Here is a 141,219-nt window from a genome sequence, read left to right as displayed (position 1 = left end):
CAGCTCTCCTGCCCCAAAGACCCACAGAAAACACATTTCTGATGGGGCTGTAAAAAAGGTTTTTAAAAAAAAAAAAAAAAAAAAGAAAAAAAGAAACAACCACCAAGCTCTGAATGCAGTTTCCTGCAATAACAGACAAAAATTCCTGTCACCTCCAGATCTCTTTGTGCATTCTTGGTACAATCTGTGAATTCAGCACATCGCTCATAACTCTTGTACTCGTTGTCTCTCAGGACCTTGTAAAAAAGCCTCCATCACCCCTCCTACTGTGTTTACATCTGTTTGATATAGCTCATCTGTTGGCAGTAACCTGCTCTCGGTTTGGCTGACATAAACGTCTGCCAGCCCAAGCAGCACGAGCTCTGCAGGCACGAACTCTGCAGGCACGAGCCTCCCTTGCCTGGGCAGCAGAGCTGCCACCAGGGCTCTTGCTGAGCTGGTTGTGCTGTGCTCTGAGCCCTGTGGAGCTGCCTGGGCCCTCAGCAGAGCCATATGGACCTGCTGTTGTCCTGTCTGCTCCAGGCCCTGGGTGCTTCTTGCTTGGAGCCATGTCAGGGCTGGGTTGTGTTTGGGCTTTGCTCAGCTCTGTGCTGCAGCACAAGGTACTGCTTCCAGGGTAACCCATCAGAGGACTCAGCCCTATGTTTTCCATCTTAGGAGTTATCAGAAGTGCTGCTTGAGATACAGCTCACTCCAACCTCAGCCAGCCCATCTGCCTCTGCCCACATAACATAAAGTTTCACTTCATACTGTCTGGGAGAAGGAAATCCAGCCTCCCCCCCAAGCAGTCCATGGAGGAAGCCTACCTCTGGTAGTGCTTCAGCTCCCACAGCTGTGCACACCCAGCTGAGACTCCAGCTTTGTTTCTCCACTGCCCCATAGCAGGTAAATCTCTGTGCTGGGAGAATTTTCTCAACCCTCAGTGGCTGTGATATGGTGTGGTGCCCATGGTCAGAAAGGACTGAATTTGGACAGTTCCTACCAACCCTAAGAAAACTCTGTTGCAGCTTCTCTCTCTGTTACAGGCATGAAAATATGTTCACATCCATCCTTAGGGAACATGTTAAGCCATACAGGGGTTTTCCTCCCCCACCCTAGTGAAGACCTGGCTGATGCCCTAACCTCATTCAGCCTATGGCAGCCTGGATTGCAGCCAGGGACAGCAGTCCTGAACTAGGTTTAAATACCTTTTGATGGAAAGGGACAATAGATTTTAGTATCATTTATCCTAGCTTCTAGTTAATGTTATTGTAATGCACAAGTTCAGATTTTGGATCTTCACTGACTTTGCCCAAACAATGTTTTTATTAAGCAGAATGAAGCTGGCAATTTCCAGATTTCACTGAGTTTAGTAGTATACCTTTTAACACTGACTGAGAAGGACTGTATTTTTCAGGGAAGAATGCACCTGCATTTACAATCTTTTCTCAGTGCAGACTCATGGACCAAAGAGAGGGTCACATATTTAACACAGCTCTTATCTCTTGAAAAGCTCCCCAGCTGCCTGTAAGAGGGCCAGGCCGCCCTACTGAGTGCGCAGGGTCCAGATGTTGGTCAGGCAGTCAGTCCCTCCCTTGGCCAGGATTTTCTCCTTTGTACACTCTGTTGGCACATTGCCAGCCATGGAACAGATCCATCTTGCAGTTTGGGGGTCTTCATGCAGAACACTGGGGTCTGATTCAGGAATAGCTGATTTATCTCACTTCCACCAATAGCATTGAGACAAATGCTGAAAAGAGTTTGTGTTGGTTATTTCAGTCTGTGCTTATACAAGTGGTCTCAGCACCCAAGTCAAGAGGATTCCAGTAAGCAGGATTTTCTCAGAATTTACTTTCTTGGAGGAAAGGTATTTTGAAGCTCTCATAATGCAAATATCGTAGCATACGGTAGATTCTTGAAATTCAACTGCATCTGTATCACAACCACAAGAGCTTGAGTCTCTGTGCAATCCACTACAAATTAAAGCAGAGCTCTTTCTGGAGCACTTACCTCCTCCTCACACCCTTGTGTCCACCGCATACATTTTGGAGGTGGCTGTTTGTGAGGATGGCAAATGCACGTTTGTTACGACGGTCGCAGCTGAGGAATAGCCTTTCCTCAAGGAGTAGGCAGAATGGAATCTTCCAGAACTGGTCTCTGTGAGGCACAGGGAGAGAAATAGGAACTGCTAATGAGTGCTCGGTGACTTTCAGCTGCAAAGTTTCATTATTCAGGGAAAGCAGCACTCCAAGATGTGATATAATAACAACACAATTTATGTCATCCTGGCACCTCAGCTCCCACATGAAGACCTTGATGTGCTTTCTAGAGCTGCCTAAGACTATTCCCATTTTACAGCTGAAAATATCACCACTGGAGATGAGCAACCATGCCAAAGGACTTTCCCCACCCTGTGCACCTGTAGCACGCCCTGAGCAATGCCTCTGTCCCTGAGCTGTGCCTCAGCCGTGCTTCCTCACCTCTGAAGAGATACATGCAGCAGGTGAGCAGGGACCCAGACAAGAAGCAGCCGAGTGACCCCGCCATGCCAAGCCAGCAGGACCAACCAAACTTGTACTGGATGCCCAGGAACACGTTGTGGAAGAGCAGAGAGGAGCGCTCCACGTAGACATCCACGGCGTACCACACGGAGCCCGTGATGCCAGGGAGACCTGCAGAGAGGTGCCACACTCAGAACCATGGCGGAGCAGATCTAAAGCTGTAGCTGCCGTCTGCTGGGGCAGACTTCAGGGTGGGAACACCTTCCTGGGATGGCAGGTTTTGGTCCCCTTCCATGCTCTGTCTTTGGTGGATTCACCCTGGCTCCTGCTGGTATCCTGTGCTGCCAGGCAGAGGCTGCACCTCTTGGCTTGGCACTCTCCCATATTTCCAGCACACTGGCAGCACTCAGGTTTCTGCAGCAAAAGGCAAGAAGATCCTTCCCTCCCAGATGCTTGTAAAGTTGTCTCCAGAATTCAATTTTCTGATCTGTTTTGATTTTCAGAACTTTGATGATGCTTTTCAGACAAAATTTGAGAAGTGAATTGGAAGATGTTTAAAAGAGCCTCTCGACATGTTTTACATGTGCTCCCAGTGGCTGGGGTGAGTTATTAAATCTGCTTAGACTGAATAAGAGGTAGCTGCATGATATTGGCATAAAGTCAAATTATGTTATTTGGTACCTAGTTGGCTATTTATTTTTGTGTTTAAAATTCTCCTACTGGCTGTAACAGCAAAGCACCTCAGCCAGTTGGGTATTTATCACCTAGAAGGGACAGACGTGTTATTATCCTTTTATTAGCGATCAGCTGCAGAGATTTTGGGCTAAGTGACTTGCCCAAGGTCACACAATCTGTGGCAGAGCCAGGAACCAAACCAAGATGCCAGGACTTTCTAGTCTTTCAGCAATTGGTCTAGAGACCTACAGCAAGGTCTCTTTGCTCTATGAACAACTTCAACTGTTCCACAGTGAAATAGCAATAAATGGAAGTCAGTCAACTCAAAGCCAACTCACCTGGTCAAAACATGAACTGAAAGCAGATAAACTCAACTACATGTTTGAGGCAGGTGGTGAACAGAAGAAGCTGCATTACACAAATAAATTAAATGAAGACCCTTCCTCCTTCAGAAAATCACCAGCCAAAATAAAAGAAGGCTTTTAGCTTCCCCACTTTGCTAAAGGGTGTCCTACAGAATGGGGACACAGTGGGGAAATACCTGCAAGGAGCAACATAACCCCAGACACCAGGCAGATGCGCAGCTTGATGAGCGGCTCATCGGGAAGGAATTTCACACAATCCAGTCCCAGGACCAGGAAGAGAAATCCAAATCCTGACAGGAGGTCTGCTGTTATCATCATGGCTCGGGTCAGCACCAGTTTCACTGCAGGACAAAAGCAGATCATTCCAGTGCACAAGGAATGGAAATGTGGGCAGCTTATGGGGTCAGATCCCACAGGAATGTTTTTTTTTCTGGTTCAGCTTTTTTCAGCTTACCTTGGGAGTAACACCTGACTGAGAAAAGAAACATGCCTCTAATTATCTGTCACTGAGTAGAACAGATACTCTTAGTCTACATTCAAGTGTCCCCACCACTTGCAGAAACATCTCTGACTCTTACATACCGGAATGCTCGGCGTAGATGGAGTCGTACTCATCACAAGTTTGGATCCCATCAAAAACGTTTGTGACACATTCCCACCACAGGCCACGGCATTTTGTACTCACCTGTGGATTGAGAGGACAAAAAAGATCATAGGTTAAAATATCCAACGCAGCAGGTGGCTGTCTTAGCCCTTCAATAGAAATCCTGGTCCAGTTACAATGATGGTAAACCAGAGTGTTTAGCTTGAAGAGAAAATGCAGAAGCATGGAGGAAAAGGACAATGTTTTCTACATCCCTACTAATGTTCTTACATTAGAGCAAAATAATTCAGACTAGACATTAGGAAAAAAACCCTTGCCTACTAGTAAGGATAAAAATTTTTGAGGAAATTTCTGGGAGGAGCTGGGGGGTGGCTGACCAGAAAGATCTAAGAGCAGGTTTGCTCACTCATTGCCAAACTCTTGTCTAGGCTGAGCTGGGCAGGGCCATGGACCAGACAACCTGAGATTTTGCTGCCTGTGCTCCCCTTCCTTTCACCATCCTCCTGACAGAGGAGGGGCAGCTCAGAGAGTGGGAGTGCAGAGGAGTCTGGATGCGAGCCCCTCTGCAGACACCTGGGGAGGGCTGCCCCCAGATGACTCAGCTGTAAACACTGGCTGGAAAACCAGAGGCAGCCGGTGCTGATCCCGACCCTGGGGCTCCCGCTGTGCTGCCAGCCGTGGGACCACGCGTGCCCAAGCCACAGTCATCACTGAGACATCCAGACTGGGGCAGAGCAGCATCGTGGTTAATCGTCTCCGCTGTCCTCGAGCCGTAGATACCATTCCCAGCCCAGCCTTCCATAAATCACTTTAATATGGGAGGCGTTTCCATTACCAATGCAAATATGGCAACAAGCACCTTTAAATTATTCCTGGAATTGCTCATACGAGGAGCAGAGTTAATGTCGGTGCAGCTTTGGACTCCAGCCCGCCCACTTCTGCCAGCGACACCCGCTGCAGTTAATGGAAAGAGAAACTTCCAGCAGATGAGTTTCACGCAGGGGAAGGGGACCAGGCTTGCTTGGATGATGCCATAAATTAATTTTTCTTGCACTGTGTAAATCACAAAGCAGATAATAACATATCTTGGACACATAATAAAGTCTTATTCAGGATGTACTGAGGTCTGTAGCCAACTGTAATATTTTCTCCACAACACAATATCTGAGCCAAGCTGTGCACCGCCTCTGTGATACTGCTGTCTGGATCAAAGGTGAGGAAAAATGACTCGCTACTTCAGACTGGCAGAAGACATACTATTTGTATTTGAATGAAAATAATCTACATGTTTTGTTTCATGAAGATGAGAAGTGCTTAATGTTTCTGAGAATTTCAGAGCATATTTAATGAAAAATATGATGAAAAATGAGAAGCAGTAATGGAAGAAACTAATTTCATTGATTCTGTGCTTTTCAAGAGAACAGAGTCTTGTAAAACAATTTGCCATGTTTACATTCAATGTATTTTTACCATGGCCCTCTTAATGCAGTTGCAGGTCCTCTTCTGTCTTAATTCACCACTGTTCAGGCTGTGCTTGAAAGTAGCATATTTTTATTAAATTACATTTTGTTCCGCTTGTGTTTCTCTTTCCTCCCAAACCACCATAGGCTTATTTATACTACTCTGCATTCAGCTAATCATGTCACTTACTTCCTCACTTGCTGATATTATTACTGTTTTTTAAATCTTACAAGCAGCATCTATATCTAAATTATTTATAAGGAGACTAACAGGATTCCAGGCTTTGTCACCCTCCAAGCAAAACAGAGGTCTTAAGCACAACAGTTATGGTCTAGCTTGTGAAATAACCCCCTTCCCAGACTAACAAAAGCTTGTTTAATGCTTCCCGTTTCTTGGGATATTTCAGTTGTCACTACTCCTACTACAGCCAGCATGGGCAAAGCGGGAGGCAGCCCATTTCTACACAGCCTGTGTGCAGGCAGCCCATTTCTACACAGCCTGTGTGCAGCCAGGGATAATAGTCCTATTGCCTGGTGCAGGAGGGATAGGAACAGGTGTCACTGTGGGGACCTGTGGCTGCCCTGAGCTGCTGCTGAGCTATTCTGGTTTCTGCTGCCAAGGGCCAACACGTGCTCCCCTCTGCTTTGTGCACTGTTGATCCTCCTGGTTGTTAATCTGCTCCCAAGCCACCCTTGAGCATCTTCCCTTGTGCTGACAGCACAGACCTTCAGGCACACGGGAACTCGCTGCTGCAAAGGGGACAGGGGTCAGGGCATGGGGCACCATGTGGGGACATGGATTTCCTCATCCCATGGCTGGACTTCTGCACCATGTTGGTAGCACTAATTCCCCATCACCTCTCTCCCCCTATAGCAGGTTTGCTCCAGCTTCCTCGGTCCCAGCTGAGGACTCCCAGAGCAGCCAAACATCACAGCCACGCTCCTCATCCCCCACTCTGATTGCGAAACACATTGCCACGACCTGCTTTCCCTAACACAAGTATGCATGTAAAACATGAACTGCATAATGACTGTAATATAGATAATTATATCCTATTCATAATGTATAATTAATATTAAAATAATTCTCATACAGAAAAAAAAGGAAAATTACAGAACACACACTCTCCTTCTGGGGAAAGCGGAGAAGACAAACATGTAAGCGATGTTAGTCACAGTGTTGTACCGCACTCTGAGAAGGTGCCAGCAGACAATGATTACAAGCCCAGCTTGAGAGTAAAACAGGCAGCATTTAACAGTAGTGGCGGTATTTATAATCCACCTGCAACAGGGAGGGACTGTCTACACAATACAGCACTCGTTGAGAAGCAGATTATGGGCTTTTTCCACTACAAATTACGGCAAAAATTGACCCAGCCCTGTCTTGATGCTTCACAGAGAGTCACTAACTTAAACACCTTTCTTTAACCTGTTGTTTCTCAAGGGAGGTGAGGGGCTGTAAAAGCTGAGTCAGGGCCCCTGCAGCCTCTCTGGAGGTGGCTGCTCCCCGGCCTCTTCTTCCTGGGATGCTCCTCTCCAGTGGGACCACAGTGAGGGCTTCATCCTCCCCAGCTGCGGGGGGCCAGGGTCAAAGCCAAGCAACCTGCCAAGATCCAGCAGCTGCGGAAGGATGGAGCTCCCTTCTCCTGGAGCCAAAGTTGCCTAACTTACCCTTTTTCCAGCTGAAAACAGGAGTCATTGCGGACTCTAGCCTTTCTGGCCGTGGACATTCCCCTGTTTAGAGAGGCAGTGAGTCATTAGGGTCATTAAGATCAGTGGTCAGGTATTAAGGCTGGGGGCGTTTTACTCCATTATTTAGTATTCACACTCAGAGCCGGAATGTGAGAATAGTGGTTGCTAATGACCAAACTGGGTGTTAATGGAGCACTTCGGACAGCCCATCGCAGGTGTGCCTTTGCGCCAGGAAGACAAGGTTACGCAGCCTCAGGGTAATGGACCAGCTCTTTAGTGGACTCACTTTGCTCAGGAGCTGGGCTTCTATCATCTGGTTTTCCCCACAACTGGACTTCTTTGGCTCTTCTGAGTATACTGATATACCTTCATCTGAGTACTTCCTGATAGGAATCTGAAATATCTCCCAAATGAAGAGTCACATCCCATCCAGCATCACTCGGTGCACTCTTTGTCCTGAAAAGAGGCTCACTGAGCAGACACGCTGACCACCAGGAACTGCACTGCCTTGGATCATCATCTCGGCACTTACATCCACCTTTCAGGGTTTCTCACAGTCAGAGAGTCAGGATTTCATGTGGCATAGAGGGGGAAAAAATGTTTTTCTCGTAATTAGTTTTAGCCTTCTTTCCTTGGATAATTCACCTCTTCACATGCTGCAGCTAAATGCTGCATTGCAATCACTGGGTGCAGAGGAGCTCATGGTTTCATATGCTGGATAGTAGATAGAAAGTTTCCTCCTGATACATTCAGACAAACTTTCTGTCCTGGAAGGTGTTTCACCTTCACTGCCTAAAGGATCCAATTTGCCAGACAGCAGATTCCTACACTGTGGACCTGCAGCTTAAATGTACAGAAATGAATGGCTGTGCTGGGAAGAAAATTTTAAATATGCAGTACTGAGTGCTGGAGAAACAGTGATGATTTTGGACCTGGAGTCTTTGGGGCACACCTTGACTGTAAGCAGCAATCTGCTCCCTTGTTTGCAATTACCTTTTGCCAATACCTTTCTCTAATATGAGAGTGCTACTGTCCACATGAGTTCCAGGACATATTGAGTCCCCATGCTCCCCTTAAATTTCTGGTAGCCCTGTAGCTCAATGGCTGGTCAGAAAAAGATTTGAAGAGCACAGTTGTACATGCTGGATGTCTCCACCAAGAAGACTGAACTACAGAACTAGAAACATATTCAAAATATCCAAGCAGGTTGGAGGTACAGGATAACTCTTCTCAAGTTCATGCACATTTAAAACTAGAGCCTGTAGATCTTTCCTGAACTTACTAAGAGCGAGCACAGTCTGGATAGAAAAAAGTCTGGCAAAGAGAATTTCACAAAATGCCACTTTTCTCCTGCTCTTGCCACAGTAATTATTTTCATTCTCATCCACTTTCATCCAGCACAACAGGGAGAAAGAGCATGAGAGTGGAGTGGAGCAATGATACCAGGAACAAACTCTCTCTAGCACACATTGGATTTGGTGATCGGGCTCTCCTCATCCCAGTCTTACCTCCAGAGAGTCATCAGCATTCACCATCCAGCAGTCTGTCCAGGTAGATATTATCAAAAACGCAGCAGAGAAAAAAGCAAAAAAGAAGCCCACATATTGGAGGAAAAACTTCATGCCAGCAGGTGCTCAGCACATCCAGGGGAGTGCAAACAACAGCGCCCAGCCTTGCTCCTATAGCCAGGGTAGAGACAGTGTCAGTGTCCCAGATGCCCAGCAGCGCCCAGGAAGAGCAGGACCTCCTCTCTGGTGCAGGTGCCATCTGGTAGTGATGGCTGCGGGGCAGTGCTCACCTGCCAGGATCAGGAGGAGGGCGAGAGCGCCCACGGGAGCTGCTGCAGCCAATCCGCCCTGCACCGCTGCAGCTCTTGTCATGCCTGACTGAAGAGAAATGGGGCTGTGCAGAAGGGACATGCAGGTAACTGCAGCCCTGGGCTGCCAGGGGAGGCAGGTATCATGGAAGGTTTTGTCAAAATAGGGATTAGAAAAAAGAATCAAAAATTGTTCTCCAGGGCAGAAGTCTTGAGCCTTGCTGAGGGACACAGAGAGGAGCTCTTATGTGCACACATAAGTGTAGATCCCAGGCCCCTTGGTTGTTACCCTGTTGGTCTCTGGTGCAGTGATGATCTAGTTCAATGCAGAAATGTCACCAGGGAGGAAAAGGAAAAGGCAGCAGTCATGGGCCTTCAGAACCAACATCCACCCCATCCCAGACACAGAATTCCATATTCTCAATTTAAGTCAAAACTTGATACCCCTCATGCCCTAGGCCTCAATTTCTCCATGGCATGAGTACAACTCCCATGTGGAAATCTTGAAGTTTTCAGACTAGTGTCAGTCTGGAGGATTTCAGCTGGTTGGAATTTCCCTGCTTGCTTACTCTGATTGCAAACTTCTGTTTTCCTGCTGAACTCCACAGGTGAGTAGGGGTCACACAGGCTGCCAGAGGTAGAAGGCTGGGGACTCTGTAAGAGGCTTCTCAATATCTCCTCTCGTGCAGTGCTGAGAAACCCATCAGGGCACCCTTCAGGAAAACCAAAGGGGAGTGGGACTAGAAATTCCTCCCACCCCAAAGGCACAAAAGTACAGAAACCATCGCATCCTCAATGATCATTGATTTTTAATTTAAAGAGAAGCAGTAAGAGGCTGAAGACCTGCCTTGAATGGGCAAATATTCAACACAGGGCAGAGGAGCAGCTTCTTGCTGTGCATACAGCTTTGCTTCCAGCTGCTTGCCCAGGCTGGCGGTGTCTGTCATCTGAGCTGTCACCTCCAGATGGAGCCAAGTGGCACCTTTACAGCACTGCTCAAAGCTTCTGCTTCTCCGGGATTCCCCTTCAAATACCACAGCAATGAGAAGTTTATTCTTACAATAGATAACCCGCATAATTCCAATCATAGCCTCATAAGGCGGTTTTGCTGACAGAGATCACAACTTTTACCCTCGATGCCAGGCTCACTCCACTCCTCAGAGGTCACCCTGTGGAACAGGTCCTCAGCACATGCTTTGAGAGGCTGAAGTGGAGAACAAAACTCCCAGGGTATGCAGGAGGCTCTGCTGCTTCAGCTTTCTGCTTTCTGTTTCCTAATTCCAATTGTAGAAGCTGAAAAGTGAGGAACTTTTTTTTTTCCATCTTTCCCAGATGCAAGTCTTGATGTGGTTATGTGGATATGATGCTTTCTGCTGAGTTTTCTGGTATCCAAATGTCTGGATAAGTCAAAGAAACCTTCATGATTTTCACTTCATGGCTTTTTCTGTGTTGTGTTTTCAACAGTTCTGACCCATGGGGACACGGCAGTGGCCACACAGGTCCCATAAAGGATCACGACTTTCATTAGCATATATATGTATACAGATTACATTTGTCTGATACGGGTACTAAAAATAGACATCAGCTTCTTATACTTGTCTTGTTCTGAATTCATTAACCTCTCTCTGCACCCATTTTTAAAAAGCATCCTAGTCAGTTGTTATTACTGGCAACTCAGAAAAAGTGGTGTGGTGAGCTAGAAAAGGCTTGAAAAATCTGAGACAGCCTTCCCACAATCAGCATTAATTCCTTATCAGTGTCAGGACCAGAGTTTAACAGCAACAGAGCCTGGATTAACCAGGAAATGTATTACAGCCATATATGAAATATATTATAGCCATTGCCCTCTCCTTCTGTCCTGTACCCAAATGCAAGCCACTTTCAGAGAGGATAAGTCAAGTGGAAAGAAAGGGGACATTTTCTCTTATTTGGTGCATGGTGGAAGTGTCTCAATACAAGCATGACAGAGGTGGAGAGTGAAAATCTCCCATGCTAATAGCCAGAGAGGTGTTTGTAACCTTTTGTGCTGGGCACATTGTACTCTCTTCTTCCAGCCCATCCCAAGAAATGCCCATGGATATCAGACCAAGAGGCAATGTTGGACCAAGAGGCAAACTCCACCAAGGGGTGGAGGCAGCATGTGAGGCACCAGCGCTGCCTGTGCTTCACTCCATCTCCCCACAGCTGTTATTGTAGTCCTGGTGATGTCTTGTTTATTTTCCGCATGCCCAGCAATGTGTTGCTGTCCCAGCTCCTTCCACCTCCCTGTGCTCACCTTCCCTGCAGGGCAGGGCAGGTGAGTGACCCTTCCTAGAGCAGGATGCCAGTGCTTCCCTGGCCATGAGTCACTGGGGGCAGGAAGTGGCTCCAGCCATTTGCATCTAGCTTGGGGCTCTGGAGCATCCTGGCCTGGACAGCAGAGCAGGTCAGGATCCTTCCGTTTTCCCTGTGTAAGGCTGCTCCAGAGTGTGCAACACCATGAAGATGGTTCGTGGCTTTTCACCTGCTGGAGAGACCAATCCAATATCTGGTCCTTCTTTAGGTCTATGTCTTCAAACACACCTATAGAATCTGCTGTAGTTACTAGAAAGAATACAATATTCTTTATTTAGTAGAAAATGGCAAGGTACATGTTTGATATTCTTTATTTAGAGCAAGTAAACATCTTCTTGAAGCAAAGTCTGTACCAGTTTCTCATCGTGGTCTGCTTTCCTAACTTGCATGACAGATGTCCCCTCAGCTTCAGAAAACAGCTCTCCCAAAATATCCTCCCACGATGTCTTTGTATAGCCCAAAACCTGGCTGACATGACTCAGAGTAGCTTTCCAATCAATTTGTAGGCTGTACTACATGTGCTAACTGTGCTTTGACACTAATAAAAGCATTAGGGTATCCTAATATTTGATTGTCAGAGCTTGGCCTTGTCAGGCTCTTGCTCTGTGTGGTATTGATGCAGCAGAACTTTGCTAATGTAAGAGTTTTATCACCTTGACTACACTCAGTCCCAGCTCAGGGACAAATGCACCATGGGTCGATTGCTTTTATTACTCATTAACACAAGGTGGTCTGTGCTCTCCGTTAAAGCCAAGCTATTTATGTTAGAGAAAGAGAAACTACGGCCACTCTTGGGAGGTGGTTGTCACCAGTCTACTGACAAAACCATTTTTGCAGCAACACCCCACTGAGGTTGCAGCCCAGTGAGCACAGAAGGGTGCTGTTCCGCCTTCACTTCCTCAGTGTCTAATATGCAGTGTAGCAGAGGGCCTGGAGCAAGAAGGAAGTGGTGATGCTGTGCGTTCGTGCATGGAACACAGACCTCTCTGCACACACGCAACAGCCCATGATGTGACTCCTGTTCAGGGCCAGGAGCTTGTCCAGCAGGAAGGGCTGAGGAGTCAGAGGTGATGGAGAGCTTTGGAAGGGGTTTCCCTAGGAGCTCTTCTGCTCCTTGGGCGTGTCTGCCCAACCCTTCCAGCTCCTCCCTCCTTGTTGTACCGCCTCCCTTTTCCTGCTTCACACACCATCATCCATGGCCTCAAAGTGTGTTCAGCTCCAGAGCAGTGCTCCTGGGATGTGAGATGTGTACACAAATTACAGAGCAGTGTGTAATGTACCCCTTCAGCCACGCTCATACAGCCACAAAACCTTGGGATTTAGCTTGGCTTTAGCTCAGTAACCCCAAGCAGAATAGTAAGACTTCTGAGCAGCCTATGATTTTTCAAGCAGGCAATATACAGGATTAAAGGAAAACAGGAAAGGAAAGGCATGTTCTGGTAAATGAGAGCTTAAAGGATTGGTAAGTAAAAACTGTGTTTGTACGTGTGTGTGTGTCTGCATATTATACACACAGATATGATGCTTGCACACACTCATTTAAAACAGCCTTTTCAGGCACTACAAAGCAATAAATGCTAAAACAAGCATTTCATTACAGTCTTTTCAGGTTCTCAAAGTACCATGTTCTCCTCAGTACAATAAATTTATTATGGCTGCCTATGAAACCCCACTCCTGAGAATCACATAATCTCAATGATGTATGACTAACCCCACTTTAGAGCTGGGGAAAACGCGGCCCTGACTAAGTGCCTTTAGATCGAGAGCGAGGAGTCCTGCTCCTCTTTAGCACCGGGGCAGGACTCCCTGCCTGGGCGTGGGAAGATCCCTATCAGTGAAAACGTGTGTGACCACTCGGCTTTCCTGGGAGCCGCCAGAGAATACGCGCTGCCCGTCACTGCATACCAGCTCCACGCAGGTGTGTTTTGGCAGAGGAGCTGGGTAGTGGATCAGACACACCTTTCCTCGGCATGTCACAAGTTCCAGTCCACAGCCCTCGTCCCCAGGCACCTCGGGGGTTGTTGATGCCCTGCCACATCCCTGCGGCGTCATCCTCATCCGAGCGTGCCTTTCCCAGCATGAGCCTGAACTTTCCCGTGCGCCGATACCAGGGTGATTAAACGCAAGTGTAGCACAGCCTCTGTGCCACTACTAGCAATCGTGCAGGAAGGGGAGGGAGAGCAGCGTGGGCATTCAGCACTCTCCAGAGTACCAGAGAAAAGCAAGGAGAAAGGTGCCGCGGTGGAAGGGGTCTGTGTCGTGCCCGTGCTCGGGCGGCTCCTCAGGGACACCTTAGCAGGGGAGGGGCCGTAGGTGCGCTTGGCCCTGCAGGGCTCTCCTGGTTGGAATCCAGCCCCCCCTGTGACTCACTTCACAGGAAACATCCGCTTCAGACCTCCGTGCCTCTCGCTGATACTCACCAACCTGCTTATCAGAATGACGAAAGACCCTCTAGGAGACTCATCGAGAAAGGGATGAAAGTAACTACGGGGTTAGAAATGCACAGTTTGGTAACAGGATGTTTGGTCTGCTATAAAAAGCCCAAGAGGACAAGAGCTGAGGCTCGGAGAGAACAGTTGCTGCTGTGATTCACAGACCGTGAACACAGGAGAGTTTTGAGATCTGGTTAGATGAGTGGGGGCCAGGTTTGGGTGCAAGATCTGTAAGGAGTTTTCCGGCAGAGCTCTGGGGCTGTGATTCTCTTAAAATCAGTGTCTGCCCACTTGCCGGCCATCTGTCCCTACCGACACACTCACTGTCCTCTCTCCTCCACATCGGAGTCTCTCTGTGCACTAGGAAAAGAAAGCACAGCATGTCCTTTCCCTCTTTCTTTCACCGGCCCCCGTTCTGCCCTGGTGGTCCTGGTTCATGTAGGGCCCAGTTTCTGTCCTTCATGAAGATGTGTTGTTCCTCACCCACGCTCTCCCAAAGGAGATCATCCCCCCCCTCTTTTCAGGCTTAAAGCTTCATTTGCACCTTCTTTGTCAACAGCACAGGGCGTGGGCTCACGGAGCGCTCCCGAAACGCCCGTTGGCAAAGCCTCTGTGTACATCGGGCTTAAGGGAGAGTTTCAGCAGCAGGGACACAGCTGTGAGAGAAACACCCCCAGCCTCTGACCTCCAGCCAGATAACTGGGTTTTAAACTCCCTCCAGGCATTGAAATATGACCTTGGGTTTCCAATGTGCTCTCCCAGTCCTAGCGATAAAGGGTGTGTTGGAAAGTCCAGGGAAGAAACTCCTTCCCTTTTCCTCTGCCAACACACAGTTCTGCTTTCAGTGCAGATGAGTCTTGCACTTCGCCAAGGCTTTTCAAGAGTTTCATTTCCTTGCAGGCATTAGATTAACTGGCTACATTTAAATACTCTCTAAGTGTTTCACTCTGCTCCCCACTGAAAAATCCAATTATGTGTGTCATGGCAGGGGCTACTGACATTTTCTTCAGAAATACCTGGCTTTGATTTGGTGTCTTAAAGAGGACTGACCACATTGAATGTCAATACTTACAAATCCCATCCTTCTGCTCCTCTCCATTTCCAGAGACAACTGCTTGTTGGAAGATGGTTGTACAGGGCCAGCGTACCTCTGAGGATGCTGAGCAGTTGTTAACTGTTTCTGGCATGTCATGAGATTTCCTACAGCACAGTAATCTGTGCATCTTGAATTTTTCCAGTGTCCAAGGACACCACGCTCTGCTCCCCACTGAAAAATCCAACTACATGTGTCATGGCAGGGGCTACTGAGTTCTTCAGAAATACCTGGCTTTGATTTGTTGTCTTAAAGAGGACTGACCACACTGAATGTCAATACTTACAAATCCCATCCTTCTGCTCCTCTCCATTTCCAGAGACAACTGCTTGTTGGAAGATGGTTGTACAGGGCCAGCGTACCTCTGAGGATGCTGAGCAGTTGTTAACTGTTTCTGGCATGTCATGAGATTTCCTACAGCACAGTAATCTGTGCATCTTGAATTTTTCCAGTGTCCAAGGACACCACAAATATGTTTGGTCGGTTTGGTCCCCAGAGGAATTCCTAGCAGCATGTGAAAGGGACTAAGTTCAGCAACCTGAAAAAGACATGAAACTTCATTTCCTAATCTTTGCATTGCTCCTAACAGTCTGATCTAGAAATCTGGCAAGAATTTATGGCAGAGCCTTTCCAGGAAGGACACTGGGTCACTTTATCTTCCCAGCACTAATTATCTGACATGTAATAAGGGCTTAGGAAAAGGGCAGAGGTTGTGGTCCAGGCACAAAAAGGTGAGACAAAGCCATACCCTGAGATGAGAATCTTTGAGTAATTTCTGAAGTGCTGAGTACAGCTTGGGCTTTTCCTTGGTGTGAAGGTTGCCCCCAAAACCAGACTCACAGGTACTTGATCTTGATGGCTCACTTGGTCAGTGGTTGGGCAATGTAAATGGTGGTAACTCTGACTTCACAGAGGTAACTCTGTGTTCAGGACTGTCTGAACAGCAGCTCCTGCAGAGAACCTCAGATGTAGTCATTAGGCATCTTTTCTCCTCCCCATCTCTTTGTAATATCATTCCAATGCCTCCTTCCTCCCTTCATCTGATTTCAGCAAGAACAACCTGAGGTTATTCCAAAGAGGAAAATTTTTCAGTGGTGATTCTGAAGGTGATCAGATTCTTGCCAGTCTCAGGAAGTTAATTTCATAACTAGGGCATCAAGTTCATAAATGAGCATGTGCACCATCCATCACTGAGTTCCTGGTGGACACTTGGTGAGATTTGGGTAGAAAAGTGATTCTTGCTATAAATTATCTTGGAGGATCATGACCAAGACGTTGGAAGTATCAGGAACACAATGAGAGCAAACAGGATGGGTAGATGGCAAGAAGAAGGTCTTTACAGAGCCCATCTCCTGGAAATGCACTTAGAAAACTCCTCCATGGATGGTACCGGGGATGATTTTTATTTTGTCAGGACCTTTGTGCACATCTCTCATGGCACTGAGCATGACACTCACATACACATGGATCTGCCTCACTCTCAGTCAGCGTGGGTCTCACTTACTCTCTTTGTTTCCCCTCCTGCTCTGGGACTGTGACACCAGGAACTGCTGTGCTCCACGTGTTCCTAGTGGCACATGATGGGGAAAGTGGCCACACTGTGGCTGACCCTTCTGACAGGCCACACTTTCCATCTGCCACATCACTGTGAATCTCTTCCCCAGATGCCTCACCACACCTGTCCCAACATGACACCATGATTAGTTTCATACATTTTGAAAATCACATTTCATGTTGATATGATGTAAAACTACCCTCTATCTACAACATTTCACTCCCTGCTTTTCCCACCATTACCTCTCTAGTACTATGAAACTCATTGTTTCCAGGAATTTGATTGTGTCTGACTTTTGTTTTCTATCTGGCCTCTGGTACAGAATGTCCAGTGAAAGAACAATACTAAAATAGAAAAATTGAAAACAAAATAAATCCTAACATACAGGTCAAATCTCTTGGCCTCCAAGGGTTGGTTTTCGTGCCATGGAATCTCTATCAGAGCTTCCAGTATTGCTTTGGGAAACAACACATGAGCAGGCAAGTGCAGGACCACCTTTATTCCTCAGCAACTCACTGCCTTGCACAGGCAAGCCCTGAAAGCTGAGAGCTGTGGGTAGTGACACACAAAGTACAGCTTTACACATGCCAAAACCACTTACAGATGAGAAAGATTCCAGTGTTTTTGGGGCATTCTGAGGCAGTCTCGGGCCCTGTAGTCATTTGTTGGTTGCCGATTCAGAAGAGAAGAAAAAAACAAAGGTAACAGGTGAAAACTGAGAAGCCCGGGAGGAGACACAATTCCTTTCAGAGCCCTCACTAGAGAGAGGTTTGGAGGAGAAGTCAGGAGTTCAGCCAGCCTCACACAACTTCAGTGTGTTACATATAAACACATTTTAGCTACAGCCAGATGAAATCCATCATGTGAAGAGTGGAATTAAACTACTCCCAAAACTGTAACCTTATTACAACTGGTGGGAAAATATGAATGTTTGAATGACTGCAAGAAGAGAGTTGATTATTAGCTTGGTTTATCTCCAGCTGATTAGGAATTCCAGGTCATGCTGCTGACCAAACATAGATTGGTTTTTGCTGTGTCTGTCCCCAGTATTTGAGAATGAATAATTACTACAGCCTATTTTAAATAATATTTTCAGAATATATTCCCTGTGTATAATCAGTATCAAATAAATCCTATCAGTCCCTCCAATGGAAGCTGCCGCCATCGACCACAAATTTCAATACCAAGGAGGAAATCTGAGCTTTACTCCTGGAATGATGGTTTCAATTCATCCGTGTAGGTAAAAGCTCTGGTTTTGGTGCTGTTCACTGCTGTGTGGTTTATGGGCAATGGAAGTCATTTGAAGGAAGTCTTCTCCAACAACTGTTTTGTAAAACTTTTTACTGAATGGCAGCCCTGCAGGAGTGAGCAGCAGATGAAGGGTTAAGCTTTCCTTGTGCTGTTGCCCTCTCCAGCCTGCAAGCTGTGATCTTTGGTTGCTTCAGCTGCCACCAAATACAGTCTGCCTCTCACTGCAGCCCAGGCTGGACACAATCCTGACTAATCCCTGGGAAGATTCGCAGAGGTCTTAGATCCTCCTGACATCTGGGCAAAGACATGTGGGCGCTGCCTGCAAAACAGAGCTTGGAGCTAAGGTTCATCAGGGGTGTTTCTCCTGGATGGATGGATGGAGGAGTAAGTGGGAGAGAGAAGAAAAGGCAGCCAGCAGATAAACAACAAAGTCTTTTTAAGGTTTTTCTAGACAATGTAAACCTGAGCTAAACACATGTGGTCCTCCTACCAGTCTGCCCTTTTCCTCCAGAACCTTGGGGACGTCAAATGAAAAAGCAAGTCACAGGGTTCAAAAGAAACAAGGTTTTTCTCTTTCCTGTGAAGTACAGAGTAAATCTGCAAAACTCCTTCCTGCAGAATGCTGCAAGTGCCAGAAGTTTAAAAAAACAAACAGCTGAGTTTATGGAGGGAAAATCGAGTGAACAAAATTAAAGTTAAAAGTACTGGCACCGGCTCAAGATTTATTCAGACATGGATCAGGGCATGCTATGATGCATTTTGAGGAAGGGTCACTGTTCTTGCATTATTTCCTGGTTTTACAACCAGCTGCCACCAGAAACATGGGCTGGAGTGCTGTTGTCTGGCCATTCCCATTTTCTGGTCCAGTTGTGAAGCTTGTGCCTTTACTCTGAAACCAGAGTAATGCAGCCGTGCCTGCTCTGCACACCTGCTGCTCTGCACACCTGCCCATACTTATAATAACTTGCAATCAGATGTTTGCCCTTATACATGAGTTTTAGCTCAAGGATGAATTCAGGGGAGTCTGGGGGCAAGCTTTAGTGTATGCAAGGACAGAGAACCACACATGAACCCGTGCTTCCCAAACACAGGCACGCACAGTGAGACCTTCCCCGAGAAATGTGTGAGAGAAGAGGAAACCAGGCTGCTCACCTGCAAGTCCTGGCAAGTGTTGAAGCTTGTTTTTGCCAGAAAAGGAAACAGGTATCGTTTACTACCCACAGAGCTGAGATCTCTGCTGAGTACAGCGCTGAGGCTGCTCTCTGACTCACACCCCCAAGGGAGTGACATGACCAAGGTGTTGAGCATTTGGCCGGTGGCAGGGCTGTGGCACACGAGGGCAATCTCTCTGAACAATTAGAGGAGTCTCTCTACCTGCAGACAGAAACATCCCAGTTTGATTTCACGGACTGTCGGTACACACGCCTCTTCTCACTTGGTCATGCTATTGTGAAGGACAAAAATCCAACTTGCATGTTTATTTAAGAGCGGGCCAATCACTGGGGACTGTCACTAGGGGAATACCTTTAGCCTAAAGAATACAGAGGAGATTGCAACATCTTGGATAAGCCCAGGTCTTTCAGCTGAGATTAATGATCTGAAGACATGGTATTTCCCAAAAGTCAGGTATAAAAACTAGGTGAAAATAGAGTGAAAACTCTTTGGGAGTTCCAACGGGGGGAAAAAAACCAAAAAAACAAAAGGACCTCAGGCAGAGCAGGAAAGACAAGATTATGGAGTAAAAGGAGGTTTTATTTTGCCCATTGAAGCAGAGCAGAAAATCATCCAAGAAAAGAAATCAGATATTTCATGACTCAAAGAAAGGAAGGAAGTTCAGAAGAGGAGACTAGGTGCTCTTAGGGATACTGTAAAATCCACTGCAAATTCCAAAGCACTGAGAACATTGATGAGTGATGAAGGGGAAAAGTGGAGATTCAGTGTTTATCTTGCTATGTAAATTCCTTGTGATGATTCCACAGAAATAGTTTCTGGGTTTTGAAATCTTTCATGAAACACGAATAAAAACTATCAAATTATCCCTAGAAAGCAAAATACAAATTGGGTGTTCATGAGGCTGGCACTGTGCATGAGGGGACTATGTAAACTCTGTGTATGGATTGTCAGGGATGTTCAGTGGTCAAAGAAGCACTGACAACTTGTGCTGCAGCCTGTGAGGGCTGCAGGAGGTCTGAAAGCGCATGGATATGTGTCCTTTCACTGGCTTTGTTTGACCCAAGGCCATTCTGTCACCCAGTAGCACTGCCCAGTGCAGCACCATCAGGGACAGAGGAGCAATGGGATGGCTGCCCCTCAGGCACACAGCATCCATCTCCAGGCAGGTGTAGGCTGCAATCCTACAGTAATCCTCACAGAATATTGCTATCCCCAGTCTAAGTTCCATGTCCTTCTGGAAGGGGAAGACACTGAGCACAAATGCTGTCCTACGGTATGAGCAAGCAGTCAGACTCACACTACAGACAGTTTTGGCACAAACCATCCCCAGGGTGCCACCAGGATAAATTCTAGGTTAAGTCCTGAGCCAAATTTTCCCAAGGACAGAGTGGCCATGAATTTCAGTCCATCCAAGAGCTAGCAGCGTGGTCAGAGTGCTACAACATGCATCACATGCTGGTTGCACACACGTCCCCAAGATCAGTCCTGATGTGCCTCCCAGTACCAGTGCAATCAGATCATTGGTACCCAGGACTCCTTCCTGTACTTTCTTAGAAGGTTCAGTATAAAGTCCAAGACCTTCCCATCCCTCCTTCTGTTCCCACTCCTGACTGCTCAGAGCCTCTAGGAAAAGGATCTAAACCTTCTAAAGGTGTCTTGGTAACTTTTAAGCCTGTCCAGAGCTGACCTGGCACTGCAGGAGTCAGTGAGGAGCTGCCAGTCTGGGGTGGGGGCTGACAGGAGGGCCAGGAAAGAGGTGAGTCAGTTCAGTGCTCTGAAGCACCAGGAACCCTGCACATTCCTTTGCAGATGGACACTGTGGGACTGAAATGACTCCAGATGTCAAAGATCAATCCAGACCTGCTCTCCTCAGGTCCACATAAGTTTCTGCCCTCCCTCTTTACCAGGCAAGCCAGCACCATGCTGGTTTCCCTGCTCCCTGTATCAGAGTTCTTTATGAATACACAGATAAATGCAGCTACTTTGTTATCGCTGCATTGCCAAAGAAAACTTTGCTGCTTTCTTCTTTCTTCTTCTTTATACTTCCCCAGAAGTATAAAATTGTGGTCTACAGAGACACAGGAAAACACCATTTATTCACATGAAGAATTACTGTTCTGTAATCCTTCAAAACTGAAAAAAAGACATAACTGGAAAAGTTTGCTACCAGGCAGCTGGGGTGGATTTCATCACACCAGCACTGCTGCCTGGACACTGGAGACCTGCAGCCACAAGTGTTTTCAGGGCAAAGCAGCTTTGCTTTGTCTCTGGCCGGTGGAGCAAGATTGCAGTGGCTTTTCTCCCCTTTGACCCCCCCTGGCATTGCACAGCACAGGTCAGGTAATCACGAGTCTGTTTGTTTGTCTGTTTGCAAATCTCAGGAAGCAGCTCCAGCAAAATCTCCTAAGTCATCAGAATGCAGCAAAACACGGTGTCAAAACAATGCAACCCCATCCCTACCTCCAGCAGGACCTTTATCAGGAATTATCACCTGTTTATCTCAGAGTTTGGGATTACAGCAGGTCCAGGCTGAAGGACCCCTCCGTCCAGCCTGTGGTGAGGGCGGGCAGCACCACCCAGCCCATGCTGTGCCCTCTAAAGGAGACATCATTTCCTCACTTTGCCTGCTATGAGTCCGGATGCGTCAATATTCAAATATTCGTGCAGGAGAAAGGGAAACTACAGTAAATGGACAAACACACACCCAAGACAGAGGACACTCCTTCCTGGTCTGTAATCCCCTGGTTCAACAGACCCTAGCAAATCACTGAAGTGAAATTTCTCCCAGTAATGCAGAGGTGTACTGTCCTTATTAAAACGGTGGGTTCAAAAGTTTGGATTTGTTCGTGAATGATGAGTGTTTGCACAGCTGCCTCTCTGAAAGCCCTTCAAAATCAGAGTACTCATAATTCCCAAGGCTGCTCTGCTGCCTCCTCTGCAGTGGTTATCCCATGTGTGCTGTTCGTCCAGGAGCCAGGCAGCGAATGTGCCAGGGGGAAATGTGCCCCTGCCTTGCCTGGCGGCACTGAGGGGGGCTAGGGCAGGGGGTCACACACACAGGACAGGTGGAAATGGCACAGTCCTGTCCCCACTCCCCTGCCCACTGTGCTGGCTCCGGGAGGGACGGAGGCAGAGCCGGAGAGCCAATTTACAGCTCCCAGGGGTGAAGGACAGCAGCGGGCTGCCACTCCCAAGGAAGGCGAGCGGGGGTTCGCGGCCTCAGCACCCCCAGGCGAGGAGGGGGCAGACCCACGGGCACAGCCAGGCCACCCTTTCGAGGTGCCACACATCCAGGGGTGCCAAGGCGGGGACAGAAGGCTCATCCCTCCGCGGGGAGGGCGGTGCGGGGGGCTCCCCAGCCCTGAGGGAGGGCTCGCCCCTCACTCCAGGCCGCGGCCGGGGCTGCGCGGCCCCCGCGGGGCGGGGCGGGGCCGGGCGGCGCGCGCCCTCCGTCCCCTCACCGCCACCGTCCCCCCCCGGCCCGCAGACATGGCCAGCGGAGGGCTGCAGCTCCTGGGCTTCGTCATGGCCTTCCTCGGCTGGATCGGCATCATCATCAGCACCGCCATGCCCCAGTGGAAGATGGCATCCTACGCGGGGGACAACATCGTCACGGCCCAGGCGCTCTACGAGGGGCTGTGGATGTCGTGCGCCATGCAGAGCACGGGGCAGATCCAGTGCAAGGTGTACGACTCGCTGCTCAAGCTGGAGGGTAAGTTGCTGAGGGTGTCGGCGTGTCCGTCCCGTCGGGGCCGTCCCCTCCGCCCCAGCGCCTCTGGCTTCGGTCGGGGCGGAGGGGACCAGTCCCGCAGGGTCGTTTCCCTCGCCGAAGTTCAGGCTGAACTATTTGGACTGGGTTTGCCAGTTCTATTGCCCGTCCAATGTCCTGTCTCCATGGCCGTCCCGCCCGGGTGCCTGGCGCGTTGGGGATGCCGCTGCTGTCGGGTCTCACGGTCTCTGTCCCGTTGAATTTACTCAGCCTGTTCCTTCAGGGTTGAAGGTGCAGGGCTCGGGGTTCCCCATCTCTTTCATGACTCCTCATCCTGTCGGGGGTCGGATGCGTGTCTCTTGGGGCTCCCCGCTAGCTCTCCCCGCCGGAGCTGAGGGTCACTCCCCGGTGACTGTCCTTCGGGGCACCCTCGGCAGTGCCGCCTCCCGGGAGGGGAGCGGGAGCTGTGCTCGGGCAGGAGCCGGAGCTGCCCCGCGTCCCCCTGCCCGCTGCCCGTCCCCCCCAAAAATGTCCCGGGGGGAGGAAGGGTGAGATTCTGTACGTGCGTTCCGGAAAGCGCCGTGTTTGCGAACAAGAGCTTTTGGCCGTGGCGGTCCAGCCAGGAATTGGGCTGCCCTCGTTGGGCACGGCTGAGCGGCAGCAGAGCTCAGCAGCGTGCCCGGAGTGGGCTTTTGGAGCACGGGTCCTGTTTGCCTTTGACTGTTTTGGTCTTTTGTTATCTGGGAAAGCCGCTGCTGCTCCCGTGGGGCTTTTAAGCTGAGGGCTGGCAGGTGAGCTGGCCTCCTGCCCAGGCAGCACTGCCTGGAGTTTTCAGGCAGGCCAATATGCCAAGATAATCTTTGGGTCTCTTTATCTTGTCCTGGGACGGCGAAGCCCTGTCGTGCAGGCAGGAGCTGCAGCCCGGCCGGCCGGGGTGGCACTGGGGTATCAGCCTGGCCGGCTGGGGTGGCACTGGGGTATCAGCCCGGCCGGCCGGGGTGGCACTGGGGTATCAGCCTGGCCGGCTGGGGGTCATTCGGGTGCTCAAGCCGAGCTGGAGCCTCATGAGAGGGCTGTTTCTAGAGCGCTGGGGCAGTTAACTTAGGCTGACACCGAAAAGGGTTAAAACAAATGTACTACTTTCTCAACACCCCTTGTCTCATCTCGAGTCCTGGAACACCCTCATCCCTCCCTAATTAATAAAATAATAATTGCCGCCTTGGTCACCTTCTCTTTCCCAAAAGAATGAGCAGGCAGTTTCACGTAAACCGAGGTCCGCGGGGAGTGTCCCCGAGTCCGGTTGCCACCAGCCCTTCCCGGGTGTGACGCGGCCAGCCCACATCTGTCCCTGCTGTTCCCGTGCCCCAAAGCCCCGCGGGCCCCGCAGCTGGCGGAGGTGCGGGGCTGTGCCGATCGGGGCAGGGCTGGGCGCGCAGTCCGGAGTGCTCGGGGTGCTAATTATGCGTCAGCTCAGCTTCAATCCGCTTATCTCTCACGGGAGGTGGGGGGCGAAAATGCCAGCAGTGGGTGAGGAATCTCCATCCACCCCCTTGGATGGCTTGCGAAAGGTAACCTTGCCTCGGGGGCTGTGTGCAGCCCATTGTGCTGTAAATGGAGCCCGCCTTGAACAGGCTCCCCAAAACCTGCCCCAGGCCCTCCTGACCTGGCCATTCATGGCTGAGCGCCGAAACCAGCTGCTCCCCTCACCTTTGTCCGGCGAACAATACAGGTTCTTCTCTTTCAGGGGCGGGAGTGACAGGGACCCGGGCTGAGCTTGTGGTGGCCTTTTCTGTTCTCGCCGAGCTCTGCAGGACGGTATGCCTGAGAATTCTCAAATAACAGGGAGATCATAGGGTATGTTATCCTCACGGAGAAAATCGGTGAGAGCTGCTGGCAAAAGGGCTCCTCGTTCTTGTGCTCCCTCGCCTTGCTTAGGCTGTGCCTTTCCCTCTTCTAGGCAGGTCATGCCTGGGGACATACACCTTATCTTTCGTTTTCCCTCCTGGTGTCCCTTCAAGGTCTTGCAGTCACATAGGCCTTGGTCGGGACCAGCAGTTCTGGTTTGGGTGGAGGTGCCAAAAAAACCCAAACAAAACCCCCAAACCGTTTCTACCCAATTCAACAGCCACACCCCGGGACAGGTGCGGTGGAGAGCTCCCTTACTGCATTCATCATTGTCCTGGTGAAGGTGGCACAGCCGTGTGGGCAGAACTTCTGCCTGGCCATGCTTTCCTGCCAGGGCTTCATATGCCCCAGGTTCTCTGAGCCACATGTCAGAGCCACATGCACTGATGGGAGAGGCTCAGATCTGTAATTACTTTGTCCCTGTAGAAAGGACTGAACCTTCTTGCACCTGCAGTAGCTCATGTTTGTGGGAATGCTGGAAGGCTTTGCCAGCAAGTTTTGGAACACTGGTAGCTGTTGCCATTCCTCTGGATGTGTCAGTGCTTGGCTGCAAGGCAGAGATGGGGTTGGCACAAGCTGATGAGCACCATTAGCCAACCGAGGGGCCTCCAGCTTGCCGTGCGGGCACACTGCTGGAGTGCACCCGTGCTGGCACTTCTCCCGCAGCTGTGTTCAGCTGAGGGCTTATGTCACTGCTCCTATTCAGGCAACAGAAAGGCTGCGTTTTGCTGGCTTACGTGAAAAGCAGTGCGTGGCCACACGCAGACATAGAGGCAACAAATGCCACCCTTGCAACGAGGCTTTGTTGCACAGCCTCAGCATTGTTCTTGTGGCCCTCCAGCATGGTCCATGGAGCTTAGCCCAGCTTGTGCTCCTCGGGGTCTCAGGGGGATGGTCTCAGACAGGAGAGAGTAGGGCTCCTGGTACCTGTCTCTGAAAGTTTCCAGCCCCACCTAACCACATTCTCCTGTTCAGGACAGATGTTGTTCTGGATCCTGTCTAGGCTGTTTTAGCTGAAGATACTCATCGACCTGTTTGATTTTGTTGGGAGGGTTCTGTGCTTGAGACAAGCTGAGACTCATCTATCACTTCATCACCCAAACCTAGTATATCTACAATGAGCCTTTGTGCCCTAGCCCAGAAAATAAACAAGGTTTTGAATGCCCTCTGGGTCAAGCAACATGGCTGAAATGTGAAATCTTCCCTCCTACACCTTTTACCAGCCTGGCTGAGCCTGTTCCAGGAGCTGGGGAAGAGAATGGGTGGGGGGAAGGAACAGTTCATGCTCAGGTTACTGCTGCTCAGTTCTGGTGGTAGGGGAGTTGGAATGGTGGCTCAGGGAGAGACAAAGCATGAGGGACATGTCCAGTTCTCCATCTTAAGATCTTGATTAAGCAGGTAGAACCTGCTGGTATCTGTGCTTTCATGTGGGTTAAGGGTTAATTTGCTACTGTGTTTCTCAATCCTTGTTCCTTCCTGATGAAAAATTGTGATTGAGTGATAAAACAGTCTCACTTGTGCTGGCTTTGAGAAGGTAGAGGGTTACTTGGAATGCCACCGAGGCTGTTCCTGTGCAGTGCCCTGGTGTGTCTGCAGGAGGGGATGGATGGGAGTCTGTTGCAATGCACTGGCTTTATTGCTCTACAAGCAGCTTCTAAGCAGCTTTTAGTAGCTGGTGTTACTATGTGTTACTAAATCTCTTGGTAAGGGAATTTCCAGGCTTTGTGGCAAAGCAGGCTACCCAGGTCTCCTCTGACCAGGAATCTGGAAATGGTGGTTACCATGCTTGTCTTACTACCCATCTTTATTTGTCAGTGAGGGTAGGAGGGCATTGAACTTTACTTGCTTTCAGATATGCAGAGTACAAGGCCACTTTTACCTACTGAACTTGCGTCTTGTGCACTAGACATGCAGGAGGGAGTTCCCAACCCTCCCATTTTGTAAAAAAAGAAAAAAAAAAAAACCAAAACAGGACCCAGAGTCCCTGCCATGCCTGGATACCCCGGTATGGTCTTTTAGACTTGTAGGGAGGTGCTTTGAAAGTGTCCAGACTGGATTCTGATGCTGATGGGTATGCACGGTGGGCCTTTGCAGGGTCTGGTGAGGGAGTTGAAAGCCGCCAAGCCATTAGCAGCTTTTAGGTGCAGTGAGAACAACTTCAAAGCATGAGAGATGTTTGCTGGCCACCTCTGAAGCGCTTACTGCTTGCTTAGGTCTTCAGTCCCCTGTCTACTGCACTAAAGTAACTTTCACATTCTGGCAGGGTAGACCGGCAGGATCTCAGCTCTCGCTCCTTGCTTTCATGGAACCCCGGTGGGAAGGCTGAACAGTGAACATGCTTGCTATACTGCAGGGGTGCTTGTAACTCCTGGGGAACTTCCCTCATAAGGATTAGAGGGAACTGCACAGCATCTGTTTCACCTGTATTTTGTCATCAGTTACTTGGATGAAGGCCCATGGGAAGGGAAGGAAAAGTCCTTATTTTAAATTAAGGCAGTTGATGAGCATCTCTATCAGAGAATAATCTGCACACAAAGCCATTACAGCAATTTTGCCTTACAAACAGGCATTACAAAAATCCCATGGCACTTTCCCAACAGCTTTTCTGTAATATAAATGACATAAGCAGATTGAATAAGGAAATGCAGTGATAGAGAAAACCGTCAAACATCTGCAGGTGAAGTACTGAAGTATTTTTTATATAACTAAGCAGTTACCAGCAATTACTTATGTCTCAGATAATGATAGTTGTGGGAAGGAAAGCATATTACTTAGGCCTCAGATAAACTGAATAAGGTTGTTCATGTCCAAAACCACTAACAATAATTCTGAATGGTTTGTTAGTATTTTTTTAAAAAGATGTGGGGTTTATTTTGTGAAACAGGTGTGAGCTGCAGCTGCATGTTTGTGGACTTTGGGGTTTTTTATGCCCTGTAGAATGCACATTTGTTATTAATTGTCATCAGGCATTTTAAGCCTCTGTTCTTCAGTTCTTGCTGCTTTGTTGCTAAGCACTTTCAGACCATGTCTTTCATTGTTAACCAGCAATCAAAAGGCTTGGCTTGAGAGTGAATACTGGTTTGTATTTACAAAATACTCTTGCCATCTGACAGCTCTTGTTTGGTGCCAGGACACTTTGTCTCACCTTGTGTTGGACTGTTTTTTCCCCAAGGGCTCCCAAGACTGCCTGGGTTTTCCTGTTCCTGTTGGTGAGACAGTTGCAGCAGCAAGGAGTGTGGGGGAAATCCTGTTTTCCCTTTAATACGGTAGAAGTTGTAAAGCTAAATTGCTGTGGATTACTTCTACTTGCTGTCGGCAGCCCATCCTGTTTAGCAGGTTGAGACAATATTGTACTTGTATAATTTTGGATTTTTAAAGCATCTGGAAAGGCCCGTGTGAACAACATAACTATTATTAAAGTAGCTTTCCCAGCCCCTGGATGTGCAGCTTCCATTGACAGCGTGTCTGTTAATGTGTAGTTACTAACTGGTAGCTTGTATGATGATTAACTGTGGCCAGTGCACTGCACACATTGCAAAAGTGGTAGGAGGACAAAAGCGCTGCCTCCCAGGCTGTGCTGGGAGCACAGGGCAGGTGGAGGATGGTTGGCTAACACAGCCATGTCATATTACAGCTTCTGGGGACAAAGGAACAGAATGTTCTGCAAAGGCAGAACCTGTTCTGCTGTCCCACTGCAAGTTTCCTCCGTGTTTCTGTCCCTTTGTGAGCCATGCATGAGGAGGGGGCGAGGGCACCAGGAGTTGTCCCAGCAGCGTCTGCTGAGAGTGGGCAGCCCTGGGGAGTGCTCACAATGCTGTATTTTGTTCAGCTGCTTCTGCAAAGCTGTTGTGGCATGCATCCAGTTAATACTTACACATATTGAGATTTTGGTGTGTTTCATAGTTGGGTTTTTAGAGGTCATAGAAACCTTTTCCAGCATTTTCCTGTGTTTGTCCCTTGGCACTGTGTGTGAAGGTGAAATATTTCTTTCCAGTCTTATAACTGTTTATCCAATTTTTAGAGATAGCATTGCCTATTTTGAGCTTCATGAAAGAACTCTTTCAAAACCCCCTCCTATAAAGTAATTTCTTCTGCAGCAAGACTGAGCCAAACTTGCTGTAGTCTTGATAAAACAGGTTTGGTACCTCTGCAGAACATATGGTTTCCCATGCCTAGTACAAACTGGTATTCAGCCATGGGCCTCTAGAGCTTCTGCTGTAGGGCACAATTTAGCCTTAAATGTATGGCAGTTGAGTTGCTTGCCTGGGTGGCAACCTGTCAGCTGAAGCCTTTCTGAACACTGGCACTTTTGTAAGGTAGAAATTACTTTTGGAGTGTAATCTCTGACACTGGAGATAAATCAATTAAAAACGAGTTTGGATAGTGCAGTGGTGATTTATGCTAAAGTGACAACTGGCTTTGTTAATGGGTTTCTGTACATGCAGCAGATGGGCTTTGATTAACACTTGGGTGGTGTGGAGGTGTGTCACCTTCCCCTTTGAAGGAAGTGAGAGATATTAGCCAAGCTGATTGAGGAATTTTTCCCAAGAAAGCCGACACTGATCTTATGAAAGTGTATTCCTTCCTGTTGCTCTGATTGTCTTTTTGTTGTGCTGTTTGTAACTGGTTTCATAATGTGTTTACAGAACAATAAGGTTGGGTGTGCAGGGGCAGATGCAGATCTGTTTTAGAGCGGAATTAGAGCCTGGTGTTGGTACGGGTCACAGGAATTTTCTTGCATAAGCAGTTCTGTGGGACAAAGTGTAGTAAAGAAGCTGCAGAGGATGGCTGTGTGGCTTTGCTCTCCTCCTGGCCAGTGCCAGGTCTGAGCTCTGAGTTTCAGATTGGGCTACAGAGGCCATTGCTGGGGCAGGGACTCAGATGGGCTCACCATGCCAGCCCTGACTGAGTGTGCAGGTGCTCTGTTGCAGGCTTAAATCTTGCAGTTCAAGTCTGAAATGCTTTGCAGAGCTCTACCAGGATGCAGTCAGGGTGTTTTGAGGGGTGAGCTCCAGACCCGAGATTCTGTGTCAGGGGACACCTGTGCCTTGGTTACAGCATGCTCCTTGGAGCTTATTCATTTTATTAACCAGCCCTGTTTGTTCTCAGGGCTTTACAGGGCTGTGTATGAAAATTCATTCTGTTGAAACAAACCTGATTTGCCAGACAATGAAGCTCAGGCTCTTATTTCACTGCTAGTCAGGTGTTTTGTCTCCTGAGGGTATTTTTAGTAATGACTTAATTTTCTTATTTCTACTTACTTTTTTTTGGTATCAAGAAAATCTAAGTTCAGTAGCTCACATTCATAGGGTTAGTGTGTTTTTTAGTAATGACTTAATTTACATTACTACTTTTCTTTGGTATCAAGAAAATCTAAGTTCAGTAGCTCACATTCATAGGGTTAGTGTGTCTTCATGCCTTCAGATGACTCGATATAAAAACCAAATCCTGAGGTACACCAAGTCTGTCTGCTGAGAACTCACTATAGAAGGCATCACCCTCTGCTCCAACTCTTCAAAAGCACAAGAAGCTCTTAAAGCATTTGAATATCTTTGAGTCAATTAAGCTCAATATTTTATGTAGAAAACAAGGTATTTTTCAATTGTCTGGGAGAGTCCTATTTCTTTTGCAGTTGTATTTTTGTACCCTCTGGGACTCAAACTGAGGATGTAGCACAAAAACATCTAAATCAGCACTGAGTTATTTGTATAAAAGACAGGTTTTGGAAGTGTTGACCAGTAAATGGGCCTCGCTGTCTGCTGTGGCACTATTCATATGTATGTCACTATTCATATTAAAACATGTGCTTAAGTACTTTGTCAAGGTAGAGCCTAAATCTGAATACTTCTTTTGATAAACAGATATGTCCTTCCAATTGGGATTCAAATGATCAAGGAACAAAAGATGTCTGAGGGCAATTCCCAGGTCATTTCCTGCAAAAGGCTGCCGCATGCCCTTGTTCCCCATGCATTTTAGAAGAGCCAGAGAGCCCTCTGATCCTGATGCACGGCAGCCTTGAGACTAAAGTTGAGAAGGAATGTCTTGCTTGGCTGTATCCTGTGTATTAGGGAGCAGGAATATTTAGATAGAAGATTGTTGAGCCCAGTAATTTGAATTTTGATTTGTATCTTGAGTTTACTTTGTGGGTAACTCAAATACTCTTGTCTTCTAGGCAGTCTGCAGGCCACAAGGGCTTTGATGGTGGCTTCAATACTCCTGGGGCTCGTTGGGATGTTTGTTGCTGTGACAGGCATGAAATGCATGAAGTGCATGGAAGATGACCAGGTGAAGAAGATGAGGATGGCTGTCTTCGGTGGGGTGATCTTCATCATTTCAGGTTGGTAACGTACAGATGTGCTGTTTCCTAGGCGGCATATATCCTGTGCAGGATGTGGGAGGGCTTGATGTGTTCCAAGAGCATTTTGGTCTGGGAACTCCTTAGAGGACTTTGGTTCAGGTTACCTGAGGCACCTTGGCACTGGCATTACAATCTCCATATGGACTTCATGCTTTCCATATCTGTTGGCAGAGCTGGGTTTGACCCTGCTGCAGTGAGAAAAGGCTGTCAGCAGAGCAGTCCTGCCTTTGCTGCAGTGTAACTGTGGGAAGCCTCAGATCTGTTCTCAACTTCTCTCTCAACCAGCACTAAATGGAACAGCTCAGAACTTCCAGGGTAGCAGCAGCTCAGCTTTACTCCAGATGCTGATTCTGCTGCATCCTTATTTTTGCAGTGATTTTGCTCGGTTTTTTTTTTGTTTTTTTTTTTTCTTAAGCCATGACATTATGTTCTCTTTGTGTGCAGGTCTGGCAGCGCTGGTGGCCACCTCGTGGTATGGGAACAGAGTGGCTCGGGCCTTTTATGACCCTTTCACCCCAGTCAACACCAGGTACTGACCCACTTGGTATAACACACTGTAGTTTAGCATTGCAAATGCTCACAGGGCTTTGGTTTGGGTAGCAGTCACTCAAAACAAAGAAAGGAATTTTCTGAACTAGCTGGGTTGGCCTCAGGCTGTGCAGAAAGACCTGGGACCAGATCTCATTGTCCACGGAGCTCTTAGGTCTTGGCTTTAAGGTAGCATCACTGCCAGAGACATTACGGGTGGGACTTCTGTGATTTTTGCCCCACTACATGCTAAAGGGCTGGTTTGCAGAGCTTGGCCTGCAGCTGTTGGGGGTGACCCAAAATACTGGAGAAACCCAGCTCTGAGCTTTGAGGGTCAACAAAGCCTGACTGCTCCAAGCTGCTGCCTTGTAGAAAGCCAGGCCATCCCAGTTTCTGCTTCCTCCTGCTTTGTGTGAATGTATAACTACAAGAGATACCTCTGGATTACAGTGATTCTCACTTTCTCCCTTCTTTCTTCTCCAGATTTGAGTTTGGGTCAGCTCTCTTCATTGGCTGGGCAGCTTCATCTCTGGCCATACTGGGGGGATCCTTCCTCTGCTGCTCCTGTCCACGGAGAGAAACTTCATATCCACCTACCCGAGGCTACCCAAAAAATGCCTCCTCCACAGGGAAGGATTATGTATAATGGAACAAAGAAGAGGAGCCACCAGCACTGGTAGTGAAAGCATTTTGGAGAGGACACTACAATGCCACTGTCCTGAGCAGAGTCCAGGCTCTAGGTTCTGCCTTCCTCTTCTCCCAAAAATGTGTATATTTTTGTAATCCTCTTTGCTACTGGACGTAACTTCTCCTTTTTCTCCCAGCCCATGGAGGAAGGCTAGCCTAGATTCATAGGTATTGCCACTGGAAAGATGAAACCTCCAAGCTTGGGTTAAGTTTAGTATTTGGGAGTAAAAGGGAAAATGATACTGTTTTTATAGACGGATGTTGGTGCTTTTTTTAGTTGGTTGTTTTTATTTTTTTTTTAATAGATGGTAACAATTCAGTCCCATATCCCATTAAGTTAGAGCCCAGTGTGGTGTGTGTAGAAATTAAAGAAACATATATTATATACAGAATGATGAAACCAATAGCTTAAGGGGAAACATAATTTTGGGGAAAAGGCTTTACACGCAAGAATGTTTGAAGAGGTGTAAAATGCTCTTGTACTGTCTTATTGGCATCACCTTCAGCACCCTCCTTTCCATGCAGACAAAGAGTCAGAAACAAATTGCTGTGGCTTAAGTGGAAATCCACAAAGTCCATGCACATGCTGTTGGCTAATGGAAGATGCAGTGTAAGGTAGAGACCACAGAAGTTATCAGACTCCCAAAGCATCTGCAAGTTTCCCTGGTGCCAGGGAAGAGCTCAAGGAAAAGGATTGCCTTCTGTTTTCACTGTGTGTCTCTGGTGAGGCTGTGGCTGTTCCTTAGACACCAGGTGCTGCCAGTGAATGTTTCTCCATGTTCCCATCCTGGCAGCTGAGCTTGAAGCTTTATCCCCATGTATGTTACAGGTCACCTTTTACACTCTCCTCTTTCCTTGAGGCTTTCTCATTGGGCTTAGTTTCCCAATCTCTGTTTGCCTGATGCAGCTAGCTGTGTTAAACCAAACTGAATGCACTGCCACTCCCTGATGTTTCCCCAAGGATACCTCACACACTGCCATTCCATCCTGTCTATTTCTTGTAAACACTTTCAATGATGATATGAAGGCAAATTCCAAGAAAACTGACCCAAAGGTTATGGCATTTGCTTGTAATCCAAGCTCACCAAAGAGGAAAAAACAAACATTTTAAAGATATAGCCATCCTTACATAGTAAATCATATCTAGAAAAATAATAATGCTGTTCATCAGAAGTTCCCACCCCTTTCCCCGAAACACCCACTCAGTCACTTGGTGTTGGCTGACACTGGGAGTTAAGTCTTGTGATTCCTAGAGGGATGGTGCCACTTCTCCAAAGCTCAGCCTTTTTGTATAGAAGGAAACTGGTGCTTCTGACCAGGCTTTATAATTGTGTATATGTTCAGAGGCATCAGATCTCTTGACTTCCTTCTGTAGACCAGGGACAGCCTCTGGCTGAGCTGTGTACCACGTTGGTGGTCTGTACAAGCCTTGTACCTCTGTACCTGACTCCTGCAGCATAAAGTTACTAAAAGAAACCAAGCAGAGCATTTGCTTCAGGCTCCAGTTGCTGTTGGCCTGTACTTGGAGCTGGGCCACGTGGCTTCCCCTTCTCCATGGGGAATTGCCTGTGCACAGCAGCTGCCTAGGGAGACCTCTTGTCTTGGGAGGTGGCAGCTCAGGTCACATTAAAGAGCTGCTGAAGTCTGTGCTTTTGTATTTGCATTAACCCTGAGCCAGGGAGCAGATGCTTGTGCTGGGAACTTGTACAAAGTGTTTAAACAATTTCAATAAATGGACTTTTTTAATGAAAATCAGACTATTACTTCATTTCTTGTTTTTGAGCAGAACTTGGAACAGTGCACATGGAAGTGAAGAGTGGGACTTGGGCTTTTAGGAGCCTGCCTGCCAGGATGGAGCTTGTTTAGCTGTGTGTATCTACAGCAGACATAGGTGGGGACAGATCTTCTGCAGTGAGTCAGGCAGTTGTGGCCTCTGGCAGAAACTCACCCAGTAATTGCTCCGATTGCAGCCCAGGAACCAGAAGGTCTGCTCTGCTCCTCAGCAAGGCAGGCTGCACCCTGGGTGGAGCAGGAAGGGGCAGGGGGAAGGCAGACTGTCCCTGGCAGGGGAGTGGGAGCTGCAGGAATGGGGAAGGGATAGGGCACAGAGCCAAGGTGTTCCCAGGACAGGTCCTCTGCCTTCAGAGCAGGGAGAGCCCTGCTAATCCATGTGTGGCTCCTTCATCTCACTCTAAGGTCCTTCAGGGAGTGTGCTTCTATTGTGACAGCGCAACCTTTTTTGCAGGCCAGGTAGAGAATGGTTCCTGTTGGACATGGGGTCTTCTAATCTGCACCAATACCTCTCCCTGCTTCTATCTGCCCTGAAAACCTTTTTCTGTTCATCAGGGTTTTGAGTTCATCCCTTTCATATTTTTAAGTACTTGTGATGAGAGGCAAACTGTATTTAAAACATTTTCTTAAGCTCAGTCAAGGAGCTGCCTCCTCTGGTCTCTCACTTTCCAAGAGCTGTTTGCTTTTGTAATTACAAACAATAGGAACAAAGCTAATTAGGCCTTGTAAAGCTGGCAGAGCAAAACAGCCAGGCATGTGGCTGGCTGAGTGAGCTTGCAGTGCCTGGAGCAGGCTGGTTGCCTGGCATAGTTTGGGGTCTATGGTCATTCTTATTCCAACCTGTCAATTAGTCAAGGATTTCCATTGAGATTAATTTTTTCCCATGTTTTCGTGCTCTCCCCCTCTCCAAGGACTCTTGCAGTTTCTAGTCTCAGGTTTCCTGGGCAGAAGAAAAGAGGAAAGCAATCCCATCTATAAAATGGTCAGTAAGACTTCTCAGCAGCTGGCAAAAATAGACCACTGCAGGAGATGCAGATCTGTGTGTGAGGCTGGCACAGAGGCAGGAGCCCGAGGCTACCTCGTTTGTTTGTTTGCTATATTTTAGCTGGACAAAATTCAAAGCCAAACTCATTTCCTCTCCCTTTCTGCCATGATCATGCAATTCTACTTGGCCACGTTTCCTACAACCCTTTGGCCATCTCTGCTGTAGTTTGCATAGAAAAGGAGTTGCATGGGTTGAAAGTTGGGGGAGTTGCTCACTGGATTTCAGTCTTTGCACGTGACTGACATTCCTGCTGCTAAAGCCATCTTGCAATGAAATGATGGCATTTGTCTCTGCAGACAATGGGAACTTTGACTGCTTTTTGGCACCTTCTTCCATATCATATTTATTATTCACATGGTGCCAGAGCTCTGTATACTATTCAGGGAACTTCACTGTCAGTGGGAATTACATGCTCATTTATATTACTTAGATATTTTGAAGGAGTTAGAGACCTCAAGATGTTTTTGGAATAGCATCAGCCTGTTGGATTTCTTGGCTTCTCCAACTCAATAATTTTAAGAAATCATCCATGCCCAATGCCTTTTTCAGATTCAGTTTCTGATTTGCACATGAGCTTCTTGTAATAAATTTGGCTTTGTTTTCTGCTCTGAACACATAGCTAAAGAGTATTAAAGCACTGAAAACTGACAAGATCACAGAAATAGCCAAGAGACCTAGTGACAGCTGTTTGTGAAACACTCATACAAGCTCAGAATCTTTAATATAAGGCAGAAGCAGAAATAATGACATTACCAAGGGAAAGAAGTTAATGAAGGACTTCTTAAGAGAAAACCCTGGGAAAAAAAAAACAAAACACTGAGCTTCTGAAGTTGCTCAAAACCAGCAGATTTACAAATGTAGATGAGTAACCAGATTGACACATCTTGCGCCTTTGTCCCTGAGCATGGAGACATTTGGAGTAACTTTAGGGCAGCCAGTGAAGTGACAATGATGTGAAATTGTCTGTCTTTTCACAAAGGACAGCTAACTTAAGAGAAAACCCTGGGGAAAAAAAAACCACTGAACTTCTGAAGTTGCTCAAAACCAGCAGATTTACAAATGTAGATGAGTAACCAGATTGACACATCTTGCGCCTTTGTCCCTGAGCATGGAGACATTTGGAGTAACTTTAGGGCAGCCAGTGAAGTGACAATGATGTGAAATTGTCTGTCTTTTCACAAAGGACAGCTAAAAGCTGCCAATGGTAGCAGCATCTTCCAGGGTCTTACACCTACATTTACCTGAAAAGTTATTTTGTGATCAGCTCTTTGCACAGTGTCAGCGCTGCAGTCAAATCACAGAACAGCCAGGGACCTTTCCTTGTCACCTTGTCCATGCCCCTGCAAGGGGTGGGGACATCAATAAATCCTGCAATGTCAGACCTCACAAGTGGCCAAAGCCGTGGCAGCGAATCCCATCAGGGTGTGTATCCCACAATGTTTGCCCACCACCTTAGCAACTACCAGCTGGCAGAGGAGATGGCTGGTGTCACACGGAGCAGAGGAGCCACAGGCTCACAACAGCCACGTGTTTCAGCCAGGGCTTTGCATACAGCTGAGCTGAGCTTTCCAAACTGGCCTTTGGGTTGCAACACAGAGACAGTATTGCAAGGGTGTCCTCCCCGTCCCCCTTCATTACACTCTTCATTCCTCTACTCCCACTGCTTCTTCAATTTGCCTTGTAGCTGTTTCCCTGCTTCTAGAAGTGCAGCCTGCGACAAGGAGCTTGTTCTTCTATAGCAGATTGCTTTTGACCCTTTCTGCAGCTCCTGAAGTCCTGTGCTCGGGCATCTGCATCACTGAGCAGAAAGGGAAAAGCACTCCTTTGTTGAGCCTCATGTGCTTGATTGGAAAACATCCCAACTCCTACAGCTTTTCCAGAAAAGCCCTGCCTGGATTCCTAGCATACTGCATCAGGGACTTGGTGTTCCTAGGATCTACATTTTCTACAGGGACCTGCTGTGGATACCAGAAGCCCCTTGAGCTATGGAGCCTGTAGGTGCTCCTGCTTTGCTGCCACAGGGGCCACAAGGAGCCCTGGGTTCTGCCTAGGCTGGGGGCCAAGCCCTGGGCAGCCCACCTGGATAACTCATCTGCTGGGTTTGCCTTGAGGCACAGAAGCTGCCCTCCACTCTGATCTGGTTCATCAGCCAGGCCCAGGAGCAGGTTTCATGTCAGAAACATGAATTTTGATGTTAAGTTTCCCATATTTTTGCCTTGCTCTAGAATGGCTCTGCTTCCATTGTGTCCTGATTCACTATATTTGTACAGGTACCTCCCTCCTGCAAGAAGAAGGACTGTTTGCAAAAGTGTTTTCATCACCAGGCAGGTCCCTCTGACCATTCCAGGCTGTTGCTGGCTGGTACAGCCAGGCTGGGTGGCACATTCTGGGACATTGCACAAGTCTGCATTCTTACCATGGTGTTTTTGTACTTCACCTACCACATCATAAAATTCCACACCTGCCATTTGTCCAGGAAGGTGAAGGATGTGACTGACATAAAAAACGTGTGTTTTCACATCAGGGTAGAGGATCCCCAGGACTGAGGGGTACAAAGACAGTCTTTGCCAATGTCCTGTAGCTTGCAGGTGGGTTTTAATGGGAAAAAAAAAAAAAAAAAAAAAAGGAGAAAGTGTGGGAAGGACAACATGAACTATCTATTGCCAAGCTTCCTTACTTCCTAAGCTCCTAGAAAAGTCCCAGCTATGTGAAAGCTGCTCAGTGCTAGTACCCTGCCACGGATTCGCCTCCCACTGCAGCCAAGGGCTTTGACTTTTCGTTTCGAACCACACAGCAAGGTTCAGCAGGTGGGAGGCATGGGATGCTGCTGCTCCCAGCCCAGCCCTCCTGGCTGCCCTTGCAGCCCGCTGCCCCAGCAGGACAGCAGCCGGGGCGACTGAAAACAAGCTCAGCCAAGGGAAAAAAAAATCAAGAAATAGCATTCTTATTACAAGGTAAACAGTATTAACTCCGTCTTGGGGGAGTAGAAACATCACGGCGGTGATCGGCTTTTCTGCCCACAAGCCGTGGAAGGGCGGTGGAACGCGCCCCACCCTCCCCTTGTGTAACACTCCCCAGCAGCAGCTGTAAATAATCATTTACCTGTGTCTGCTCCTCTTTCGCGGCTTTTTTCGTTCAGTGCAGCCCCCGGAGGATGGCTGCCCTGAGGTGTGCATGGCACAGCCTCAGCCCCGGGGCTGGCAGAGCTGTGTCCCACCAGCCAGAGCTGGGAGCCCCGGGCTACTCCTGCGAGCACGGCTGCCAGCTGCGCTAAGGGGGATGGGACGGTGTGGGCTGCATTTGTTGTTTTTTCAGGGAAAAGAGCTCAACGGTTCCTTTTAATTATTGTTTTCCCAGACCCACAATAACATTTCTCCACACTGCATTCTCTAGAAAAGGTCTGGTAAAAACACGTTGGCCAAAACACATCTGTCAGAGAGCCAGGTCTGCTTGTTTACCTGATGCCAGGATTTCAACACAGGTGCTCTGCAGTCTTCTCTGAACCTTTTCTGACTTCAGGTCCTCAGAAACTTGGGACAGAAAGGGGAAGCTAGTCCCTTCCTATGTGCTTTCCCCACCCCCACAATGAGTAAAAATGCCTCAGAACTGACCCAGACCTGCGGGTAGTCACTTTTGTTGAGATTTACTGGTCACTGTCATATTGTAGCATGACAAAGCATCCTTTGGGAAGTATGCGTGGGATGGATGCTCTGGGAGCATGAGCAGAAATGTGACCATGCCCAGGCAGCCCTGTGCACAGAGCAGGGGACATGAGGAGTAATGAAACCCTCGGCTGCCGTCTTCCTTCGGGGAGGGATGTGGCCTTGGCCCAGCAAGCAGAGTCTGCACAAGAGGGAGTCTAATTTACAGTGCCCTGTAATTTGCTGATGCCGTAATATGTTTAGCTTGGGGAGAAGGCTGTGTTGATGTTATCGTGTTCACTCATACTGGAGCTGTGGTGTGTTCCATCCACATGGAAAACAATTCCACACAGGGCTGGGCCATCCTCATGAAAATAACGGGCAGTAGCTCAGCTGGGGCTGAGCTGTTGGGGCTTTCGTGGGTGGGAGCAGCCCCTGAACCCTCCAGACCCAGGTAGGATATGACAGCCCAGCACGTGCTGCAGTGACACCCACTCTTCCTTAAAAACTGCTGCCAGGGTTCATTAGACTTCAGGTGTCAGCACAGGACCAAGCAGGATCTCCCTAATGCTTTTGTACTGGCCCCAAATCACTGGCTGCAGTGTCAGAAAGCATAGCTCCATCCCCCTATCTATGACTTTTCCTCTAACTCGTGCTTTTTTTTGAGTCCAGGCAATGAAGGTGAGAATATTGTCAGTACCAACAGTGATAGCAGAAACAATACAAATGATCTCAAGACACAGACTGGGGTGCCAGGGTGATACTAGACAGACAGCCAGCAAATAATTACTGCTCTGTGATCAGGTGCTGCTTTGGGATACAACATTGTCGTGGCTGAAACACACCTCTGTCTTTGCCTGGTAGATTTGTTAGTAGTAATTGCTTATACCTGAGCAGTGCCTGAGCTCATGGGACTGCTCCAGGCTGTGTACTACATCTTTCAGAGTAACACTGCAGGACTGAGCCCTGCAGATACAGAAAACACTGGTTTGAAATTCAAGCTAACTCCAGAGCAAGTATTTCTTTCCACAAGGCTTACATGGCTCTTTACACCTAAATTCTTCATCATCCTCAGAGCAGCCAAGTGAGTTAGGACAGTGTCTTCACTCTGTTTACAGATGGGCAGCAGGCAAACCAAAGCCCTGAACCCTAAATGCCTGAAACCAAGTGAAGTGCCTACAGATCCAGGAGGCTTTGGACTTGGGTCTTCTGTCATCTGTGCTGGTGCTTGTCCTCCTCCACTAATGCACCACCCACTCAGGGAGCTCTGTGTGTGCTGGTGTGGGGGTACCCAGACATGAGGAGTTATTAACTCTATCTGCAGGCACAGGATGCAGATGGACCACTCAGTCCTCAAGCTGCCCTGGAAAGGGAGAAGTCTCCCTTGCTCCATCCTTGCCAGCCATTTGTTCTTGAGACCTTCTTTTTGCCCCCTCTGGACTCTCTTCACTTACACTGAGCCGAGTGAAGAGTTCTCTGCTGGGTTTGCCGGTGGGTGCTCAGGCCAGCAGAAGGCAGCGAGCTGGGCTGAGACCCTGCAGCTCAGAGGCAAGGGAGAAAAGCAGAGTGATGGGGTAGGACCACACTTCTGGCACCAATGACTCCCTGAGCAAGGCAGGTCAGCAAAGCTCCCAGGCATTCCATGGAATTCCTCAGAAACTGGAACATTAAGTAAGAGTCTGCCTGGAGTCCTATATTTCAGAGGAATGATGAAATTTTCCTTGCACACACCTATTTCTACTGAAGGCAAGAATTAGTCCTGATTCAGGGCAGCTCTTATCACTGCAAGACAATGTTTTAATAGGAATTTCCTTATAATTTGTTCCCAAAGCCAGGCTCAGGCCAGCTTTGAAAGATGATGATATCATGACCAAAGTTCAGAGCAGATAAAAATGGCTCTTACAGAATTGCACTCAGTATGAACCTTTTTCCAAAGAAGACATATCAGGTGTTTTGAAATAAGTTAAAAGCATTAATCACAGCCGTAGCAGTAGTTCAAAATGTGACAGGCCTTTTAGAACCTGTTGCCATAGATCACAATGTCAATATTGCAAAAGAGTAGTTTGTTTCTATCATAATCAAGTTGTCTAGCGCTGAATAATGGACTACTGGAGGCTGCCTCTTTATCTTGGCATACACAGAGCTCAGCAGTGTGTGTCAACACCAAGAACACTTGAAGGATTGCATTGCTTTATCTGCTTGGACCCAAAAATACAAGGGCTTTGGAGGGGATTCAAATTGTTTTGTAAAGTACCTACTCTAAGCCAGCTTACCCCCTTCTAATATGGACAAACTTGCTTATCTATGTCCTGGTGTTCAGAACTTAGCCCTCCCTTTCCTCCTATTATTCACCTGGGTAATGAAATCTGTGCTGTGCGAAAGGGGCACAGAAAAGTGGCACACAGTGCACATGAACTTGCAGAGGTTTCCATTGGTGCACTTCTACCCAAATTATTTCAGTGTTACATAAAAGGTGTAAGCCCTCAGCCCCTCTGAGCAGTGGTTTCAGCTAAGCTGTGCCAGGTGCCATACAAACAACTCAGAGCTTGGAAAAATACATAATATATTAAGGGTGGGACAGAACCAAATGTATACACTTAAATCAACTTGTTCATGCATGACTGGAGTGCAGTAACAGCTGCAGTGAAACAGCCACTGTTGAGCTCAGTGTCCCTGAGCCTGCAGCACCTGGACTCCCTTTTGGGCCATAATTTGGCTGTTCTTATGGCATACCTATGGAAATGATAGGACAAATACAGCACAGAGGGTCCCAGAACTGACCATAGTCTTGTCCCTGTTTAGTTCACTTAAGCATTTCTTACAGAACAGATGGGACATTAAGTGTAGGGCAAGCTCTGCTCCCCTCCTGCTACAGCAGAGATGTGCAAGTAAAGCAGTGGATCTGCTAATCTCTTCCATGATGAGATTTAGATAAAGGCTTGTTTGGGACTCCCCTGTGACATGGGTAATTTTGATTCACATCTCTTGGACAAATGGGAGCTAAAAGAGTGATTACAACATCCGTGACTTCCCACTGGAGATTCTTTCAGGACATTTGAGTTTTTTATCTTTTTGCAGAACTAATAGAAGTTGAGAAGAAAAATGCTGATAAAACCTAAACACACACTCTTCCTTCTTTCCATGGAATTCAACTGCAAAACAACTTACAATGTAGCTAATAAAAATTGGAAAGTTTCCTCTCAGAGTCATAGCTTTTCCTCTCAAGAGCAATTGAGGTGATTTCCTATGAAAGCCTGTTTCTGCCCAGTGCCAGTAGCAGTGTTTTTCTTCCCAGGATAGGTTGGTGGCTGCACATGTTTGCGGAGACCACCTGTGCACTTGCTGCTGGATGTGCCATGACGCCCAGCCTAGGATGGCAGAAGATGTCCCTCCCCACAAGCAAGGGTCTGCTCCTAACACCAGTAACTCTGCATCCCCATGATCCTCGGGGCTCCTGTTGGCAGTGAACTCTCTTACATGTCAGAGATTTATTTTTTTCCTGCTGGATGTTTCTCATGTGGCTTTAATTCTGTTTGTGGAGGCAGCTGCATGCACAGATCAGAGGAACGGGCTGGGCGCAGAGTCAGCTTCCCACAACTTATCTCTGGTTGACTAGGGCAGGTGGGGAAGGGAGGATGTGGGCTCCATCTGTCCCAAAACCTGTGGGATGGCTCAGGATTGTTACTGTAGTGATGATATCTTCTTGCAGAGAAGACCAGAAGAATGTGGTGGGTGCAACCTGGGACACATTCCCACACCCGCCTCTGTATATTTACACTCATTCAGCTCCAACATCCCATTAAGCTTGATGGAAGCAATTAAAAAAAGCAGCAGTAGCTGTTCTTGTTCATTTGTGAAAACCAACTAGTGAGATTCTGTTACAGATGAGCAGTCAAATTTTAAGCTGACTGGTGAAGTTAGGCTCCCAGGGTAATTCTGTCTTTTGGAAAAGTTGTGTGTGTATGTCAGTGTAACAAAACCCAGCCCAGCACAGGGAGCCTTCCAGCAGGGGAAGTTTAACTGCTCAGTAGAGTGGAGAATGGGGATCTGTTCTGACTAGGACCAACAGGAGAAAAAGTGTGTTTATGCAAGCATGCATGTCTGTAGGTGGCACACACACGCTGGACTGTTTGCAAAGGCCAGTGCCAGAACCTTAGATGTGATTCCAGCATCTGCTTGAAAAAGACTTCTAGCAGTGTCATAAGAGTAATGAAACCTTGGAACTGCTGCCATTTGTGGGGCAATTTCTGTTCTTTTTGTGTGGGGATCCCACTGGGAAAAAGGGTAAGTCCATTTGTTTGTTGTAACAACACAGGAAGGGAAGAGGTTTTCCTTTTATCCTGCTAGAACAGCTACCTTTGGCATTGTATCCCTTTTCTCATCTGGTTGAGATCCATATTCAAACCAACAGAGTTTGTCCATGGCTACCATTCAGTAAACAGTAACGAGCTACAGCCAGCTTTTATCTAGATTGAATTAAGCAGCCAGCAGATTGAAGATGTAACATGTTCACCTTTCCTTTTGCTGGAGCAGGAAGGGATGGATTGAACTCCACTGGGAAAGGGCCTCCCTTGGTTCTGATCACAGAAGCTTGTGACTGCAGCTGGTTGACTAGGAAGCCCTTGAGTTACATAAAACATCCTAAATGTGGTTGACAAGCCTCTGACAAAACCAGTGGTGAACCCCTGCTTCAATTGTGTGCTCACATCAGTTCTAATCCAGAAATGATCACAATCTCTGCAGACTTGTACTATTTGAAAATGCCATCAGATTTTCCGACCTGGAAGTGCCCTGAGGCAATCCTCGGCTATTGACTCTGGACTTCCAGCAGCCACCGAAACTTAAACTGAGTCTTTGCTGGGTTTGGATAAACAAACCACCCTTTGCCTCCCTGTTCCCATCCAACAGAACACTCACTCTTGTAAATGAAAGCAAGCTAATTTACTGATCTAAACTGCTCTTTTCCCAACATGATATTCAATGCTGTGAGTCACCAAAGAAGGCTCTCCCCTTTTCCATTAAGGTCAGCAGAAGCTATAGCAGGGAGTAGGTGCCTGGTCATAGCTCCAGGCTGAGCTGGCAGCACCAGCAGCAGTGTCCAGGTGGAGGAACATTTTATGCATCTGCATCTGCCACAGATACAGCACCATAATGTCAGAGGAGGTCAGATAAGCAAGATAAGTTGCATTGCCTGAACCTTCTTTTTTAACAACTCTTTTCGGATGCAAATAATTCAGTTTAATACAGGTAGGTGCTGCCCCAGGTCTAAACATAATTTGGGTGACAAATGAGGAATGGCTTAGGGGCAGGGAGCAGTCACCTAACTTTAGAAACAGTTTAATCTCTCTCTTAAAGCTGCAACAATGAGGACTTTTCTTTGTGCTTCTGTCCCCAAACAAACTTCCTTTGTTCTGGTGCAGTTTCTCCTCCCTTGGAATTTGCTGTCCCAACTGCCTCGCTCCAGTCATGCTCAGGCTTGCTCCAATGCCAGCAGTGTCTCAGAAGTCTGATGAAACCTGAATGATCCCTTCTCCCCCTCTATGCCTGTGTCCAGCCATCCAAATAGAAGCCAGGAAGCCATTTCCTGCAACAGTGTTGGCCCAACAGCAGTGCATGAAGAGCAGGAATGGAGCAGGAATGGAGCAGGAATGGAGCACCTGCTGGAGCCCAGCTTTTGGGTACAGATACTGAGTCACTCAGATGTCCAGAGTGGTGGTTGACTCACCAGGAGCATGTGAGGCTTGTCCTGAGTCCCTGATGAGTGTTTTCACACCCAGACACTCCTCAGCTGGAGTAGAGGACAGGAAGCCACCCAGAGAAGCCACCAGCTCAAGGTTAGGGCACTGCCTTGGAGGGACAGTAGCAGCCTCCAAACTGACCAGAGCAGGAATGTGAATTAAATCTTCCCTCTTTCACACGGACATGCCAAAGGTCAGCACCAGCACAGGCTCCTTTGTTCAAGGTGGCCCTGGCTTTGGCTTTGAGCCTGTCTAGGGCAGAGGATGGGGAAATGCACATCAGCTCTTCAGGGAGCCCAGCCTGAGCTGCTCCCTTTAAGGAGCTCAGCTCTTGGATACCTTGGCACAGCTTGGTGACAGCGTGGGATCCTGATGGGTACAAGGACACTCTTGAGTGGGGAACTACGGGCTAGGAGCTGAGACCAGTGGGTCAGCAGTCCTGGTGGCTGACTCAGCCCAGCTCTCCCATCCGACCTTTCTGAGGAGCAGCTTCTAAATCATGGTGTGACTTCAGAGTCAGGTGAACCAGACACTTGATCAAGAGTCACTCTAGGATTTATGGATTTCAGTGCAAGCTTAACGGTGGCCATATGCCGAGGTCATTGTCTAAAGGGCAATGTCAAAATGCAAAGCCAGTGAGATGCCTGCTGCAAGAACTCCCCTCCATTTCATTGCTGCTCAGGGAGCTGTGCAGCCATTTCTTCACACAGAATCAGAGCAGTCTGAAATCTCCTGTGTCATCCTTAACCCTTATCAGGTTCCTCTACACATAATTGCAACAGGTAAGGATCAGCCCTAAAGTGAAAAAGCAGCCTCATGCTCAGTGAGGGATTCTCACTGGTAGTGTCCAAGCTAGTGTGAATTTGGGAGCTGGAATCATTAGAGAGAACAAAGTTTTACCTGGAGAGGCTGTTTCCATCAGCACTGCCTGCACCTGCCTGTGTGATATCCACTCTGCAGCTGTAAGTGGGGGAGCAGGAAGGGACCCACTCTGTCCCTAATGGAGTCTGTATTTACACCCTCACCTTAGCTTCTTGCTGTATCCTGGTTTGCGTTTTGTCCTGTGCCTCGTGGGAGCAAAACTCAGGTTTCAGGAAGCGTCTCATTAAATTTTCCGTATTTTGAAATGGAGTGAGTCACTCTCACCAAACCAGCCACTGTTTTGTCCTTGCTTTGTGCACTGAGACAAGCACAGGACTCACCCTTGCCCCATGACTGGCCCCAGAATTCTGGGGAGTCGGGGGTCCAGGCAGCAGCAAACACTCATCACCTTCCCTCTCAAAAAATGTCCCTCTGTGGCTTTTAGACACAAACATGAATGTACATGAAAGGGCAGTGGGTGGGGGCTTGTGCTGAATAATAAGCAGCAGCCAAACAAGTCGAGCAGGTCTGTGGAAGCAATTCAGGCAAGCCAAAAAGATCGGTAAGGTGAGATGTAATTATAATCCCTCCGAGCTGGGACACTAGGAGGAGCCGAAGGACCCAGGACACAAACATCAGCCATGCAGCCCTGCTACACCAGGGGCAACTGGGCCTTAGTAACAGCTTGTTTACAACTTCATATTCATCCTGGCTGAGCCAGCCCCACAATGGTGTAACTCTGAGCACCTTATACCTTGGCCAGCCAAAATTTTTTGGGGTGTAAGAGGAGATAGGGAAGAGGCACACAGGCCAAATTTTCTTTTTTTCTTTCATGTGTCCTATCCTAGAAATATTTAACTGAAGAACAATTTATTCAGGATTTCCCCCCTGTTTTCTATTGTGTGTCATGTGTTTTGCTGGTGTGTCAATGATGGAGGAACTGCAGAGCAATAGCTCACATCCAACAACAGTAAAATGAAAGTTCAGAGCCCAAGCAAATGGTCTCCAAACCTCTCTTACCCTGTTAGATAATAAAGAAGCCAAAAGGTACCTTGGTTATCACCAGAAAATTGCCTGTGGGAACATCCTGCTCATTCAGCTATCCCTAACTTGTTTTCTTTCTTTAGCTGTATGAGGTTTCCAGTCTCAGTTGTCCAATGGCACAACATGAAAGGGTGAAAGGGTGGCCCTTGGGAGCCAAGTGCCCAGCCAGAAGCTGAAAGAAACCAGTTACAGCCAAAGACAAAGCTTAACCTAATGAGCATCATCAACAGAGAAAAATATGAAAGCAGGAGAGTTTCAAATTGTCCTGTCACTTCAGATAAGATCTGACTTTCTACACGTAAAAATGGAAGTAAAATTAAAGGGAGTGGGGGCGAGAAAGAAACTGGGGAAGTGCTGAAAGCTTTCAGGCTTTGTTCTTTCATCACAAAAAAGAAAAAGAGGGGCATGTTTTCCCCTTTGTAAGTTGCATTTAAGAGCTAGACCCTTCTTCATTTCGAGCCAAGGGAATTTTTGCTTTTGAGTCTGGAAAAAGCAGAATCAGGGTCATGATTTTTAAAAAGCTTAAATCCCAGGCGTGTTTTAGAAACAGATTCAAAAGCACATGCTCACTGCAATTATCTACGCCTGCGGTGTTTTCAGACATGTGGACTTCAGGAAAACAATAGCCAGCCCTGTTATCAGCACAAAGGAGGATCAGTTTGGAATTACCATACCTGTAACGTAGGCAGCCCTCAGCTCTGAGGGCTTCTATTCCCCCTGTTGTTCAGCTGTGAATTTACTTACAACATTCCTGGAAAAAAAAAAAAAAAGAAAAAAAAAAAAAAAAAAAAAAGAAGGAAATAAAGAAAGAAGGGCATTCCTGACTGAAGTGTGGAGCAATTGAGAGCTGGCACCCTCTAAGCAATAACTCTCAGCACAGGTCTTGCCTAAAAGCAGGGGGATATTCTGCCACTGGAAACTGATGGTTTTTGAAGCAGGAAAAAAAACAGAGAGGACATCTGGACACAGGGATGCTCGGCTCCAATGCAGGCACTGCACAAGGGTGAAGAGGTGGAGGATGTGTCCCTGGCTGGAACACTCCCCTGTACAGGAGTCTTGACTCCTTCCATCCATTTAAAACAAAGGACCACGATGAGCCATTGCAGCTCCAGAAAATGGTTTAATAGAAAGGTTTGGTGCTGATGGCAAATATCCAGATGCTACCCGTGTGACCACTCAGAGGCACACACACCTTGGGTACCTGGGCTGGGCTGGTGAAGGGCTGTCTGTCTCTTGGAAACCCTGAGCTTGCTATTTAGGTTAACTGCATGTGACTTCTTTAATGTATTTGAGTTTAAAACTCCCAGGGATAATATTGTTGAATCTCAGAAAGCTGGGTGGGAATCAGGCATGGGCGGTCAAGCCTTAAGGACTTGAGCTGGAGGGGAACAAAAGAAAGTGATGGTGAGTTTAGCAGGTCCTGGCTCCCCTGAGCAGCTTCGGAGGAGGTGGTCCCTGCCTGGTGTTTGCATTGCAAACTATGCTGAGCAGGCAGTGACGCTGCCTAACCAAAGTACCAGAAACATCTTAAAAACATCTTAGAAATCCTGTGTCTCTGTGTCAGGGGCTGCAAATCCTCAGTGGCCTGGGTCCTGGCAGTCAGTGCAGCCGAGGGCCAGGGGGACACGACCCACACCCGCTATCTGTAGCAGCCATCTCGGCTCCTTCCATCGTCGAAGCTGGGAGGAAAGCGTGATTCGCCCCACCTGCCGCTCCCCGCGGCTCTGCAAGTGCCGTGCCCCGCGGTGCCGGCGCTGCCCGCCTGCCGCCCGCGCCCCGCAGCGCCCCGTGTCCCCGCTGCTGTCCCCAGGACGCTGCCACGTCCCTGCCGGCCGCCCGCGCTGAGAGCCGGGACGGGGCAGCTCCGAGCCACAGCCCGCCTCCTGCTCCGGGGAGCCCTGCTGGCACTGGGGAGCAGGAGCGAGTTTGTGTCGCCCTGATGTGCCTGATCTCAGCTGTGCGTTTCATTTCTCCGAGTGCCGGAGCAGGAGCTGAAACCCGCCGCGGGTGTGATTCGTGTGCCATTTCCATGGGTAAGCCCCGTGGTGGCGATTAGCAATCCCTCCTGCATCCCGGGTTTCCAGGGTACCGAGCACCTGTGAACTGTGTTAAATCGTAGGCAGAGCTCTCGGGAAGCTTCTGGACCTTTCTGGTCTTTGGCAGGGGCACCCATGGGCTCCCCCCTGCCCCAGGCTAGCCAAAATTGTGATGCTGCATGGCACGGAGCCAAGGCAAGAGCCCTGCCAGAGGGCTTTCCCCAGCATGGGGAACAGATACCCAAACCTCCCCGGCAGGGAGGGAGAAAAAGCCAGCAAGAGAGAGGTTGGGGTGGGGAGGAGGTAGAGCGGGGTGATCCTGGAAGGGAGGGCTGGTTTGGAGAGGGGGAAGTGCTTGGAGGCTTGGCTGGGGAGGAGAGGCTGGTGGAGGTGTAGGGTGAGAAGGTGACAGTGGAATGTGGGGACTCTGGGAGCAGCCTTGCTGGAGTGATGGGATGGAGCTGGGAGAAAACCAGTGGAGGAAGGGCATTGAAGCAGATTGTTTTCCAGCTTTCTGTTGCAAATGAACAGAGGTGGGAGAGGCTCTGAGGATAGATAGGGAGATTCAGCTAATCTCTACCAAATTAACCATTCTTTAAAGACTTGCTGAGCAGGCAGTGCATCCCTGGGGGATACCGGTGCCAGTCCCCATCCTTATCCTCCTGTGCCCATGGAAATGCACTGCTCACCACTAACCCAGTACGTGCAGAGCCTGAGTGAGTGCCGGTGGGGGGCTGAGGGTGCCCCGTGCCACCCCCACACCCCCGGCTCTCCAGCAGGGCCACACTGAGCTTTTGATGAACTGGATAAAGGGATCTGGGAGAAGTGGTCCTGCAGGGAGCCCGGCAAAGCCCACCTGACATCTTGTGCCCAGCTCTGCCATGCACTGGTTAAAGTCAGCTCTGTCCTCAGCCAGAAAAACCCTCTGATAAGTAGTAAACCAGCCAGCTGCATATTTACCTTCCAAGGCTGGCCAGCACTGACATGCTTTGAGAGCCAGGCCCAGCTCCAGTGAGAGGGGGAGTGCCCGGGAATGCTGCGGCGGCAAGTGGGAGGATTTATATCTGTTTGCGGTGGGGGTCGGGTGGGTCACCTGAGCCCAGGGGCCCTCCCAGGTCCTTCTCCCTTGCCAAGAAAGACTTTCCTTGCTTGGCCTCCCAGATAGTTGGATGAAGCAGCCCCTTCCCAGGGAGCGGGGTCACTTGGGAGCAGCTGAGCCTGGGAAATGAAGCTGTGGGTAGGGCTCCATCCCGCCGGGAGCAGCATCCTTCTGCTGGCAGGAGATGGGCTCCGAGGGCTGTAGGGAACTCGGCAGAGAAATGAAGTGGGCTGCAGACATTGCTCTGTATTGCTGAGCATTTTTTTTTCTCTTTTGCCGGCTGGCCATCTTTTTGTACACCCCCACCCTCCCGGGCTGCCCTCACACCAAATATCAGCAAAAAATAGATATTTCTTGGGTAAAATGGCGTCAATGCCTGACCCAGCAGGGGTGCATAGGGATGGACATTTTTTTCAAAGTGCAATGGTTTAGAGACTGCTGTACCAGCCAGCAGTGTTCCTCAGGGGCTGTAGCACCCCAGTGTTCCCCCTGCCATGGACTGACACAAACGCAGCTACAGCTGAACTCCCCCAGCTCTGCTCTCTTGCTGGGTTGTTGGGGTTTTTTTCCTCTGTTACCAAGAATGTAGGAACCTGCTGCTCCTGGATGGCTGCGAGATGAGTTTGCTCTTGTAGCACTGCCACTTCCGAAGCGGAGCGGAGAGTGCAGCCAGCCGAGCTGCCCGGGAGCTGCACCGCGCCAGGGAGGCACTGGGCAGAGGCACTGAGCGCCCTGCAGAGCCTGCAGCAGCTGGCCTCGCACAGGGAAGGGCCCTGGGGCACCAAAGGGATATGTGCAGGGAGCCCCGTGTCCCCCCGGGCAATACACAGCTGAGGGACATTGTTCTGGCCGCTGTGTGCGAGGAGGGCTCCTAGGAACAGTTTTCCACAAAACTGGATGAAGTCACAGAGTGCCTTGAGTGACAACAGGTGACATGTAGTCTTTTCCTCCAAGAGGAGTTCTTGCAGGAAAAGGCAGAAATCTGAGTAAGGTCTAGCAGGATTTCCTATAGCCAGGCCCTGGGGACAGGGTCAGTCTTTCTGGGTCAGTGAATATTGAATATTTATGCTAATTGAAGAGCCTGGCAAGGTGAAGGCTGGCTCTGCAGGTTCATGGTGTGGTAGTCACACTCCTTGTCTTAAACTGTGCTGAACACCATTTTCAACTTATTTTCCCAGCAAATGCCCTGACAAGGTCTGGGTGCTTCTGCAGGGCACTTTTGTCCAATCCCCTTCTCTGAGATTTCTCACCCTAGTTAGGAAACCAGTTACAGAGCACCACAGATTCCTCTCAACACGACTATTTCCCAGCCTGATGAGCCTCCACCTTCCTGAGACAAAGTCTGAGCAGGTGAGAGCCTCTGTGTCCTCTCCAGCCCTGCCTGGCCTGCCTCACCCCCCACGCCCGGCGCTTTGCAGGCAGGGGATGCTGCTGCTGCTGCTGCCCAGGACCTGCTCTTGCAGCTCCATCTGCAGGTGCTCACCCAGGCTGCGCCTGCACTGAGCCGCTCCCCGGAGCGTGGATTTCCAACCAGACTACTTTGCTGACGCTGGGCTTGCACATCCTGTTGCTGTCTGTCCCTTTCCGTCGGGTTCCTGCCCTCGGTTGCGACACCGGGGTGCCGCTCCTCCTGGCTGCCCCACTGTCTGCCTCTCCACGTGGTGTGTTCTCATGCCTTGCCTCCAAACTCTTTGAACCACTCTGTAAGATCCTTCTTATCCTCCTCCAGATCTTCCCTGAGATGATTTCTCTAGGACAATGATGGGAAATTCATTGTCTAGCTATGAGGAGAGGAAGGGTGTGGGGAGGAATCTTTATCTCCCATCTCTGCTGGGACATTGGCTCCTGATGTGATGTGACCCATTTGCTGAAAACCACATTTTCAAACTGTCCAGCAGTTGTTCTGCTCAGTGCTGGGTGAGGACAGTCTCTGGAGAACAGGATCACAAAGCCATGACAGCAAGTCCTGGGAAGATGGTTCAGGCAGTGTGCAAGGCTCCTGTACCCATCTGCCCATGTCACCCTGTGTCACAGGCAGCTGTCCCTGGGCAAGGCAGAAAGGTGTATTTGGCCTCAGTGCAAAGTCCAGAGCAGTTAAAGCAGAGCCTGTAACAACATTTCATCATCCCAGTGTCCCTCTTCACTCAGTGCTCCTCAGGGCACGCAGGGCACTGTGGCAGCCTGTCCCAGCTCTGTGCAGCCTCTGGCTGCTCCTTTGGCTGCAGCAGTTGTGATGGAGGCTCTGGCACAGCTTTGAAACCACAGTCACAGGGTTTCTGCATCAATCCAGGTGGTGGAGTCAGGTTAGGATCTATAAGGAGAAGATATGAGGGCTGAGAAGGCCTTAAACACAAAAAACATCTCCAGATCAAACTGATACCTCAGGAGCAGTCATGACTGATGGGGAGCCTTTGGTCTCACATTACTAATAACATAAATCCTATAAAACCTAGTCTGGGGTTTACACAAGCAATTCATGTCTGAGATGTCTGTGGGCAGAGCTTGGCAAACTCTACACAAGTGGGAATGTTGAGATATTGGAGCAGACTCTGGGTTTACTTTCCAGGAAGAAAAAGGATCCTCTGCCCAGGGCTGACTCACTGTCAAGTAAGACAGGAGGCTTTCAGGAGGCTGTTGTACAAGATTATAAAATAAAGAGGAACACCAGTCTTGTAGGCTGTTTTACTTAACAATTTTCCTTGATACATGAAAACAAAATGAGCTGGAGGTGGTCAGTCCATCAGGTTTCCCACTCTGTTTGAGGCAGCATTCAGCCTGGGCTGCTCATGGGATGTGTGCTGTTCCTTTAACTTAAGAAATCATGAACACAGTGCCTCCTGTCAGCCAGATGAGTACTTTGCACCTGTCTTTTGTGCCTACATGCATGAGCCTTGCGCATCCACCTGTCTGGAGAAGATGGCAGCAAGAGCAGTTATTGACCACTGGTCTAAAGTCTGGGAACTGCTGGCTCTGAATTTTGGGCTTGGAGAAATTCTGCTACTTGTGATATATAAAATGGGGGGTAATGATGCCTCAGCAAAAGTTGCTTAGAGTGGTTATGGGGGTTAACTAGTTAATACCTGTAAAATGCTGTAGGTATCTGGAGTGTGATGGTTATATTGCTGCCTTTCACACGGGTGGTGTTCACTTCACCTGAGAACTTAAAGCAGACTGCTCTCATTAAGACTCCCAGAAGAGTTTTTGCGACCTCTTGTGTATGTGACCTTGTCAGGACTGACATGACCAGTCTGTGTGAAATAAGCTGTTGTTATCCCATTCATTTTTCTAGCAGGCAAGTGCAGTTCTTTCATCAGCTCACTTGTCTGATGCAGAGACCAACACCTGGGATTTCAGGTCCCTGGACCAAGACTGGCACAGCCAGGCTGGTGTTGGACTGGCTTCACCTGCAGGTTTGCAAGCTCTCCATCCTGAGTAAGCTGGCAAGAAGCACAAAAAGAGCATCAAGCCATTTACACGTTCCCACATGGTAAATCCCGGCAGCCCTGTCTGGAGCAGAGCATGCCTCAAGCATTTCAGAGCTAGGAGTGATGCCTTGTGAGGCTACCCAGAACACAGGCTAGACAGAGTTAAAGGAATAAAGTAGGTATTTATGAAAAAGGCCTTCAAAGGATACACCTTCGGCAGTACAAGAGCCTGGGCCATGGCTCCACTGAAGATGAACTCCGAGTCATGAGTTTTCACAGTTTTATAGGTTTTGGTCCATTTATGTATTGGCATCAGGATGGGACTTCATAACCAGCTTCAGGTTAGGCAGTCCCATCCTCCAATTTGCTCTCCTCAATTTGTTGTTGTTTGTACTTTTTGAGCCTGAAGCTGCAACGGTGTCCTTGTTCTCAGGCTGAAAAAGGATTTTTTTGCCTAACTAAACCATGAGGAGAACTTCCTAACACTTTATACGAACTTCAAAGTTACGCAGTACAGAACGCAACACAGAATCCAATAATAACGCCATACAGGATCTGGAAAACACGGAAGCTACAACGCAAGGCATCAGGAGGGGGCGGTGAGGAGGCGGAGGAGAGGCAGCTCTGTGTGGCAGGGGCTGGGCAGGAGCGCGGTCCCGCCGAGCTGCCCCGCAGCGCGGCCCCAGCGCCCCGAGGCGGCGGCGGGGAGCGGCCGGCAGGCGGCGCTGCGGGAGCGGCCGGCCCCGGGATCCCGGGATTTCCCCCCAAATCCTGCCCCGCCGGCACCGCGCCTGCGGCGACGGGGAGCCCAGCGCCCCGACACTGCACCGCATCACAGCCAGCCCCCGCTGCGCTGCTCATCTGTGCGGCTGGATAGCGGCGTTTGTCAGCCGGGCTCGGGACCGTGCGGAGGATGGAGGAAGGAGTCTGCACAGGATGGAGCAGGAATTCGCCCCGGAGCCGCCTGGTTCTCACCTTCCTTCCTTTGCTCCTTTATTCCCCGCTGGAATGCAGGGGTGGCTGCTCACCCGCCTCGCAGGGAATGAAGGGCCGAGGGGCGGATCATTGTGCCCTGCTAGTCCCCTGGAGCCCACACTTGTCACTGAAGTGTGTGACTTTGTTCCCGAAGTGTGTTTCTGCCTTCCCAGTACAGCCAGGAGACTTTGTCCCTGAAATGCTGAGCGTCCCTTTCAAGAGGCTGCCAGCTATAACTTCAGCCATCCAAATGGGATGGCAGAACCACTCTGTGCCCCACCTGTGCTACCACTTCTCTTTTCTTTGCCGTGTGCATCCTAACTCTGTTAGCAGGAACTATGTGAACTCAATCCTTATACTTCTGCCAAACGAAATTTCCTTTTTACCTTTCCCTAGTAAAGGGAGATGCTTTTCAGGTGACAAGGACTCGCTCCTCCAAGAGGGGATGAATGGAGGGCTGAGGCACTGCTGTGTTTTGGTGGGAGTGGGTGGGACACCAGAGAGCAGGGGATGTGGGGGGAGCAGCATGTCACCTGGACAGGTTATCAGCCCTCTGGAGGGACAGGGCAGGTATGGGAAGGGAAATAGAGGGACCTTCCACCATGGGCTGCTATTTTCCCATCTTATCTTTTAGGGCATAAACTCTCCCAGGATGAGAGCCTGGGCAAGCATCCCCACACCCAGGATCAGGGAGAACTCCCTCATGGTCATCTCCTGCAGGTTTTCTGTCTCCTTGTCTGCACTCAGCACGACCCCCAGAGCTTCCTCTTGGCCACCTTTGTCCCTCCTCTGCTCTTGCTTCAGTTTTCAGCTATCCTCCCTGCATTCCAGCCCCCAAGGATGAGCTGGGAGCAGGGCAGCACAACGAGACAAGGAGCTGGGGTAGTAGTCAGAGAAAGTCCAGGGTGGCCATAACTTCTTTCCAGTGGTTCATTCTCCTCACATGCCCCCCACAATCTCACTGCATCCCAAACTTCTCCTGCAATACAAACCCCTTGCTTGTGACTCTCCAGCTCCCAAAATACAGCCTGGGCAGTCCTGTACTTTAACACTCCTATACTCTCCTTTTTGCCCTGCCTCCCATTCCAAGGAGAAAGGGAAGACACTCTCACTGTCCCAGTTTATAGGGATCCTCATTCTCCCCCCTGCACTCATCCTGGCCAAGCAAATGAGGAGAAGGGGCTGTGGACAAACATCCAAACTCTGGGGCAGCCATAGAAACCATAACATTGGCTAATACCCTTCCATGAAGCCCAAGCCAAGCGCTGCTCCTTGCACATGCAGCATGCTGAAGCTGGCCTTGATTTTCAGCACACTTGTGAGGCCAAATCCTGATTTATTTATGGCAGTTTTCCAATCAACTGGAGTACACCAGGACTTAGACTGAGACACGCATTCTTACTAATGTTTCATGTAGCTGTACTTTTTCTTCCAACACGATGGTCTTGTTAGTAGCTGGAAGGCTTCAGAAATGTGCAGAACAGATGCAGGTAATTTGGGATTTCCAGTCTTGGGAATATTTTGTGCACACTGAAGTCAGTGGGAAAGCTACCACCACTTCCAGTGGGTGCTGGAATGCCTCTGAGCTATTTGGCAGAATAAATTCGATTGCCTTAATGAGTAAAATAGGGCTTAGGTTTTCCACAGGATAAAATATTCAGCAGCAGTGAGCTCTGGCTGTGTTATCACTTAGGTCTCATAAAAACAGATCAAACCCAACAACAGCAGCAGAGTCCTGAATGAAGGAAAAAGGAAACATTTTTTTCTTAAAAGTTCTGGGAATTTGGAGCACTGGGAACCATCTTAGTGGAGGGATCAGTTTGAAAATGAGGGTGTTTCTTAATCCCAGTTTGTTGTGGGAATATGCAGCCTGGTATTTCTGTTCTGAGCAAAGATCTTATCTGGCAAATAAGCCAAATTACCCAAAAGGCCTGTGTTTATCCCATTTCTATGACAAAACAAGGTCCAAGTCCCACTCCACAGACTCACACAGCTGTGTGTGCAGCAGAGCTCATTTCAGGGGGACCTTTGAGATGTAGATTTCCAGGAGTTCCAGTGTCCATGGGCTGCTTTTTTTTCCCACATCATGGGTGTTCCATGCTCTCAGCTCACAAAGGCTGTGTCTCCTCCTTCTCAACTACCCAGAAAAGGCTGCAAGGTTGGAGTGAGAGGCTGAGATTCAAACCTTTGCTGCACCTCTTCTGTTCTATTACACCCTGTTTTCCCTTCCTCCAGTAACCTTCAGAACCTCTCTGAAAAGAGGTTCAGCAGAGGCAAAAAGAGCTCTCCATGCAAGAGCCAAATCTCTTGGATGGTGTAATGACAATTCACATCCTCCTGTTACACCCATAGGTAACAAGAGTGTCACCTGTGTAGTGGGGCGAGTGTTCCTGGGAGAGCTGAGGAATCTTGGACTAGATACAAAAATATCTCACTATGGAAATTTTACATCCTGAGGCCTCAGAGGCTGTCGAAAAAAATCATGAAAGCCCTCTGAGCTTGTTGCTCAGGGAACTGCACTTTTTCCTGATGTGGGAAAAGTGATGGAAAAGCCCCCTTCCATTATCAAATGCTCATGACTGACCCCAGCCAGGAGAGTGTTTTCCCTATAGTGTATTTCCCCTTGACATTGTGTTATTTCATCAGCTTAATATCCCCTGCTTGTATTTCTTCAGTTCCCAGCTACAGAAAGCAGCTTCAGCTGTAGCTGTCGTGCAGCCAAGCTGATGTGCTGCACGTAGGAGGCAGGTGACCCTGAGGTGACCCTGCACTGCCTGCCTCACAGTAACCTAGAGATACTGGTGCTGTAAAAATGGCTTTGTGAGAGGCATAAATACAAACACTGTGAGATCACATATTCCAGCCTGTAACTGAATGCAGACTCTTGGAAGAAAAACAACTCAAAGCCCTCCTGGAAAAAGCTGTCAAGTACAAGCACACTTCATAAATTTTTCCACAACCCCAAATGCACCTACCATGCAACAAACAGGCTGCTCTTGGAAAGTGGGGCTGTGAACCCCAGCGTGGCTGGGGTTGTATTGTGTTACTTGTATTATTTGCAATCTGTGCAGGATGGGGAGGAGGAAGGGTCATCTCAAGCCCCTGTTGTGTTGATGTCCTCAGGATCTCCATGGGAACCAAGACCATCAGGAAGGAGTTGTGTTTGCTGTGCAAGGAGAGCGTGGTGCCGTCGGTCTGGTGCCACTCAGCAGCTCCCCCTGCCCAGGGAATGCCCAGCCTGGCTGGTCCCAGCAGCAAAACCAACCAGTGACTCACGAGATCAGCACCGACACTGGGCAAGGAGGGCACAGACTGTGCAGGAAACTGCTGAACCTCTGTCTTGCTGGGCTCAAGGGCCACCAAAGGACCTGAGAGTCAAACACGAACCTGCCCAATACTTTAATTTTTTGCTGTCTTTTCTTCCTGCTTCTAGGCAGAGCAAGACAGTCCAAGCAGGATTCCTGATCGCTTGCTCTGGAGCCATCATCCTTCAGATTTCCTTGGAGAAGGTTAACCATCCTGGCAGATGCACCTGCAGTCAGAATAGCAAACATTTGCTGTGCAGGTGATTTAGTGACAGTTTACCTGGCTGTGAAAGGTGCCTAACAATGACAATTACAGCATGGCCATGGGGAGCCCAGAGCTCCCTACATTTCATCTCACACTTGTCTATTAGTGTCTGGTGATGTTGCACGAATGCCTAGAGCAGACAATAAAAAAGAATTATGAGCTTAATTAAAACCCACCATGACCATTTAACTAGGCATAATGAAGCTATCCAGCCTGGAATTTGCCCAGCACTCAAACACTTGCTATTTCAAATGAGTGAGGGCAGCCAGAAGTGGTTTTACAGTTCAGGGGAAAGGGCATGTCCAGTGCTACAGTCCCTCTACAGCCGTGCCAAGGCCTCAGAGCAGCACAGTTGTTTGTGCATCTCCTATCGAGCCCTGTCTGGGCACAGAGCCACCCTCACACAGCCCCTGCCAGGAGCTTGGCCCAGCTCAGTGTGCTGCACACCACCTTCTGCCACTCTGCATGGTTTTCTCCCTATTTCCAGTAGTTACTCTCTAATTATTCACTGGAGCAGGGGCTGGATGCTGTGACAACAAAGCTTGTGCCATAACCCTGCAGAGTCCCTCCTAGACCAGTAAATAGTTGTTGATATTGAAAATAATCCATCTGGGCTTCTGTTCAGCCTCAGAGGAGGAGAATGCAGAGGCTGCACCCAGCCTCCACTGCCATCTCCTACTCATGCTGCTTTTAATGACGCATGCTCATTTTAATTATAATTTAATTTAATGTTAATATTAAATAATTTATAATTCATAATTATATAATTATATTTAATTATATAAAACAAAATACATACTTATAATTATATAATTTATAATTATATAATAAACAATTTAATTTAATTATAATATAATTAAATTTTAATTAGCCATGCTCCTCAAGGTTCTGTCCCAACAGCACAGGGACATCTGGCTTGGGGGAGATGCCAGAGCTTGGCCATGATGCAGGACCCTGTCCCTCAGCAGGGTCAGCCCTGTGACTACTGCAGAGTTGTCCCTAAGGCACTGAGCTGGGGCTGGGGGCCCACCTGCACTTCTGGGCAGCACCCCCCAGACCTTCTCCTGTGACTCTGTTAAGCACTCTGAGCTAAAGGTGTCCCTGTGGTCTGTCCATCTCAGGCATGTCCCTGGGTTTGGAATGTTTCAGCTGTAATTGTTCTGCTCTCCGTGGCCAAGATTTTGGACAGATATGTAGCTCTGTGCATTCTTGCCTCTGGTTTGTTGCAAAAACAAAGTGCTGCCCAAGCCTGGGGGTTTGGCAGGGAGTGTCCACTGTGAGTGTGAGGTTTTCTGCTTTGCCCAAACTGGACAAGTCACAGGTGTCTTGAAAATTTCTTGTAGCACTTGCTCAGTGTGATGGGGCTTGCTGATATGGCTGATGTTAATATTAAATTGTGTTCTAGATAGAGCAAATATGCCATACTCTGAAAATTCAGCACATTATGATGCCCCAGTAGGCACACCAAAATTTGTTGCTATATTTCATTTTCATTTAGTGTGAATTTAATTTTATTTCTTGCACAAAGAAATTAATGAATGTCTGAGCAGCATTTCGAGACAGCACAAAACAGTCAGAGAAAAGCTGAGAGTGAAGTTGTGTCCTCAGAGCAGCATTTCAACACTTGCACTGAAGCTACAAGCTGAAGAGGAGAAAACAAAGGATGAAATTGTTTCACATGACATGAACATCTACCCTGTGGTGTGAGCAAACCCCAGTGCTGAGGTGGAAGGAGGAAGGAAGAGTGAATAATGGACAATATGCCCTGGAGATCTCCTGAAGAGCACTCAGCTCACAGGAAGAGCAGGAAGCAAAATAAAGCACCCTCAGCTCTGACACCCTCTGATTTCAGAGAGTTCACATTATCCTTCATTTTCCTTAGCCAGTTTAGGAACAGAGAGCTTCCTTGCATGACCTGATAAAGCCATTTATTTGTGGTTTGCCTTCAGTGTCCCCGGCTCTTTAGCCTCTCCTGGGCTTGTGTCACTCCTGTGCATCTCTGGGGTCCTCTGCCTCCTTCAGGAACCTGGCCAGGCTCAACATGGATGTCTTTTCATCTTCCTGGATTACTGGGTGAATGTCATACCCTGTAACTCACAGGGGTGCCTTTCTTCCCCCACCTGCAAGGTGCCAGGCTGGGGCTGAGGGCAGGGAAGGCAGCAGGAGCCTGGGACCCTTCTCCACAACTGGGGGCTGGATGGGATGAGGGAAGGGGGAGCTTCCCTAGGTTTGTTTTTTGTCTTGAATTAGCCCTCATTAATTTATCTTTATTAATTTTTCTCAGTGTCTACCTGCTTTCTGGTTTTATATTGTGAGATCCTCAGAGAGTGGGGCTGAAGTTTTATTATTCTGGATTCTTACAGCACTTTGCACAAATCCTGAGTGCTGTCATAACAGGTAAATTATGAAAAAATCCTGTCTATATAAGAGGTTATGTTGTTTCCTGGCCTCATGATGAGGTGCCTGATTAACCTTGCATCTAATGCTTGGGCCAGCTCCATAACTGGTGTGAACCAGCACAGCTGCCCGTTTCTTGCCCTGTGGTAGCAGAGCTTAAGCTGACAGCCACTGAAATATTCCATGTGTGGGGAGATTTCTGTCTGATTTTCTCACGTGCACATGTCACTGTGGGAGACCATTTTGGTGCAGGGCAGTGTTGGTTACCTCAGCCCTTCAGAGGGAAGTCGTTGCCCCAGGGGGATGATCCTGGATGTGTGTTTTGCTGACCTTACAGTCTGTGCTGGAAATCGGCAAAAACTTTTTGAAATAAATGGGTAGCACTGATACATGACAAAAGTACTGCTCAAAACATGTTTAAGGGAGGGATAGCTGGATCTTTTCTGTCCAAGGTGTTTGGATAAAGGAATGAAAATATAGCTAAGTCAAAAACAAGACAACCAGGACAGCTGGAGGCCTGGGGGAGAAGAGGCTGGGCTGCATCCATGGGTGCCTGCCTGGCACTTTCTCCCTGACATGCTGAGAGGCAGTTCACAAATGCAAGAATTTATTGTCTGGGTGTCACATTGCTGAATGTCACTGAAATGTCTCAGACTTCAGGTTTTCTGTGCTAGGTGCAGAAGAAATCTCCACGGCCAAACCACTGCAGAGATGAAGTGCTTTGCCATCAGCTTTCTCTTGTATTTGGGGCTAACTCTGGCCACTTCTCTGTTGACCCTGCTCATTGTTCAGGGCAGAAGGAACCCAGCCTTGACATAGCTTTTGGGCTATGTCAGGAAAACCTCAAGTATTGCTTTTTTGAGCACAGAAGCTCATTCTATTCGCACAGGAATGTTTGTGTTCTTGCAAAGCTGGGGGTGCAGCATGGGAAAGAATGAGTTCCTGTGATGTTTTGTGATGAAAAAGTGGATACACAGTTAAAGAAAAAAGGTCCCATTTTATCCCAGCCAAGCCTTATTGGGGAAACTCCAACAAAATCAGTGATGTTTGGCCCAGAGAGTGAGCATGTTGGCATAAGCATAAAATGAAGCATCCAAATGGCCACAGATGATTTATGAGAATTCCTCATGCCTTTACTGCCATTTCCTCCAGCTGTCCGAGCTCCTTCCACACCATTCTCCCATTGGAGAGCAGGAATTAGCCTCCTTTTTCCTAAATGCTGCATTTGGGGAAGACATCTGACTGAGCAGGCCCTCTCTGCAGATGGGAATGGCTTCAGATTTTGAACAAGGGTTTCTCTTAACACAATCTTGCTAGCTGCAGCTCCCCTGGAAAACCAAGCACCTCCCTTGGGCTCCTTTAGCAGGCATTGCTTCCCCCCGTGGAAAGTCTGTGTGGGATGGATACAGCATCAACGGGGGAAAGTCCAGCACCAGCTGATGGGCACTTTGGTACCTCCCCAGGGTGAAAAGGACAGAGTTGTTTCACTCTGGGTTCTCTACTTGCTTGTTATTTCTCCCTGTCAAGTCTGAAGAATGCTGAAGAATGCTTTTACATGTGTCCTTCTCCAGTCTTCACCCCATCTTCAGGTGTTAGGGCAGGGTCCTCTGGGACCTCTGCAGAGCCACATTTAATGTCCTTCAGAGACCTGCCTTGACTGCTGAGGGAGGCCACAGACTTTTGGTGTTCCTGTCAACCTGACCATCATGAGCTTGAAAAATCTCCCTTCCACTGGAGCACAGTGCTCCTCACAGGCCTTGCTGATCCCTCGTGTCCTGGGAGCAATGCCCAAAGCTGGCTCCTTTGCTCCCAGGCCACCTCTGGCTGGAGATGTGCCATGAAGACAGGAGCCAGAAGGAATGACAGTTTTAAAGCAGCTGGGGCTTGAGGGTGGGTCACCAAACCCACAGCCCTGGGAGGTGCCCTTTGTTGCTGCCATCTGGTACTGACCCTGATGTCAATATTAACCCTAGCACTGTCATCACAGCTGGATTTTGCTGTCTTCTCTCCTCAGGTTCTGTCTCTGGCTGCTGTGTTGTCCATGAGCCATGCCCCTGGCCTAGGGCTGTCCCTTGCATCTCCACCAGGATGCTGCTCTTTCGGGAGGGAGGAGTTGAAGGAAAAAGCTGTGGGCACAGCCACTCCAGATGCCACTGATATACCAGAGGATCCTGATTGCAAGCTGCTTTCATGAAGTTGGGGAAAATCCCCTGAGCCTTACCAGGTAGGGAAGCTCTGGCCAGGGCAGAGTGAACTATTCTGCTCAGATGTTAGTGCAGAGGGAGGAAAGTTTCCCAGGGATGACTCACAAATTCCTGAATGTGCTGAGGTTTTTCTGAGATGAGGTCAGCTCTCACAGAAGCAGGACTGCTGCAGAAGGGGCTGAGCTGATGGCGTGCTCTCCATCCTGTGTGTGTTCAAAGAGACACCACAACAGCCCTGGTGCAGAGTCCAGTTTTGGCACAAATCCCTCTCCAGTGGCTGAGCAAATACAAGGATCTCTGCCAGCCTCCCCTTTGCCACCTCTCCCTACTGGATTAGTATCTGCAAACCCATCTGGAAGCAGAATATCAGCAGTTCCTTGGGATTTGCTCAGTGCTTATAAAGTGTAGCAGGCTTAGAGGCAGACACAGAAGCAGAATCACAAGGAAACACTGCAGGCAGTGCTAACATCAGGCATGCTTTTATTTCAGCTTTCAAGGTGGTTTTCCAGATCTAATTGTGTTCAGTAGTTAAAAAGCACATTAATTTATTTGTTACCTGCAGCATATTGGATGTCCCTGTTCTTACGTTGTTTTGATTTCTAGGTATTTGAGGGTTTAATAAGGTCTTGTGTTTGTTTAAGGAATTATTGCCCACCCAATTGAAAGATAATGGGACGCTGTAGCCTTGCCAAGTGTTTTTATGCTTCGATAAAACAACAAGCAATTTACACAAGGCAATAAAACGGTACCCTGCCTCCTCAATGAAGAAACACAAAGCCATGTTTGAAGCCATGTCTAGCTCAGAAAACAAATCCACCCTTACTCAATGCACTCCATAAAATTAACTGGGCACAGAATCCCCCATATGCTCTCCTTTTCCCAGAAGTTTGGAAAATCAGCACAGGATGTGTTTGAAAATCCTACAATGTATCAGCAGAATTTGTCCCAGGACACATTGCTGTCTGTGAACAACAGACTGATTGCTGATTAAGGCTTCCAAAGGGGCATAGGTCTGATCACATACCCCATCAATCCCTTGTTTCTTTTCTCTCTGGGCTCTGTCACTCTTTGAGCCCTGCCTGGTTGTGTGGAATGTTGAAGAAGCCCCTCTGAAGTAAGGAATTGCCTCTTTACCCACTCTGCTGCAGGGCTCAGGCATTTGAGGGCATTTTCCACACCGGCATTCAGAAAATTTTGAAGGCTGTGCTGACCTTTTGCCCTCTGAACAGCTCTGGCATCTCTATTCAAGGGCTGAGAGCATCCTCGAGCCCCCGGGGTGGGCTCTTGTTGCATTGCCTGCTTCTTCTGTAGTGGCAAAATTTTGGAGTCCCCTGGAGACTGTAGCAGGGAGGTAAGAGCCCTGTTCCCTCAGACGTGTCTTGTCATGTGTCTTACCTCAGTTTGAGTCTTGAGCTTCAAAAGCCTGCCTGGAGCTCCATCTGAAAGATCTCCTGGCCACAAGGATGCTCTGGCCTGCCCATTCAGGGACTGCCACACAGGAGAGATTTCAAGCTCTGTCGTGACTGAAGTGGCAGAAAGAGGTCTGAGCCCGAAGTGGAGTAGAGCCCCCTTCTTGTTCTCACACAGCACTTTACTCTTCAGCAGAAAAGGATTTCTGCTGGCTCTTCCAGTGGGAAATGCCACACCAAAAGTGAGCTTTGGGTTTTCCTCTCTGCAGCAGTTTGTACTGTAAGTGTTGCTGTTGGTAGTGCAGCAGGGGCACCGCCTGTAAATAAAGGCTCAATTTTGCCTTTGGAGATGCCAACTAAACTGAGGCCCTGAAGCACAGGATGGCAGAAGGGATGGTGGAGACTCACAGCAATACTGCCCTAGATTGCAGCTGGGAGCCAGCAAGGAACACACTCCCCACATTCCCTGGTGAATCCCCTGCTCTCAACCCATCCAGCCCAGCAAATCCAAGCTTGTGCTGGTTAAAAGCTTGGAGTCAATCACAACAGCATTATCCCTGCTGGCATGAGCCCCCCCAGAGTGCCCCCCAGCTGTGGCCAAGGACCTCTGAGATGCTTTTTAGGCTTGCATCTCCACCCAGCTGACTGCTAATCCTCTGGAAGTGCTCTGCAAAGTGACCTTTGCTTTGGGGTGCCCGCCAGCCTCTGCTGCAGCTGCTGCTCCGAGTGACCTTCCTGGCTTACAACAATGGAGGCTGTTTAAGGAAATAAACACACAGTCTGGCCCATTGCAAAGCCAGGTTCACAGCAATCTCTCCTGACAAAAAAAGGTCAGAATCTCCTTAAACAGAAACACATCCTGGCACTAAGATTAAAGCTTTCCCATATCTCTTCTGCTATTAAAATCTCACTTCTCATGAGAAACATCTTTTCTCCTTCCATAAAGGATCCAGCTCATTTGAGCCATCAGCTTGTCAAAGTATGATGGATTAATGCAGCAAAAGGTTGCTGAGGCTTTTAGCTATCCTTCTCTGGACATATACTTCAAAAACCACTCTTGACCTGGCATACAGAGCAAATTTCACTCCTAGTCCTGAAGGCTTGGCCAGGGGGATGCTTTTGAGACCAGATCACTGCTCTCTGCAGAAATGACAGGGGTCAAAGAAGTAACCACAGTCTAATTTCTAACAGCTGAGCCCTTCGATGCAAGGAGCTGATACAAAAGCAGCACTGTCTGTGCCTTACTTCTTTTCCATTAAAAGCTGGAACAGAAACCAGAAAATTAAGGAAAACTGAGTCCTTGCTACTGTGTTTAGGCATCATCTCCTCTTGGCTACCCTCCAGAATCTTTTTTTGGACAAGTCCCAGAGGTAATGCAATGTAGGAGAGAGGGAGCAAATGCACCATAGGGTCTATTTTTAGTGATTACAGTAAGGCTGAAATCTGTTCCCTCCCCCCCGTCCATCCTCAGCCAAAAAAAGGCCCCAGAGAAACTGCTGAAGCTGTACTGAAGGGGCTGTGCTCTCTGCTGGGGTGCTCACCTTCCATGCCTGAGCCAGCAATGGGTGTCCCCTGCAAGGAGCCAGGAGAGCTGGATCCTCTGTCCTGGGTGGTTTCAGGCTGCTTGCTTCCCTGCCTGGGTGCACAGCATGCGGTGTGCTGGGAATCTGCTCCCTGCACAGCCTTCTGCTGCTCCCCTCAGAGAAAGAGCCACAAATCAGAGAAACATCAGCTTTCAGAGTGCTACGCCACAGGGAACACAGAGGCCATTTCACTTCCTATTCTTCAAGAGTGTTTCTATTCTGCAACTTCTATAATTACAGGGAACACTTCAATGAGAGAGGGTGTTTACTCCTCTCCATTATCACCATCTGGATCTGCTGCTCTTGCCATATGTCCCACAGCTGATGTTACAGTCACCCTCAGTGCCTCCCCTTAGAAGGGTAGGAGAGGGTGGCACAGGAGAGCTTGGGGCAGATCTGATCTCACAGTGTTGTTCTTGAGCAAACTGGAGTCACTCCGCATCCTTACACCACATCCCATGGTTTCCATACCCAGTCTTTCTGTCGTTTCCACCACTGTGAAACCAGAGTGAGTTTGCTGCTGCAGGGGAGTTTGTCCAGCTTTAATGAAGCCTAAATGTTATCCATGGGGGAAGAGAAGGCAACAGAGAATGAGGGAACATGTCATTGCTTGGATTGGCAGAATCTTTTCCAAACTGAATGTTTTCCACTGGCCTGCAGTAGTTCAACAAATAATGACATTAGTCCACTCCTTCCAAGTCTCCTTCCTCCATTCACCCCTCCCAGCCCTTTCTCCAGCAGCAGTGGCCCTACAGAGTACCTGTGCAGCATCCACCTCTCCCCAGTTATTGACACAGGCACAAGGGATGGGATGAGAGGAGGAATGATGCTGCAATGTCCTGCACACCTTAGCTGGCCACAGAACCTCAGTGGCCTCATTCCTTTCAGCTGGAGCTGACTGAGTGTTAGGAGGTTTCTCGTGGACTGGGGGCAGAAGGTGCCCCTGCTGCTGTGTGCTCCCAGGCTGGTGCCAAGCATGGCAGTGCAGGTTTTATGGACCCACCGCCAGGGGAATCTGGGCACGGTCCATCACAGGCTCCCAGCACAACTCTGAAACCTTTGTGTTTGCTCTCATTTGCCCCAGGGCAACACAGCTGGCTCCAGCACTCTGACTCCAGTATTACATTTGTAAAGAGTGCCCAAGACCCCCCAGAGGACTCTGCATTACACAAAATGTTAAGAATTCCAGTTCTGCTTCCTTTCCCAGGAGTAATTTCCCTTAAGACAGGATTTTGACGAGATGTCCTGGGTTGGTTATTCCCTTCCCACATCTGGGTGGGAAGCAGTGTGCCAGCAATCTGTCTGCCTAGCAGCTGTAGTGAAGTGAGTTTTATGTGTATAGCATTAGCAGAACGTTTTAGGATTCTCTAGGATGAAAACTGTGGCCATATAAACCTAACACCTTGCAGTAAAAACGATTCAGCCAAATGTGCTCTGGAGTGTAGTTTTAATCACCTCTGGGCCTCTCTCTCTGCGTTTAGTGTGGCTGTGATCTGCCCCAACAGCACTTCACCCTCATGAAGGTTTTTGATTTTTAACCAGGGCAGGTCTTTAAGGAGATCAAAAGCTATTCAAGTTTATACTTAAATGTACATAATTTCTTCTGTTTCCTCTTGTGCTGCAGCTGATAGGGCTGTAGATGTTATTTGCACCTCTTTCAGCTCAGTCAGAACTGCATTAATGTACAGGAAAGATGGACTGTGAGAGGGGAGCCACAGGGAACCCAGTGCTTGTGAAAGAAGGCAGCTTAATGTCTTTCACAGTCTCTCAGCCCCCCACTTTTTCACTGAATCATAACATTAAAATTGGGAAAGGCTGACAACACAGGAGACCCCTCTACACCTCTGCCATGCCACTGCTGGTGAGAGCCTCTGGTGCTTGCTGTGGTCCTGCTGGGGGATGGCCCAGAGGGGGATGGATCACAGGCATCACTGCTGGTGCTTAGCCAGGGAGCTCCTCTCTGCTGAGTGTGCCCTGCCATTGCCAGAGTGTTTTTGCATTTCCTCAGTGGACTTTGCCTTTTGGGCTTCTGCTGGTGCTCTCTTCACCCCTCAGGTTTCACAGGCAGGATGTTTGGCTTCCCCCTGTGACAGCTCTCCATTCTCTCCTGTTGGGTTGCCCTCCTTGTGGGCCTCTTCCCCCTGCCTGACATTTCCTTCTTCCTTCAATGAGTTGGGGTCTGGCTCATGTGGAGGGCTCTGTGGGGAAGACAAATATTTACTCTTGGAGTCACAGTCTCTCACTGCTGGGCAATGCAGCGAGAAAGGTCTCTGGACAAGACCTTGCTGTTTGCAAATTATATTTCGGATGGGATGTAACATCTACCTGAGCTGACTCAGCTGTCCCATGGCTTATGCATAATCTTATTTTAAAACGTCTTCTGAGTCCTGAATGATATTTTGAAACCAAAAAAGAGCTGATAAGAGGAATGACAAAACCAAACCAAACCAAACCAAACAAACAAACAAAAAAAAAAAACAACAAAAAAAGAGAAAAGCATCAAGGTGCTCAGATTATAAATCAATGCATACAAAAAATAAGCATGAGGTCATACAGAATGAATATATGGCCACACTGGATTTAGGGGTAGTTATATTGATTTTAATGAGGGTTTATTTACCATTTCCACTAAAAAAGCACAGACTGCTTCAGATAGCTTTTGAGAGGCCCTTGAATATTTCCCTGTTGTCCCACTTCAATGCCCACATCTGACTTTCACAAAATCTGATTCTTCCTTGTCACTCAGCTGAGGTGAGGCAGCTCAGGCTTCACACTTTTGGCAGGAGCATCCCCATTGCAGCCAGCACAAGGAAACCTGGGAATCAGATCCACCTGATGTTTACCCCAAAGGCTTTCAAGGGCAGGATTTTCATGGGAAGCTCTTCCCTGGGGAGGTGGTGAGTCTTCAAATGCCCACACCAGCTGCACAGGAGCCTGGGCCACTCCATCTGCACACACATATCTCCATCAACCTCATTTTGGGCGGAAGAGGAGGTTTGCTCTCTGTGGCCTCTCTGCCACCCCATCTTTCTTCTCCACTCACACACCACCACAGTGGGCTGCAGTTTATCAGACAGAAGTGTCACCTGTGGCTCTACATGAATTCTGTGTCCCTCAAGCCCTCCTGCAAGAGGCCCCCTCAGGCAGCCGAGAGCGTGACCCTAGGGCTGAGCCAGGCTCCGGCTGTGCGAGCGCACGCTCTGCACTTGACCCATCCTTTGGGCAATGTCACCCACTTCGCTCCCATTACAGCAGCCATGAATTGCACCCTGTTCCCCTCTGAAACTGCCACAGCTCACAGCTAAACTTCAGACAGCTACACAATGGAGCCATTCACACGTCTCATTAACTCCGGACTATGCATTGAAAATAACTGTGTCATATGAGTCCCCGATTACATTTTCCCAGTTTATATCATTTATAGGTACCTTCCTGTTCATAACAGCAACTCTAGTTATGTAAAACTTTTTGTCTGTCCGTGGAGGAAAAGTGGTATGTAAAGTACAATGGAATAATTCTTTAGTGTTATTAATTGTTGTCATCCCAAATAATACAGGCCGGAGAAGTATTTTAAATCCAAGCTCAAATGTGACGGGCATGGAGCCAACTCCTTCAAGACACCAGTGTGCCTTTGGTTCTGTATTTTAAAGTTCTTGAACTTGTTTTTATTGTTTTTTTAATTTACAACAGCAGTCAAGTTCAAGTTTCCAAGTAAGAAAAGTGTGAAGGCACTTGGAATTCAATAAGGCTCATACTATTGTCTACACATAGGAAGACACCAGGATCTTCTGCTTATGTGATTTATAGGATTGTATTTCTCTGCCGAGTGCCAACAGCAAGGCTTATGTTGTATCTGTCTGTGCTCTTGTATTAAGGTTTTTATAACAGATGCAGCACAGGGGTTTCTGTGTATCACATAGCACTTGCAAACTAAAGCACATGTGTCCAAAGCTTCAGGAGGCACAGTGGAGGGATGATTGCAGAGATGGCTTTGGGGAGCTAGTTTCGGTTTGTGCTGCAGTGGAGAAGCAATGACAAATTCTAGAACACAAAACCCTGTCCAAACTAGGCAGAGGTACAGTAAATCCCATAAAATGAAGCAGAGAGACAGGACAGACAAGGACAAAGAAAAGAATGAGCTGTCAAGGCTGGTATTAATAATGGTGTGCAGCAGAGAGAGAAGTGGACAAGCCTGTGCCAAGGCAACTTTGCTGGATGCTGCAAAGGAAGACATGAGATGACCTTGACAGTCTGTGTGAGGGTACAAGAGCAGGTCATGCACTTAGAGCAACACTGCAAGCAAAGCTTTGCCGGCAATCATTTTGTGCTTCTGCAGAGGTAATGTCAAGAGGAAGTTATTAAGGAAAACATGGCTGTCATCAGCAAGATATGAGGTGGACATGCATTGGAGAAATGTCAGGATGGAGGGCTGCTAGGACAGAGGACATTCCAGGTTCTTGAGGTAGTAGTTCATGAAATAACAGCAGACAGTGTTTGATCACAGGTCAGATGTCTGGGAGAAAGTGATAGCTGCTCCCAGGTCCTGAGCCAACAGAAATATTGCTAGAAGGAAGTAAAAGTTAAAATGCTTTGGAAGAAAAATTAAAGACCTGTTCACCTGTGCTGACCTCAAGTTACCAGCAACCCATGCAGAGCAATGCATCAGAGACAGGCCCAAACATACAGGGGGACAGCTGGGGGGAAGCAGGTTTGTAAGCCACCAGGTAAAACCCAGAGCAGATGCAGAGGCATCCCCAGCAGACACCTTGTGCTCTCTCCATCCATGTTCTACACTGTTGCAATGTGCTACATCTTGCTACCCCAAGATTAAAAATTTACAGAGAAAATTCCTCCTTGGTCACCCATCCTTTCACTCTTCCCAAACCCAGTCTAGTTTTATACAACTCTGATGATGGACTTTTCCTGGAAGGAGAGTCTCAAAATATGGTGCATGATTAATATTGCAGCACATCTTTTCATTTGGTATTAATTTCCTGACATTTACTGACATTCATAACCACTCTCACACCTTCTTGAATAAAAAAGGTGTTGGGTAGATGGAGGCATTCTATGGAATTCAGGTACAGATTCTGGTCTAAATCATGAAGTACTTATCTAATGGATGTGATATATTCCATTAACTTGCACTTTTGTACATGAGGCAAAACCCAATACCCTTTAATAAGGGTATGTTGTACTTTTCCATCTGATTCAAAGCTCTCTACCTCAGGTACATGGCTGAAGGGGTCACCTGTGTTTGATTTGGAATGATAAAGTTTGTCCATGATTAAATACGAAAGCAAGTCTACAAATGAAACAGAGTACACTTGAAACCTGGGTCTGCTTGTACAGTGCACGTTGGAAAGACATTTTGAAAGGCATTTTAAGTTTTGCTCTTATCTTCTTGCCAAATCATCAGTGGTTTGACTCACATATCAGAGTTTTCAAGCAAAAAAAAAAAAAAGCTTCAGATGAACCTATTTACGTAGGAAAAGGTTTTTCAAAACAACTGCACAGGGGCCAGGATCAACATCTGAACACGGGCTGAGTTGTTACATTTTTAGAATTATTCCTTTCATTAACAGCATGAGGGATATCTCATGCATCTTGGGGCCTGATTCAGAGTTGTAACATCCTAAACCAGTAATTGCTGTGCTGGGTGAAACCCTCTCTATATTTGTTTTGGAAGCAAAGCTTCCAAAGGCAGTTCCTTTCCAGTTCCACGGAGGCAAGCCTACCTTGCCTATGATGCTGATGGCTGTAGCAGGAGCACTGCTGGATGTTAGGGTGCAGATCTTCTGCAAGAACAAAACTCACAATAAAAGGACCAGCAAACTTCTTTTCCATCTGCTTGCTGCTTCTGGCAGTGAGCAGGCTCGTAAAACTGAAAGTGGTTTTTCAAGCAACTGCACTGAATGTTGGAGAGATACACTGGATTAAGAGCCTTGTATGTGCCAACTCTTGTTGAGCTCTTTGCTGCAATTAGCTAACAACAGACCACCAAGGCGAGGTTGTGCCAAATGTCTGTGAACAAAGAAAGTGTGATTCCAGGCAGGGAGACTCCAGGCAAAGTGGGGTGGTGGCAGTCTGGTCCTAAAGTGAGTGGGTGCCTACAGAGAAAACCCTGCAAGAAGGGCAGCACAGTGGGTCAGAACAAATAACTTCTTCTTCACCGTTTTAAAAAGGATTTTTAATGAAAAGAAAGATATGGACCAGAACACGAAGCAGTGTGAAATAAAACATTTTGTTTGACTTCTTTCTCTCTCCAGTCACTCATGTACTTTCTGCATTCCTTCCTAGGCAGGGCCTCAGTTAACACTGCAAGCACAGAGATGTTGCTGACTTGGAAGCAGTGTGGAATTGGGTACAGCACTTCTGCAAACAGATCATCTGAGATGGACCGTTCAGAACATTCACCCAGAACATTCCCAAGCATTTCAGCCCTGTGATTCGGGGCAGAGCTCTCCCCAGCTCTAAACTTCTGCAGTCACCAGTGGCACCTCTGGGACCCTTGAGAAGGTTTAAGTAGCCCTCTCATAATGTCGGCTCCGCTCCAGAAGAGTGCTGATAAACTTTTCTTTGCAAAAGGCTTTATCTGGGCCTGAGACCTTTGTTTGGCATGGGCAAATGGTTACAGCACGTACCCCTCCCACTGCAGATACCCTTTCAGGGCTGAGTTCTCCTCCCCAGCATGCCAGCCTGGCAGGCAGAAGGGTGGAGGGACACCCAAACTTTTAAACATTTTGTGCCAATTTGCAAGAAAGCAACAAGGACAATTGTTGTGAAATCTTTGCCAGATGGGAAAGATCTTCACCAAGAACTCTAGTAATCTCCAGTCATGTGGAAAAAAACTTCCTTTATGAGAAACTGTGGTAAACTGACGCCATAATCTGATCACTTGTCCAATGAGAGGCTGTTGAGCCCTGTTTCTGATCCAGGACACAGCAGTATAAACAAGGCATGATTTGATCAAAGTCACTGGAGCAGCAGAGGGGGATGCACAGCATGACCGTGAGGAACATCTGGCTTATTGCAGTAACAAAGTCGGCACCAAGTGGATTTCAAGCATCTCCCAGTTGTTTTAGTGTACGAGAAGAGAGGCAATATCTGTAGAGATATTCCTGAAATGTCCGAAAGAGATAAGGCCACAATGCCTTGTGAGAGCCCTACTGAGAACAGTGCTGTACGCACAGACTTTGGAGTAGCAGAGCCCAGAACATCTTACAGTAAAGCACCTAGCCAAATCCAGGGTTTGGTCATTCCCCCTCACTCAGGAACAGCTGATTTCAGCCAAATTAACTGTGTTAATATGGAAAAACTTCTTGGTGACAGGTGTTCAACACTGAGATTACTTAAAATGCCAACTAAGACATTTTTTTCATGCGTCACCAGTCTGCATTGCCAAGCGTCTCGTCACAAGAAAGCATTAAAATTCATGAAAAAAAAAAAAAAGTAACATTTTTGGCAGGTCAGGGCATTGCAGCATTGGAAGGGAGAAATCTTGGAGGAATCGAGACAAACACACAGCTGGGAGCTGAAAAAGCTTCGCCAGCCACTCACTGTGCCCATCCCAGATTATTTATTTGCAGAATTCCCGAAGGCAGGAGGGTGCCGGGGTAAGAAAAGGCGAAGCGGGGTGGAGAACCCAGCGAAAAACAGCTCCAAGCAGCAGCCTCGCAGGGAGACAAAACCAAGCATCCTTTGAATAAGGCCGCCAGCGCGGGGATGCGGGGAGACGGGAGGAGGTGCGGAGCGCGGCAGGGAGAAGCGAGAGGAAAGTCTGCTGCCGCTGACATCACCGCGGGACGATTTACATTTCCCGACGTCACTCACAGACCCCAGCGGCCGCGGGGGACGGGGATGCTCGGAGCAGCCCCGGCCGCTGCCGCGCCCCCGGCTCGCTGCGGGGGGGCCGGGGCCGGGGCCGGGCTGGCGAGGCCGGGCGTGCATGGAGCCGCGGCCCCGCGGCCACCGCAGCCGAGCCCCAGGCACGGCCCCCGCAGCCCCGGCCCGCCGCACCGAGCCCCGCGTCTCGTTGTAGCGAGATCCATCGCACGGATCCCCGGAGCCCACCGGGCGGACTGCACGGCGCGGACCCCCGCATCCCACCGCGCCGGGATCCGCTGCACGGACCGCACTACAGGGAGTTCGCCGGCGCCGAGCCCCGCATCCCGCCGCATCCCGCCGCCCAGCCCCATCGCCCCGAGCGCGCCCGGCGGGCATGGCTCCCGGGAGCGGGTGCGGGGGAGCCCCGCTGCTGCCGCTGCTGCTGCCGCTGCTGCTGCTGCCGGCGGCGGGCGGCGGGTGCGCGGCGGAGGGCGGCCCGCTGGAGCCCTTCGATGCGCTGTACGCCAGCGGGGTGGAGGCGTACTACGGCGGGGACTTCGCGGGCGCGGCGCGGTGCCTGGAGCGGGCGCTGCGCAGCCGGCGGGAGCTGCGGGCGGCGCGGCTGCGGTGCCGGCGGCTGTGCCGAGCGCAGGTGCGGCTGGCCGAGCCGGGCCCGGGCGCCGGCGGGGACCTGGCGTTCTTCGGCTCGGTGCTGCGGCGCGCAGACTGCGTGCGGCGCTGCGAGGAGCCGCGCCTGGGGGCCGTGTCCCGGCACCGCGCCGCCGAGGAGGTGCGCGCCGACTTCCAGCGCAGGGTGCCCTACAGCTACCTGCAGCGCGCCTACATCCAGGTAGGCACCGCCCGGCCCTCCTAAGCGCCCTCTCCAAAGGGTTACCCGCGCTTCCATACTCCCGAGCATCCCGCTCTGCCATCTCTCCCGAGCCGTACAGGTGTGCTCCCCCACGACGTTCTCTCTGGTGTGTGCGGTCAGTGCTCATGGCCAGTTCCTGAGACAGAGAATCCTGGATGGCAACGTAGATTCCCCTCCAGCTTTGGTTCACCTGTGCTTTTCCTGTCTTGTTTTGGATGGTTTTTCTGTTTGCTTTGGGGAAAGGGTATTTTTGTTATAATGTAACACAGTATAATTCTGAAAATTGTCCGCCTTAAGTTTGCAGAGAAAACCCCCCAGAAATCCCTCAGTAACCCCCCTCAATGCCCTCTGCCAGAGGTGTTTCCCTTTCAGACAAGCTGAACTGATTCCATGTCTCAGGAGCTGGGACTGTAGGTGAAGCTGGAAGGTACATAACCTGTGTTCCAGGGACCTGATGGTCATTGTCCTGATGTGATGTGAAATACTGCGCAGTATTTCTGCAAAGTAACAGTGTGCAGTCACTGTTTAGCAGCGCTGACCTATCATCCTCTTATCCCAGTAACTTCTGCCTTATAAGATGGCGTTACTCTTTGAACTTCCTTGCCAAAAATAAGGAAAAAACCCAGAGGGAAAAACCCCCAACCCCCTCCCACCAACCCACACCATGATAATGGTATTTTTCTTATTCATTCAAGACTTGTGCTCTGTCAGGCCAGCTACCTGTAGTAAGTCTTCCTGTTCATGACTAGTAAGGACAAAAACTCCGGGAATTCTGTTTCATGCCAAGCGGAATGTTTGAAGCATTTCTGGAACATCTCCCTGTGGATTTCTGCTTTATTTGAGCACATTCATAACCTTTTAGTTGCTATAGGCAACTTAATAGGTAAAGACCTGCGTAGTGGTGCACAGGGAGGGTGGTTCTGCTGAAATCATTTCTAGGTGGACAAGCAAACATATTTCCTAGGCAGTGGTGGTGCCTGTGGTGCAGTTTTTATGCAGCAACACATCAAGGAGGCAAACCGTCAGCACTCTGAAACCTACTGGAAAATCATAGCTACGTTGCATTTTCTATGCTTCCTTTTCTGTCATTGCCTTAATGTCAGTTTTACAAGTCAGGGACTAGAACTGCATTGGCTTAAACTCTAGTGGCCATGTGATGTATAGAGTTCCTGAGAAAAATGCTGGCGGTGAACTGGAACCGTAATTTGGCTTGCGTGCAGTGCCAGTGCAGCTGATGGTCCTTACTATAAAAGATATTCTATGTGGTGTCAGCATCTGTGGGAAGTGACACAAAATTTGTCATGCTAAAAAATTGATTTCTTAATCTAATTTCAAAGCATTTTTCAGACTCACTGATGTCAATCTTACTCAAGAACTTTCTTCTAAATTAAATAGTAGGGTTTTTGACTTCCACTTCAGTAAAATTGATATATAAAACACCAGAAAATTTTGGGGTCTGGGCTGTTGTTGCATGTATGCTTCTACTGAGACTGAGGCTATTTTCCTCATTTAAAATGGCATTCTAAGCTTATCAAAGCAATGTGTTGAAAACAGCCCTTTTAAAATTTATTTTATGTGTGACTCATCTTAATTTTCTTTTGCAACATCTGGGATTTTATGTTCATGCTAACACTGATTTCAGTGCTCTCAGATGGAGTAGTGGATGTTCTTGTTATCTGCATGGCTGTCCAGGTGTCGGGCATTGGAGCCAAGGGAAGCTACTCTCTGATTAGACTTGTTCATGTTTTTTAATACCTTTTTCTTTAACCCTTTCTGATTCTCTTGGGTTTTGTAAGCAGCAGTCTGACCAACCTGGTCCCTCACAGCACCCTGCAGTGATTTGTCCACGTCCTCACCTGGCTGCTGCCTGTACCTGAGCTCTGCTCCCAGGATTGCCCTTTTGCTCTGGCTCAACAAGTCTGTGCACAGGAGAAAACACCCTGCATGGGATTTGTCTGCACTTGCACCAAACATGAGGTCTGCTGTCGTACACTTGGATGTGAACCATCCCCTCATGCCAAGGCTGAGTGCCAAGGCTTTGGCATGTTCCCTGGGGGTTGGGATGATCAGCTCCACATCCTCTGGGTTGACTTGGGCTACAGCATCTGCTCAGCATTTTGTCTGAAAAGGGGAGCTTCAAAGTGGGGCTTGTGCAGAGCCTCCCAGCCTTGCACAGACCTGGGGGTGGCCACCTCACCCTTGTGTTTTGCTTCTTGAGCCCAAAGAGGAAATGAGATGAGGTTAAACACCCTGCTGTGTACCCTGTCCAGCTCCTCCCTGGGCTGCATCATGAGGCCTGGATGCTGAGCACTAGTACAGAGCCCTGGGAGGATGGCAGGGTCTGGTGCCATTTGTGGTTTGAGAGAAGAGGAGCAGCCTGGAATGTGCTTCCCACCTCCCACTCTTGCTGACCTCGTGCTTGTTTGTTTCTCAGGAGGGGAGAAACACATCCCGTCAGGAGGGAGTGACAGAGCAAGGAACAGATGAAAAAAAATGGAAGGGTTTGGCTCTTGTGCAGCGCTTTGAAAAACGGTGCTGAATATACATGAACCAATCCTTGCAACACTCCTGTGGGGTAGAAAAAGCAAAGGCTTTCAGTCCTGCTGGACAGATGCACAGCCAAACGTTGGCCAGCACTGTGTGTGCCTCTGCTGTTTTGGGAGATGCCCTGGGAGCAGGCAGGGCTCCCCACTGCTTTCGGTGCCCTGGGAACATGTTGGGGTCTCCCACTGCCTCTGGTCTCTCACTGCAGAGCAAGCACCTGAACAGCCTTGCCCAGTGGTGATGGTGTGAATGAGACTCTGCAGTGAATTGCTGGAAAACTGGTGCTAGAATTGGAAGTTTTGGACTTTTTTTGCTCCTTTTTTTTTTGCTTTTTTGGGACTTTTTTAACTGGACGGTAGCAGCAGCTGCACTGGGCTGCATTGCTCCTGCTTCTGAGCAGATGCAGAAGATACTCCTGCATAGAGCACTGTAAGGGGGCAGGGAGGTGATGATGTGTGCAGGTGAAATACCAGTGCTATCCCTCTACAAAAACGTATTCTATCAGCCTTTGATGTGATCATCCCCATCATCCTATCAATTATTTCCCAATTTATCCATACTGTTCTGAAACAAACAGTGGTCTTCTGAAGACCAGTTTTCTATTTCACAGACCTGATCTGAGTGTTTCTGGTGGCTGGCATGTTGTGAGGGGAGGCTGTGGAGCACTGCAGGAATGGGACAGCTTGTGCATTCAGCTAAGGGTTTCTGTCAGCTTTGGGCTCGGGGTCAGGCTCCTGAAGTTGACTGCAGACTCTACAGACTGCAGACAGATTGCACTGAACAAGCAGCCCAAGTCCAAATGTGTTTGCAAGACTTCTTTGTGGGTTCTCAATATGTATTAAGTAGGGAGACTCTCTTCCTAGGATAGCTGGTGTTTTCAGGTAATTTGGAAATACAGTGGGTGCATCTGGTTGAGGCAGTTAGGTGGAGTGGGTTTGAGAAGGTGTGGAAACAGAAAAGGAGATGAAAACATGTGATGCATGTAGTGTGCTCTCCAGCCTGCAGTGAGAAGGTTCTTCAGTGGGTTTCTGCTGTCATGTCCCATGGGCTGGACAGTTTGCCAAATGCTGGTGAGTCTCAGCTCTACGCTGGCTTCTTGGTCTGTGTCAAAAGAAATAACCTCTGGCCTTGGCAGGTGGGTGTGGTAGGATCACTTTGCCCTCTTAAATATTTTATTAGTCATGTCCTCCTTGCTTTGCTGCTGTAGTCATCTTGTTTCTGTAAAAACCTGGCCTGCAGGCCACGATGTTCCTAACCCTGCATTTTGGAGTTTTAACAATTCTGAGAGTGAGTGGAGGAGGAAATGTACACAATGTACACTGTGACAGTGTTTGCTGCTGCGAGCTGCTGACTCAGGAGCCGTGTTGGAGCTTGCCCTGGATGGTCTGCCATGAACCCTGTGACAGAGCATTACTCCCAGTCCCCAGTCTAACTTCTACAAGTCAGCTTGGTCCAAAACCAATGACTAACCTGGAAAAGTTGATCACTGTGTCAATTGCAAAACCAAATCTTGTTTCTCTTCTACTTACTGACCCTCCCCTTGAGGTCTCTTTCCCTTGTCTCATGCTGTTACCAGCCACAGCATTCCCTGGCCTGCTTGCTGGGTTGATGGCTATAGCCTGTTTTAATTTTTTGTGGATATTGTGCTGTTGCTGAGCACTTCCTCCCAGTTTGTAAATACTGAGTTGCAGTGGTCCTGTCTCCCTGCTTGCCTGAATGCCCCATTGCACATCAGTGAAGCATGGCAGGAATTGTACGTACATAGTCTGTAACCACCAGGATTTAGATGAGAAAAAGCCTTTTAGCCTGTGCTTGGGTTTAAAACAATAAATAAAACAATAAATAAAACAAGTCCCTAGCATGTTGGACATTGCTTCTCTCTTAGTAATGCCAGATTGTAGGTGGAGCAAAAGGGGCAAGAGCCTCACTGTGTCTGGCTTATCCTGTCTTTGGCTTGAGCTCCCCCTTGCCATGTCTGAGATGTTCTTCAATTCTGTTACCATCATGACTTCATGTGTTGCAAGCATAAAAACAATAATGTTTAGGTTTTCTGTGTTGTAAGAGAGACTGTTTATTTGTTCTTTAAAGCTGTTTCTTTTTTTTAAAACAAGGTCTTGTTTGGGGAGAATCTCCACTTTTATCTTCAATGCTGGGTTTTCCACAGTGCAGCAGATGGGGCAGTGCTGGGGGCACTGCTGGGACCGTGTCCTTGGTCACACTGGGCTGTCCTGCCCACCCACACCACCAAGATGTCTGAAATGCAGCAGGCACAATGATCACTTGATAAAAGACCACAGGGGAGAAACAAAAGAGACAAGTGGGAGGCCAGACTTCAGAAACGCTTGTGATACAGATTATTGCCTGATTCCAGTTCTGCTTTTGAAAACTCCGTATTTACGACAATCCAGACCCAAGGGAGGAGAGCTGTGTATGTAAACCTCGGCCTTTAACCTCTGCAGTCTGGTTGTTCTGTCCTCTGTCAGAGCTTATGTGATCTCTCCACGAGCCACATTTGGGTGTCTGAGTGCCTGTACCAACCCCTGGGATGGTGGTTGTTGAAACACTTCAACCAAATCCTTTCCACCTCGAGTAATTGCTCGCTGCCCACCTCTGTGTGTTTCACAGGGCCAGAGACTTCTCTCTCTGTGACAGATATGTGGCTCACCTACCTAGAGGTGAGAGAATTATGGAATTATGGAATAATTCTGGATTCACACCAATGTAGTTGCTTAGGGAATTTGGTTTGTTTCACTCAAGGACTGCTGTTTTCCATGAACGTTTTGCTCAGTTTTCCTTCGTGCTGCAATGCTGCATGGACCTAAGCAGGTAATGGGGTCCTGTCCTGGGGTGAGCCACAGCCTTTGGGGAAATGTGGTTTCACATGCAGCTTCTCGAGGGCAGTGACACAGAATAATGTGTAAAACTTCTTATTTTAAAGTCTTTGGGGGAGCAGCTGTTTCTCACCACAGGCACCGCCTGTCCTGCAAGGTCTGCCTGTGCAGTTGATCTTGTTTTTGCAGGATTTATGTGACACCTCAGATGAAGACCTATAGTAAAACTGTCAGATAATCATTATTATTTGGATTTTTACTATTAGTGGTGTTTATTTATCTTCCATCTTGAGAATTGGTATTACTCAGATACTGGATAAATAAACAGATCTGAGACTTAATCTCTTGGAACGTCTCTTTATTTAGATTTTCTGAGAAAGCATTCCTACTCCTCAGCAGAGGGTAAATGTTAGTGCTCAGAAAGTTAAAATTATTTAGGACAAAAATAAACTCAGTTTATGGGGATGGAAAACTTTGAGTCTTGATGGTTGGGTCAGTGTCCTGGGTTTAGAGCAGGATATTTAGTCCTGCCCTAAGCCGAGGACACTGCCCCAACTGCCCCTGCTCCTGGTCTTACTGACTCTTTTAAATGAAATGCTTCTAAAATGTTTAGAGTTGAAAGTATTGTCAGAGAGGGAAAGAGGTGACCCAGTGGTTCAATCTGCTGCCAGCAAATGCAGACTAGGTACATCTTTGTCATAAAGGTGTCTCAGTGTCTTCACAGGAGTCTCAGTCTCGACTTTCTGGACTTGAGTATGGGCTTGTGATATACTAAAAATGAGACTAGCTGGTTGTAGTGATTTTCTGCTGGTTTCTTTTGTTTTTGAGTGTTTGGGTTTGATTTTTTTTTTTTTTTTTTTTTTTTAATAGAGCAATTCCAAAAGCAAAACTAAGGTGTTTGCAGTTTGCCACATCATTTCAACTGGGAGTAAATTAGCACAGCACTGCCCAGCAAATCAGGACACAACCAGTAAAAACCTACAGGTCTTAGACCCACTAAGCTCATTTCATACAGCCTAGTAATCATCCATTTAATAGCCAGGGCTGCTCTTTTTGTCGTGCCAAATTCTTCTTTCTCCCTTCATGGCTATGCAGTTCTGCCAGGGCTTCAAAATATACTATATAGAATAATGTAGAAAAACATCATAATTACAGACCCAGTGCAGTGGGTCCCAGCCTGAAATATTTTGCAGTCTTTTGGAGAAAACAAGGTAACCCTGAATTCCTCCTTATTTCTTGGCAATCTCTGGTGACATGGCTTGGATGATGGATGAGGCAGGTGTAGCTCACATGGTTTGAGTGGATTTTTTGAGACCTTGATCTAAAGGCTTCCCAGTGCAGGTTAATATCCCAAGTGGAACAAAACTGGGCACCAGCAGTGCAGGAGAGCCCAGGCTCCTACTGCTGGGATGGGACCCAGGAACCTGCCCCTTCCCTGCTCTTGCATCTCCTTAGTGTCTCATGGTTATTGCACTTTCCGCTGCTGGCTGCTCCTTGGCAGAGCCTTGCTGCTGACCTGCCCTGTCCATGCGCCTTGGTGTGCTGGGATTTGTTAAGTGGCTTTTTGAGCTGCCTGTTAAATCTCATCCATACGTCTGAGAGCTCTGCTCTGGCTTCTGCAGAGCCCTTTTGTTGTCCTTGGCCACAGGAATAACAAACGGCAGCTGATGATGAACTGCATGTGAATGAGCAGCGCAACTTAGCCCTGCTAAGCAAACTTGTGCCCAGTATTCTCTAGTTGTGGCTGAGGTTTCAGCAAGGATTATTCCAGTTTCTTGTACAACTGGTGATTTCATCGTGGATGGCACTGGCAGTGGTGAGAAACCATCCTGTCAGTAGCTGTTGCTTTACTGCCAACCTCCTGAGCAGTGCTGGAGCCTTGCTAGCAGGATTCTGGGCTCAAAGCACTGCTGGGCGTCTGGAGCAAGGAATTGAGGGGTTATTTATCTTAGTTTTTTCCTTTGGAGGTGGTATGAATTAGTCATTGTGATTGGGTTTGTTCCCAAGGAGTAGGAACCCCTGTGCTCTGCACAGGGCATATTTCCATGTGTGTAGTCTGGACTGAGGCCAGGCTGAGTTTGGATAAATCAGTGTGAACCTGGAGTGACCCAGCTGAGGGCTGTGGAGTTTCTCTGCTGTAGCACTGGGGAAGCTGAGATCAGGCCTTGGCCGGTGTGTTTCAGCAGTAAGGGATGGCAGGAAGGAGGGCACGAACTTCCCTGCATGCTTTTGTTTCCAGGCAGTGTATCAGCAATAAGGTATTGACATTTTTATTTCTTGGCCGTGAGCTGGTGGTGACTAATGAAGGCAGGGGGTCTGCCTGTGGGTGGGTTCAGGCAGCAAAGAGCTGTTCCTCATCAGCCTGTACCTCCCAACCAGTCCTTCTCCTTTCCATGACAACTGGTCAGTTAAACAGACCCTCCAGGGCTGACGTCAAGGGTCAGGGATTTGGCCACCAAATAATTACAGCAACAAAAATAGCATCACTTCCCCACCCCTTCCTTCCCACATGATCCTGCTGAATCCCAACTCATAAATGTCCTTCTTTTTCTTTCTTGGATGAGAAGCAAAGCCCACATGTATTAGCTGGAACATATGGCAGGGTTTGGCTGCAGCCCATAAGTTGTGAAGGCCAAATATTCACTTGTAGCTTCTTGTTCACTTAAGGGAAAAAAAAAAAAAAAAAGAGGAGAAAAACACGTTCTTTCAGGATTGGATGAAAGGCTGAGTCTGTGCTCCTGGTGGGATGGGCAGCAGATAGGGTGTTGGACAGCATGCTGACCGTGCTGTTGTGACATGGAATGTGTCCCCTCGCAGCCATTGAGAGGTGGCCTGGTGGCAGTGGCCACTGTCCCCTGCTCCCTGCCCTAATGCTGTTCCTCAGGTCAGGCAGAGTTTGCAGACAGGCGGCTCAGAAGGATGTCACCAGCACCAGGGATGCAGAGCAGTCAGCAGGTTTTAGATGTGGGTTAGCCATGGGCAGGAGAAAATTCTGTCTTTGCAGCACTAAAGGTTTTATTGAGGGTCATGGGAACACCTGGAAGGGCACAGAAAATTTGTGAAGGAGAGGAAAATTAAGGGACATTGTCAGAAATTGACTGTCTGCACCACCAGAATGTACCTGGTGTACCTGAACTAATCAGAAACATCACAAAAATGCTTGTTAGACATCAACACGCTGCTTTTCACCATGGGTTTTCCAAAGCAGCTGCAATGGTGGCCTTGATCTCACATCATATCCCTGCAGAAAGATGAGTCTGAGACTGTGCTGTGTCCTGTCAAAGTTAGAAGTGGGAGCACATGAATCTGCAGAGCCTTCTGCCTGAAAAAAAGGGTGGGTAAATCCTGCCCCAGAGTATTGCAAGTAGGGCACTGCCTCCACCCACAGCTCTCTGAGGTCAGAGCTGGACTCCCAAGGGTGCCGTGGGGAGATCTGCTGAAGTTCATTGCCCAGGGCTACGAGTGCAGCTTCTTTTGAAGATGGAGCCAGCCATATTCCTTCCCAGGAAAGATCAGTGGGGTACAGAAAGAGCTTGGAAAATATCCTTCAGAATATTTGCTGAAGGTGTTGCTGTGACTGCCCAGGGACTGAAGCACAGTCTGTTGGTTCCCTTGCTTAGAAAGCTGCTTTTAAAGTGGTTTTTGCCAAGGCACTGCCTGTTCTAAGGTTTATATATATTCTGGAGCATCTGTGACCTGAGTTACTCTGTGTCTTTGGAAGCAGATGAGAAACTGCAAAGTTTCATTGGAATAGTCTGAAGGGAAGATTTTAATGAAATATTTTAGTGAAAGAGAGGAAAATGTTGTGTTTTACCCGCATTTTTCCTGTTTATGGAGCTGCTGGTCTCTCTGTTGCAGGGGCTGAGAATGAACAGGAGTTTTCTTATCTGTGGGCAGCACAGATCCTGGGGGTGTGTTTGCAGGCTGTTAAGCAAGAGTTGTGAGGTGCACTGAGCTCCAGAGGTGGGTCAGGAAAGGCTGGTTCTGTACAGGGAACCAGGCTGCTTTGGGAGAGGCTTTTATTGCCTGGTGATGCAGATCCTGATCTGTGCTGCTGAGAGCAGGTGCTTGGGGCAGGGTTTGCTGAGTGAGTGGTGCTGGTGCCTCTTGTGCTCTTAATTACCCTGGTGCACTCAGCACACTGTGTAGGCACTGCAGGGTGCTGCTCTAACTGCAGATCCCATTGTGGGCTGCTGGGGAAGCTGGTCATCACTGTTCCCTTTGCTTTAAATATCTTTTTAAGATCTTTTAAATATCTTTTAAATGTCTTTTCGCAGATGGTTGTTCCTTATGTGGCAGCCCTACTCCATTTTCTTTAACATAAACCATAACCTGGTACCCAGGTGGCTCTGCTGCTCCTCTGGAGTTGTCACTCCAGGGTCAGTCAGACTCCTGCAGCCAGCTACCTTGGCTCACTGGAGTGCTGCTCAGTAAAACTTGGTTTCAGTTTGGATCCTGCTACAAGGCAGGCAAGTACCAAATAAAACAGCCATGTTCCACTTGAGGAAGCAGCTTGTCCACTCAGCTGTCAACTGCACGTCCCTCCTGTGCAGCCTAGGCTGGGCTGCAGGACTGTGGTAGCTCACTGCAGGCACGTGCTGTGTGTGCAAGGGTGCAGAGGACATCCTCAGGCTCTCCCAGAGCTGTTTCCCCAGGTAATGTCCGTGTCTGGGCTGTAGTTTCCAGCTGAGTTCCAGCTGAAGCTGGTCTCAGACTGGCTTCATGCAGCACTTTTGCCAGCATGGGGGAGCTGAAGCTGTTGCACCCCTGTCTGCCATCAGCATGACCTTTGTGTGCTCTCCCAGCCGCCCCTCCTGCTGCTGGAGTCTGCTCTCCACCACCCAGACTGGCAGAACCTTTCTCACTGCACCCTGAGCACTCCTTGCCCAGCCTCACTGCCCTCTAAAGGGGCAGATCCTGTGCACACTCCGTGCTTTAATGCTGGGCTCAGGTCTCATTCCTGTAGCCTCAGGGACTTGGTGTAACAAAAGCACAACATGGGACATCAGTGCCTGGTTGTGCAAGCACCGTAAGAGGAGGCAGCTCTGCAAGGCCCTGCTTTGCAGAGGCCAAGGCTTGTAGCTCCCTGATGGCCTGGGATGTGCAGGACAGTTTCAGTTTTGGCAGCTGGACTCTTCCATGTGATAGCTGAAGCTCTGGGAATTGGAGTAGGCTATGATTCTTTAAATGTTGCCAAACTCAGATCTGAGGTTTAACAAAAGAGATTTTCCCATCTTGGGAGACTCATTCCAACCTGATTACTCTTTGGGTTGTTCAACAAAACAGTCCCTAGAAAATGACTTTTGCACTGTAGCACAAGGCTTCCCACGGTGGCGTTTTTAACTCCAAATCAGTGTTTCTTTAATCACTGTGCTTCTGTTTTCCAAATGTATTTTTGGATCCTTTCTGTGAAATCTGGCTAGATGACAGACTCGTAAATAAACCATTTTTAGCTTCTAATCCTTTTTGAATCAGGCCAAACTAGGTAGAGAGACCTGAATAACCATTCATCTGGACTTTCTCTTTGAAAGTTACAGCACTTAAAGCTGTCACTGAGCTGCCAGCAATGAGTACGCTCAGCTATCTTGAAAAGCACAGTGTAGAAGCCATAGTGTCCTTCATGATGTTTTTGAGAAGTATTAGATAGTGAAGGTTTGCGTGTTTCAGGCTTATTGTGTACATTCCTGTCCCTCTGCTGCTGTTTTACATGGTGGATGTTACAGCTCAGCTAAGTGGTGGAGCCCTGCTCAGAAAGGGCTCCAGGTCCTTTGGGATCTTCTGTGCTGCTCTTTGGGGTTGCTTTGGTACTGCAGCCAACCTGTGCTGAATAACAAAGTCCTGCTAAATGGGATTGCCAGCTGAGCTCTTGCAGGCTCTAGGTGTGTGCACAGATGTGCATGGAGCTGGGGAGATGGACAGCAAAACCCTCCTGGTGTTTGCCTGCCTGAGATGGGAGGGAGTGCTCAGGTACAAGAGCCAGCAGTGCTTAGCCCCTGAGTGAGGGATTATTTCATTGGGCTCAGAATGTACTCAAGCCTGGAAACCTGTGTTTGGGAAGTGATCAGGATTACTGTGCCAAGGGAGTGCTGCTGTTGCTATCAGTGCTTTTAAGTGCCAGTTGGCCAATGGCACAGCTGGGTCAATAGTGCATTATATCAACCACTTTACAGTCCATCTTATTTAAGCCACTTAATGGCAGCTTTAGAAGTTATTCACTGCTATTGAGGGAGGAGAGCTAAGCCCAGACAGCTGAGAATTCAACTGTTTTAATTTTGCTGTTTGCTCTTGAGTCCTAGGGCTGGAAAGGTAAACATTGTAGGAAGACAAGGAAGGGAGAATCTGCTTTTCTTTTCATAGTGTTTCCTCTGTGTCAGGAGGATCATCAGGCATTTTGGAGGTTATCCTCATAGATTCCCCTGTTGCAAAACTGCAGTAGAATTTTGGCTGTGCTGTATTATCCCTTTTATGTGCCAGCAAGCTTGGCCCTCTGCTCTTATCTACACTTAGTGCTTCAGCAGTCCGGAGCACAGAAAACTAGATCTGCTTTTGCTTAGCATTATAAGCCAAAAAGCAGCACTCAGCTATCTCTTGTTTCAGATCCAGGGTGCTGCTGAGTGCAGTCAGAGACTTTGTCCAGCCAGTGATGGGTGACAACAGAAGGATGTCAGTGCTAGGGAATTTCAGACAGAGATATGTACCAAAGGCTGCTGAAAATAGCAGGGTTTGAAGCCTTCTGAGCTGCACACTTTGATCTTGGTCCATGCTGAGGACAACTGCTCTGATTGATGGACTGCACTGTAAGTTGGTGATGGATTTAGCAGAGTCCTCACAGGTGTCTGGATTTAAGACCTGCTGATATTAGCAGTAAAGCTGTGTAAAATGTCTAATGGTGTGTCTGTCCTTTAATCTGAAAGCACTGAGATGGAGGTTGTTAGGATAAATGGAAGGGAGTGTGACACAGCTTATTCAGAAAGAAAAAGAGCTGAAGTGGTGCAAGCTGTACTTGCTGTGGACTCACATCTGTTCTGATGACTCAGGCTGATGCCTGATGACTTACTAAGGCACAGCTGCATTGTGCACTGGAGCGTGTGTGTTGGATGCAGCCTGTTGGGTTTTTGTTCTGCACAGAGCTCAGATGAGATCTGGCAGACCTCAGGCTCAGTAACCGCCCTGATCGTCCCAAGTGGGTTTTATTTGGGAGCATGTGACCCAGACACCAGAACAGTCCAGGAGGCAGGACAGCAATGGCTGGGTTTGCTCCAGCCCAGCACTCCAAGCCCTGATTTGCCCATCTGTGGGATGGGTTTGATGTGCAGTAATTACACACCAGGCACTCGGTGCTGTGAGACATGGCTGACAGCACACGTTTGGGGAATGTCGGATGCGCTGCGTGGTGTCCGTGCTCCGTGAGCGAGTTCCAGCAGGAACAGCACACATAAACAGTAGCAGATTAATTAAAGATGTCCTGTTCTGCAAAAGGCCAATTATGGAGCAGTTTGCTCAGAGTCAGTAGTGCTGCCTGGCTTATTAGCAGGGCACGAGCTAACTGTCCCCTCAGAGGAGAGCAGTCCTGCAGCTGTGACAATTCACTGTCACAACTGTCCTGCACGTGAAAGAGGAGATGTGGATGTAACCATGCAGGTCCAGGGCAGGTCAGCTCCATCCCTTTGTTAAAGCTGCTCCACAGGCAGAAGAGCAGTGTCTGTGTTCCATACAGCAGACATTTGCACTCAGGTGTTCCTTACTACCTTTGCAGAGCTCTTATTGACTTCAGTACCTTTGGTATGTTTATTCCAGATGTTTCTCCTTGAGATGCTGCTGCTGTTAAAAGGGCCCTCAGAACCTGATCATATCCCTGAGACCTGGGGAAATGGAGCATTTCAGATGAGTGGGAGTCCAAAATCATCATCAGGCTGCAGAATAATGGTTGTCCTTGTTTTAGGCCTTCAAAGCATGATAAGATCATTGTAAAAAACGTGACTCGAGTTTTCTTTGGAGTGGTTCCTGAGTTGCAAACATTTTCTGGTTGGGACCTGGACTGAATGTGGAAAGCCAGCTGCCTTGTCCAGGGACAGCAGCTTTCATTTCACAGGACTCATCTGGCTGAGGATGAAGGGTGAAGTGTCCTAAATGTCCTAAATCCAATCCCGTCCCTCTGTCACAACACTTTATGGCCAAATGACATAAATCCCATTCTATAGCTTACCATAAATTACCTTGTGAATCTTTTCCACACACATCCCTACTTCCTTCTGGTGAACCTCACCAGCAAGACCCCTACAATCAGCATGAGCTACTGCAAGGAGAGTCAAACCCATCAGCCACAGGGCTGAGCAGGGCTGACAGCTCATGCTGTCTCAGCTGCACTGCTTGAGGAGAGTTGCTGAGAGGGATTCTCCCTTTCCAGCAAGTTTTATCTATTTTTCATATTGCTTTGCTTTAAACAAACAAAAAAAAATCATTGCTGGAAAAATAATTATTTCAACATCCACTGAGATTTGTTTTGGAAAGCTGATACTCTGCTTGATTTCAAATTCACGAGGTGAACTGAAATTTCAGCTCTGGAGCACATTTTGCTTTGTCTTCCACCCATGGGAGAGTTGAAAGAGAAGTGTAAGGAAGAAAAGTGGGGCAGGGAAAAGAAGTGGCAAAGGAATTGGGGAAAGGAGTGAGAGCATCAAATGTGTTTGGCAGAGTCCTGTGCCAGACTGGAGGAGGAGGTCGTGGGGATGCTGTGAGGAGGTCGTGGGGATGCTGTTGTATTGAGGGGCACTTGCCTGTACCAGGGTTTGAGGAGGATGAGCAGTGATGAGTTAGTTTGTTTAGTGGCAAGGAGGAACTTGCCAAAAGGTTGGATTTGAACTTCCTCCTGTAGAAAACTGGAGCAAGAGTTCCTGCTGGGGCTGAAGCAGCCAGGCAGGCTCACTGTGGCTGGGAAAGAGGGAGCTGGTGGTCGTACCTCACAGGGTCTGTACCCTGCACAAAGCAAACAGCTGCTGTTCATGTCTCTCAGCTTGTCACCTTTGAAGGTTTTGAAGGCCATGTAGCTCTGCTTTCACTTCCTAAAGCCTGTGTGCCAGGTGTATGGAAGAGCCAGTCCTGTCCCACAGGGGATTTGGCCCTTCCTCAGGAGGGACTCATCCTCCAGGCCAGGAAGGCAGAGAGGTTTAACCAGGGTTATTCTCAGGTAGTGTGCATTGGGTTCTCACATTGCCAAAACATGTCCAAAATTTGTTATTACTTTTTCTCCTAGTTCATACTAGAAGACTTCATATTTACATAGGACATTGGTCTTCAGCAGCAAGCATAGACACATTTCTCTTCTGAACTACAGAGACATGTACTGCTGCAGAAGGAAATTCACAATGATTGGTGTTTTGATGGGCCCCAGGTTAGCAACTGGGAGTGTCATAGAATGTCCATGAACACCTTTTCTACTAAAAAATGAGGCTTTCCAAGAGATTTTGGCATTTGCCTTAGCAAAAAGGATACACTTCTCTGGCATGGGACACAGTACCCCAAACACTGCTTTACCCATACACACATCTTTGTATCCAATTGCACAAGTCTTGGTGTGCTAAACTGCTGTGTGATATCTTCCACAGAGCTGGGCAGGGAGGTTTGTAAATTTGGGAGATCTGGGAGCTTGCTTGTGCATACACACTCATGTGCACTCATGAGTGCGGAGCCTCAGGAACGGGTGTAACAGCTGTGTTCCTTAAATCTTTCCTAGTTCCTCAGTAGAAGAAAACTTGCCAAAAATATGGCACCCTGAATTTGTAACTGCTCTCTTTGTTCTCATTTGCTCATATCTCCAGAGGAATGAAGTCATTTATTTGATTTGCCCTGCTGCTTCACGCTCCTGCTTATGAATGGCTGGGACAAGACTGGGAGTACGAACAGCCTGGCTGCGTGTGGTTTGGAAAGATGTGTTCACTTGCACGTTGGTGTCCAAACAGAGTAGCTGGCTCTGAAATCCTATCAGTGAGGCTTTTGAGTAACTTAAAACCCTTCTCGTAGATGCTTTGAATTTCTTCCACTCTGACATTGTGTAAGCCCCTGTTGAAGTTTCATTACCTCAGTAACCACAGAAAAGCAGCCAGCCTTTTCACTGAAACCTTCCCCACAAAGGTCTGGATTCATTCCCTCACGCCGCGGCCCCCCCCCCCCCCCCCGCTTTTTCCTTGAATACAGAGCACAGCTTATTGTAGTTTAAATAACAGGGGAGAAGGCCAAGACTGCATATGGATCTGGGTGGCATCATGCTAAAGAAGTAAGAATGTGTCCTGACTCCTGGCTATCTCTGTGCCACTCTGTACTAAATATGGAAGGTGACATGTATAATTTTCAACATAATTAGGATATTCAGTACTTTTTTTAGAGTAGCTTATAACAGACCAGTCCCAAACAGCTGCTGTTTCATGGGCCATTCTTGGTATTTTCTGTGCCCTAAATAACTCCAGAGTTTCGTGATGTGCTCTGGTGAGACTTTTCTCTACTTTCTCTCTAAAATTTGTTCCAGAGCCTTGTGTATTGAGTCATTGATTCACCATTGGTTTAGCAGGGCATTGTGGTGTGAGCAGTCAGAAGATTTCTTAGGGGCAGTATTCCTGGCAGAGGAACTTCAGCCCTCCCCAGAATGGTACAAATCCTCCTCAGCACAAATATCCCCTTCCCACATTCACCACCAAGCCCCATCCAGGTTACTTCTAGCCTGACTGCTCCTGCTATTGGTAACATAGATCAGAAGAGTTACCCAGGAATAAAAAAAAATGTATTTTTTTGTCAATTTTTCATCTCATCTGGTTTCACACAAGGAGACAATCACAGTGTATGCCACTGCTATGTAGGGAAGCTAAAATATCCTGTTAAAAATTTGAGACAAACCTCTGCCAGCAGCCACTGCATGGAGCTGCTGAGGACCTTTCCTTGCTGTAGAATGGCGGTAGAATTTGGGAAAGATTTTAATTTTTTACCTTTTTTTTTTCTTTGAGTGGCCTAAGCCCAAACAACTGAAATTGATGGCAAACTGAACATCAAGTGAAAAGGTTTTTTACTTGAACCCCACATGTACCAGTTTAAATCAAGTCAAGTTCCACTTGCTGATGCTTGGAGAGAAAAAGGAAAGACCTTTTTAGACACCAGGCAATGCATTATATGTGCCTCCCCAGACACTCTCATTTTCAGCCTTTTTTTATATTCAGACACCTATAAAATTAAGGGATTATTTTGTTTGGCCCAAGATCATGTCTATTTTCAGAAGCACCCAGAGCTGCTCCAAATGCTGCAGTTACTGCTGCTGGGGGAATTGGTGCCAGGCAGCTGCTTTTCATTTCTAGGGAATTTAAGAAAATTCACCGTGCTTAGCTGGTGTTTTGTGTTTAGTAAAGCCTTTGTTTTCTCCCTCAAAATTTCATTAATCACATTATTTGTTGCTTAAGCAGCAAGGTAGCAATCAGGCAGAAATGAGTGATGTTATTTGCTCGTATGTAATCCAAAGTTGTTGAAGCAAGGAAAGAAGATGAGAAGACTTCTGGGTCCTGAGAAAGAAAAGCTGTTGCTTCTGGCTGTGCTGTGGGAGATCCAAGGCAAGAAGTTTTCCTTAGCTGAGTGAATAAGCACAAAAACCCCATCTAACAGCTTTCCTCTTTCATGGTGGTTATGGCTTTTTTTTTTTTTTTCTCTCTTCTAACTAATGTTTTTTTCCTGTGTAATCTGCACAGAGCCAGTGTGTGATTCTGCTCTGTGCTACAGGATGGGATGCTCAGAGCCAGTAACAGGTGCACAAACCTTTGGAGTTCTTTCATCTCATAGAGCCTGGAGTGCTTGCACTGATGTGGTAAATAAATTACTGAGAGTGTACATGTTCAGCAGGGTGAAGGCAGGAAGGAGAGTTCCTGCTTTTGGTTTGTGCCCATGGTCAGAATCTGCTGGGCATCGGGCACTCACCACCCTGGTAAGATGAAAAGGTATGAAGGCACTAGAAGTGTGATCATGTGCTTTGCCATAGATCACACCATGACTTGTTAGAATTATTTAGTTTAGAAGACTAAAAGAGCCCAGTAAGTTGCCTTTCATAGAAATAGTTAAGAAAAAGAAACCAAAAAAGCAATGGATGCCATATGGGTGGTTGCAGGGAAATGATCCAACAGGGTCTGCCCTTCTCTGGAGAGCATGAGCCTCTCCAGAAATCCATCCCTTTCTTAATTTGTTAATTAATTTCAGTGGTGTAGCTATTGAAACTCCTGTGCAGGTGGGAGGGTTTGCTCTGCACATTTTCATTGCAAGTAACTGCAGAAGGAAAGAGGCTTCACCACACCACAAGGGGGGCTGAGCTCTGTGTGTTGGCAGGAGGACAAGAATTATCTCTTCATTAGCAAGCTGTGAATGTTTGCTCTAAACTCTTGTTGTGAATTGATTCCTGCAATTCATGTCCTTCCCATGCCAGATGCTGTCAGGCTCATCAGTAAAGCCACCCTAGGCCACCCTGTAATTCTGGTTAGACCTAACCAAACCCACAAATGGGGAGTGAGGGGAAACGATTCTTGGTGCATACACACTCGTGAATGGCTGAGATCCAGAGACACACTCTTGGTCTTTTCTTACTGTTTCCAAGACAGAAGTTTGCCCTGTCTTTGAGTGGATGATGGCAGTGCCCCTGGGTCCCTCTCTGGCTGACATGCAGGAAACCATTTTACCATAAAAGCTGTGGTGCTAGAGCTGCTGCTTGAGACAGCTGACATTTCACCCTCCTTGCTGAGAAAGCCTTGCTGTAATCTGCTAGATAAGGAAAGCATTTTTATTTCACCTCCAGATACACTGCTTGCTCAGAGTCTGGCTGTGCCACAACTGCAGTTTTTGCAAGGAGAGGGGGAGGCTCTTGTTTAGCTCAGATGCTGATCTTGCCCCCTCACAGCTTGCTGAGTCACGCAGATGCAGCCCAGACATGATGTAGGTTGCATCTCAGACTTCCCAGGTTTTTCCACCCTTGCAGACCTCCCATTGTGGTTTCAGCTAAAAATAGACTTGAGGGACTTGATTCATCCTTCAGGGAAAGAGCAGAGGAATGACCTGGATTTTCATGTCTTTTCCATGCAGGAGTTGAAGTTCCAAAGGCAAACATTGGTGTTGGCTCTTGGAGGGATGATTGGCTTCCTGCTTCATTCCTGGGGACTCAGGACACTTTCTGACTGTCACGTTTTGGGCTGTGTGCTGGCTCCTGTGGCACTTAGAGATGGGAAACCTTGCTGGGCTGGGAATTGGCTGTGGTGCTGATTCAGGAAGGCTGATGGGGAAGATGCTGGAAGATGCCTGTGTTGTGACATGTGACCAGTCTGTTTCCAGGAGGAGAGCTGCTGTGCTTCTTTCACAGCTCCAGTGATAAGCAGCCAGCCTGGAGCAGAGCCTGGAAAATGTAGAGAGTCATGGGCTTTTTCATCTGCTTGTGCACAGCTCCTTCATCTTGGCCCTTGAGAAAGAACAGAGCTTTGGTTTATTGTTTTCCAGCTCACAGCCAAGGCAGACTAGTGTCATGGAAACTGGATCCTTGGGGAAGGAAAGTTTAGAGGGTGTTGGTTTGTTTCCTTTGCCATTTATCTTGCTTGAGGAGGTGAAGGACTGGGAATGAGACAGGTATATCACCATCTGAATGATGTGGATTTTCTAGTGTGTTTTGGGATAAATCCCAGTTTCCTTTGGCTATTTTTATCCTAAAAGGTGTCAAGTGCTTATGTACATTTCATCAAGTGACTTGTTGATGCTTCTCAAGCAATAGATGGTTCAGTTGAGTTGAGGCATGTTTCCCAGCAGGAGGAAACAATCAGAGGCTCCTGAGTGCCCTGGGTGGGAGCAGGAGATCAGGCAGAAGCTGCAGGTCCCAGCTGAGGAGAAGGCTGAATGGAGGCAGTGGTGCACCGGTGGCTGCCTGCCTGCCCTGACACACTGATCTTGCTCTACACATTGATTTTCTTTTCTGTTTTCAAGGATGTCCATGATATCAGTCCAGCAGCTCTTTTTCATCTCTTCTCCCATGTCTATACCATTGGGTCCAGCTGGGTGCCAAGGGGCAGCACAAAATCAGAGGTGCCTGGCCAGCACAAGGGCTCCTTTGACTTCTGGTGTCAGGGGGAGGCAAAGCTGGATGAGAAAGTTTCCTACCTGGAATTTCCTGTTTGGGTGCTGGGAAGGTTGTTAGGGATTCCAATCTTAATTACAAATTTTCTGTCTCAATTAAGATCCCTCCTAGATAAACTTGAGCCCAATAGCAGATGTGTCACAAACGACTGCCTGCCATTCTGCTCCTTTGAAGCTCCTTGCAATAACAGACTGTGGACATGCAGTGCAGTGAGAAACTACATTTGGATTTTCTAGTGAGAAAACCTATTTGTCCCAGGCTTCTTGTTATTGCTGTTGTTACTCTTAGTAACATTTGTGTGCCCTAGAAAATACATGATTAATGGTACTGGGGGAGGAGGAGGTTTGCTTTCAGTTTTTGTTTTTATGCAACTGACAGAGAGAGCAGCTGTATCCAGTTACAATAAAGGTCCCCAAAAGTGGCCAGCACTGGGCACTCAAGGAAGGACAGAAAAACATGTTCAGAGCACAAACAGGATGCTTGTTTTCAATATAAAAGGTTGTTAGCAATTGCAGTCCTTCATTAAGAACTGGGGCAAATGATCCGGCCTGGCAAATTTTCTGAATTAAAAGTGCTCAAGATCTTTCAGAAATTGTAATTAATTCTCAGAGATCATAGATTCGTGTGAATGCTGCATTGAGAGATACTTTAGAAACTTCTGTAGTCCAGCCATCTGCTTGAGATGGGTACATGCCAGATTATTATATGTGTTTTTAAAATCCTCCTGAGGAGAATCCTGAATTCCCAAAGGAAAATGACCTTGAAGTTGGGTATTCTTCTTCCTGATACCTAGATAAATATTTTTACACAGTACAAACTAAGCCAGTGGCTATACTCTGGCTCCTCACCATCTTTCTTTTTATATGTCAGCCTGCATCTGAAGTGTGTTTCCAGCTCCCCTCTGTGTTTTTGATTCTAGATTTCAGTCCTCCCTCCTGGACCAGACTTTCCAGAGTAATTTTCTCTTGCCTCCTGTCCCTGCCCCAGCTCTGCTGGGTGTGTATTTAACTTGGTTCCACTTTCCGAAAGCACTGACTTGGCATTTCTTGCTGCTGGCGTCCCGCAGTGGGAATGCCAGGACTGATGTTACTGTGAGATAGGCTGTTTGCAAGAGCAGCCCACATTCTTCAGGTTATTCTAGCCCTTACCTTTCTGCAGAAATCAGATCACTGGCAGGGCAGGCATGGCCTTCGTGTTTGTAGGTCCAAGGCTGAGTTAAAGGGAAGAGTGCTTGTGAAAGGGCCCTTCCTGCTGGGGGAGGCTCTTCCTTGGCACAGGCACAGGCCAGAGGGATGCTGCCCACCCGAGAGCACTGACACCGTGTGCAGATGTTTTGGAGACAATGGGATGGACAAAGGCAGCGTTTCCTGTCAGAGAAGGTTCATTTGCTGAGGAAGGTGGTTTCAGGGCCAAAAGAGCAAGAGCAGAAGAGTCCCGTGGGTGGTTTCTTGCAGTGTTTTTCCAGAGGAGATGCTGATTTAATACTTCCTGTTGTTCAGTGGGATTCTGCAGTTCCCAGGGCAGGAGAGTTCATGATGCTGAGCCCTTGTGTAATGGTGTGCAGTGCAATGGCCACACGTGCTCCCCACGCCAGCAGCTGTGGGAGATGCTGGGTGATGCTGCCTGTCAGGCTAGAAAACACTGCCAGGTTGATGAGGAGGGGTCTGGAGGGCAGGGGCAGAGCTGCAGGGTATGGCTGTGGAAGCAGCTGGCATTCAGGGATCATCCTGCCCTGCTGGGAGCTGGTGAGCAGGATAAGGTCATGGCAGGGGGTCTGAGCCAGCTCCTCAGCAGTTCCATAGCTCCTGAAGCTGCAGCTACTGGTGAGGACAACAGTTCCTTAGTGTTCTACTTATAAGCAAATTCCCCTGCACTGGATTATGAATTATCAGATCCAGACAGAGGAAGTCTCTCATAATTCTCTTCCTCTGAGGTAACTCAGATTCTTTGTGAATTAACTTGTTTTACAAACTAGAAGCACAGGATACAAAAACAGTGGTTAAGAATCTCCTCCAAGTAGTACTCCAGTGGATGGAAAGTTAATGTAGGTCAGACAGCTGTGCCAAATCCCAGCTATCCAAACTGGGTAGCAGACTTTCTGCTTTCCTATATGCCTTCACATCCTATATGATGTAAGCACCAGTAAGCAGCTCGACACGTGTGTCTGTTCCAATCATGTCAATGGATAAAGCCACACAGAATGTGTGCTCCTTGGGCTAAAGTTGTCTTTGGAGAGCTGGAGATGTGTTTTCCACTCCTCTCCCTCCCTCTGTTATCTCCAAAGAGAGCTGATAACCTGTCTTCCCTTCCTCCTGGCTTTTTCCTTGCCATAAACTGCTGATAGACAATAGCAGACCAGTCTGTGATGAGCTGTCACAGAGCAGGGTTATCATCCCATACCACTGCAAAAGTGACAAGCCTTTGATACCATTTATTTTTTCCTTTTTCCATTTTCCATCCTATAGTGAAGTTAAAGTTCACTTGTCTATGGCTGATCACATTTTGTCAGTCTTCCCAGCAGCAAGTAGTGCTTGGCAGGGTAATGCTGAGCGTGCACGGACCAAAAATTATAAATACCTTGAAATTTAGGTTGCATGCTCCAAATTTCACTTTTTATAGGGGAAAAAGTATTGCTTCATGTTACAGAAGGGAAGTGGAAGAAGTGGAGAAAATCAAATGCTTCAAGCAAGGTCCTGTCCAGGAATGGAATCCAAACAAATGCTGTCAGCTTGTGGCCTCTGCAGACAGAGGCAGTTTGGGAAGGGGACGTGATCTCAGCACTGTACTCCTGTGTCCAGGGACTTGGCTGTGCTGCTGATGGAGGGTGGGGAGAAGAGCCAGTGGGAGCTGGAAGATGCTGTTCCCAAAACAAGGAAGCCTCCTCAGAAGGAGGAATTAGATGACAAGGGCGTTTCACACTGCTCAGGTGGAGGAGGAGATGGACAGGTGTGGGTGTCCTCCTTAGGGGACCCCTGTGAGTGGTGATAAGTTATGGAGAGGAGAGTGTGTGCTGGGGATCCCATCTGGAAAGAGTTTTTCCTGTGAATTCTGGATTGCAGTGAAACCTAGGTGGGAGGGGAGGTGTGTGTGAGTGACATTTATCCTGCAGTTTTGGGATGCTCCAAGGTTATTCTGGAGTGTTGACTACCTGGATTCGTCGCTTCAGTGTAACCACCAAAGTTCTCACCACGTGCACACCTGTGAAATGAGGCTTGTAGCCATGGATAAATTCATTATATTTGGAAACTTTCATCATACTTATATAATAAAAAAGGCCACATACAAGCCTGCATAAAATTCTGTGTGAAAACTGTTAGAAAGAAATTTTAGTAGGAGATGAGCAGTGACTTAGGGGAGAGATGATAGTAGGGATTATGGAAGAGTTGAACTGATATGTTTCTGCTTTGTTAATTGAAAAAATATCCCGGGGAGAAAAAAATCCCAACACAGTAAATTTCTTTCATTAGCTGGACACCAGTGTTTAAATACCCACTTTGGTTTTGCCCTGTGGTGTAAGAGAGTAACCCTATTCAGCAATATATTCTGATTAATGTGTCAGTTCCCTTCTCTGGAACACAGAGATCAAAGGTATTTAGAAAATTCTTCCTTCCCACACAGAGGGCTATTCCTAGTATTATTTTTGGAACTGGGGTTACCAGAAGTTTTCCAGGAAGAAAATTGCAAATCTCAGTGCTCTGTGGGCCATCTGCTTAATTTAATTTTTTTTCTTTTTTTCTTTCTTTTTTCTTTTTTTTTTTTTTTCTTACACATGAGACATTTTGGAGCCTGTACGTAACCAGACAGTCGTGCTGACTGATTCTGGCGTGTCACAGAACGAGCACCTTGTAGCCTAAACCAGATGTGGGGAGGCTAATGAGGTGTTTGTAACCTGAGCGTGAAAACCTGAAGCTGCAGCAAAAATTTGGAATTTGATACCTCTTGAGGTAATGGAAATTAGTGCTTTAGGCAGAAGAGAAAGTGCAGATCTGGGGTAAAGTGCTATTAAAGGCAATGAAGCAGTACTTTAATTAGAAGTGAGGGATGCTACTTTGAGAGTTGAATACTGGCTAGAAAGTGAGGTCCCTGGAAAAGCTTTCATGATACTTCTTTATATTTGGTTATTTTTAACTGCTGAGAAAACACAGCTTGCAGACATGGAGTTTAAATCCGTAGTCCATGTTTACCTGGAGTATGAGTTCCTCTCTTGCACTGAGAGCCAGAGCAGTGCTGGTGGGAATTGTGGTCCGAGTCCCTGCACAGGGCCTGGAGCCATGAGTGGTGACATGCAGCCACTTCTCCCCACCAGTCACATGGAGATGGAGATGGGAGCATTAGGGAAAGAGACTATTTTGGAAGCCACCTTGGAATGCTGGATTTTCTTCTGCCTTGGCAGGAGCAAGAAAACTCAAACTTCCAGCTGTGTGCAGTCCCATCAGACCACTGTCAATCATTTTGACATGCTTGGACCTCCAGCCCTACAGCTCAGAACTGTTAGTGACAGTATTTTTCTCTCCACCTGGCCTTTTGACAGCTCCCTTGGAATGTGAAAGCCTGTTGGGCAGCACAAGTAGCAGGGGCAGAACCAGCCACTCTCATTAGCTGGAGATGTGGCTTTGCCTTCACTTTTCTGGTTCTGGATCCTTGCCATGCAGATTGTGGGGCACATCCCACCTTCTCTGGATAGCTGGGACTCTGCAAGCCATCTTCTCAGAGCTAAGGCAGGTCTCCCATAATCCCAGTGCCCATTGCCTCCTTGGGAACTGAGCCCAAGGAGTGGTGCCAGATGGGGCAACCCATGGAGCCCAGGACATGCAGTGTGTGCTGTTGCCCATGTTGGTGAAATCAGGGCTATCCTGTGTGGTGGTTTTTAACCTGGAAATTGCAGTTTGGTGCTCCCAGGGGGTTCAGGCTGTAAAGATCTCTCTGTTCTCTGGGGCGGGATTCCTGCATGCTTGCAGCATAGCACCGGTGTTGTGAGCTGGAGCAGGGACAAACTGCTTGTGCCTGACCTGGGGGTGCTAAACTCCCCTCAGATATGTGAAACTACACTTAAATTTGGATGCAGAATTTTTGTGGTGTCATTCTTATAAAGTAGCAAGGAATGTTTTTATCATCTCTTGGAAATAGAAGGAAAACCCACATAGCTTGGGGTGTCTTGCACCCAGGCATTGCATGTGTTACAACTATCTAGACAGACAGAAATAACTACTTTAAATCATGCTTCTTACTTAGGGCTTTTGCTTTCCTTTGGGAGAGGGCTCTTCACTCTCTCACTCATATTCCTTTGAGAAACTTCATATGTTTGTTTTCTTCTTGTCTGTTTGGCATGTTGAAGCAAAATGATGTGATTGACCTTTAGGGTTACAGATGAAGCCTGGTTTCCGATCCCTGTTAATTTAGGATAACTGCAGGAAAATCTCGGAAGTGCTGAGATAGATATTTCAGATGAAAGCAGAAACTGAATGGCTTGAAGAGGTTCAGCACTTTGGAAATTTGTAAATATTCAGCTGAGAGGAGCGGAGCATGTGTGTGATTTACTGGGTGTCCTTGGCAGCCTTCGCCTGTTTATTGGAACAGAGCAGGGATAGCCATGATTAAAAAAACAAAAAAAAACCAAAAAAAAACAAAAAAAAAAAAAAACCCAAAAAAACCAAAAAAACCAAAAAAAAACCAAAAAAAAAAAAAAAAAACCAAAACAACCCAAAAAACTCAAAAAAACCAAAAAAAAACCAAAAAAAAAAAAAAACCCAGGAAACCTTTAGAGCAGAGCTGGCACTGCTGTTCCCTGTGGTGCTTCCCGTGGATCCCAGCCTTAGCCCTGGCTCCCCGGCACCGCTCCCTCTGCAGCTGCTCAGCGCTGCCTGTGCGAGAGCTGCTCCACATTTTTCTCAGGGATCTTGGAACGTGTTCGCAGCACCACGTGGACTACATGAAGCTAGGTCCAGTTCCCTGTCGGTGGGATGGAAACCTGCCCATCCCTGCTATCTGCTGGGCCCCTCCCGAGGGAGGGAGAGAGAAGGGAGCAACAATGTCTGAATTCAGCTCCAAGGGGCTGTGGAAAACCAGCCTCTCTCCTATACAGTCTGCTTTAACAAACATCAGCCCAGAGCCCGTGGGACAGATGGATAAATCCTCCAGGACTGTGCTGAGAGGGACCACTCCATGTCACCATGGCTCTGTCGGTACAACACTGAATATTCAGCAGGGTTGTTCCTGTCAAGTGTCCTGGGCTTTGGTTTAAGCATCAGACTGAGCCCTGCCTGGTGCAGCATCCCTGTGAGGTTGCTCAGCCCCCGAGAAAGCCGAGGCTCTAATGGAGTGAAGCTGCAGCAATTCACTGGAAAACATTGGGGTAATTACTGACAAGGCTGTTTACATATCAAGTTCCCTCGTGGTGATGCACTGATTTGGCACTTTGTACACAGCTGCTGGTTTAATGCTGAAGCCAGCCTTTTCCCAAGCTAGGCTGTGAGAGAACCGCTTAAAAATGTGTTGCCTAATTGCTGTTGCTTAATTAAGGGTAAGAACATGCCAGCTCTGCATCTTGGCTGTGCCAGGGAAGGGAGGCAAGCAGAACTGGGAGGGGGAAGCTCAGAGGAAGCCTGGAGCACAGTAGATTTGTGTGGGTCTTAATGATCTGCCAAACACTGTTGCACTTTTTCTCTGGGCTGCAAAAAACTGTTACAAATTTTTCTTTCTCTTGTCCTTTCTTCCCCACATGGAGCCAAATCTAAGAGGCAGCAGCTTGGTACGGTAAAGGTTGGAAGGGAAGGTTTTAGGCTTGACAAGTCACAGCATCACAGAATATTCTGAGTTGGAAGGGGCCCACAGGGATCATTGGGTCCAGCTCTTCTGTGAATGGCGTGTCCTGGAGGTTTGTTTCTGCTACCCCCATGTTTGCTTTGAGTGTGTGGAATGTGGGTGTCCTGTGCCAGCATCTGGGGTAGCCAGTCAGCGTGGAGCAGTGCAGCCCCAGCAGAGTCACCAGAAGGGGCTGGAAGCACAGGGCTTGTATTACTGCTGTGCACTCAGGGCTCTGTGCACCCGAGGGCTGGACAAGCCTGGTGCTTCACCCGTCTCACTCTTCGGCTCTAATGTCACATATTTATTTTTTTATTTTTAGTATTTTACTATCTTGCACTACTGGACTTGGTTTTACAAAGGTAGGAAAGGCTTGCGAAATCTCTTCCTTTGTACTGCCTGTGCAGGGGTCCTCTCCTGGCGAGCTGGAGGCTGAGCATCATTGTCCTGGCTGCCCTTCCTGGTGGGAAGTGCAAACGGGAAGGTGCTGATGTTCAGATTCAGTCACCAGCTCCCAGCCAGCCTGTTTTTAACATTAACTGTCTGCTGCAAAGGAAGGGCCACGTTCAAGCAGAATATCCCTCTGTGGGTGTTGGATGACTGGCATGGGTGAAGGTATGAGTGAGTGGGTGTTCTTTTGCTGCCTGCGGATGAGTATGTGCAGCTCCTGCCCTTGGAGTTCAGAGAGGGGTTTAGATCCATCTGCAGAAGTGCACTGAGCCTCTGCCGTGGTTAAATGACTGCTCAGACTTGGAAGGAAGGAGTGGAACATAAGATCAAAGGTAGATGGATGAGGCTGTAGTCTCAGACATCTGCTAAGTGCATTGCAACTGGCTGTGCTGCAACATTAAATTTCCAATGCCTCTTGCAGAAGAGAATTCCCATTGCCTGCATTACATGGCAGCCCAAATACACAGCCTGTGCTGTGCTGCAATAGACTTTAATTTTTTTTCCAGACCAGCTTTTAATCCACTTACTTTTCAGTAGGCCTTTTTGAACATAAATGAATGTAATTAAATGTGTGTTTCCCAGTTGGACGAAGGCAAGGTAGAGGAAGGCAGATGGCCTGGAAGGGAACACAAAGGCTTTGGAACAAGCTGCTGTGAGGTGCTCTTATGTGGTTTTTGGAGTTCATGAGCATCCAGTGAGGGAGATGCCAGGGAAAACGTGGCTTACACCCATGTGAATTGCCTTGATCAGAATCCTCCTGTTTGTTGCAGAAGTGCGTGGGACTCGTCAGGGGAAGTGGTGAGGAAATGAATGTCTTTGGGATCTCGGTTATTGCTCTGTAGGAGTGTGAACATGCTGTGCTGTTGCTGTAGATCTGTTGCAGCTGTGTCATCTGATGACGTGCTGAGCAAGGAGCTCTTCAGGCCAAGGGGTATTGGTGTCTTTCAGTGTTTCACAGGATTTGGTGCACCAGGGTAACTTAGGAGGGACCTCAGCATGTGTGTGTATGTGAGAGGGAGCATCTGGGTATGAGCTCAGGTCAGATTTAAATCTCACACTGCTGTGAAGGCAATTGTTCATTTCTTGTTCAAGTGTGGAGTCGATTGACCTGCACCAGTGGAAATTACCTCAAGTCCTTTGACTGGTGGGACAGCAGAGTTCATTGCCTGCCTGTGATCAGATAAAACTGAAGCTTGCTACATGAACTGAGGAAAAGGAGTCCCACAAATTTGTCCATAAGTTGGAGTTGCTTAAAAGGACCACCTGGAACTGAACCTTTGGTATGTTTGCCCATTATTCTGGGAGGTGAAGTGGGATGTAGTTTCAGTGCCTGAGTTCAATGCTTTCAGAACTACTAGACTGTGAAGGTTTTTGATTAAATTTCTCTGCAAACTTTAAACGGAAAAATCCACAGTTTACCATCAAATCTTCTCCCCAGGACAAGGTTCCTCCCAGCAGTGCTGTCAGAATGCTCCCACTCATGCTGGCACCAGATCAGTTTGACACTGGAGAAGGCTCAGGGTGCTGCTGGGAGCAGGTCAGTGGCCAGCCTGTGCCTGGGGAAGGTGGCATTGGCTCAGGCTCAGCTGCTGGAAGGGAAGGTAGCCTGTGGGTTAAGGAATAGTTAAACTGTTGATACCCTAGAGCTGTTGGCCACTGCTGGCTGGTGGAAGATGCTGCATGTGCCTGAAGCTCTGGATTTCTTTCTGTTTTCATGCAGCCAGTGCTAAGACATTGATGCACACTGAGGAAGCAGTGCAAAGATCTCAGGCTGCAGAGGACCAGCTTTGCTGCAGGGACATCCTGAGGTGTGCAGCATCTCCCATCAGTGGGATGGGAGAAGGGGCAGGAGCAGTGTTTGAGGTTTTGGTGGTGTGGCTGTAGCTGGCCTGTCCTTCCCTCCCCTTGAGTGGGGACAGGAGCCGTGCTCGAGCAGTTTGCTCACCGGGTGGTGACAGTGACAGCACAGCAGCAGCGCTGGGGGGAGATGGAGCACTGCTTGGAGCTGTGACAGATGACAGAGCTCCTGCCACGGCCTCCTCAGGCCCCTGGGCACCGATCCAGAGCTGCTGCCTCAAAGCTAATGGGGGGACAAGGTCGGGGAGGGGGTGCAGGGAAGCCAGGGACCCATGAGCTGGGGCAGGGTGACCTCTGAGCTGTCCTGTTCCCTCAGTGAGGGGAGGGGGGTCAGTGTTTCCAGTCTTGGCTTTTACCCTTTATTGCTGCTGCTTTCAGCAAACTGGTTTGGCCAGAGGAGTTGTGGGGGCTTGCAGACAATGGCTGCTCACATTTTCCAGCTGTCAGATATTTAATGACATTAACTCCCCCGGCCTCCTAGGTTTTTTTACTGATTTAATTTATTTTTTTCTCTCTGGCACAGCCAGCTGAAGTGCTTCCAGCAGCCAGATAGACCCAAATCCTGGCCCCCATCAGTGCCCTTGCACTCTCAGGGACCCTGCTCTGCCAGGCTGCCCTCCAGCAGCAAAGGGGTTTCTTGCTTATTGGAAGCAAAGTGCTGAACATCTGATGTGCAGTGGGGATCCCTGGTCTTTCCCTCCCCTGGAGGAGCTGTAAATGTGCATTAACCCAATGGATGTGTAGGAGGGAAGCGTCTCCCCCTTGAGAGCAAGGAAATAATTCATTTTATGTATGGAAAAGGCATCTGTTTTCTGCACAGAATACTGAAAGCAGCAAAAACCGCGGGGTGTGAGCATCCCAGAGAAGGGGAGGGCGCAGGGCTTTGCCAGCTCCACGTCCCTGCTCACGTGCAGCCACCAGTGTCCCTGCCTTTGACCCTCTGTGGCCCTTCCTGCAGAGGGTGGCAGGCTCCCATTGCTCTGAGTCAGTCAGGCTGCAGGGTCAGTGGAGCCCTGGCTGAGCCTCACACCCTGGTGGCTGCAGGCATTCCCTTGAGCTCTGCTGGACCACTTTTGGGTCAAAGGACAGCTGAGCTGGGGTGCTAAGCCCTGCTGCAGCCTGGGTTGTTCAGTTATTTTTGTCAATTTACAGACAATTTGCATTCAGCTTTTCCTGAAGGAAAGGTGGTCAGGGAGAAGACACTCAGCACACAGAAAAAAAAGAAAAATACTTTTGAACTCTGTCCAGCTGCTTGAATTCTGGAGCTGAGGTGTATCACACCACTTCTAAACTGATAACTGATCCTTTCCACCTAGCTTTGACTCCAGGCATGCAGTTTGCCCTTGTTACATTATAAAATAAAAATATAATACATATATAACATATAATATATAATAAATATATACTATATACTATATAATTAATATATATAAGTGCATGGAGGTGTGCAGACAGCTGGCATGCTGTCACAACATGCTGCTGCTGTGTGAGAGCATGCCTGTGTGTTTGGATGATAAGAGCTGTAATGCTTGAGGAAGCTTTGGCCTGGGAACATCCTGAAGATTCACAGTGCCTTTATGCCCCACCGTGGGGTGTACCTGCTAGCTGTGTGCTCTGGGTTTTGCACAGGATCTGCACAAATAATAACAATTAAAAAAGCTCCTTAGATCATTTAGGAACACTCTAGAGAGTTTCAGTAAGTTGCTTCAATTGTTCTTTGGTACTCCTGCTTTTTATTTTCTTTCTTTGTTTATAATGCTGTGGCAGTAGGTAGTCACAAAAAGTCAGTGCTTTAGTTTATTAATCAGTGTACGGGCGTGTTAGCAAACCCTTCCTGCCCAGAGAGCCCAGGCTGTCTCTGGGCTGTGGGGTGGTGGAGTGTGAGGGACCCAGCATGGGAGAGCCACGGCACCAAAGTCTGGCAAGCTCTAAGCTGTCTTTCTGTGTAGCAGCGAGGAGATGTCCTCTGCAGGTTTTGATTTAAGAGCTCAGAACCTGTGGGTCAGACTCATGAACCAAAATTCATTATTGGAGTTAAATACCAGAAAAAGCATCTTTGCTCCCCTTTGGGCTGAAGAAAGTGAACTTAAATTGTTCTCAGAGGTAGCAAGTGAGGATGTTCTTCCTTCCCCCAGCCATCAGAGTGGGCACTGGGACCATCTGGCTCGTGTTTCCCAGGGGCTTCCTTTAGCCTGCAGACACTTGCCAATTTACCAGCAGTGCAAAGGCAGGAGAGTGGGAGGATTCCCATGGGGTGGTGAGTAGGAGTGGATAGCTTGTACCTCACAGACCTCCTGATGTGCAAGAGAAAAACTCAAATATAGAGGGCACTTGAGGGCTGTTGTTATTCCAGACCTGACATTATTCCAGTCCACTTCACCTGAGGCTTCTCCTTTTTGCACCATTTCATTTTCTGCTTCACTGCCAATGAAAGCAATATTCTGTTTTGATATTATTAGTGCTAGAAAGCCTAAACAGCCCTTTTCTTTCCTTGACAATATCAGCCCTGCCTGCCTGAGAGCTGATCCACCCTGCCCAGCCAGTCATGCAGCAGGATTTCCCAAGGGCTGTGGCACAGCATCCTCCTCCCTTTCTTGGTGTTTTTCCTATTTACCAGGCACAGAGTGCTGTGGGAGAGTCAGGCTGACTGTCATCCTTCTCCCTCTGAACTGACACATACTGAAGCCATTAACTTGACTATCAAATCTCAGCCGTGGGCTGAAACTTGGCAAAGAAGGTTTTGGAGCAAAGTGTGTGTGTGGAACAGGATATAGTGGATTTTCCTGTAGGAAGTCACCTGGGTCAGGGACATAAGCAAGAGGGGTCATCATGACCATGCCTTCAGATTTCTTCACAGCAATGTGATTGATGGGCAGGGCACTCATCCTAGTTCAGATTTCTTTCACTGGTATTTGTGGGCTGTGGATCATGCTGATCTGCTGTGCCTCTGACCCCTTCTTGCCAGCTAAACACACGGTTGAGTCTTGTTAGGGTTATTCATTACAGTGATCAAAGTACAGTCATAGAAATATGGATTTCTCCCTGGGAGACTTCAAAAGTGCCCCTTTCCCATCTGCAGATTGGATATTACCATCTGAGAAAGCTGTGAGTTAAGTTGTTCAGAAACAGGCAAGCCTGGAGCGTCTGTTTTTTGGGCCAGTTTACCTCGGGTTGTATTTTGGACTCCCCTTAGCATTAGGAGATTTGCCATTGACTGTCATGGCTCTAAGTTTTGATGTTTTCCTGTACCTGTGTGTGAGCTCAGAACCACCCAGCCTGATGTGCAGTAGTTGGGGCAATCCCTGGGGCATGTGTTACCTCTTCTGATGTTCTGCAGCAGAGGGCAGGCAGGGAGTCCACCCAGCACCAGTGTGGCTGGCAGCACCCTGTGGAGGATGGTGACTCACCTGTGCAGGGCACTGGCCTGCCTGCTGTGTGCCAAACACGTGGGCATGGCCATCACTCCTCTAGAGCAGCTGCTGGAGTGCTGGAAAGGGCATTTCCCTCTGGTAGAAGAAGGGCCAGAGCCCATCTGTGTGTCAGTGCAGCACCACTGTGCCCTGACACCTCTCGTGCTTTGCACACCCTGTTTCCCTGCTGGATGCAAGCAAGGAGAGCTGAGGAGGATTTTCTTTTTGTTTCACCAGCTTTCTAATTTGAGTCTGCCTGTCACGTCCTTGCTCCAAACTACTTATTTGGCAGGGTCAGGAGTGTGAGTCACAGTCGTGGCCCAGGATCCTGCCTCCTGCTTTGGCCAGCAGCACTGCAGCTGGGGCAGAGCAGATCTGCTGCTGATGCTCCAGTGCCTGCTTGCTGCAGGGCATGGAGCACTCACCTGGAGCAGGGGAGAGGGTACATTCATAGGTTAATGAGCAAAAGCTCTTATTCTGATCTGAGCCCCGATCAGATCAGAATAAGATCTGTTTTCTAATGTGTTGCTTTCCAAGGAGAGAGTTGTGTACTCTTATTTGGTAACTTCAGCAAGATTCTCCCAAGGGCAGGATCACTCTCAAAAGAAAAAGTCGGTGGGAGATGCATCTACACACAGGCTTTCTCTAATATAATGGGCTGGGAAATGAAACTGGATTCTAAAAGGAGATATTCCCTAGAGATTGAATGGGCTTTGCAGAATTTGTGCTGAATAGGGGTAACCTTTCCATGAGGATTGTAGGGAACACGGGTTTTGTTCTTTCTGCTGGTGTCTGACTGTGTGACTTGTGCTGGACCCACTGCTGGGAGAAGAAAAGCAGTTCCAGTTGGCAGCACAATGAAATGCAGGGTTTCCTGGAGATATCCCTCCTGGTGTCTGTAATGGCAAGATCATGTGTACCAATCCTCAAGGATTCATCTCTTGCACCCCACTGCTAAAAAAAGCAGAGAAAGTGAATATACAGACCCTGAGAAAAACTGCCTGGCAGTTTTGTTGGTGAAAATGCCAGTGCCTGCTTCTAAGAAGAAAGACAGGGAGGGAGGGAAGGAGGGAGCAATATTTTGTTTCTGGTGTTTAATGTTAAAGCAAACAAAAACCCTCTTAGGGATAAAGGAGACTCTCACAAGTGCTGTAGTCTGCTTGAGACGTGCAGAACTTTGTCCACAACCTTGAGGACTTGCAGGCCAGCTTCAAGCATCGTGTGTGTTGGCCAGACAACAATGAACCCTTTGAACACACTTTGGGTCAGGGTACTGTTTTCTTGGAGGGGGAGAGGGAAGGGAGGCTGGTGCTTTGGTTTGTATCAGCAGCCGTCTGTGGTGAGCCGCAGATGATTTCAGTGGATGGCAGGGCTGGCTGTGGCTTCTCTGTGCAGGGCTGGCTCCTGAGGCACTGAATCCTCACAGTGGGTCTGCTGCAGAACCATTGCTGTGCCTTGAAGTGCCTCTGCCCTAGCTCTGTGGTTTCAAAGAGAGCTTTTAAACTAACGTGGGAGTCTGTGAAATTACCCTGCTGCGATGTGTCAGCTGTTGACACAGCAACATGACAGTATGTCATCACTTATTTCCTGCTTGAGGGATCATAAAGCCTTTTTGCATGGTTTGGTGCCATCTGTTTTCCAAAAGAGAAACTTTATTGTATTTCTCTTGCTCTCATTGTCCTCCTCTTCCAAACTTGGCCTCTGGTGCCTTTCCTGAGCCTCGCTCATGAGCTCTCTGGGCTGAGGTGAGAGAAGGAGTTACCCACCTTTCGTACATATTTGGGGCTGCACTGGCCCTGCTCTGAGCCATCTCTTTGGGCTGCTCTCATCTGCTGACAAAGAGGACTATTCTGTGCAGTTAATGGGTACCTAAGTCTGACCTCTTTGCCTGAACAGCCTGGGATCAGCAGGCCAGCTGACCTGTTGAGCATGAAACAAAAAAGTATAAAATGGTCCTTGGCAGCAGCAGTTGCTTTGCAGCCCTGGTTTGAGCATCTGGACATGGTGGGAAGTCCTCAGCCCATACCTGAAGGCGAGTTTGAATCTCTAGCTGCTGTGGGAAGACCACCCTGTCCTGGGCAAACCAAGGGGTGCAGTCCTCAGGCTTTGGTCCTGCCTGATGCTTCACTCAGAGCAATTTTTTTTCCCAGCAGTCAAAAGCTGCTACTGTTGATGTTGGTCTGGTGTAAAATCCAGCCCAGAACTGATGGAAAATTGGAGCTTGTTGTCTCTCCTGCCCCATCACAAGACAGAGCTTTTGGTGCTGCTGCTGTCCTGCTCAGCAGAGCATTTTCCCTTTACCAGGGCAGGGGCAGGCCTGTGCAGCTGCAGTCGGACATACGGACGGTCTCACGGCAGATCCTTCGGAGAGCTGCTGAAGGAGCTTGGCTCAGGTCTCGTGTCAAGTAGGATGAGGGAGGAAAACGCCTCCAGCTTGTTTGTGGTCTGGCAGCCAGAGAACTTTCTGCTGCTGTCACTGGAAACCAGTGTTCTTTCCTACATTTACGTCGCTCCTGGAATGTTTCTGCTGCGAGTGCCTGAGCCACAGCCCCGCTCCATGAGCTCCAGGGGCACGCTCCCGGAGAGCCGGAGGAGAGGGATGCTGCTGTCACAGACAGCATCTGTAAATAATAACCCAGAGGGCTGAATGCAGCACTGATGCTCACTCTGCAAGTCTGCCCATGCCTCCGTTTGCCAAGTCACCATTTAGGTCATGCAGATTTAATTCTGTGCCCCAGATTTATTTTGGATGGAAAGCCACGTGTTTCCAGTGAAGTTACCTGCAAGGATTTATGTTTTGAATTAGCTCCCAAAATTACCAAAACGCATTTTTCAAAAGTTCTTCATATTTGTGCTTTTTAAAGTACAAATCTTTTTGGTTTTTTTGGTAGTGTTAGAAGGATGCTCTGCATTTTTAACAGTAGTCTGATCTGGGAGGAGATGAATGTTTCTCCAAGAGCTTCTTGAAATGAACAGCTGTTGTTCACTAAGTCAAACAGAAGAATTTTGTGGAAACTAAGTCCAAACTGATTCTCTTAAAAAGCAAAACCAAAATTAGATGCAGTATTATGGTTAGGTGCACGTGCCAGAGGCTGAGTAAATGTAACAACAGACTTGTGATTAGTCTTCACCTTATTTAATCCATCGATAGTTGGCTGTAACTGTTTAGAACAGAAATGATGGAAAGTGCTGCAGCTCCTGCATTCTCCAGCCTGGGATGCTCTGAGCTGTTGTTAGAGGTGTGTGGTGGCAGATCCTTCTCACTGGCTGTGATGGGATTTCTCAGGTTTTGTAGTTTCCCCTCAGGTTTGGGGCGAGTCCCATAGGATGTCTTTACATCCTGCCTGCCTCGCTGCCCTCTGTGACTTTCTGTCTCTGCCTGTCTGTGTTGTCACCCTGGGTTGTGTTTAACTAAGTTAAGGGATTTTTGTGAACCAGATGATGATTAGCATCCTTACCAGAAGTTTTGTTAAAATACTTAGCTATATTTTCTTTTAAAAATCCCTGCACTGACATATCTGTTTCTTTCAGCTTTATCTTTTCTGTGCCAAGGATAACCAGACTTGGTACCAGTGAGAGAGAGAGAGGTTTGATTCTGCTGCTCCAGGCCAGAAAAAAGGCATGAAGTCTGCTAGATGGCAGAGTTCCTCTGCCTTCATCTATGTCATGTGCTGCCATTGAAGATACTTACAGGTCTTATTTTCTAAATAAATAATTTTTAAGTGTTCCTGAGTTTGCTGATGGGGTTTTCAACAAAATGGAAACATTTACAGAAAGCAAAAGGGTGAATCAGCTTCTGGCAACTTCCTCAGCCACTATATTTTTTGTTCTTTCTTGTGGATAAATGCAAAAAAAAAATTCAAGTGAAGTCTTTGTGCACATAAAACCCTGACTGTCCAAGCATGATTGATTAGGGACCCTTGCTGTTTCCTTAATTCTCTTTCTTAATCTTGGCATCATCCACGTTTTCCGTCTTAGCTATTTCCAGTGGAGATGAAATGTTTCTTTGCGGAGGGGCAGGAGCCACCCACCCACCCACGTCGGAGGCTCCTCAGACAAATGGGTCAGTGTTCCCTGCAATCACGGGTGGGAGCAGGAAGCCAGCCCCTGGCCACAGCTCAGGGCAGCAACGCCATAGAGAGCCTGACCCTATTTGACTTCTCTTTTCTAGATCTCAGTCTCTATAAACAGCTTTTGATGGTATTTGCCTTTCAAAGAGGAACCAGGGTGTGGATGGGAACAGTGACAAAGAGCCACTTATAAGGACTGAGTGAGCTCTTACAGGAGTATACTGCATAATTTTCAGATCAACAGAAAAATCTTGCAATGTCTTAAGCCCTGACGTGTCATCTGAGGTTTTTAAATGCTGTCATTCCACCTCCCAGCAGTCAGGGCCAAAAGGTTTGTGCTCCTGTTTAACAGGGAAACTGAGTTATGGGAGTGCTTATTGCCTGGCAGAAGAATTCCCAGTAAATCAGAACCAGAGCCAGCAACTGAAAGCAGAACCCCAGTGCTTGGAAAACACTGGCTTCTCACAGGAGCATGACTTCACATGTCCTCAGCAAGGGCAGACAGCTCCTCATTTTCTGCACAGTGGAGCCCAGCTGTGCCCCAGACAGCAGGTACTGTGTGTCAGGGTGCCATCAGTGCTGGGGCTGCAGCAGGGGCATGGAGCTGCAGTGCTGTGAGTGGTAACAGCCTGTGCCCAGGGGGTTCCCACAGCATCCCTGTGGGACACACCACTCCCTGGGTACCCTGCTGCATTCCTGTCCAGCTCCCCACGGGCTCCAGATCATCCTGCAGCAGCTCTGCAGGGGGAGTCATCCTTCCCTGGAGCTGCACCAAGCAGCTGCTTTCTCCATCTCAGGCAGGCAGAGCAAGGCAAGCAGTGATGGAATAAATACCTGTGTCCTGCTTCAAGTGACACGTGCATCCTTTAGGTTGTTCTTCCCGGTGCCAGTTGGAATTGAGGAACTGAGGAGCCAGTGCTTGGGTAGGAGAGTAGTGAAGGTCATCCATCACCACAGATGTTTTCCGGCCCTTGATGTGAAGGAGGTTGTGGAGGGGTGTGTCTGTGCAGGGTTTCCAGCAAGCTGGGCCACAAGGGTGTCAGAAGATGGAGCTTTGCACTGTATGTGATTAACTTCATCCAGGCTGTGGCTGGCATCCCGCCTGGCTCTATCCATGCCTGCCCCCAGTGGTCACACAGGAATGTGTGCAGACCAAGTGACCAGTCCGTGTGCTGCTCCTGCTCAGAGTGGTGGTCTGTGTCTTATTTCCAGACCTGACTCTATCCACGCCTGCCCCCAGTACAGGAATGTGTGCAGACCAAGTGCCCAGTCCGTGTGCTGCTCCTGCTCAGAGTGGTGGTCTGTGTCTTATTTCCAGCTTGTGAGTAAGAAAGGTGAAGGTACACACTTGTAGGAGAGCACCCAGAGTCAGAAATGTGGGATGTGCCACTGACCAGCCCTTGGCAGAGGGCACATCTCTTGGCTGCTCTCAAGGACAGATGTGTGCTTGGGTCTCTCACTCCTTTGGCCACGTGTGAACTGGTCAAACTGGGAGCTGACACATCCCATCCATGTCATTCTGCTAATTCTTGTGAAGGGAAAACTGCACCACTGGGAGGACCCACTCTGCATTTCTGTAGGTTCTTTACCAAGCCAGGAAAATAGAATCAGTGAGAATGCCTGTAAGCCTCAGTTAGTGGAAGCACAAGCCCTTAGCTCATGTCTCCTTGCCTTTGTTCTCCAAGCAGGTTTGCCATAGATGTCTCCTGTTGGATGGGGATGTTTGGCAGCCCTCCAGGATGGGCAGCAGCTCCTGGGCAGCTCACAGGGTAAAAGTGATGCTGCAGCAGCAGCAGATCTTGTGATTTGGTGCTAATGGCACTCCATTACTGTGCATTTATAAGGGGTTTTTTTATACACTAATTAACTAACAGTTTGATTTGATGGCGATACTCTGGGCTCTATTACAAGTGGGCAGTTTTAACTCAACATCCCAGTGGGGCCCCAAAGGAGGGGTTTGAAAGCCCTGCTCTGTGTGCAGCACATTTGGCAAAGGCTCCTTCATCCCCCCGAGGGATTGAATGTCCTGATAAGGGGATGCAGCTGCAGGGCTTGTTTCACTCCTTCGAGGAATGGCATTAGGAGAGCAGCCCCGAGGTCTGGTTCTGATTTGCTGTGAGACATCAGACTCCTTACCTGCAATTCAGGGAAAATGATACCCCTTTGCAGGGGCCTCGCTAAGGGTTCAGCTAAGATTAATAAGGGAGGGAGGGGAGATGAAATATCTGTGGCATTTTGTTGTTACTATTAATGATGTGGAGTGAAGCCAGGGCATCTCTGTGAATGATCACTGCATTTGCCTCTTGAGATCTGGCTGTGTTTCTGCCCTCCCCTACCCTCTACTAATCAGAACAAAGTTACACTTTGTAGTGGAAGGGCTCAGAAACCAGCATTTCTCAGTGTCTGAAGAAAAAGCAGCACGTTTCCTGGTGTAATTAGGTCCAGGCTCTCAGGAAATGAAGGCTGTCTAGCTGATAAGTGTTTAGCAATGATTACCAAGCCAAGGCTGGGGAAAGCAAGCAAAGTATTTTCATTTCAGAAGTAGCAAATCCAGCTGAGACTTGTGGTGTGTGTCATGTATGGAGACAATTGTCCAAGTGGTATGTGGCCGGAGCACGAGCCAAATCTGCCCTGGTGTAAATCCACAGGAGCCTCTGGAGCTGCACCAGGAGGCTGAGCAGCAGAGCACACAACTCCACACAGTGCCCCTGGGCTGTCAGAGGTCTCGTTCACCCAGACTGGTGTTACTGTGCTCTCAAAGCCAGCAATTCCTCTCTCAGATTAGTAACAGTGCTCATCAAAGCCGGGGGAGCTGGAGGAGGGTAAGAAGCACATTTTCAAGGGTAGAGTTGCATCCTCTCCAAATGAAATTCACATTTCTTCAGTGGTGCTGGGTAAAGTGAATGCGGCGATGCACGAAGGTGGGTTCTTCAGCGTGCTGTGTGTCAACTCTTATGAAAGGGAGACTCTCCCCCAGAAATTTCAGAGTCAAATTTTGCAGGGAATATGTTTGGAGGTTGCTCTGCTCTGAAGTCAACACAGTCCATCCCATGCCAGCACACTCATCCTGTCAACAACCCTTGAGGCCTGATGTGCTCTCAGTATTCTGGATGAGAAGGTGCCTTGTGGACCCCTTCCCCTGCCCTGTTTTGTGTCCCTTCATTTCAGAAGATGCCTTTTGGTGGGAAGCCACATCCCTGTTGTATTTGGGTGGGTTTGAGTTTTATGAACATTGAGTATTGGAGGAACTGAGGAGTTTTGCAGTGCTGCTGCAATTCCTGTTGCCTTCCAGATGAGTCAGCCTTGCAGTTCCACGTTTTCTGAAAACTTTACCATAGCCTAGTGGTAGGTCTTTCTCTACCACACGTGTACTCTGGTGAAAATAATACACTGATGTCTTAAAATCTCTCAAATCCCTTATTTATTGCAGCCTGTATAAATGAGTTCCAGAAGGGATTACACAGCTCCCAGGAGGACAGGGCCATCAGTGGCTTTTAAACACAGTGGTGCAGAAGCAAATCCTGGTTCAGGAAGTCTGTGAGCTGCTGGGCATGGCTGACAATGCCCTGTCTGTGAGGGTCACTGTGTACCCACCATGTATTTATGGCTTGCCCACAAGTGTCCACCCCTGGCCACTGCTGGGGGAAGATTCCTGGGATAATCAAACCTTTGGACTGAACTTGGCAGCCCATGCAGGCAGTGTTCCTGGCAGGACCTCTCCTTTGCTTTTCAGACCAACCAAGATTAAATTGCAGAACTATGGACATATTTTCACTTGTTCCTTGTACTTGCTCCCTTTCTCTGCAAACTTTGTTTCCAATGCAGTGCCTTTGTGCTGGCCCAGTAGTGGAGAATCAGCACAGAAATCTCTTTTCAAATATGGCAGTTGTCTTCAAACCCACCTAAGGCATAAGCTGAGTTTGCTTCCCTTTGGTGTCAGTCAGTTCCTCTCATGGTAAGCACAGCCCATCCCCAATCTTTAGATCTTCCACAGACTTTGCAAAATGCTCGGATTGGAATCTGATGGTTTATTTAATCAGATCTGCAGTGCCCTAATGTCCATCACCATCATGATGGCTTCCATGAATTCAGCAGATGTCAGTCATTATTTGCTGGTTTATGACTTGAGCCCATGAAAAAGTATTCAAGAGATATTGTGTCTGGAAAAAATGTGAATTAAAATAATTTCCTTGAAGGCTGTCAAGGGTTTTGGGTGAGGGAACAATGCACAGATATGCTGTGAGTCTGCTTTCTTGTTGAAATTTATGGTTTGTTTGCTATTCTCTTTGCTGCACCATCAGAGATCAGGGCAGGGAGAGATAACCTCTTCCTCAGGTAGCACAATCCTGTTTGCAGCCCACCCTCAGGGCTCTGCAGTCTGCTTTTCAAACCAAAGCTCTGGTGCTAATACCATAAACTGACCATGGTGACTGTCCAAGTCAGTCAGCACCTTCTCCAGGAGAAGACTTTTCTGTTGCTCAAGGGAAAGGTAGGGAGGCAGTCCTCAGGCTGGCACAGCCCTTAAGCTTTGGACAAAATTCCATTTACAGCATAAAAGGGCTGCAAAAAACAAGTATCATTTATCACCAGGTCGCTGTGGCTTCCTGGCTCTGGGATGGTGGTGCAAAACCTTGTGTCTTCAGAGCAGGGCGTGTTCTGGGGACACACGTAGCTGTTTGGATGTTGTTAGGTAGCAGCAGACAAGCATATACATCTGCAGAGGAAACTTTGGCTCCCAAAGGGCATTCAACAGCTCATCATGTCTGACTCTTCTAAGAGGTGCTGAGCCATTGCTAAACCGTAGAAAGGGAGGAAAGTTTCTGCTGTAAGAATTTTTCTGCTTGTCTCAGAATTTTTTTCTGCTTGTCTCTCTTTTTCTGTTGTGTTTCTCTTAAGTGTTTTAGTAATTACTTCCATAGAGATACCAGTGTGGAGACAGCTGGGTTAGGAGTCTGACCCAGTTATCAGTCAGTGCAGCTCAATTAGCTGCAGTGTCCAGGGAGACAGGATGCTGGAGGAAATTCACATCTAAACTGCAAAGCTGCTTTTAACTGCTTGCCAAGTTTGTTTTGTTCTGGTTTTCCCCTAAAGCATGAGACCCTCCTCCCTTGATAGCAAAGGCTTCCCTCACTCATCACCAGTGTGTTCAGTAAGATTCACCTTTCTTCTCCCAGGTATTTCCATAACTCTGGGGACCACCTGCCTCTCAGTTATCAGTCATAATATCAGATGAAAGCTCATTATTTGTCTAACAGGCAGAGGCCTACAGGAGTGCTGGTGGTCCCTTGGGAGGGGATAGTCACATCCTGCTTCTTCCCAGCTGCTCGATTTCATTAGCTTGAAATGTCTGGGCTAATCTTTGATACTTTTCCAGGTGATCAACAGCTCAGGCTGCCACAGGGATGTTATAACAACAGGAGGAAGGACATGCAAGAAGAAATTCTGCTGTGGAAAGCCTGGCTGGTTTTATACTGTCCACCTTTTAGTACCGAACACTGCTTGTTGCCATTAGTGTGTGAGTGTATTGCTTCTCCCATGCTACTCATCTCCAAGGGAACTGGTTAATTATCAGGCCAAGGAAAAATCTGGGGTGTAGGTACTTCATGGCAACCTGAGGGCTGAATACATCCAACCTTTTCCTCATTGAAAATCCTGTTTCACAAACAACTTAGCTGCTCTCAGAGTTTGTTAGGCAGAACTGAGTGTCTGCACAGGACAAAATGTGGCTCAGGGTGTATTTCACAATCAGTCAGATCGAAGGTTCAGTAAACACAAACACATTTCCCACTGCTTGCTCTGCAGATGAATCCTGCAATGCTTCAGTGTGTTGGAGATTTATATGGGAAGGATCCTTCCCGCTGGGAAGTGGTTTTGCTGTGAGTAAAGGCCCTGCTCCTTGTGCAGGATTTGTTACACAAGTGTGCACTGAAGCATATAATGCACAGCCAGAAACGTGTGGAAATCTTCATTCTTACATGCCTGGGAACAGTCCAAGAAGAGCATGTCAGAGGGGGAAGGAAGGGAGAATGTGAGGGTCAATCTAATTTGTTTTTTTAGTGCCAAATGGCCCTTTCAGACAGAGTTATCCAGTCAGTCTGCTCAGCATGGACTCATGCACGTATAAAATAATGCCAACATGGTTCAAGTGAGAGATTCGTTAAGAAATATGGTTTCTGTCTTCATTAATTGAAAGAATTTTTTTCCATGAAGAGTATTGAAGTGGTGTTTGGTTTCAGATTTCCAATTATCTCCCACTTTCTGGAGACTTAAATTCATCATCTAGTTAGCTCATTTGACTATGCACCTACCAATGCACATAAGTTCGTGTCCTAAAATGGCTTGTTGGAATACCAAAAACCCCAAGCTGTTTCTAAATTTCCTTTCATGAGAGACTTTCCCTGTGCCAGTTCTGCAAATTTGTTCTGTTTTGGATTTGGGTCTACTAGAGTGATTGGTAGGCAGCACACAAGCTGGGGTGGTCTAAGAGGAACTGTCCAAAGCAGGCTGGAGGTTGTCTTCATTCTGAAAATGAAAAAAACCTATGAAAAGATATGTGTGGAGCCTCTAGGAATGCATCATTATTGCCCTCCATCACAGCAGTAGCAGGGGTAGGAGGCAGCCCTGTTTATCTTGAGTTGGAAGACAAGAAACTGGTAAAAGGTTTGGGGAGCAGGGGATGGTGTGGTACTGAACTCAGGGATGGCCTCACACCTTTGGCTCTTGGTACCTACTCCCTGCACTTGATTAAGGTCCTTTCCTGCTGTGTGCTTGCCTTGCTCTCTGATTTTGGTGGTTCTGTGGGGCCAGTTGGTGCCATAGTTTGCTGCAAACACCTCAGGCATCATTCTGCAAATGCGTGACCCATCAGCAGAAGGAAAATTTCCTGATTAACTTCTCTGGAGAATTTCTTCCTTCTTATTTGCAATAATAAAATAGTTGAGATAAGGTCAGATGCTATTTATAACCATCTCACTGCTCCTTGATCCTTCTCTCCTGGGCAGTAAGCTCTGCACAGACACAACAAGATTAATCCTCCATGGCACTGAACCTTTTATTTCCCTTGCTGTGCTTGCAGGCACCAGAGCCTCCTTCCTCTGCAGAGCCCAGTGCACTAAGCCTTCCATACAACACAGCAGCAGTGGAGCTGTGGAAAAGTTTAGAAAAACATTATCTGTTCAGCAAATCAGGGATTGTCTGCGAGGTTGGAAACTTTGGTTTCTAGGTCAGCTGAATGGATTGAAATTTTTCATCACAAGCTCCATGACAGGTTCATATAATTCTGCAATTAACTGAGGTTATGTGCAGGTAGGTCCTGGAATGGCAAGAAATGCTGAGGAATCTGACATGATTTCCACTATATAAACTTTACTTCTGTTCCCCTCAAAAAAAAGTTTTAATTTAAACTATATTTTATGTGATGAAGAAACTTTAATATAGAAGCAGATTGGATTGGGACAGTCAGACACAGAATGCATGACAGCTGCCAATATCTGATATTAAGTTCAATGCAATGGGAACTCAGTAAGAAAAAGTCTGAGGTCTTGGTTATATCATACCTGTGACCTCTTTTCTTGGACAGTCAGAATCTGTATTGCTTTGGCTACATTCTCTCTAAAATCCTCTGACATTTGCACCTCTTTTTTCCTTGTTTTTTGCCCTGAAAAGCTCAGGATGAGCTGGGAGCAGCTGAATACCTGTAGTTGCTCTGGTTCCAGCTGCTTCTCCCCAAAAGCTGCAGTGTCAGTGTTCAGCACAAGCAGAGTGGTGGTGGGAGAGCAGCCCTGGCTGCATGAGCCGACTGTAAAGCTGTGCAGTGCTTGTCTCACACACCTGGCACCCTGCCTGTTCCGCTTTCTTATCCCCACTGCCAAGCTCCAGAGAGCAAACCTAAAGGACTGGGAGTTTTGGGTCATTGTAGCTGAGCTGTGAGGCCTTTTCCCTTGGGAAGGGGACAGGAGTTTGTGCCAGCCTGCTGAGCATCTGGCACGAGAGGGGCTTTGGTCAGAATTCATTTGTCTGCAAGGACTGAAGGCAAGTGTGAATTCAGAACATTCCATCTACACATGGAACTGAGCCAGTCTGAGGTGTTTGGGGCAGTGATGAGGTGAATCCTCTCTGTTTCTCTTTAGGGCACCCAGCAGCCAAAGTGGGGATAAAATCAAGCAGCAAGTTAGGCATGTTACAGTGAGACAGCTTGTTTCTTGAGCCCAGCAGCTTGGTGACTGTGGCATCACAGGTACAAATCAGGTTGCTCAGCATGGAGTTTGCTGGCTTAAACATACCTTGACAGATACCAGAATGTCAGTGAATAGTAAGGGTCTGCTAGCATTGCGTTATGTGTCACCTGCATCCCATGAAGGCTCCATAAAGGATTTTCTTATGGTCATCAGTGAGAATTGGGTTCAGTTGTCTAGTGATGATCAAGAAGCTCACTCCAGGTCCTTCCTCCAGCCTGTGTTTGTTCCTGCACAATGCTCCAGTTACAGCAGCCTTCCTAGTCCAAGCTACCTCTGCAGGCTGGAAGCCACAATCCCACTGAGGCCCAGGCCAGCACTGTCCCAGCTGGGAGTGAAACTGAGCATTTGCAGTTTGCTGAAATTCTTTCATCTGAGGTTCTGCTGCTTAAAAATGCTTTTTTCCTATTTTTATGTGAAATGAACCACTCCTAAATCTTACTGAGGAAAATAAGCATGTTCCAGCATCAGAACCCCGCAGCACTTAGGTGTTGTGTTTTCCCCTTCTCAGCTGTAGGTGTTGGTACGTTGAGATCAAAATGGACAGGGCAGGGTGTTCCCAGGGCTCTCTCAGTGCTGATGCTCTGATTTCTTGTATCTTCTCTGGCTGAAATACACAGGGTTTGGTGCAAAGCTGCAGCAACAGCCCAGCAATCTCATTCCAGCAGGGTGAGCAGGCAGGGCTTAGAGCACATACTGAGGTTGTGAGTCTACATTTGTCATTTTTTCCTTGCTGATTTTCATTCAGCAGTTGTTGTGCAAAGATCAAAATCTCCTTGTGTTACGTGCTAGCACATGCTTATGGCCCTCAAGTTGCTTGCCATCCAAATAAATAAAATTACTACTCTGCGGGAGAAATGCTATTATTTTTATTGTTATTAGTTAAAAACAATGGAAAATCAGGCACAAAGAAAACAAAATTATTTTTTTCCAATGGCTGCACAGTGAGATTGTGACAGGGCCAGGAACTGAGTCCAGGTGTCCTGAGTCCCAGCCCAGACCTTTAAGCACCAAAATATCCTGCTCCTTATGAATTCAGAGTGTTTTGGCAAAAGTTTCCCAGAGTGTTTCGTAACTAATGTCAGAGCTAGACGCTGAACGTGTCTTACCAGTTAGGAATTTTGCTTTTATACACACTCACTGACTTAAAAACTCCCCCCAAACTTAGCAGCTGTTGGCTTCTTCATGTTACTTGAATGTTTCTAAGGCAAATATGGAACATGATAAATTGAAAAGCATTGAGTTGAAATGTTCTGCTTTGAGTCCACTTAGCAAACTCCAAAGGTCATCTCTGCTGTGTAGAGCCAGCAGGACTAGACATAGAATGAGCCCTGTTTGAAAGGGATTTTCTGTTGTCTAGAAATCAAGCTCATCCTATTTCACAGGGGTGGATGTTATCCAGAGGAACTAAGCCCATCCTGGGATCTCTGACAGTTTTTGACACTTTGCTGAAAAGGATCTAGAGCTAAGAGGAAAAAGAACATCCCACAGCAGACTATTGCAAGTTGTGTCTTGAGGACCACTTCCCCTTCTGAGAGGTCTTTAGTCCCTTTTAAATCTGCACAGGCAGGGTGCTGTTTGTGAATAGAAATCTGTGGTGTGGAAGAATCCAATTCCCCCAGGCTGCTCAAATAGTGGCTTCTTAGCAGTCCTCTGGGTCAGGTCAGCAGCTCACATCTCCAACAAACCTTTTGTTCCATCTTGACTGTCTCTAATTACCAGCTGCAGTGGCATTCCCACAGACACTCAGCAGGACCTGAAAATTCCCTTTGTGAGATGCTCTGGTCAGTCCTTTATCCCACATCCGATGGTGTCCAGCTGCAATGAACTTTTCCAGAGTCGGATTATGGTGAAATGATCTATTTCAAAATGGAACAAATGCTTCTGAATAGGAATGTCTCTTTTTTAAAAAAAAAACAAAACAACAAAACTCCAAACTTCTACTCTGAAGGGGTTTTGGTTTTTTATGTGCTGTCCTGGTTAAAAATTTCTTATAGTCATTTTTCATGCCTGCTGGAAAGCCAAGGGATTATTATGGAGAGTGGTGTCCTTTGGAAAACTCCAAATGAAAGACTGGAATAGATGTTGTTTTTTCAGTAAAATCTGGCTTCCCTGCACATGTTGTCAGTACAGAGATAATCCTTAAAAACTTCTGAAGCTTACACAAGGCACATTTTTTGCGTTTCTGTGGGCACTGCAGCACAGCTGTGCTTTGGTGTGCAGGGCTGTGGTCTGGGATGCCGTGGCTCTCACCTTCCTTTTGGGGACATTCCTGTGTGCTCCTTGGGCTGGCTCTGCCCTGGAGCCACTCTGCCCTGCTGCAGGGTGACAGGATGTGAAGATCCTGCTTCCCTGCAGGTCTCTGTTCCCATTCTGCTGTTGGGGTTTGTCTGCTGGGTGCCTGTGCAGGTGAGCTGCTGTGCCATGTCCCATGGATGTGCCTGAGCTTGCTGGCTCTGGTGCCTCAGGAGCAGCCTCGCAGCAGTGGCACAGGGCTTGGTGTGGGTTTGGCTGTCAGGGAGAGCACTTGGATACAGCCTGGCCTGAGCTAGCATGAGCCTGGCCCTGGCTGACAGGTTTGGGTCAGACTGCTGGTGTATCTCAGGGATCTGACTGCACCTTGCTGGTACTCAGTGGTGTTGGCTATCTTTCAGAAGCAAGTGTTTTAGTGATTTCACTCTTGCTAGCTCATGCAGGGGTTTCACCTTAACATCTGTTCTGCTCCTGATGCTCCCAGCAGCTGCCATGGATGTGTTTAGTACTAGCAGTTCTGTTTGTTTATGAGGTTTTCTCCAGGGTGAAACTGATGTCTGGTCTCAGTTCTGAATCTCTAAACCCAAAATAATTTGGTATATCAAAATAAACCTTTCTTTATACCTCTGCCACCATCAGGAGAGTCTGGCCTTTTGCATCTATACAGAGCTGAGCTTAGTAAATGGTCCTCAGTCCCTGTCTCCAAGCAGAAGCCCTCAGCTTGGACAGAGCTCAGATTCCAAGCCTTGTAGAGAGAGCAGTCTTTGCAGCTGCTTTCTCTTCCTCCCTCCATCTCATATCTCACAAGAGCATCTTTCTACCTGGGACTGTGCAGGGGATTTCAGCTGAGTTGAGAGGATGTGCTGCTGGAAAACAGGCTGGATCCCACCACTAACAGACAGGCTGGATCCCATCACCAACAGGCTGGATCCCATCACTAACAGGCTGGATCCCATCACTAACAGGCTGGATCCCATCACTAATAGACAGGCTGGATCCCATCACCAACAGACAGGCTGGATCCCATCACTAACAGCTCCTGTTGCAGTGACTTGTCTGGCTCTCAGAAGCTCCAGCTCTTTCCATTTCACTTATATGGGGCTTTCCTCTCAGTTCAGCTTTTTTCTTTAGCCTCTGCATTCAGGTTTTCCTTGGTTATCCCATCATTTCTCAATCCAGTGGTGTCAAAAGGATGTCAGAGGATGCAACATAAACTGCTGTGTTCACCTTCTACATCACCAGTCTCACTTGGTCTTTCTCACCTTGTTGCAGCTGAACAAGCTGGAGGAGGCAGCCAATGCAGCTCACACCTTCTTCATGGCAAACCCTGAGCACATGGAGATACAGCAGGACCTGGAGAACTACAAGACCACATCAGGGAAGGTCAGCTTGATTGACCAGGAGGCCAGGCAGCACATGGTGAGTCTGAGGCTGAAGAGGTGCCCAGCTTAAGTATCAGGAGGTCTGGAGAGGAGACATTAGGAGGCCAAAAAAGGTTAATCTATGAATGGGGAAATTCTTACAAATACAGCAAAACAAACTCTTCCTTTCAGCATTTTCCCTTAAGGCAAGCCTGCTCCTGCCTTCTCCAGGCACTCTGCTCTTTGTTTGATTGCTACATCCCCAGGCTGGTCCCTCTATTCAGAGATCTCTGGGGTCGTCCATGGCTGTGAACACACACCAGCAGACAGCTTTGATGGAAGCCTCCATGACATCTCAACTCCCGTGTGTTTCCTCCATGACAGATCTTGGCTCCTGTGTGTTTCTTTTGACCTGAGCTCTCCCACCTGGGCAGGGTACATGCACGTGGGTGGCTGTGGTGGTGAGGGTGCAGAGTGGCAGGCAGGAGAGTGTCAGCTGTTTCCACCTCCACAAAGCAAAAGCCCAAGTCAAATGCCAGGGCCACCCCCAACTTCCCAATTTCACAAGACTCAAGGGAGCAGGAGTGGCTGTTGGGTGTAATTAATGGAGGTGCTCATTAGGGGCCATTCTAAAAAATGACCATTCTATTCTCTTGGCATTCAGTGTTGTTGTTTTGTGGGAGGGTAAAAACAAAAAAGAAACCAAACAAAAAAAAAAAATTTAATAAAATGCATAATCTAGGAGTGGCACTGAGGATTCCCTAAGAATGGAGGAGTTCAGAAGAGCATTTAGGCAGGTTTATTAAGTTCCACTGGTCCAAAAGTCCATTGATGGCTTAAACATGGTTTGATACAAGTGGTTATATCTGATAGGTATCTGGGGAGATTGTCCTGTCCCTGTCCCAGTGCCCTTGTAGCTTCTTTTGAGAAGCATCTGCAGTGGCAAGGGCAGGATGCTGTGCTCCAGGCAGCATGGCCTGCTCATGCTTTGTGTTCTGCCCACCTGCTCTGCAGGAGGACTACAGTGCTGGGGTGAGGCACTATGACAGGGAGGAGTACGAGCTGGCCATTGAGTTCCTGGAGCGTGCCCTGAAGGGATACTACTCTGAGGATGAGGATTGCCAGGTCATGTGTGAGGGGCCGCAGAGATTTGAGGAGCACGAGTACCTGGATTACAAGGCTGGTCTCTACGAAGCTATTGCAGGTGAGATCTTTTTGCATTTTTAGAGTTCTCATCCTTGGCCCTGAAATGTTTTTAGTTATTGAGTTTGGGCCTTTGGCTGGATTTGTTGAAGTGTCTTCCCTTCCATCTCTGCTGCTGGTGAGTAACGCTGCAGGAGGCACCTGGAAGCCCAGAAAGTGCAAACTCAGAGGACAGTGAGCTAGAATATCTCGTTTTGGTCCTGAACAGAAGCTGGGCTAGAAGAATTGCATTTCCAGATGTGTGGAGCATTTGCAGCTTGCTGTTAGAGCTGGAAGTTTAGGTGCTTTGTCGTAAACTGCTTCCGTTTTCCCTGTACACAGTCCCGCACACCTCCCTGGAACCTAGACATTGCTGGCCTTTGTTTATGTTTTCTGTTTCTGAAAGCATACGAAGAGAGCCGCAGTTCTCTTGGCCATGCTCCAGGTGGCCAGGAAAGTTGCCAGAAAGGCTTGTAACATGGATTTTCTCCCCATCCAAAAGGATGGATTTGTCATTAGTGGAGACCCACCTAATTATGATCTTGACTGAAATCTCTGGAGAGAATTGAACGTTGCTGTGTAATCTTCAGATTTGCATGTGTGGCTCTGAGCCAGAGAGGATTAAAACAGTTCATTCTCAGTGGAAATGAGATTACATTTAATTAGTCGTAAGGGAAGGAAGAGCAATAAATAAGGGTTTGTTTGGTGACAGAAATCTTATTTATCTGCTTATGGTCTTGGAGTTGCATCAAGTCCTGAAATCTTGCTTCTTATGTGGAAAATACTTCACTCAGATGCAGAATGTTTTTTGGGTTTGCATAATTTTTGTGTCGAGACAGGAAATCTAATTGAAACAACCAAGAGGAGAAACCACCAGCATACCGGATGGGAAGCTGCCCTGGTGGGGTTTGTTTATCCGTGCAAAAAATAGAAGTGTTGGAAAGGCTGACTTGGTACCAGTGTGGCTGTCAGCTGATCAGGCCTGCTTTCAGAGCTTTGACCAGAACACCAGGACACCCATCCAGAGAGCAGCCTTCAGTGGCAAAGCAAACCCAGCATCCTTCTCACTGAGAGCTGCTGCTCTTCAAACAGGACAAGCAGCTCCTGTGCTGTGCAAGTCGAGTGCAGCCCCAGTGAGCTGTTTCTGTGCTGGCCCTTCCTGAGCACAGACAGGCAGAGCAGGACATCACCTGGCGGGGACAACAGCCAGAGGGTCCCTGCAAGTGCTGAGGCTTGGCCATGTGTGCCTGGCTATAACAACCCAAACCCCAGAACCATTCAGGCACCCAAAGGAACATGGAGTTGAGGGAGGGAAATAAGATCCTTGATGCAACTGCTTTTCTGTAGGAATATAGGTGGCTCCTTCCAGGACAGCATAATCCAAAGTTCACTCCTGGTCCAAGGCACTCAGGCCCAGATGTTTCAGTAGGGAGTGGGAACACATAATATACCAAGAAAAGAGAATTTAGGTTTCTTCAAAACTCATTTCTCTTTCTAATCCCTAACTAATTTGCTGTGCTGCTTTTTGGGGTTGAAACACTCTCACCTTTTTCCCCCAAGGACAGATATATTTCAGTGAATTGATTATGGTACCAAGAAAAAGCAGTGCTTCTCAGTGATGGATTGATTATTTTAGATCTGGGATGCTTAAACAGGTTTAAATTACAAGAATATGATTTATGTCCTTTCCCTTCTTGCTTTTCCTAATGTAATACCCTGGATGTGCATGGTAAGTCAGATTACTCAGGCTACCTGTCAAGAGCACATAGGCACTGTTCTGAGTTTCCACTTGATTTCATTGCAAATTCCTCAGGAGGTTTTTATGGCAGCTCTAAGAAATGCTTTGGTAGCTGAGCACATTATTTTCAAGCCTGTGTTTGTTTCTTAAGGTTTTTAATGGTGTGCAGAGACAGAGCAAGCAAATTAGATTCGTAAGTACATTGCAGCAAAGACTCCAAAATGGAATCAGATGTCAGTGTTGGCTTTGAAATTGTACAGCTGGTACAAGGCCTATACTGTGGAGTCCCACTAATCAAGAAACTTTGTTAATGGCCCATGTTTAACATGTGCTTGTGATTCCCTGGGGGATACCTCATCTTTGAGAAGCAACTAACAGGGGGATTTCTGCTGCCCAGATTTGCACCTTGGACCTTTCAGACTGACCTTGCTTGGCCGTGCTGAGAATCGGCACCAACCCCTCTTAGTTAAACCTCCCCGTGCCCTCCAGAGCCTTCTTGTTGCAGGAAAGGAGAGGATTAAGGATGAGTCGAAGGAAGGGAGTCTGGAGCTGGATTTCACGTGGCAGCACATGTGGCCACTTTGTCTTCTCTGCTTTGTGGTTTGTCTCTTGGGGTTGAAGTGCTACCTGCCACCTGCAGCAGCAGCTCCTACCGCACTAAAGAAATGCTCATGCTCCCTCTACAGTTGAGAGAAGGAGGAAGGCGTTCCTTAAAGGGGGCAAAAATATAACTACAATTCTGTCAGATTGGCTGTGGGGAGGAGCCTGAGCTCTTTCCCTCGATGCACGACAGTGTCCACGTCCTGCCCATCCAGCTGGATCCAGTTTGGATACCATCTGGTCTGTGCATGATGGACAACACTCACCTGCCAGGCCAAAGCAGTGTGAGTTGCACATCCTTCAGCTCAGGAGTTTGAACCTCTGTCTGTTCTTGTCTGGGCACCGTCACCATCCCCTCAGCTCAGAGCACCTCTCCCTCTTTTCCTGGCAGATCACTACATGCAGGTGCTGGCCTGCAAACACGACTGTGTCCGGGAGCTGGCCACGCGCTCGGGCCGGATCTCGCCCATCGAGAACTTCCTTCCCCTCCACTACGACTACTTGCAGTTTGCCTATTACAGAGGTAAAGCACGGCACTGTTCCCCACAGCACTGCTGGGTTCTGTTCAGTTTGTGCAAGTTCAGGCTGCTCCATGTGGGAGTAAGGCTCTTTCCCCTGATGTCCACACTGCAGTGATGCAGAGGCATGGTCTGAAAGAGAAGCAAAGGACATTGGAAATTGTCTCTTCAAAAGTCAGGTTGACTGAAATACAATGAAGTAGTTGTATGAAGGTGTTTTAGATCATCAGTCAGGTTTTAAAAGCCCAACTTTTAGCTTAAATATTACTATTCTTTAAATAAATCATGCTTTTTAGGGTCCTTTCATTTGAGTTTTAATATTAAAATCCTTGGGATTCATATGTTTCACATTTTCTGAAACAAACTGATATATTTTCTAAATTAATATATAACAGATACGTAACTTAGCTCAAGCTTATCCTAAGATGCCAATTTTTGCCAATTACCAAATATTTTAGGATTCACAGTAAGCTTGCAGGAGTTGGCAGCATGGCAAAATGTCAGTAAGGTTGCAGGAGTTGGCAGCATGGCAAAATGAGGGTTGGCAATGCTAAAAAATCATGCCAGTTTTGTGGTTCTGTATGCTATTTTATTATGTTTTGTTACATAAAAGAAAATAGAAATCTGCTCTCAGGCTTTTGCTAATAACTCTTTGCTGAAAAGGGCAGACTGTGCAAGGGTCAAAATTTCTATTAAAACATAAAGATTAATCATTCATCAACACAAGGGGAAGAAAGCAGGAGGAGCCAGTTCATGTATGGTGTACAGGCTTCTTTTTTCCTCTGCCCAGTTAGAGGTTTGCTGTGGTGGGTGAAAACCCCTGGGCCCTGAGAGATGCTGCACAGATGAGAGGCAGTTTGATGCCAGACAGTATCCACGTCCTGCCCATCCAGCTGGATGCAATTTGAATACCATCTGGTCTGTGCATGATGGCAGAGAATTCTTGTTTCTGTGCCTCAGTTTCCTTGCTGGTGAAGTGCAGTGGTTAAGACAAAGAGGCATCAAAAGAGCCCCGTGAAGTCCTGGGCTGCCGCTTCAGCTGGTGGGGAGCTCAGGCTGTGCTTCCCTCCCTGCAGAGTCCCCTCCTGGGCTCTGTGTGAGCCCCCTGTGCCCCCCTGTGCCCCCCTGACCACTGTTGTGTTGCCCCCAGTTGGTGACTACGTAAAAGCCCTGGAGTGTGCCAAGTCCTACCTGCTGTTCCACCCGGACGATGAAGATGTCCTGGAGAACGCAGGTTATTACGAGGGTCTCTTGGAAGGTACAGTGGATCCAGCCACCATCAAACCCAGAAAGGTGAGAGTGAGTGGCACCTCAGAGCTCTTGGTGGGAGGCTTTAACAAAGAAATCTGGTGGAAATTAAAGCAGCCTGGCAGCTTTCCCCCAGTGGGACCACTTTAAAAAGAGAAGCAGAAGTGCTGGGCTCGCAGGTGATGCTGAGGTGGTGATTTTCAGGGTGCAAGTTCAGAGTCACTTGTGTGGAGGAGAAGCCAGTGCCCAGGATCTGCTTTAAATGGGGACTTCATCCTAGTAAAGCCTGAGCAAGGGCAGGGAGGGCAGTGACCAACAGTGTAAACCCTCCTCTTGTTCAGTGCTCCGGCAGACACATGGAGGAGGAATGCAAAGAAACACTGAGCAAAGGGCAGCATCTGCAGATAGGGCTGAGAAATATTTCCCAGGGGAGGCTGGGATCCCAGCATTACTTTCAAATCTCTTAGCTTGGAGTTCAGGGCTCAGCCTGTTCTGCAGGCAGTAGCTCTGCTACCACAGAGAGGTTAGGCTGGGGTCAAATAACCAAACTGTGTGTTCCATCACCCAGCAGGACAGGCTTCCTCTCCAGCCCTTATCTGTGGCCCTGGGGCTGCCTTCCTCACCACACAGAAGTTCCTCCCATCCCATCCCATCCCATCCCATCCCATCCCATCCCATCCCATCCCAGATCATTCCCCTCACACCGTAAATAATAGAGTGTTGGCAGGAACTGGTTTTTCCATTCCTTTGGGAATTCCTTGACTTCCAGGCACATCAAGGTGAATTTGGTAAAGTACTAAAAAATAAAAGCAAAATTATGGAAAGGAAAACAAGAAAAAATGTTGTTTTCCCTTACAAAATGAATCGAGGAAAAAACCCCTGAAGTTGACAAAAACATTTAATTGTTTACAGTGTTTTGAAATTTTCTGTTAAAAAAATGAATTTATTTTTCTTTGCACAATAGTTTTCTAGGAGAAATACCAGTGTTCTGTTCGCAGATTTTTCATTCAAAAGAAAGCCCTCTGATGGACAATTTCCAGCTGGCTGTGCTTAGTGGCCCCCATCCAAGCACTCTGAGTGCATCCCAGGGCCAGGCCATGGGCTCCTTGGGGGAACTGAGGCACAGCCCAGTCAGGGTCCCTGCTCCACCAGCCTGAACTTGCCCTCATTCTGCAGCTGGGGTTTCTCTGGCCAGCCTTTCGCCCAGCTATTTTGAGGCTCTCCAAGGTGCTCAGGAGTTTCTGCCAGCTATGGACAAGTGTTTTGCGGATTCAGGCTTCCTAAATGAGTTGCTGAACACCTTCTGTCGTGTATTGAGTGGCTCAACCTTGTTGCCTGGGGTTGCTCCAAGCATCCCTCAACCTGAAGCAATCTGCAGCATTACATGAAAACCAAACCCCTCTGAAGCAGAGGTGCATTGCCACTGTCTTGCAAAAGCTGGCCAAGTGCTACTGCTCCTGTTCTCCTTCTCTTTGCAGGAAGCCCGAACGCTGCTGCGGCGCCACAAGCTGGAGTCTCACCTCTTGCGGGTGGCTGCGGCCGGCCTGGGATACGCCTACACGGAGCCGGTAACGCCTGGCTGTGCTGGGCCAGCACCTCACAGCTCTAGGAGCACTCCCCCCTGCCCCTCTCCTGTACATCCAGCCCTGTGTAGGTGATTCAGGAGCTGGGTCTTGGCCTGGTTTGTTCCCTATAGGAAAACGGGGATGGCAAAGCAAAGAAGGCATTCCTGGGGTGAAGGAGAGGCACAGACAGCCTCATCCACATTTTCAATCTGGTTAACTCAGGCCATTGCTCACAGTTATGTGGGATGGAGCCAGAGAGGCTGGCTGATGTCCCTGGGAGTCAGGCAGAGCAGGTAAAGCCCTGGCTTTGGCGGAGCATTAAATTAAGAAGCTTGTGCTCTCTTTTCCCACAGAACTACTGGAACAGGTACGGCGCCCGCCAGGACGAGCACAGGTGAGCCACAGCTGAGCTGCAGCTTCACCATTCCCACGGTGGGATCAAGGGATGTGCTCATGGTGGGTTACCAGCCTGCCACTCAGGGGTACTGCCCATCCACCAGCACACCATCCTGGTTGAATTAGTGCCCTTTGCCCCTTGCCATTGCAAACGTTCCCACAATAACCTTATTTTACCTGAGTGCCTCAAAACCAGCAATGGTCTAGAGGGAACTTGATTGCTGAGACAAGGGGTGCTGGTCAGATTTGTTGGTGTCTGTGCTTTGTAGGTGGAAACTGTTGCTCTCGTTACCAGAAAAGCAATGTTTGCCACAGGACAGGGTGAGAGCTTCAGCTTGTATGGCTGTGACATTTGTACAAAGTACTGATTTGCTTGGGGTTTCTGTGTGTTAGTTTCCAAAGGGAGCAAAACTGCAAGCTGAAGAGCTTGTGGCCAAAGTCGTGATGTTCCTCTTCTCTTTTGCTGCTCAGTGTCCCATCAAGCATCAGCAGTGAACCCGAGGATGGGCCCCGGCTGTCCCTGACAAAGAAACCCATGCCAAAGCCAGATCGAGAGCTGAAGGAGGGTAAGGCTGATGAACATGTCTCAACAAAATCAGGATTTTTTTTCCTGTTGCTGGAGACTACAGACTGCAAAGGCTGGCCACTGAGCAGTGGGGGCCACTCCTATTCAAGGGAGTTCAAGTTTTGTTTAAGAGACAGACAAGTGCTGCCACAGAATTTCTGGGTCTGTGGATCCCAGGGCACTGCTGTGCCCTTGGACTTGTTTTTTCCACCTGCTGGGCTACTCAGTACAGAGCCCTGAGATGTGGAGCTGCGAGGCTGGGTCTTCCTCACCGTGGGGAAAGCAAACCAGCAAACAGTAGTCTTCTGTCCAGGTACTTTTAAGATCAGTGTGTTCCCTGTTGTCCAGGCTGCAGAAGGATGGGTGCTGGAAGCAGCCTGTCCTGATGCTTTGCTAAATGTGCTGGATCACACCATACTAGCAACCACTTCTCTTTGCAGACTAAGCTTACGATTTCATGTCTTAGCTCACACGAAATCACTTGTTTATAAGCCTGTCAGCAGACATTTCAACTGATTTCAGCACATTTTCAGCAGCCACAGAAAATACCACAACATCTACTGAAGACAGGATTTTTCCCTTTAACAATTTTGAAAAACAATATTGTAGCCAAGCACCAAAGCAGAGTCCTTGCTGCAAAACAACAGGGTCTCAAGCCAGGAGGTGTCTTGTGTCTCTAGTGAGCCAGCTCCACAGCAGCAGGCAATTAAACCTCCCTGTAATGCTGTGGGTGGTAGCACTTTTTGGGGAATTTCACAGCTTTCCCCAGCCCAAGTTGTGTCCAGCTGCTCAGTGTTGTGTTCAGAGTGTTGTTATCCCTTCTCTAGCTGTACATAAAATAGGCAAATACCACAGGAAGATACCAAAGATCTTGCTTAAGCCAAGAGCTGGTTGAATTATATTTGTTGGCCTGTTTGCTGTTTATAACCAAGTAATTTCAGAGTCATTCTTTCTGTTTTTATTTTCTTTCTATGCTCTTATTCTGGTTTATTTGCAGAATGTTTTTGTTTACAAAGAAAACTCAAACCATCAAAAAGAAACTGGTATTTTTGTCCATCCAGCTGCTGCCTTTCTCTGTTGTCTTTTTTTTTTTTCTTTCTTTTTACTTGGAAAAAGAAAAGGCCGAAAGAGAAAAGTGTATTTTAATTTTATACTCTTCTGTACTTCTACCCTTCCCCCCTTCCTCCTTTCTGCCAATTCCTTCTCTCCCAAAAGTCCAAAGAATTCCTCAGTTTCTTTGGGGTGTTTTTCACAGAGCACAGACACAGGAAGCAGGTCTGTCTCTGTGCTGTTACTTCGAGAGGGCAGAGGCAAGGAAAGCAGGTGGGAGCACACTGTCAGTCTGGGACAAGGGCTCAGTGTCCATGGCACAGAGCTGCTCAACTGTTCCCTGGGAGGAACAAGGAGAAATGTTGGAAGTGTTCAGAGATGCCTTCCATGTTCATCCCTCATGTGCTTATGGCTGAGGAAGAACAGCTGAGCTGGAAGACTCAGCCCTGTGTTGGAGGATGCCAGGAGTATGGATTTGAGAATTCTGATTGTGATCCAGCCACATTTGCAATAAGTGTGGTTATCAAGCAACAAAATCAGCACAGTGAACACCAGAAACATCCCATATTTTCCATTTCCTAACTCTTCAGAAATAAAGCTGTGAGCTAATAACAGGGCTTGTGGGGCTTACGTGTCCTCCATAGGCCAAGGAGACCTGCCAAGAACACAGTTTTGACTCAATAGACAGGAAAAGTAAAAGTTACAAAAGCATTGTCACAGAGAAGTTGCCTTGTGCCACATGATGGGAGGAATTCTGCAGCTCTGTTTCCTCTATTTAATTGCTTTTCTGTGACAACAAATAATTTTCTTCACGGTTTAGATGTATTTAATTTTTTTCCTGGAGCGACATCTGGTTTAGGCTTGTATTGTTACAATTTCTTTCCTTTTCTCTCTTTGAGGAGATTTGTGGAAGAGGCTTCAAAAGATGGTGGTTTAGGGGCCTTGCTCTGGTTTTTTGATCAGTCAGATTTGATGGGGATGGATTGAAACTTCTCGTAAAACGCTTGCAGGCAGAGGGAGGCAGCTCAGAGTCAGGATGTGAGGGATGGCAGGGACAGCCAGGGCAGCTCCTTTTCCTCAGTGGAGGAGGATTATCCCGAGAGTCCTCTGGCTCATACACTCCCTGCCCTCCTTCTTGGAGGAGAGCAATGCTTGCTGCAAGCTCAACACCATGTGAGGTTTCCTCTGTGTATGACAGACAAAAAACACTGATGACACTTGCAGAGGGTGGCATTGCATGCCAAGCCAGCAGCATCCACACAGCACAGGTGCAATGGGAACCTACATTGGTGTTGACAGCTGGGCTGGAGAGCCCAGTTATCCACTGCCCCTGTCTCTCCCTGTGTCCCACTGGGGTTTGGTGTTTCCAGGCTGTGGTCCCTGCATTTGCAAGGCAGCTGTTGAGAAGGTAGAAAAATGCTGATGCTCCTGAAGCAAATTGATTTCATCTCCTTGTGTTCCCCTTGCTTCTTTTTCTTTTGTTGCTGATGGGAGGCCACACTCTGCTCTCTGCTGTGGAGCTCTTTGCCTGTCAGCACACCTGGGTGACTTCAGCTGGCCTCCAGCCTCTGTACTAGATGTCAGCAAGGCCAGGGCATGTTCAGCAGGATGGTTTTGTGTCTCTCCTCAGGGGGCCCTCTTCTGTACAGCGATGTGAAGTTTGTCTACAACTCTCAGCAGCTGAATGGCACCCAGCGGGTGCTGCTGGATAATGTCATCTCGGAGGAGCAGTGCCGGGAGCTGCACAGGGTGGCCAGTGTGAGTGGGCAATGTTCCTGGGCTGAGTGTGACAGCTGAATGTGTGATCAGCTTCTGGAGACCATGGGTTCATGCCTTGCTGATGGCAGGATGTCTGTGGAGAGCAGATGGATGCTTGTCCCCAGTGCACACCCATAACTGCAGCACGGGAGCTGCTGCTCCATGCTGGGCTGCAGGACAGAGCCTGTGCAGAAAGAGCTCTTTCCCCACGTTATAACAACCCAAAGGATGCTCATCCACAAGTCTGGTTGAGCCTTCTCATTCACCATTAACTGGGCTTGGGAAGGGACTGAGGGTGCCTGAACATCCCCAGTTAGGAGGGGGGTGGTTGATATCCTGCATCTGTGCTCACAGAGAGCTGCAGCACCTTTCCACCCCAACTCACCTGGCCCAGTGATTGCAGCCCTGGGGGATTTGGGAAGAGGGTGCCATGTACTGCCATTGTACATTCTACTGCCATGCACCCCATTGCAGATCCCTCTCTCCTGACACACCAGTTCACCCCTCATCTGTATTCCTGTTTTCCAGGGGATCATGTTAGCTGGAGATGGTTACAGGGGCAAAACCTCCCCACACACCCCAAATGAGAGATTTGAAGGAGCCACTGTCCTCAAAGCCCTCAAGGTACAGCTCCCTCCTCCTTTTCCTCCTCTCCCGTGCCCTCCCTCCCAGTCTGCACATGACACTGACCTCTCCTTGCCCCTCTCCTTGCCCAGTATGGCTACGAGGGCCGTGTCCCGCTGAAGAGTGCCCGGCTGTTCTACGACATCAGTGAGAAGGCTCGCAGGATCGTCCAGTCCTACTTCCTGCTCAACTCCACGCTCTACTTCTCCTACACACACCTGGTGTGCCGCACCGCCCTCTCCGGTGAGGAGCCGGGGCTGGCACTGGAGCAGGGAGCGTGGGAGGGCTTCAGCCCTCCTTGGGGGTTTATGAGCTCAGAGTAGCTTTGTTTTGCTTAATGCTTAAATTGGTGGCCAAGGGCTGGGGAAAGTCAGCATCCCACAGCAGCAAAAAGTGGGCAGTGCTGTCCCCAAAAAAAATAATTTCTGGGATGTCTCTTGGTTTTCATATCTGCAACTCTTCCTATTTTCTCCTTCCTTTTCTCTTGCCTCCTCTTGTCTGTCCCTTCTCCATTTCACCCCAGCCCAAGCTCTCCATCTCACTTCCTTGCAGCCAGGAACAGGCAAAGCTGTGCAGATCTGAGTCCTCAGATGTTGCCTTTTCTCCCCAGCCATTCCTTTCCTCCTCTCACCTGTGAGCACCACCTGGAGTGGGGTCAGGGTAGGCTGCCACCCCATGATGGGACCCCCACAGAGCATGGCATTTCCATCTCATCCATCCCTTCTCCTTCCCCCTTCCTCCACATGGTCCTGCCTAGGCCAGCAGGAGCGCAGGAATGATCTGAGCCATCCCATCCATGCTGACAACTGCCTCTTGGACCCCGAAGCCAACGAGTGCTGGAAGGAACCTCCTGCCTACACCTTTCGGGATTACAGGTAGGAAGGAATCTCCCAGGGACTTCTCTCCCTCTGGCTGTCCCCACTCTTCTCTTAGTGGAGCAATGTGGGATCTGTCCAGGAGGTGGGGGTCATCCTTGAGACCTCCCCAGTGCTCCCCTAACTGGGGTTTCCCACTTCCTTCCCCAGTGCCCTCCTGTACATGAACGCAGATTTTGAAGGTGGCGAGTTCATTTTCACCGAGATGGACGCCAAAACTGTGACAGTGAGTTGGTGCTCTGGGCCAAAAGCTGTTCCTCAACAGTCCATGCTCAGGGCTCTGGGCTTCCTTTGGCAGCCTGTGACTCCTACCTTGCAAACAGCCCATACAAAATCCTGCTGCAGAGGTGCACAGACCATCTGCTCCATCCCTAGAGGCCATGCCAAGCAGTAAACCTATGGATTAGGGGTTCTCCCCACCCCCAGTGCAGGCAGAAGGATGGCTGGTAGTTGTCCCCGGCCTGGAGGACTGCTGAGGTGCCACCCCATCTCGTGGTCAAACATGAACTGGTGTCTCCATACAGATGCAGGTCTCTTGTTCCAGAGAGGGTCACAGTGGTGGACATCAGACCCTGAGAGGGATGTGGCTCAGGCATGAGTCTTCACCTCTGTTTGGGGCCATTAAGGGAGCTGGGCACCCACTCTGTGATTGGACAGAGGTGTGGGCACCATGCTGGGGTCTCTGGAGAAGCTGGAGGGTAGATTATGCCTACTTAAGTGCCTGAGGGTTGGTTTGGTTGGCAGTTCTCCTCCTGAGGTCCTGCAGGACTGTTGTGGACTCTGCCATGAGAAGAAAGAAAGAGGTGTTTGACAGCCATGCCAGGCTCACCCTGGACCTCCCTGGAGTTATGCCATGGCCCCATTTTGCTCTAGGTGGTCACCTGTAGGTTTTGCAGAGATTCCATGCCATTATGTCCTTTCTGCACAATGTCTGCTCTAGGTGGTCACCTGTAGGTTTTGCAGAGATTCCATGCCATTATGTCCTTTCTGCACAATGTCTTCTCTAGGTGGTCACCTGTAGGTTTTGCAGAGATTCCATGCCATTATGTCCTTTCTGCACAATGTCTGCTCAGCAGAAGCAAGCTTCACATCTCCCTATTTACCCCACACATTTTGCCAGCCATGCCCAGAGCTCTACAGGTCCCCCCCGAGCAGCTCACCAGGTCCTGGGGCGATGCAGGGGGATGTTCAGTGAGGTCCCAAGCCCTGGGGCATGGTGATCCCAGCCAAGCCAGCGTGTGCAGTCCCTTGCCAGCCTGGCTGTGCTGTTTCCCTGCAGGCCTCCATCAAGCCCAAGTGTGGGAGGATGATCAGCTTCTCGTCGGGCGGCGAGAACCCCCACGGGGTGAAGGCAGTCACCAAAGGGCAGCGCTGTGCTGTGGCTCTCTGGTTCACCTTGGACCCTCTCTACAGAGAGCTGGTGAGTCCCCCCATCGTGGTGTGAGGAGTTGGGGCATACCCAGCATCCCACAGGAACCCGGACCATCTTATTTTCTCCAGTCCCAGTACATCTGTTTTCATCCCATTACAGCCCCCGCAGCAGCACTCCCGTGATAGGAGCTGGTGGCCCCAGGAGAGGTTTTTCCTGCCATTCCTGGTCCTGGGCACACATTGCCCTTGGCCCTTGGTGGGGTGCAGTGCTGGGCTGGTGTGCTGAGTGGGGTGTGGAAGGGCTCCCGGCAGGGCTGGGCTGGCCATTTCTGACACCTAGTGGCAGCAGCCTGATGGATGGGGAACTCCTGCAGAGCCATCCACAGCCCAGAGTGCTGCATGAGTCCTGCTGCTAAGTCCTTCCATAGGCATTTCAGCAGCTTGAAGTCCATGGCTCTGGGCACCCAAGATGCCTTGGAAGATCTGGGCTGTGATGCCTTTCACCAGGCACCCTCCGCATTCTGTTTTAAAAAGCTGCTGTACCAGCCCCTGCCTCCCTTTGGTAGCAGTTCTGCTCTGTAAAAATCAAAGATACAAGACTGAGCAAAACTAAATGCAGGGAGAATGCAAAACCCTCATTCCTTTGGCTTGTGATGGAGGTGGGCTGCGAGGTTTGGGGAAAAGCTTATTTTGAGACATGTAATTCAGTGTCTCCCAGTTTTTTTGCACTAGCAGAAATTCCTCCAGGCTTGGTGCCTGTATAGTAGGAGATCAGCCCTGCCCAGGGAGCTGGAAATCAACAACAAGCAGAGGGTACAGGAGGAGGGTGTGCTGTGGCAGTGGCTGCTAGTGAAGTGTGATAAGGGAGCTACAGAACATCAGCTCTGCCCCAACCACTGCAGCCCTGCAGGGAGGAGGGAATCAGGCATTGAGGTGGAAAGGGATTTGATTAATTTTGCCGAGCAAATCCCCAGCTTGAGTCCCAGGCTCTCCCCCATCCTCTCACCTACACTGCTGGTTCTGGGGTAAAATCCTTGCTGTGTGTCCTCCCAGCAGCCTGGGCCTCACTGAATTAGCTGGAGCAGGCACTGAAGCTCTGCTGTTACCATTTCTTCCCTTCCCCTTTTGCAGGAACGAATCCAGGCAGATGAAGTGATTGCAATGTTGGACCAGGAGCATCTAGGACCCAGTGAAATGAACATCAACCCAAAGGATGAGCTATGAACTAGGCCAAAGACTTTTTCTATTAAATATTTATTTAATATTGTTAATCTTATTAGAACCCTTCTATTTTTGTACAGAGATGCTGTATAAATTAACAGGTTAATAAGATTGTGAAGTTTCAGGAATGCCTCTTCTGTATTTAGCACAGCTTTTGATGGAACCCTCATCCCTGTGCCAGCATCTCCTGGTGGGGCTGCCTTTGCTTCCAGCATTCCCTGTTTTTCTCTAGCACTTCTCAGGACTCATTCAGGCCCACTCTACCTGCTTGGAGAACCCATTTTTTTCTTTCTCAACCAAAAGTAGCTGCTTCTCTTTAGCATCTGCTGGATAAAATTCTCAGGTGTCCTAATGCACTAGTCTTCCTGCTCCTGCTAGGGGAAACTGGGCCACAAAAACTGGAGTTATGACTGTCTCTCACCATTTGAAATATGCTTTTTAGGGGAAAAAAAACAAAGGAAAACCCAAGTGCTAGCAAAGTGGAGATTTCTCTCTAGCCATGTGAGGCTGGTGTTTGGGCATTAATTCTGAGCAGAGCTTCTGGAAATCAGCTGCTGAGCAGGGCCATGAGCTGTGCACAGGCATGATGGGGTGTGATTTGCAGCTGACTCTGGTGAAAGAGGGTCTGTCACTCATGTTTAGTCCCTTCTCTTGCTGATGGCCTGGGAACATGAAGGATTCTGCTTCACACTGCATCCTTTGAGTTTCCAGTCTGCTGCTGGTAGAACCCAGAGTTTGTAGTCATAATTTCTGGATTCCTGTTGGGAAGCAGCTTAGGAAGGTACAGTGCCATGGTGTTGGATGGTCATGGTGTAGCTCTGCACTCTGGATGTCCTGGCTGCATGCTCCCATCCTGGCAGTGCAGAAGCAGCAGATGTTCATGGTGTGGCAGTATCTATTTGCTCAGAGGATTTCTGACCCAGCCTGAAGATGTTGCAGTGAAAGCAAGTAGTCGAGTAACTGCTGCTAGGCCAGTAAATCATTCCTCCCCAACCATTAAATTTAATCCTGTGTGTGGGATCAGAGCAGCCCCTATCTCAGTCAGAGCAGGCACTGAGTCACAGGATTTCTGTCGCAGACATAAGGGCAGCTTTTATTTTGACCCAACAGCTGCTTCTGCTGCTGGAATGCAGTTCTTAAAAGGCAGGTTTCAGCAATCTTCACTTGAAATTACTGCAAGGCTGCAATCTAGCCAGAAAACACTACAGGGACCTTTGCTGGAGTTCACATCCTTGAGTGCTTTACTCAGCTCCCTGCTGCATTGGCTCTTTTGTCAGTCCTTTTCTGCTCCCCTCTGCCAGTTTGGCATTCCCAAGACTTAAAATCTGCAACAGAGAATTGTCTTTTCTCTTTGCTCCTGTAGCTTGTGCCTGTTTAAACCTCCCAGGCTCAGAAGCCTCCTCTTCCCATCCAGGCACTGGCTGCAAAGGCTGCAGACAAGGATTGTCTTTCTGTAGAGACCTCCTCAAAAGCTGGTCCTGGGCAAGATAGAAGGAAACTCTGCATTTGAGTTAAAAATAAATGCTCAGACTGTGAAGAGGGAACTATTACCACTCAGAAAATGCTGGAAGAGTTGTTTGCTGCATCTCTTCCAATGCTGCATGTGTAGAGAAAAAGGCTCTGGGCATTCTTAAGCTACCAGCACCCTTCCCTCATAGATAGCTGAAAAGATTCATCAAGTTGGCTCCCCAAAGAACTGCCTAAAGGTTCCTGCCTTTGAAGAGCCTTCTCTGCTTGAGTGCGTCTTAAATACTTAACTCCATCTCCCTTTTCAAAACAGTCAGAGGAAAAGCTGGGGAGAAGAAGGGGAGGGCAGCTGAACCCCATTCACTTTGGACAGCTGACCCCCATTTCATGGTTCGTCCACATGCACCACTGCATCCAAGGCTTGACTCTGAATGCTGCACCTTCCATGTGGGCCTGTGCTGCCATCCCCCAGGAACCACTGCCCGGGGCATCCTGCAGAGCTGCCCCTCGGTGCAGCCCCAGCCCTCCCAGGGATCCCACCAGCTGGTTCTGCTGCAAGGAGGTGCAGGGGCTGGCACAGGTCATGGTTTGTTTGTTCCTGTTAGCCAGGGCTGTGTCTAAATCCAGGGAAAATAAACTAAACACATCTGGGCCTGTCTTTGTCTTTCTTCAGTCAAATATTAGCAGGAGAGACCAGAGAGTTTGGGGTCTGTCTCATGATGGCACCTGTGCCTTTGGGGCTTGCTGCCTTAGACCTGACAGCACAGCCCCCTCTCCATGCTGGAGGAGTGTGGACTCTGTGTATGCTTTTGGCTGCTGTCCCTCTGCCTTTCAGTGTGTCCAGCTGTGCAGTAACTCCCACACCATGGACATGCTGCAGGCAGTTTGGGGAGCAGGAGGGACAGCCCCCTGTGCACTGCTGGCTGTTCAGGACCACAGCCACCTCCGTGAGACAGCTCTGCTGCAGGGCCAGGGAGCAGCCTCGGGGGGATGCATCATTGCAGGACTCGCTGCAAACATGCCCCAAGAGGGGAGAGCACTCCGGGCTGCCTGGGCCATGCCTTTCACCGTGCTGCTCTGCCAATGAGACCTGCTGGCAGCCTGGGCCACACTGAAGCCAGGAAATGGGAATGCAGTGAGTCAAAGGCACTTTTCCTGTTTGTTTGTTTGGGGTTTTGTTTGTTTGTTTGTTTGTTTTTCCAGCTCCCTGCTCTGGCAAAGTCTAGCTCAGAAGTGGATTTGTATTTCTGCTGCAACAGCAGAGGTGGGTGCCAAGTTTGGCACTCTGTAGCCTCACAGGAGCAAGTTGCAGAGCTCTTTGGGGTGTGCACCAAGATGCAGAGTAGGTTTTTGCATCTGTTGTATCCAAGTGGGGTGGGTTGCCACCAAGGTGGCTTGGACTGACAAGTGATTTTAACTCTTGGATTTGATGTAGGGGCCTGGCATTTGCCAGAGCTGTCAGGGTCACCTCCAGAGTGCCTGCAGGGCACCTGCATCCCTGCTAAAAGAAAGCTGACAGCAATACTGAATGTATGTACTCCTCCTTGGTCAAATATGCCCCAGGGAAAACCTAGTCCACTTATATTTTTGTTTCCTCCGACTTGGGTTCATGCTGTTACTCCTTTCCTGACCTGCCAGTCTGGTAATTGCTGCTTCCTAAAGCTCCATCATGAAGCAGCTCCCAGGGAGGCAGTGCCTGCAGTCACAGCACTGAGCTCAAAACCAATGTGCACTTCAGAGCACACCTCATGGCTCCAAGGCCTGCCCACCAAAGGCAAGCACAAGCCATTTAGGTGTTGGCCATGTATTGTACATTCCCCAGTTCTATCACTAGCAACAGGAGCCTTTTGGAGATGGAGGTGATTGAACCATGCCTTAGTTCTTCGTTCCTTGTTCACTCAGCTGTGCCCTCCCTAATAATAATAATAATAATAATAATAATAATATATGTAGAGTGGGATTAGCAGGGTTGATTTATGACAGTCATTGAGGAAAAAAACAACCTATCCATAAAGGAAATGTAATGGAATTTAAAAGTATTTAAAACAACTGAGGTAGCTGTGTGTGTGTGTGTGTGTGTGTGTGTGTGTGTGTGTGTGTTTGGGTGTGATGTGGTTTTGAAAGTGAAGCCTGCATGCTCTTAATCCATGCCAGGGGACCTTTACTCCCAAGGAGATTTGTTTTGCTTTCATGTCCAAGTGGGCCCAAGCCAAGTTCACTCAGCCCTTGCACAAAGCTGCTGCAGGCTGTGGGGGCACAGGGGGAGCCTCAGGCATGTCTCAGCAAAGGGAAGTCCATCATATTTCAGAGCAATGCAGATGAAATTATGCCTTCATTAAGGACAAGGCTGCACTTCGCAGTCAGGGATGCAGCAACAGAGTGTGAAGAGCCAGTGGCAGCAAAAGCACCAAGGCTTGGGGAGCAGTGGCTAACAGGACATGACAGCTGAGCAAGGCACCTGAGGGCTCGTGCAGAGGGTAGGAGCAAGGAAAACACCTTGTGTAAGTAAAGAACCTCCAAGAAAGGCCAGCAGAGAGCCTAAGGCTGAGCCCCCTTGGGCTGTAAATGCCTTATTCCAAGTGGCTGCTGAAAGCTTCTCTCCAGCCAAAAGCTCACCCCTGAAACCTCACCTGAAAATAGGACTTGTGGCTACTTACCCAGTTCTGAATCTATAATCAAGGCTGAAATACCCAAAGTTCTTTATGTCCAGTGGCTACAGTCTAAAGGAACCTGGCCTTCCATAAGCATTAGCCTGAGAGACTTTCTGAGGCATTAATTTAAGGAACTGAACCTTGCCATCGTTCTTGTGGAGGCTTAGAGCCATGTGGACAGTCAGTCTCCAACAGCTCCACAGGATGATGACTAATCCCCATTATTTCCAAGCTAGGCTATGGTAAACTTATAAAACATGGTATATTTGGTCTTTTTGTACGTCCTCTTTATTTCCCAGGCTCTAGACTGATTCCTCCAAAATACAGCAGCTCTGATCACCCTGTGAGCCCCACTGACAAGCTCTGCCAGCAGCCAACCTGGCTGAAACCCTCTGCTGCTGCCACTCTATCCCACCCCACAGCTGCATTCCTCCTGCTGTACCCCCACCCTGCTGCTGGCTCTCTGACCTGGTCATGGACGATTTGGGTGGCACCATCCCCACCGTGGGGTTGTCAGTCCCTGTGCAAGGGTGTCCCCACTCAGAGGTGCTGTGGCTGTGGGTGGGAGCAGAGCCTGCCCTGGTTTGTCAGCTTTGCATTGCAGCTCCTGAGTGCCTGAGAGCTGCAGCAGTTCGGCCACAGAAAAGAGTGGGCAAAGCAAGGAGATGGAGTTTGCACTGAGCCCTGCTCATCCTTCCTGCTTACACCTGGGCAGAGCCTGGGCACTCACAGGCAGCTGAACATCTTCCCATGAAAACTGTAATTAAAAAAAAAGGTTGTTTCCTCCTATCCACGCCCTTGCCCAGCCTGGG

The 141,219-nt window shown here is 48.2% G+C and overlaps 3 protein-coding genes across 3 annotated transcripts; 2 read left to right on the top strand and 1 right to left on the bottom strand.

Annotated features, from left to right (window-relative positions):
- Positions 1–1,996: 1,996 nt before the first annotated feature.
- CLDN16 (claudin 16) lies at positions 1,997–8,901 on the bottom strand. The gene is made up of 5 exons (XM_041405975.1): positions 8,785–8,901; positions 4,103–4,205; positions 3,697–3,861; positions 2,460–2,651; positions 1,997–2,136 (listed from the first exon to the last, which is right to left on the bottom strand). Exons 1-5 carry the CDS (start codon positions 8,896–8,898, stop codon positions 1,997–1,999), a joined length of 714 nt encoding a protein of 237 aa, XP_041261909.1. The 5' UTR covers positions 8,899–8,901.
- Positions 8,902–22,361: 13,460 nt separating this feature from the next.
- On the top strand, positions 22,362–33,868 carry CLDN1 (claudin 1). The gene is made up of 4 exons (XM_041406027.1): positions 22,362–22,642; positions 30,717–30,881; positions 31,347–31,431; positions 31,914–33,868. The coding sequence occupies exons 1-4, from the start codon at positions 22,420–22,422 to the stop codon at positions 32,074–32,076; spliced, it is 636 nt and encodes a 211-aa protein (XP_041261961.1). The 5' UTR covers positions 22,362–22,419; the 3' UTR covers positions 32,077–33,868.
- Positions 33,869–73,126: 39,258 nt separating this feature from the next.
- Positions 73,127–138,402, top strand: P3H2 (prolyl 3-hydroxylase 2). Its single transcript, XM_041406029.1, has 15 exons — positions 73,127–73,612; positions 121,490–121,636; positions 122,593–122,782; positions 125,490–125,621; positions 126,767–126,909; positions 128,343–128,432; positions 128,783–128,823; positions 129,297–129,391; positions 132,071–132,198; positions 132,727–132,822; positions 132,915–133,065; positions 133,580–133,697; positions 133,848–133,923; positions 134,977–135,117; positions 136,200–138,402. Exons 1-15 carry the CDS (start codon positions 73,157–73,159, stop codon positions 136,290–136,292), a joined length of 2,097 nt encoding a protein of 698 aa, XP_041261963.1. The 5' UTR covers positions 73,127–73,156; the 3' UTR covers positions 136,293–138,402.
- Positions 138,403–141,219: the final 2,817 nt, after the last annotated feature.

Source organism: Onychostruthus taczanowskii, unplaced genomic scaffold, assembly GCF_017590055.1.
Source record: "Onychostruthus taczanowskii isolate IOZ18803 unplaced genomic scaffold, ASM1759005v1 scaffold24, whole genome shotgun sequence".
NCBI lineage: Eukaryota > Metazoa > Chordata > Aves > Passeriformes > Passeridae > Onychostruthus > Onychostruthus taczanowskii.
This window is presented reverse-complemented; position numbering and strand designations above follow the sequence as displayed.

What these genes read in the sequence shown, in the direction of transcription:
- CLDN16 (XM_041405975.1), bottom strand. Translation starts at nt 8,898, where the DNA reads ATGAAGTTTTTCCTCCAATATGTGGGCTTCTTTTTTGCTTTTTTCTCT. An exon ending in ATGCTGATGACTCTCTGGAG is followed by an intron (nt 4,206 to 8,784) that starts GTAAGACTGGGA and finishes CTCAATCCACAG; the next exon opens with GTGAGTACAAAATGCCGTGG. An exon ending in CATCTACGCCGAGCATTCCG is followed by an intron (nt 3,862 to 4,102) that starts GTATGTAAGAGT and finishes TTTGTCCTGCAG; the next exon opens with TGAAACTGGTGCTGACCCGA.
- CLDN1 (XM_041406027.1), top strand. Translation starts at nt 22,420, where the DNA reads ATGGCCAGCGGAGGGCTGCAGCTCCTGGGCTTCGTCATGGCCTTCCTC. An exon ending in GGTGATCTTCATCATTTCAG is followed by an intron (nt 30,882 to 31,346) that starts GTTGGTAACGTA and finishes CTTTGTGTGCAG; the next exon opens with GTCTGGCAGCGCTGGTGGCC. An exon ending in TTCACCCCAGTCAACACCAG is followed by an intron (nt 31,432 to 31,913) that starts GTACTGACCCAC and finishes TTTCTTCTCCAG; the next exon opens with ATTTGAGTTTGGGTCAGCTC.
- P3H2 (XM_041406029.1), top strand. Translation starts at nt 73,157, where the DNA reads ATGGCTCCCGGGAGCGGGTGCGGGGGAGCCCCGCTGCTGCCGCTGCTG. An exon ending in AGCTGCACAGGGTGGCCAGT is followed by an intron (nt 132,199 to 132,726) that starts GTGAGTGGGCAA and finishes CCTGTTTTCCAG; the next exon opens with GGGATCATGTTAGCTGGAGA. An exon ending in TACACCTTTCGGGATTACAG is followed by an intron (nt 133,698 to 133,847) that starts GTAGGAAGGAAT and finishes TTCCTTCCCCAG; the next exon opens with TGCCCTCCTGTACATGAACG.